Raw genomic sequence first — 144,179 nt, 5'->3', positions numbered from 1 at the left:
CATTCACACTTCTTTTCTGAAAACCCATACAAATCTTCACCTTAGCCTCCACAAGATAATGATCAGACATCCCTCCAGTTGTACCTCTCAGCACATTAACATCCAAAAGTCTCTCTTTCGCGCGCCTGCCAATTAACACGTAATCCAATAACGCTCTCTGGCCATCTCTCCTACTTACATACGTATACTTATGTATATCTCGCTTTTTAAACCAGGTATTCCCAATCACCAGTCCTTTTTCAGCACATAAATCTACAAGCTCTTCACCTTTTTTCATTTACAACACTGAACACCCCATGTATACCAATTATTCCCTCAACTGCCACATTACTCACCTTTACATTCAAATCGCCCATCACTATAACCCGGTCTCGTGCATCAAAACCACTAACACACTCATTCAGCTGCTCCCAAAACACTTGCCTCTCATGATCTTTCTTCTCATGCCCAGGTGCATATGCACCAATAATCACCCATCTCTCTCCATCAACTTTCAGTTTTACCCATATTAATCGAGAATTTACTTTCTTACACTCTATCACATACTCCCACAACTCCTGTTTCAGGAGTAGTGCTACTCCTTCCCTTGCTCTTGTCCTCTCACTAACCCCCGACTTTACTCCCAAGACATTCCCAAACCACTCTTCCCCTTTACCCTTGAGCTTCGTTTCACTCAGAGCCAAAACATCCAGGTTCCTTTCCTCAAACATACTACCTATCTCTCCTTTTTTCACCTCTTGGTTACATCCACACACATTTAGACACCCCAGTCTGAGCCTTCGAGGAGGATGAGCACTCCCCGCGTGTTCTGGGAGGAGGTAAATAAAGTGCGTAAGACAAGGTAGCAAATGGGAACTTCAGTGAAGGGCGCAAATGGGGAGGTGATAACAAGTTGTGGTGATGTGAGAAGGAGATGGAGTGAGTATTTTGAAGGTTTGTTGAATGTGTTTGATGATAGAGTGGCAGATATAGGGTGTTTTGGTCGAGGTGGTGTGCAAAGTGAGAGGGTTAGGGAAAATGATTTGGTAAACAGAGAAGAGGTAGTAAAAGCTTTGCGGAAGATGAAAGCCGGCAAGGCAGCAGGTTTGGATGGTATTGCAGTGGAATTTATTAAAAAAGGGGGTGACTGTATTATTGACTGGTTGGTAAGGTTATTTAATGTATGTATGACTTGTGGTGAGGTGCCTGAGGATTGGCGGAATGCGTGCATAGTGCCACTGTACAAAGGCAAAGGGGATAAGAGTGAGTGCTCAAATTACAGATGTATAAGTTTGTTGAGTATTCCTGGTAAATTATATGGGAGGGTATTGATTGAGAGGGTGAAGGCATGTACAGAGCATCAGATTGGGGAAGAGCAGTGTGGTTTCAGAAGTGGTAGAGGATGTGTGGATCAGGTGTTTGCTTTGAAGAATGTATGTGAGAAATACTTAGAAAAGCAAATGGATTTGTATGTAGCATTTATGGATCTGGAGAAGGCATATGATAGAGTTGATAGAGATGCTCTGTGGAAGGTATTAAGAATATATGGTGTGGGAGGCAAGTTGTTAGAAGCAGTGAAAAGTTTTTATCGAGGATGTAAGGCATGTGTACGTGTAGGAAGAGAGGAAAGTGATTGGTTCTCAGTGAATGTAGGTTTGCGGCAGGTGTCTGTGATGTCTCCATGGTTGTTTAATTTGTTTATGGATGGGGTTATTAGGGAGGTGAATGCAAGAGTTTTGGAAAGAGGGGCAAGTATGAAGTCTGTTGGGGATGAGAGAGCTTGGGAAGTGAGTCAGTTGTTGTTCGCTGATGATACAGCACTGGTGGCTGATTCATGTGAGAAACTGCAGAAGCTGGTCACTGAGTTTGGTAAAGTGTGTGAAAGAAGAAAGTTAAGAGTAAATGTGAATAAGAGCAAGGTAATTAGGTACAGTAGGGTTGAGGGTCAAGTCAATTGGGAGGTAAGTTTGAATGGAGAAAAACTGGAGGAAGTAAAGTGTTTTGGATATCTGGGAGTGGATCTGGCAGCGGATGGAACCATGGAAGCGGAAGTGGATCATAGGGTGGGGGAGGGGGCGAAAATCCTGGGAGCCTTGAAGAATGTGTGGAAGTTGAGAACATTATCTCGGAAAGCAAAAATGGGTATGTTTGAAGGAATAGTTGTTCCAACAATGTTGTATTGTTGCGAGGCGTGGGCTATGGATACAGTTGTGTGCAGGAGGATGGATGTGCTGGAAATGAGATGTTTGAGGACAATGTGTGGTGTGAGGTGGTTTGATGGAGTAAGTAACGTAAGGGTAAGAGAGATGTGTGGAAATATAAAGAGCCTGGTTGAGAGAGCAGAAGAGGGTGTTTTGAAATGGTTTGGTCACATGGAGAGAATGAGTGAGGAAAGATTGACCAAGAGGATATATGTGTCGAAGGTGGAGGGAACGAGGAGAAGTGCAAGACCAAATTGGAGGTGGAAAGATGGAGTGAAGAAGATTTTGTGTGATCGGGGCCTGAACATGCAGGAGGGTGAAAGGAGGGCAAGGAATAGAGTGAATTGGATTGATGTGGTATACCAGGGTTGACGTGCTGTCAGTGGATTGAATCAGGGCATGTGAAGCGTCTGGGATAAACCATTGAAAGCTGTGTAGGTATGTATATTTGCGTGTGTGGACGTATGTATATACATGTGTATGGGGGTGGGTTGGGCCATTTCTTTCGTCTGTTTCCTTGCGCTACCTCGCAAATGCGGGAGACAGCGACAAAGTATAATAAAAAAAAAAATATATATATATATAGTGTGTGAAAGAAGAAAGTTAAGAGTAAATGTGAATAAGAGCAAGGTTATTAGGTACAGTAGGGTTGAGGGTCAAGTCAATTGGGAGGTGAGTTTGAATGGAGAAAAACTGGAGGAAGTAAAGTGTTTTAGATATCTGGGAGTGGATCTGGCAGTGGATGGAACCATGGAAGCGGAAGTGGATCATAGGATGGGGGAGGGGGCAAAAATTCTGGGAGCCTTGAAGAATGTGTGGAAGTCGAGAACATTATCTCGGAAAGCAAAAATGGGTATGTTTCAAGGAATAGTGGTTCCAACAATGTTGTATGGTTGCGAGGCGTGGGCTATGGTTAGAGTGGTGCGCAGGAGGATGGATGTGCTGGAAATGAGATGTTTGAGGACAATGTGTGGTGTGAGGTGGTTTGATCGAGTAAGTAACGTAAGGGTAAGAGAGATGTGTGGAAATAAAAAGAGTGTGGTTGAGAGAGCAGAAGAGGGTGTTTTGAAATGGTTTGGGCACATGGAGAGAATGAGTGAGGAAAGATTGACCAAGAGGATATATGTGTCGGAGGTGGAGGGAACGAGGAGAAGAGGGAGACCAAATTGGAGGTGGAAGGATGGAGTGAAAAAGATTTTGTGTGATCGGGGCCTGAACATGCAGGAGGGTGAAAGGAGGGCAAGGAATAGAGTGAATTGGAGCGATGTGGTATACCGGGGTTGACGTGCTGTCAGTGGATTGAATCAAGGCATGTGTATGGGGGTGGGTTAGGCCATTTCTTTCGTCTGTTTCCTTGCGCTACCTCGCAAACGCGGGAGACAGCGACAAAGCAAAAAAAAAAAAAAAAAATATATATATATATATATATATATATATATATATATATATATATATATATATATATATATATATATTTTTTTTTTATGCATATTCACCATTTCCCGCATTAGAGAGGTAGCACTAAGAATAAAGGACTGAGCCTTAGAGAGAAGATCTTCTCTTGCTCCCCTTCTCTGTTCCTTCTTTTGGAAAAAGTAAGACAGAAGGGGAGGATTTTCAGGCCCCTCCTCCCTGCCCATTTAGTCACCTTCTGCAACACACAGGGAATACGTGGGAAGTATTCTTTCTCTTATATCCGCAGGGATAAAGAGGGAAATATATGAATATATGAATTCATGGGTGTGTTTAGTCATCTGCTTCTGGCAGTACTTGGAGGTGTACTTAAAGACTGGCAGTACTTTCTCCATAGCACTTTAGTCTTTTCTTACATGATTTCCCATTACCATGCACAGCACATCATGAAGGCCTTTTCACTTGTAGATGACACCACAGTTGTGACAACAAACATGCAGTACAAGATTACACAGTTAGAACAATGGCTCATCACAACAGAATGTCTGCATCTCCACAGAAGGTTTCTATCACTCTTTTTACCTCAGACAGACCCTGCGGTCACCTTGAATGGACAGTCTCTCCCACTAAACACCAACCGTTCTAGGCATTACATATGACACCTATATCGCATTAACTGCCTTGCTAACATGGGTAATGCTGATTAAGTATACAAAAAAGTGTAGGGAGATGTACAGGAAAAAGCAACAGGAGGTCAAGAGGCAGAAAAAGATGACAAATGAGAGATGGGGCAAGTAAGTATGGAACTTCAGGAAGGATAAGAAAATTTTTTGGAATAAGGTTAATAGTGTGAATAGATGAATAGCGAGAGAAGAAATGGGAGTAATGATGAGGGAAGCAGATGGGGAAATCATAAGAGGTAAAGGAGTGAAATGGAAATGGTGTGAGTATTATGGAGGGCTTTTAAATGTATGATATTCCTGGATGTTGTGTTGTGTTAGGGTAAAGGTGGTATATAAGGCAAAAGAGTCATGGCAAATGGTTTGGTGAAAAATGAGATGGTGGTGAAAGCCTTGCGTAAGATGAAGTGTGGCAAGTTAGCAGGATTGGATTGGATTGCAGATGAGTGTTTCAGTGAAGGAGGGTATTTGTTGTTGATTCATTGGTACCCTGATGTAAAGGCAAAGGGAACATTAATCATTGTCCAGATTATAAAAGTATAAGTCAGTTGAGTATGCCTGGTAGGTTGTAAGGGAGAATAGTGATTGAGAGGGTAGTGGCATGCACAAAGCATCAGACTAGGGATGTGTGGATGAGATGTTTACTTTGAGGAATATATGAATAATGCTAAGAGAAACAGTAAAATTTGTGTGTGACATGTATGGAACTGGAGAAAGCATATGATAAGGTTGATATAGATACTTTATGGAAGATGTTAGAATTATATGGTATGGGAGGAAAGCTATTAGAAGTAATGAGTTTTCATCAGTAGAGTAACCCATGGAAAGGTTTGTGGTGTCTGGTTGTGGATAGGGAGGTTTAGTTTTTGTGAATTACACATGACATCTAGAGAGTGGATGTGGGTGAATGAGGCCATTTCTTTGTCTATTCCTAGCATTATCTTTCTAGTGTGGGAAATGGTCAACAAGTCTAAATGAAGATGGTGTGTGTATTTTGCTTGTTGGAATACTTGAATAAAGTTGTCAAGGAAAGGTGGTCCTAGATGATGTGCATTTAATTATAAACTTCCAGTTTTTTGCGCTCCATAAGGGATCCACAAGGTACCCAGTATAATGCAGAAGGTACACAATCAGAGATTGATGAGGTCTTGTATAACCATTAGATAGACCTACATTTTTAGTGAAAGAAACTGGCTTACTTATGAAATGATTTCTTTGAATATACAGTTCAGTGACAATGAAATCCCTGTTGGATTTTCAGTTCAATCAGTAGGATTATGCAATGGAACAATATATTAATGGGTGTGCATACAGCCAAATCTCATGTTTATATCCAGCTTGTTTCTAAGTTATCAGGCATTTTAGCATATTACTTTCTTTACAGTTATAGATATGTTTCTGATTCAACCAAGCCTTCTCACAAATCCTTCCAATTTGATAATGGTGTGCATATAGGATTGGTGAACTTGCATTTTTATTGTGATGTTATTTAATGTTGGGTGCAATTCAGCAACATATTACTGTATGATAAAGATGAATGTCAAGTACTATGTCAGCTGGGTGAACCTTTATTGACATGACACCATAGGAGTTATATGTATCTTAAGTTTAATGATATAACACTTAATAGTTAAGCCTCATGGCATAATACTGTAGCTGATATGCAATAATATTTTTAAATGAGCTTGCTGTAAGATTTATTGAACATCTTTTAATGGATGATAGCAGTGAACCTTAGGTTGAAAGGCCATAGTAAGTTCTGTAAACATCCAGTTAAATAAACCAAAGTTAAATTGTGATATATGAGTTAAAGCCTCATTAGTAATTTATCAGAATCTGCAGCTTTTTACTTTGAGTCATGGGCGAGGTATTGATTCAGGTACGAAGTCTTTAATATCCAAGTTTTCCTTTAGGTACCCTGGAAAGATCAGTCGTGAACAGCACGTGGCACATGCCTATGTCCCTGTAGCTGTGGCTGCACTTCTTCGAGAGTATCCAACCCTTGTGTCTCCTGCCGTCCATGCCTTCTGCAGGAGAGATGTCATTGATAACAAGGTAAGTCCTGGTGTCATGAGACTGTGTGGTACTACACTGTGGCATGCTCTCTGGTGTCTTGATGTCTTACTGATGTGGCTACTGAGGATGTTAAGTGGAAAATGTCGAATTTGGATCATAAAATGACTTCTTATATATAGAGCAGTTGTAAAGACGTTCAGTTTGTAATTAGAGGCTGAAATTAGATAAGACATTGGGAAGCATAGATATGGCATATGCAGACGTTCATATGATAGTTTGGGGAAAGAATTCATAGAAATAACTAAAGGAGATTGGAGATGGGCACTTCATATTTGAATACAGAATTTCCTGATCTTTTTACCGAAAAGAGAAAATTGATTCATTTATCTTCCATATCTCGGTATAGTATTGGAAATTTATTCCTGATGTTCTTTTGCTCTCTCTAGAAAAAGGAAAGAAAAAATTATGCTAAAGCTCATGGTACTTAATTGCTTGAGAAAGCTGTTTAATTACTTATGACTTACTTTCTTGTAACTAGTATATGTAGTAGTTACAGGTAGTATTTGGTAGGCAGCCACCGAATAGGGTGGTATATTACCAGTGCTACCTGCCTGGGTATCAGGAGGGTTAGTGACAGCAAAGCATTGAGCCACCATTTCAATGGATGTCCAGTTGCACTCCTCTAACCCAGGAGTTGTCTTTCTGCTTTACTCATACGTGGACAACTGGCATTCTGTCCACAAACATACAATCTTTCCTTGTTATACATAAGACTTGACAGCACTTAACTAACACAGCTGATTCTTTATAACTAGATTTTCCTGCAGTTAGCACTATGGGCTAACTTTGATGTGTGACAAAAGGGTAGGCACAATAGATAGAAGTATTATGTCGGAACATTTAGTAAAGAGCATTAGTTAGAAACATTAAGTAGAGGTAGTTGGTAGAAATATTAGGTAGAGTTAGGTGGTAGAAACATTATGCAGGTGCTTTAGGTAGTAATAGTCAATAAGAACATTAGGTAGGAGGCTCTGCTAACGCTGCATTAGAATTGCCCTCTGCTAGTGTCCTGTGAAAGGTAAGGCACTAAAGGGTAAGAAGAGGCACTGGAGTTCTAGTTATGGAGACTATATTTCCTTGGCCATGCCCTTAAGGGAGTTCCAACTGGCTATTTTTTGGCTTTTCTTGGTACTGCCACGCTATGTGGTGATGTAGCGACAGGAATGTATGAAGGCAAGCAAGTATGAATGTGTACATGTGTGTATATGTCTGTGTATGTCTGGGCATGAGAAGAAAGATCATGAGAGGCAAGTGTTTTGGGAGCAGCTGAATGAGTGTGTTAATGGTTTTGATCCACGAGACCGGGTTATAGTGTTGGGTGATTTGAATGCGAAGGTGAGTAATGTGGCAGTTGAGGGAATAATTGGTATACATGGGGTGTTCAGTGTTGTAAATGGAAATGGTGAAGAGCTTGTAGATTTATGTGCTGAAAAAGGACTGATGATTGGGAATACCTGGTTTAAAAAGCGAGATATACATAAGTATACTTATGTAAGTAGGAGAGATGGCCAGAGAGCGTTATTGGATTACGTGTTAATTGACAGGCGCGCGAAAGAGAGACTTTTGGATGTTAATGTGCTGAGAGATGCAACTGGAGGGATGTCTGATCATTATCTTGTGGAGGCTAAGGTGAAGATTTGTATGGGTTTCCAGAAAAGAAGAGTGAATGTTGGGGTGAAGAGGGTGGTGAGAGTAAGTGAGCTTGGGAAGGAGACTTGTGTGAGGAAGTACCAGGAGAGACTGAGTACAGAATGGAAAAAGGTGAGAACAATGGAAGTAAGGGGAGTGGGGGAGGAATGGGATGTATTTAGGGAATCAGTGATGGATTGCGCAAAAGATGCTTGTGGCATGAGAAGAGTGGGAGGTGGGTTGATTAGAAAGGGTAGTGAGTGGTGGGATGAAGAAGTAAGAGTATTAGTGAAAGAGAAGAGAGAGGCATTTGGACGATTTTTGCAGGGAAAAAATGAAATCGAGTGGGAGACGTATAAAAGAAAGAGACAGGAGGTCAAGAGAAAGGTGCAAGAGGTGAAAAAAAGGGCAAATGAGAGTTGGGGTGAGAGAGTATCATTGAATTTTAGGGAGAATAAAAAGATGTTCTGGAAGGAGGTAAATAAAGTGCGTAAGACAAGGGAGCAAATGGGAACTTCAGTGAAGGGCGCAAATGGGGAAGTGATAACAAGTAGTGGTGATGTGAGAAGGAGATGGAGTGAGTATTTTGAAGGTTTGTTGAATGTGTTTGATGATAGAGTGGCAGATATAGGGTGTTTTGGTCGAGGTGGTGTGCAAAGTGCGAGGGTTAGGGAAAATGATTTGGTAAACAGAGAAGAGGTAGTAAAAGCTTTGCGGAAGATGAAAGCCGGCAAGGCAGCAGGTTTGGATGGTATTGCAGTGGAATTTATTAAAAAAGGGGGTGACTGTATTGTTGACTGGTTGGTAAGGTTATTTAATGTATGTATGACTCATGGTGAGGTGCCTGAGGATTGGCGGAATGCGTGCATAGTGCCATTGTACAAAGGCAAAGGGGATAAGAGTGAGTGCTCAAATTACAGAGGTATAAGTTTGTTGAGTATTCCTGGCAAATTATATGGGAGGGTATTGATTGAGAGGGTGAAGGCATGTACAGAGCTTCAGATTGGGGAAGAGCAGTGTGGTTTCAGAAGTGGTAGAGGATGTGTGGATCAGGTGTTTGCTTTGAAGAATGTATGTGAGAAATACTTAGAAAAGCAAATGGATTTGTATGTAGCATTTATGGATCTGGAGAAGGCATATGATAGAGTTGATAGAGATGCTCTGTGGAATGTATTAAGAATATATGGTGTGGGAGGCAAGTTGTTAGAAGCAGTGAAAAGTTTTTATCGAGGATGTAAGGCATGTGTACGTGTAGGAAGAGAGGAAAGTGATTGGTTCTCAGTGAATGTAGGTTTGCGGCAGGGGTGTGTGATGTCTCCATGGTTGTGTAATTTGTTTATGGATGGGGTTGTTAGGGAGGTGAATGCAAGAGTTTTGGAAAGAGGGGCAAGTATGAAGTCTGTTGGCGATGAGAGAGCTTGGGAAGTGAGTCAGTTGTTGTTCGCTGATGATACAGCGCTGGTGGCTGATTCATGTGAGAAACTGCAGAAACTGGTGACTGAGTTTGGTAAAGTGTGTGAAAGAAGAAAGTTAAGAGTAAATGTGAATAAGAGCAAGGTTATTAGGTACAGTAGGGTTGAGGGTCAAGTCAATTGGGAGGTGAGTTTGAATGGAGAAAAACTGGAGGAAGTGAAGTGTTTTAGATATCTGGGAGTGGATCTGGCAGCGGATGGAAACATGGAAGCGGAAGTGGATCATAGGGTGGGGGAGGGGGCGAAAATTCTGGGAGCCTTGAAGAATGTGTGGAAGTCGAGAACATTATCTCGGAAAGCAAAAATGGGTATGTTTGAAGGAATAGTTGCTCCAACAATGTTGTATGGTTGCGAGGCGTGGACTATGGATAGAGTTGTGCGCAGGAGGATGGATGTGCTGGAAATGAGATGTTTGAGGACAATGTGTGGTGTGAGGTGGTTTGATCGAGTAAGTAACGTAAGGGTAAGAGAGACGTGTGGAAATAAAAAGAGCGTGGTTGAGAGAGCAGAAGAGGGTGTTTTGTAATGGTTTGGTCACATGGAGAGAATGAGTGAGGAAAGATTGATCAAGAGGATATATGTGTCGGAGGTGGAGGGAACGAGGAGAAGAGGGAGACCAAATTGGAGGTGGAAAGATGGAGTGAAAAAGATTTTGTGTGATCGGGCCTGAACATGCAGGAGGGTGAAAGGAGGGCAAGGAATAGAGTGAATTGGAGCGATGTGGTATACCGGGGTTGACGTGCTGTCAGTGGACTGAATCAAGGCATGTGAAGCGTCTGGGGTAAACCATGGAAAGCTGTGTAGGTATGTATATTTGCGTGTGTGGACGTATGTATATACATGTGTATGGGGGTGGCTTGGGCCATTTCTTTCGTCTGTTTCCTTGCGCTACCTCGCAAACGCGGGAGACAGCGACAAAGCAAAAAAAAAAAAAAAAAAATGTATATGTTGATATTCCTATGAGTCCACGGGGAAAATGAAACACGAAAAGTTCCTAAGTGCACTTTTGTGCAATAATCACATCATCAGGGGAGACACAAGAGAGAAATATAACAGTCAGTTGATATATATCAAAGAGACGAAGCTAGGACGCCATTTGGTAAACATGTGATTGTCCAAAATATGTTTTGTTAACTTAAATCTTTTTCACTCCATCTTTCCACCTCCAATTTGGTCTCCCACTTCTCCTTGTTCCCTCCACCTCTGACACATGTATCCTCTTGGTCAATCTTTCCTCACTCATTCTCTACATGTGACCAAACCATTTCAAAACACCCTCTTCTGCTCTCTCAACCACAGTCTTTTTATTACCACGCATCTCTCTTACCCTATTATTACTTACTCGATCAAACTACCTCACACCACATATTGTCCTCAAACATCTCATTTCCAGCACATCCACCCTCATTTCCAGCACATCCACCCTCCTGTGCACAACTTTATCCATAGCCAACACCTTGCAACCATATAATATTGTTGGAATCACTATTCCTTCAAACATACCCATTTTTATTTTCCGCGATAATTTTCTCGACTTCCACACATTTTTCAATGCTCCCAGAACTTTCCCCCCCTCCCCCACCCTATGATTCACTTCTGCTTCCATGGTTCCATCCGCTGCCAAATCCACTCCCAGATATCTAAAACACTTTACTTCCTCCAGTTTTTCTCCATGCAAACTTACCTCCCAATTGACTTGTCCCTCAACCCTACTGTACCTGATAACCTTGCTGTTATTCACATTTACTTTCAGCTTTCTTCTTTCACACACTTTACCAAACTGTCACCAGCTTCTGCAGTTTCTCACACGAATCAGCCACCAGCGCTGTATCATCAGTGAATAACAACTGACTCACTTCCCAGGCTCTCATCCACAACAGACTGCATACTTGCCCCTCTTTCCAAAACTGTTGCATTCACCTCCCTAACAACCCCATCCATAAACAAATTAAACATCCATGGAGACATCACACACTCCTGCTGCAATCCTACATTCACTGAGAACCAATCACTTTCCTCTCTTCCTACACGTACACATGCCTTACATCCTTCATAAAAACTTTTCACTGCTTCTAACAACTTGCCTCCCACACCATGTATTCTTAATACCTTCCACAGAGCATCTCTATCAACTCTATGATATGCCTTCTCCAGATCCATAAATGCTACATACAAATCCATTTGCTTTTCTAAGTATTTCTCACATACATTCTTCAAAGCAAACCCCTGATCCACACATCCTCTACCACTTCTGAAACCACACTGGTCTTCCCCAATCTGATGCTCTGTACATGCCTTCACCCTCTCAATCAATACCCTCCCATATAATTTACCAGGAATACTCAACAAACTTATACCTCTGTAATTTGAGCACTCACTCTTATCCCCTTTGCCTTTGTACAGTGGCACTATGCACGCATTCCGCCAATCCTCAGGCACCTCACCATGAGTCATACATACATTAAATAACCTTACCAACCAGTCAACAATAAGGTCACCCACTTTTTTAATAAAGTCCACTGCAATACCATCCAAACCCACCGCCTTGTTGGCTTTCATATTTTTTTTTTTTTTTTTTTTTTTATACTAATTGCCATTTCCCGCATTAGCGAGGTAGCGTTAAGAACAGAGGATGAGGACTGGGCCTTTGAGGGAATATCCTCACCTGGCCCCTTTCTCTGTTTCTTCTTTTGGAAAAAAAAAAAAAAAATGAGGGGAGGATTTCCAGCCTCCCGCTCCCTTCCCTTTTAGTTGCCTTCTACGACACGCAGGGAATACATGGGAAGTATTCTTTCTCCCCTATCCCCTATCATATATATATATATATATATATATATATATATATATATATATATATGTGTGTGTGTATGGGGGGGGGTTGGGCCATTTCGTTCGTCTGTTTCCTTGCGCTACCTCGCAAACGCGGGAGACAGCGACAAAGTATAATGAAAAAATATATATATATATATATATATATATATATATATATATATATATATATATATATATATATATATATATCCCTAGGGATATGGGGAGAAAGAATACTTCCCACATATTTCCTGCGTGTAATAGAAGGCGACCAAAAGGGAAGGGAGCGGGGGGGGGCTGGAAATCCTCCCCTCTCGTTTTTAGTTTTCCTAATGAAGGAACAGAGTAGGGGACCAAGTGAGAATATTCCCCTCAAAGGAAATATCCTCTGTTCTTAACGCTACCTCGCTAACGTGGGAACTGGCGAATGCTATGAACAAAAAAATAATATATATATATATATATATATATATATTTTTTTTTTTTTTTTTTTTTTTTGCTTTGTCGCTGTCTCCCGCGTTTGCGAGGTAGCGCAAGGAAACAGACGAAAGAAATGGCCCAACCCACCCCCATACACATGTATATACATACGTCCACACACGCAAATATACATACCTACACAGCTTTCCATGGTTTACCCCAGACGCTTCACATGCCTTGATTCAATCCACTGACATATATATATATATATATATATATATATATATATATATATATATATATATATATATATATATATATATATATTATTATTATTATTTTGCTTTGTCGCTGTCTCCCGCGTTTGCGAGGTAGCGCAAGGAAACAGATGAAAGAAATGGCCCAACCCACCCCCATACACATGTATATACATACACGTCCACACACGCAAATATACATACCTATACATCTCAATGTACACATATATATACACACACAGACATATACTTATATACACATGTACATAATTCATACTGTCTGCCTTTATTTATTCCCATTGCCACCTCGCCACACATGGAATAACATCCCCCTCCCCCCTCATGTGTGCGAGGTAGCGCTAGGAAAAGACAACAAAGTCCCCATTCGTTCACACTCAGTCTCTAGCTGTCATGTAATAATGCCTGAAACCACAGCTCCCTTTCCACATCCAGGCCCCACAGAACTTTCCATGGTTTACCCCAGACGCTTCACATGCCCTGATTCAATCCATTGACAGCACGTCGACCCCGGTATACCACATCGATCCAGTGCACTCTATTCCTTGCCTGCCTTTCACCCTCCTGCATGTTCAGGCCCTGATCACTCAAAATCTTTTTCACTCCACCTTTCCACCTCTAATTTGATCTCCCACTTCTCCTCGTTCCCTCCACCTCTGACACATATATCCTCTTGGTCAATCTTTCTTTACTGATTCTCTCCATGTGCCCAAACCATTTCAAAACACCCTCTTCTGCTCTCTCAGCCACGCTCTTTTTATTTCCTCATCTCTCTTACCCTTACATTTCTTACTCGATCAAACCATCTCACACCACATATTGTCCTCAAACATCTCATTTCCAGCACATCCACCCTCCTGCGCACAACTCTATCCATAGCCCACGCCTCGCAACCATACAACATTGTTGGAACCACAGTTCCTTCAAACATACCCATTTTTGCTTTCCGAGATAATGTTCTCGGCTTCCAAACATTCTTCAAGGCTCCCAGGATTTTCGCCCCCTCCCCCACCCTACGATTCACTTCCGCTTCCATGGTTCCGTCTGCTGCCAGATCCACTCCCAGATATCTAAAACGCTTTACTTCCTCCAGTTTTTCTCCATTCAAACTTACCTCTCAATTGACTTGACCCTCAACCCTACTGTACCTAATAACCTTGTTCTTATTCACATTTCCTCTTAACTTTCTTCTTTCACACGCTTTACCAAACTCAGTCACCAGCTTCTGCAGTTTCTCACATGAATCAGCCACCAGCGCTGTATCATCAGCGAACAACAACTGACTCACTTCCCAAGCTCTCTCATCCACAACAGACTGCATACTTGCCCTTTTCCAAAACTCTTGCATTCACCTCCCTAACAACCCCATCCATAAACAAATTAAACAACCATGGAGGCATCACACACCCCTGCCGCAAACCTACATTCACTGAGAACCAATCACTTTCCTCTCTTCCTACATGTACACATGCCTTACATCTTCGATAAAAACTTTTCACTGCTTCTAACAACTTGCCTCCCACACCATATATTCTTAATACCTTCCACAGAGCATCTCTATCAACTCTATCATATGCCTTCTCCAGATCCATAAATGCTTCATACAAATCCATTTGCTTTTCTATGTATTTCTCACATGCATTCTTCAAAGCAAACACCTGATCCACACATCCTCTACCACTTCTAAAACCACACTGGTCTTCCCCAATCTGATGCTCTGTACATGCCTTCACCCTCTCGATCAATACCCTCCCATATAATTTACCAGGAATACTCAGCAAACTTGTACCTCTGTAATTTGAGCACTCACTCGTATCCCCTTTGCCTTTGTACAATGGCACTATGCAAGTATTCCGCCAATCCTCAGGCACCTCACCATGAATCATTCATACATTAAATAACCTTACCAACCATATATGAGTGGATGGACCATTCTTTGTATGCTTCCTCACACTGTCTCATTGATGCGGGTAACAGCGATTAAGTATAATGATGGGATAGGGGAGAAAGAATACTTCCCACGTATTCCCTGCACGTTGTAGAAGGCGACTAAAGGGGGCATAAGAGGGGATTGTCCCCCTCCTCTCCCTTGTATTTGAATTTCTAAAAAGGGAAACTGAAGGAGGAGCCAAGCAGGGAGGTTCAGACTGGGGTGTCTGAATGTGTGTGGTTGTAACTAAGATGAGAAAAAAGGAGATATAGGTAGTATGTTTGAGGAGAGAAACTTGGGTGTTTTGGCTCTGAGTGAAACAGAGCTCATGGGTAAAGGGGAATAGCGGTTTGGGAAAGTCGTGGGAGTAAAGCTAGGGGTTGGCGAGAGGACAAAGAGCTAAGGTAGGAGTAGCACTACTTCTGAAGCAGGAGCTGTGGGAGTATGTGATAGAGTGTAAGAAAGTAAATTCTAGGTTGATGTCGGTAAGAACTGAAAGTGGATGGAGAGAGATGGGTGATTATTGGTGCCTATGCACCTGGTCACGAGAAGAAAGATTATGAGAGGCAAGTGTTTTGGGAGCAGCTGAGTGAGTATGTTAGCAGCTTTGATGCATGAAACAGAGTTATAGTGATGGGGGATTTAACTGCAAAGGTGAGCAATGTGGCAGTTAAGCGTATAATTGGTGTACATAGGGTGTTCAGTGTTGTAAATGGAAATGGTAAAAAGCTTGTGAATTTGTGTGCTGAAAAAGGACCAGTAATTGGGAATACCTGGTTTAAAAAGAGAGAGATACATAAGTATACTTATGCGAGTAGGAGAGATGGCATGATGATTGGATTACGTGTTAATTGATAGGTGTGCAAAAGAGAGACTTTTGGATGTTAATGTACTAAGAGGGGTAGCTGGAGGGATGTCTAATCACTATCTTGTGGAGACGAAGGTGAAGATTTGTAGAGGTTTCCAGAAAAGAAGAGAGAATGTTGGGGAGGAGAGAGTGGTGAGAGTAAGTGAGCTTGGAAAGGAGACTTGTGGGAAGAAGTACTATGAGAGATTGAGTGTAGAATGGCAAAAGATGAGAGCAAATGATGTAAAGGGAGTGGGTGAGGAGTGGGATGTATTTAGGGAAGCAGTGATGGCTTGTGCAAAAGTTGCATGTGGCATGAGAAAGGTGGGAGGTGGGCAGATTAGAAAGGGTAGTGAATGGTGGAATGAAGTATCAAGGTTATTAGTGAAAGAGAGGAGAGAGGCATTTGAACGATACTTGCAGGGAAGTAGTGCAAATGACTGGGAGATGTATGAAAGAAAGCAGCAGGAAGTCAAGAGAGAGGGGCAAGAAGTGAAAAAGAGGGCTGATTTGAGTTGGGGTGAGAGAGTATCATTAAATTTCGGGAGAATAAAAAGATGTTTTGGAAGGAGGTAAATAACGTGCATAAGACAAGAGAACAAATGGGAACATCGGTGAAGGGGGCAAGTGGGGAAGTAATAAGTGATGAAGTGAGAAGGAGATGGAGTGGGTATTTTGAAGGTTTTTGAATGTGTTTGATGATAGAGTGGCAGATATAGTGTTTTGGTTGGGGTGGTGTGCAGATTGAGAAGATCAGAGAGAATGGTTTGGTAAACAGAGGTAATGAAAGCTTTTGTGTAAGATGAAAGCTGGCAATGTGTTGGGTTTGGATGGTATTGCAGTGGAATTTATTGAAAAAAGGGGTGACCTTGTTTTTGATTGGTTGGTAAGGATATACAATGTATGTATGGATCATGGTGAAGTTTCTGAGAATTGGTGGAATGCATGCATACAGAGGTAAAGGGCATAAAGGTGAGTGTTCAAACTACAGAGGCACAAGTTTGCTGAGTATTCCTGGGAAATTATATAGGAGGGTATTGATTGAGAGGGTAAATGTATGTACAGAACATCAGATTGGGGGAGAGCAGTTTGGTTTTCAGAGTGGTTGAGGATGTGTGGATCTGGTGTTTGCTTTAAAGAATGTATATGAGAAATAGAAAAACAAATGGATTTGCATGTAGCAATTATGGATCTGGAGAATGCATATGATAGGGTTGATAGAGATGCTTTTTGGAAGCTTTTAAGATTATATGGCATGGGAGGTAAGTTGCTCGAAGCGGTGAAAAGTTTTTACAAAGGATGTAAGGCATGTCAAGAGAAGGAAGAAAGGAGAGTGATTGGTTCCCAGTGATTGTCGGTTTGTGGTAGGGATGTGTGATGTCGCCATGGTTGTTTGATTTGTTAATGGATGGGTTGGGTAGGGAAGTAAATGCAAGAATTTTAGAGAGAGGGGCAAGTATGCAGTCTGTTGTGGATGAGAGAGCCTGGGAAGTGTCAGTTGCTGTTCGCTGATGATACAGCTCTAGTGGTTGATTCGGATGAGAAACTGCAGAATTTGGCTACTGAGTTTGGAAAAGTGTGTGAAAGGAGAAAGTTGTGAGTAAATGTGAATAAGAGCAAAGTTATTAGGTTCAGTTGGTTTGAGGGACAAGTTAATTGGGATGTAAGTTTGAATAGAGAAAAATTGTAGGAAGGTAAGTGTTTTAGATATCTGGAAGTGGATTTAGCAGCAGATGGAACCATGGAAGCAGAAGCGAGTCACAGGTTGGGGGAGGGGGTGAAGGTTCTGGGAGCAATGAAGAATGTATGGAAGGAGAGATCATTATCTAGGTGGGCAAAAATGGGTATACTTGAAGGAATAGTAGTTCCAGCAATGTAATATGGTTGCAAGGCATGGTCAATAGATGGGGTTGTACAGAGGAGGGTGGATGTGTTGGAAATGAAACGTCTGAGGACAATATGTGGTGTGAGGTGGTTTGATTGAGTAAGTAATTAAAGGGGTAAGAGACATGTGCGGAAATAAAAAGTGTGTGGTTGAGAGAGCAGAAGAGGGTGTGTTCAAATGGTTTGGACATAGGTAGAGAATGAGTGAGGAAAGATTGACTGGAGGTAGAAGGAGGGAGTGAAAAAGATTTTGAGCAATGGGGGCCTGAACATACAGGAGGGTGGAAGGTGTTCACGGAATAAAGTGAATTGGAACGATTTGGTATACCGAGGCCAATGTGCTGTCAGTGGACTGAACCAGGGCATGTGAAACATCTGGGGTAAACCATGGAAAGGTCTGTGGGACCCGGATGTGGATAGGGAGCTGTGATTTTGGTGCATTACACATGACAACTAGAGACAGAGTGTGAACAAATGTTGCCTTTTTGTCCGTTTTCCTGGCGCTACCTCGCTGAAGCGGGGGCTGGGAATGGATGAAGGTAAGCAAGTATGAATATGTTCTTGTGTATATATGTATATGTCTGGATATGTTCATATGTATATGGGCATTTATGTATATATGAGTGGATGGGCGATTCTTCGTCTTTCCTGTAGCTACCTCGCTGATGCAGGAAACGGCGATTAAGTATAATAATAATAATAATAATCTTTAAACATTCCTCTGTTAGGTGTAATGATAATGATGATAATACTTGTTCACTGGTTCTTGCAGTAGCAAGGTAGTGCCAGAAACAAATGAAGAAAAGGCCTCATTTGCTTACATCCATTTTCTAGCTCTCAAGTTTAATGCGCTGAAATCACAGCGCCTTACTTCCAAACAGGGCTCTTAAGACTTTGGTTTCCCCTACTACTTCCATTAATAGCTCATTCCCCTGTATACCACATTGCTCCAATTCATTCAATCCTGTAGACACCTTTCACCCTCCAGCATGTTCAGGCCTCAGCCACTCAAAATATTTTTCACTCCATCCTTCCTTCTCCAGTTTGGTCCATCTCATCTCCTTTTCCCCTAAACTTCTGACGAATATATCCTTTTTGTCAACTTCTCCCCACTCATTCTCTCCATACGTCCAAACTATTGCAGCACAACCTCTTCAGCTGCCGCAACCACACCTTTTTTGATTACCACACCTCTTCCTTACCCTTTTATTATGTACTTAATGATATGATCTCATACCACATATTGTCCATACACATTTCATTTTCAACACATCCACCCTCTCCCCACATTCTTGTCTATAACACAAACTTTATATTACACCATTTGGACTACTACCCAGTTTCACCCTCCCAGATAACCTTTCTTTCCATACTTTCCTTTGTGCTTCTAGAACCTCTACCCCATTACCTATCCAATGGCTCACATCCACCCCATGGTTCTATTAGCTGCCATGTCCATTTCCAGGTTACTAATACACTCTACATCCTACATTGTTGTTACCACTTTCCTGTTTGACTCTTGACTGATATTCCCACTTGTTCTCTTGTTTTCCATACAATATTAACCTTCCAAAATATCTTAATTCTCTCTGAAGTTTACTGATACTTGCTTACCCCAAGTCTAATTTGCCCTGTTTTTCAAGTCCTGCACCTTCCTCTTGACCTCTTCCACTTCCTCTTGTACATGTCCCCATCATTTGCACTCCTTCCCTGCAAGTACCACCCATACACTTCACTTTTCTCTTTCATTAGCAACTTTACTTCATCTTTCCACCACTCACCCTCTTTTTTCACATACCCACCTCCTGCATGCCACACAGTTCTCTTGCACATGCCAGTATATATATTTCCCATTCCTCACCCAATCCCTTTGCTGTGTTTACTATCATCTTTTGCCATTCTACATCCGGTCTCTCCTGGTGTTTCTTCAGGAAAGATTCTTTTTCCAAGCTCACTTGATACTCTCTTCTCACTCCTATCATATCGTCTTTTCAGAAAACCTCTATAAAATTTCACCCTTGCCTACATCAGGTAATGATCAGACATCTCACTAGCTGCCGTTCTCAATTCACCCAAGTGTCTTTTTTTGCACACCTATCATAATTCCCTCTTACTATCTTTCCAACCCACTGACATATGTATGCCCCTTTTTATACCAGGTATACCCAACCATCAGTCCTTTTTCAGCACACAACCCCACTGCTGTTCACTATTCCTGTTCATGTCACTGAATACTGCATGTACCCCAGTTATACCCTTAACTGGAACATCATTCACTCTTTCTTTTAAATCAACTATCCCTAATACCCATTCATATAAATCAAACTGCTTATACACTTAGTTACTCCCAGAGCACTCGCCTATCATCATATTTTTTCACATTGCCAGGTGCATAAGCACTGAAAATCAACCATCTCTTGCAGTACACTTTTATTTTTACCCACAAGTGTGGCTCACTTCCTTGTACTGTTTTACACATTCCCATAACTGGTTAGCTTTCCCTTCCTTAGCTTTTGCTCTCACACCAACCCCTAACCTTATCCCCATAAGGTATTTCCAAACCCTTCTTCCCTTTTACCCTTGAGCTTTGTTTCACTCAGAGCCAGAACAACCAGATTCCTTACTTCAGGCATACTTCCTTTCTCTCCTTTTTCCTCATCTTAGTTACATCCATACTTATTCAGACACCCAAGCTTGAGCTCTTGAAGAGGATGAGTATTCCTTGCTTGGCTCTTTCTTTTGTTCTATGTTTTAGAAATTGAAAAAACTGTAAGGGGTTTGGGGTTCCAACCTGTGCTACCTCCCCTTTGTTTCCTTTTATGACACATGGAATCCAGAAGTAGAATTTTTTTCTCCCTTACCCCAGGGATGTATAAGTACAGTATGATATATGTATAATGTATATAATTTCAGAATAATTTATATGTTAGCTAGTACTATAACATGTAAGAGACATAAGTTCCCAAATCTTGGCCTTCTCTCCTCCATATTCATTTTCATCTCTCACTTTTGACTTTCATAAGAGGCAAACTTATACACAGTGGATCGTATCAAAAAGTGATAAATGTAAATATAAAATACAAGTGCACTTTATGAAAAGTGATGAGCACTCGCCTGTAGAATGCAATGTGCAGGCACAGGTAAATATGGTGGCAAGTTGTAGCTGGAGGGTGGGTGGGGAGAATAGGTGATGTGGTCCTAGAAATTGCCTGAATTCCCTGAGCTCAGTTCATAGATTTAATTAAGTGGCCTTTAATTTCACTAGATTTGGTGAACTGCCACTAATTTGAACGAACCAAGTTGAGTGGTGTGGCCTGTCATTTAGTGAGCTCCCTCATATCTTAGTGCTATCATATCTGTGTTGAATAACATTAATAAGAAATGTATTATGCAAATACTGAACATAATATTGAAGAGGAGAAGAGATTTACATAGTAACAACCAGTCAAAGAAGTCAGCTGTGCATGCATTCATAAGATCCTTAAGCACATCACCATGATCCATTCACAAATTGGAAATCATAGCTGACCATTCAACAAAACAGGCACCTCCTTTCTTAAGAAATTCAACTTCAGTAGCACTCCAGCAGTGTTTATACCTCCCTTCCATGTCATAAGCCAACCCACATCACCTCATCTTCCAACCAAATTTGGTGAAAATATCATTTTTATAGTTAGTAAGATAAAGTGAGATATAAATCATAAGTGGTTTCAAAATGTGGGTATGATACCCCAGTTTTTGCATCTAGTGTGCAGCCTGCTTAATTGTCTTAACATTAGTAGGTAATTGAAAATAATTGGAAACGGTTTCACACATGCACTTATATAGGAAAATAAGCAAAATCTGGTTTTATTGGTTCCCCAGTTGGTAAGTTGACATGGTATGACCCCTTCAGTTGAGGGAAAGGTAGAGAGGGGAGACAGAGTTGGATTGGGGTAAGGGTAAGGGAGAATGGAAGTGGAGGGGCGAGTTGATTGAGAGGAGAGATGTTCAACTTTCTCCCAGTTACACCATCTTGTTCCCATCATCCCAGTTTCTTCTTAACCCTTACACTGTACCTTCCTTCTTCCCTCTCTTTCTTTCCATTGTCATTTTCTCTCCTTCCACTTGCTTCCCCAAACCTTTCTCTTCACCGTTATACTATGTTTACTGCTTCCTCTTCCGTTTCCTCTTGACTCCGACTCACAGGTCCCCTGTCTCCTCAGTAATGTTGTTGATTCTTACTTTGAGTGTTTTGCAGGTGTTAAGAGTGATGCGTCACTTTCCTCCTGAGACCTGTGTGATGACAGCTGTACGCTTCAGCAAGGCTTTGTATGCTCAGCTGGCTGCTCATCGCTATACTCCAGACTCCCGCACTGGCTGGAACCTTCTTCCTCCAACACACCCAGACTTCAAAACTCATGACATTGGCATGAAGCTGGTATGAACATAAGGATTTGAATTAAATTTAACTGTTGACTTTATGGCTGTCTTGTGAGAGAACATTTGTTCATTTTCACCTAATATCATGTATTTATGCTACAGCTTAAAATAGAAATAGATCAAAATATGTATTGGTATTTAAATTTTTTACCTATAGGCATGTGGATTTGAGATCTTGGTTTGTAGCGCTGGTGGGGTAACACCGGCCTCCACACCCTCGGAGACTTCACCACCAGATGCCAACTTGCAGCTTGATCTTGCTAGTAATCCACGTTGGGCCCGATACCGCCAGTCTTTGTTAGAAAAGGGATATTTTCGGGTACGAGTCTTAGGTACTTGAATTTGTGCATAATGTATCTCTAAACCATATTGATATTAATTCTCTTATGTGGTTTGTAGTCTACAGCAACATCCATAAAATTTTTGACAGGGTGAACTAGAAGGATCAAAGCTCTACAAAGATCTTGAGGAACGTGCACATCAGTTCTTTGTGACGCACATCTTATCTGGAGATAGTTCTGAAGATAATGATGTACTCTCTGCAGGAGCTATAGTTCTCAAGCTTTTAGGAAAAATCAATGTGGATTACGAGTTCTACAAAGAGAGGTCAACACGGCTTGTCCCTGCAGATGGTTAGATGCCTTTAGATGATATTTTTTGTATTAACCAATGTATACATACATTATGAGGATTATTACTTTTCTGTGCATTGAAAAACTGTTGGTGCTTGGACATTGTCTCAGCTTCATAGGATTATCTTTGTAACATATATGTTCTTGCAGATGACAGCTGGCTTCAAATTACACCTGATGCACTGGATGACTTACTGGAAGCTCATTTTGGCAATAATGAACCTCCAAAAGGTGCCAGCGATACTGAAATGATGAACTCACTCTCTGCATTTTTTGGCCACATGTCTGATCTTGAAGGTGCTGAGGTACCGCAAGACCTACAAGATCGCATTAGGAAACTTTCTACACTGTCCACGGGACGAAAGGGCAGTAAAGCCAGAAAACCCTCCAGTCTTTCAGTGCATCCCCAGCTTCGCAAGATCTCTGCACAGTCAGTAGCTTCTGATGTGTCTACCTCCTCTGAAATGTCTTCATTCTCAAATAAGATTGATTTCAGTGCAGAGTCCTTCAGTGATGCCATGGCTAATATACTGGGTAAGTTTCATATGAAGTGCAGGAGGGAATATAGTATAATACATATGTAGGGGGATGTATGTGGCTATGCATGCAGAAAAAGGACATCCACTAAATTTAAAGTTGAGAAAACCATTTAAAGTGTTTCATATTTGAAAATGCCAAAACTTTTAAACCAAACGAAGTTCTTAACTTCTTTTTTTTCAAAGATAGCAAAACAAGTGAAAATTGATGTAGAGTAAAATAGATATAAAGAAATTTACATAATGATATTATAAGATAATCAAGATTATGTGGTTTTGAAGTTTACAAGGTAAACAAACAGACTAATATCAAACTCGTAATTTTTGCTAATGATACTCAAATAATTGTGAAATATACTAAATGTCAAAAGTTATGGGCATTTCAAGGAAAAAAGACAATTACTGCAGGTTTCCCTTGTTTAATGGAATGAAAATACACACAACAGTATCCCATTATTGATAATCCTTATCACAGTCATAATAGAAACTTTAATGATAATTATATATAATAAAAATAACATGATACAAAAAAAAGAAGTTTGCACTCACCAGCTTGATGCAGTGCTAAACTCTTTCATGAAAACATTATGATAATAATGGTGGTTTACACATGGTTCATGGGAATGCTCAGCAACCATTCAGTCCAGATGGAGATTCAAGTCTTCTCATAGACAACTTTGACTCATTATAGCATCTGTAAGGTAACATGATTGTTGTGATTGATCTCAGTAAGTTTTGGAATGTGTTCACAAATATGTTCAGTCCTTGTGCCCATGAACTTGTTGGTAGGCTCTTGATCATGTTTGTCTAGCACTGAGGCACTTGCAATAGTCACTTTTTTACTGCATTATTATCATGTCCTTTCTTCAGACCAATAAGTCTTTAGGAATTAGCTTACACACATAATGGGTAATGTTATTGTACACCACAGAGTAGACAGGGTTCCATACATATGTGACCAACAACAGTTGGTTCAGCTTGCTTTCATGTTTGCCCTGTTGGGATAAACACTTAGTTTCTTTTTATAATTATTTTGTAGGTTATGGTCATCAGTGTCCCTAGATTCTTTGAATAAACATTGTCAGTCTGTTTCACATCATCAAAAGCCCTGTCACTACACAGTAGTCCTAATTCATGGGCAGGCATGACTTTGTGACTTCGAGCAATTAACATAAGCCTGACCAATGTTACACTTTTCCTTCTTGATATTCCTTTTTCCACTGTGTTTTTACAATAAGAATGGTCAGCAACACCATTTATTAGAATTATTCCTAGAACCAGGAATGAGAAAGGATTCTCACTGAGGATATATCACTCCAGAAGCATTGCTGATGATGCACCATAGGAATGCTAACTAAAAGACTGCTGAATGGATGAGTGTGGGTGATGGGACAGTCATTTCATGATTGGATAATGGTGATACATGTTTCACATTTGGGTTGGCTGAGAAACCAGCAAAGGATTTGGGGGAAGAGTAGCTCATTCAGACTTACCTCTCCTAGAGGCAAGTGGTGTCAGTATTGCTTCTATGCACACAAAGTAAGATCACTTACTGACTCAACAGGTTCTGGTGACTTGAATATTTATTTTCCCAGGGTTTTGAATATGTACCATTCAGAAAGTGGGCTTCTGCACTTCCTGCCTAACAGAGGAATGTTTAAGGAATATAATGGTATTGAAATTAGGCTCAGCAATATTGGTTGAATTGGTTTCTGCATGGAGCACCTCAGTTTTTAGTCATATACTAGGCATATACTATCCCTGGGGATAGAGGAGAAAGAATACTTTCCACATATTCCCTGCGTGTCTAGAAGGCGACTAAAAGGGCAGGGAGCATGGGGCTGGAAATCCTCCCCTCTCATTTTTTTTTAATTTTCCAAAAGAAGGAACAGAGAAGGGGGCCAAGTGAGGATGTTCCCTCAAAGGCCCTGTCCTCTGTTCTTAACGCTACCTCGCTAACGCGGGAAATGACGAATAGTTTGAAACTAGGCAGAAAAGTTTTAGATACAGTTGATAGAGGATATTAAGGCAAAATAATTATGAATAATAAAAGTAACCTGTATCAAAGATTTCTTCTATTTATTTTATTTAATATTTATTATTACCCCAGAAGCCCTATTTGAAAGGTTTTACACAGATTCCTTTTCTAATGAGGTTAGAGTGAGGGTAGGACTACTGTAGCCCAAGGTTGCATAACAGTTAGTAGCAGGATCAGAGAGTGGACTTCTTTGAAAAGAGATGTTTTTTGACAAGACTGTAATGTTTAGTCAAATGTTTCATTCATGATGTCACTTCGAGCAGGTAGAGCCCAGAAGCTCTTAGTTTCCTGTTGTGTAAGTTTGCTGTGTAGTTGTATTTAGGGAAGAAGTAACTTTACATTATATGTACTTTAATTTTCGTCATTCTGATTCCACTTAGACTGACTTTTTTTTATACTATTATATTGAAGTTTCATAATCATCATTCATCTCCAGTCATTATTCATATAGGTCCATTTTGACTGGTTGGTTTTCCTGTAATTTCTATTGCACATTCATTTATAATAAGTACCGCAGGAATAACTTCTATGAAAGAGTCCTGGTGTTACCCAAACATTTTCAAGGGCCCCTGCAGTCTATGCTACACTACTTCCAGTTGCAGGAAAATGAAGACTCCTTTGGAGTGAGAAGGTCTTTTTCGAGACTGGACTGCCAATGATACAGCCTAAGCAAGGTGGCTTTTCATCTGCATAGTAACCTTGAGCAGGCGGAGTCCAGTAACACCTTATTGCATGTTTGTACCTGTTGATATATACACACTTGTAAAAATGATGCACACAGTTCTTCGTTTATCTGTAAACATGGTCTTTATTATAACAAAAGTATTCAAGAACTCGACTGCCTTATATGTATTGTCCAGTGTATACACCCCTTGCTGCCCCATTAAGTGCATCTCTGTTGCACCTTTTCTAATTAAATGTTCCAAGTGTAACATCTATGCTGAAGTTTCATGTTTCCATAACAAAGTATGCTTGAAAAATTTAATTTTCATTTCTTAAACCATATAGGCTGGTTTATTTCAGTTAAATTTGTGATAATTCCCTTCATGATTTTTTATATTCAGGATTGTCTTTTGTGAAGGACAAAAGTTCATGCAGAACCTCTATATGCCAAGGTCAAATTTCAATTATTCTTCCTCATAACTAACAAACCTTAAATGCATTTACCAGTATGTTCACCCCTCACATTAATTCTATTTTTTAGATTAAAAATTTCCTCACCTCCCTGTAATACAGATCTTTGGTCATTATTTGTTTCCATACATTCAAAATGCTTAACAAAATTTTTCTGACACTTTCTTCATCCTCTTACCCTTCCCAGTTTCCATGTCTTACATCCACTTATGAAAAATTCACGTGCTGTTCACTTCCAAAAAGTGTTACAGACTTGCAGTTTTTTCTTTTATCTTGTCCTTCCTCCAATTAGTTTCCATTCTTGCTCCAATAGTTTGCATATGTCTTAGGTTTTATTATCCAAATTATTATACAATAAATTTTTCCCATTCAGAATCTGGTGTTCCTGAGGATGATTATTGGAATCATTCTGAAGATGAATCCTCCGGCATGAGCAGTTATGGAGAAGAGGAGGCAGCTGATGTGAATCTTAGTCGCAAGTCCTCTAACACGTCCCAGAAATCATCCGCTTCTACTGTGTCAGCATCATCTTCAGGAGTGGACACGCAAATGAAAGAGTACATGAGAGAGATGGAAAAGGAATTGGCTTCCACTAACATTGGAGACACTCTCACTACCACTCACAATGACAGTGATGGAGATGATGAATTTGATGATGTAGAAAGCTTTGCACCAGTGAAGGTGGATATGCAAGCTGTACAGGACTTGGTGAAAACCTATGCTGCACAGAATGGGATGCCAGGACCAGCTTCTTCACTTCTGGGATCAATGGGCATGAAACCCCAAAACATGTAGGAAAAACATAAAAATATTATTCAAAACTTTTAAAAGGGATTTGGTGTTTAAGGAATTTGAGGGTCAACAAGGTTATGCTTTTTGGAATAAAGTTTTGATCTATTTTGCAATAATATATAATTGAGGCTAATCAAATCTTCTGTGAAGTCTTGTTTGATCAATTAAAAGGTTCAGCTTAACTGATACATTTTAAGGATGCAAGGTTGGTGTGGCACAATTTTCATTAATCCCTATCCCCTCTTCCTAGTGTGAAATGTCTGTCCATCGATGTTCTGCTCAACTGTGATGTCTATTTTAAGATTAGGATGACAGCTTCTTTTCAGCTGTAAAGGGCAATAGTTATTTCAGTTAAAGAAAATTGTACTTTCATTATTTTTCATTTATAAGGACTGAAAAAGTTTCAAATTGTGGAAAATTTTTTACCAATTAGGTATCCATTTTTTTGTTGTAAATTGGATGAGTAAAATTGATGTGAATGTACAGTACAGTTTCAGTGCAAATGACATAAGGTCACATTGTAGCCAGTAAATAAAAAGGGTATTATTATTTCTGTGGCCATATGCTACAGAAACAAGAAACAGATTAGTCTTAATGTTGGCATTATTAATAAGTAAGGTGTATGTTTGTGCTGGACGTCGTCTGCATAAGTAATATGAATGTTTACAATTTCTTTTTTTCAAATTGCATATCTCCAGCATTCATAGGTTAGTGAATCAGAGATACTCACATCTTGTTCTGAAGTCTTGATATTATTGCTTATATTTTTTAAATATAGGAATTTCAGAACTAGTATTCATATATTATGAAATATATATATATATTTTTGACATGAGTTTTTACTAGTACATTGCATATTAGGTTATTTTGACAATATAGTAAAATAATTTATTATATTTAATTGGCATATTTATTATAAAGAAGTATTCTTCTTTGAGTATATAATTTCTCTCATTTCATTGAAATATCTATCCAGGTATCTAATATCTTCCAAAGGTTTTCCATTTTCCTCATAATGAGTACAAGGTTCCTTCAACAAGAATGTATGTTTATTTTTTTGGGAAACTTTAGTTATCAAATTTAAGAGGCTACAGTATTCCTGAATGATACATTATTTTGTTACCATACTTGTAAGATAAAGATACAATGGATATTAGTGTGTAGTCTTAAGAATACATTTTGTATATAAATTGCACAGTTGTGGAACTCACTTAGTTAACTTTTCAGTGACATTTGAATTGCTTCTGAAAATTCTAACATTGTATACAATATGTAAGCAATATTAAACAGCTAATAATTTAAGTACATTTAATGGTTTGGTGTTTAAAGACAGAAAGCTAATGATGCAAGTTGTGACTACCAAGTCTTGCAAGATGTCATTTTTCATGTTTGCCTTTTCAAATTTTGTGGACCAGGAGCTTCACTCTTGTATTTGTATGTCATTTTTTTTTTTTTGTAACAGTTTTGGCAATAAATATATCAGCATGCCACCATTCATCTTTTAAAACTTATTTTATAGTGATGTAGGCAACCTTGCCATTAACTTTAAACTGATGGTTTGATAAGAGTTTCAGCTCAAAGATGACTTGAATCAACAGAAGGTAAAGCTAAGAAGCTTAATTGCTTTTGATATTACTTTGATTTTATGAGCTGCTGTCTACAGTGCCACAGAACACACTGACCTAAGTAAAAGAAAAAATCATATAAAATGGTAAAGCATGAATAAAGTGCTTTCCTTTTTTCATGAATGTCTGTAATAATACACATCTATACTTTTCAAGCATTGCTTTGCTTCATCATGTATTTAAATTTCTAAAAGGGGAAACAGAAGAAGGAGTCATGTGGGGAGTGCTCATCTTCCTTGAAGGCTCAGATTGGGGTGTCTAAATGTGTGTGGATGTAAACAAGATGGCAAAAAAGGAGAGATAGGTAGCATGTTTGAGGAAAAGAACCTGGATGTTTTGGCTCTGAGTGAAACAAAGCACAAGGGTAAAGGGGAACAGTGGTTTGGGAATGTCCTGGGAGTAAAGTCAGGGGTAGGTGAGATGACAAGAGCAAAGGAAGGAGTAGCACTACTCTTGAAACAGGAGTTGGGGAGTATATGATAAAGTGTATGAAAGTTAACTCTAGATTGATATGGGTTAAACTGAAAGTGGATGGAGAGAGATGGGTGATTACTGGTGCATATGCACCTGGTCATGAGAAGAAAGATCATGAGAGGTAAGTGTTTTGGGAGCAGCTGAGTGTGTGTGTTAGCAGCTTTGATGCATGAGACCAGGTTATAGTTATGGACAATTTGAATGCAAAGGTGAGTAATGTGGCAGTTGAGGGAATTATTGGTGTACATGGGGTGTTCAGTGTTATAAATGGAGATCATGAAGAGCTTGTGGATTTGTGTGCTGAAAAAGGACTGGTGATTGGGAATACCTGGCTTAAAAAGAGATTCTTTTTTTTTTTTTTTTTTTTTTGCTTTGTCGCTGTCTCCCACGTTTGCGAGGTAGTGCAAGGAAACAGACGAAAGAAATGGCCCAACCCTCCCCCATACACATGTATATACATACGTCCACACACGCAAATATACATACCTACACAGCTTTCCATGGTTTACCCCAGACGCTTCACATGCCCTGATTCAATCCACTGACATCACGTCAACCCCTATACCACATCGATCCAATTCACTCTATTCCCTGCCCTCCTTTCACACTCCTGCATGTTCAGGCCCCGATCACACAAAATCTTTTTCACTCCATCTTTCCACCTTCAATTTGGTCTCCCCCTTCTCCTCGTTCCCTCCACCTCCGACACATATATCCTCTTGGTCAATCTTTCCTCACTCATTCTCTCCATGTGCCCAAACCATTTCAAAACACCCTCTTCTGCTCTCTCAACCACGCTCTTTTTATTTCCACACATCTCTCTTACCCTTACGTTACTTACTCAATCAAACCACCTCACACCACACATTGTCCTCAAACATCTCATTTCCAGCACATCCATCCTCTTGCGCACAACTCTATCCATAGCCCACGCCTCGCAACCATACAATATTGTTGGAACCACTATTCCTTCAAACATACCCATTTTTGCTTTCCTAGATAATGTTCTCGACTTCCACACATTCTTCAAGGCTCCCAGGATTTTCGACCCCTCCCCCACCCTATGATCCACTTCCGCTTCCATGGTTCCATCCGCTGCCAGATCCACTCCCAGATATCTAAAACACTTTACTTCCTCCAACTTTGCTCCATTCAAACTTACCTCCCAATTGATTTGACCCTCAACCCTACTGTACCTAATAACCTTGCTCTTATTCACATTTACTCTTAACTTTCTTCTTTCACACACTTTACCAAACTCAGTCACCAGCTTCTGCAGTTTCTCACATGAATCAGCCACCAGCGCTGTATCATCAGCGAACAACAACTGACTCACTTCCCAAGCTCTCTCATCCCCAACAGACTTCATACTTGCCCCTCTTTCCAAAACTCTTGCATTCACCTCCCTAACAACCCCATCCATAAACAAATTAAACAACCATGGAGACATCACACACCCTTGCCACAAACCTACATTCACTGAGAACCAATCACTTTCCTCTCTTCCTACACGTACACATGCCTTACATCATCAATAAAAACTTTTCACTGCTTCTAACAACTTGCCTCCCACACCATATATTCTTAATACCTTCCACAGAGCATCTCTATCAACTCTATCATATGCCTTCTCCAGATCCATAAATGATTTGGTAAACAGAGAAGAGGTTGTAAAAGCTTTGCGGAAGATGAAAGCCGGCAAGGCAGCAGGTTTGGATGGTATTGCAGTGGAATTTATTAAAAAAGGGGGTGACTGTATTATTGACTGGTTGGTAAGGTTATTTAATGTATGTATGACTCATGGTGAGGTGCCTGAGGATTGGCGGAATGTGTGCATAGTGCCATTGTACAAAGGCAAAGGGGATAAGAGTGAGTGCTCAAATTACAGAGGTATAAGTTTGTTGAGTATTCCTGGTAAATTATATGGGAGGGTATTGACTGAGAGGGTGAAAGCTTGTACAGAGCATCAGATTGGGGAAGAGCAGTGTGGTTTCAGAAGTGGTAGAGGATGTGTGGATCAGGTGTTTGCTTTGAAGAATGTATGTGAGAAATACTTAGAAAAGCAAATGGATTTGTATGTAGCATTTATGGATCTGGAGACGGCATATGATAGAGTTGATAGAGATGCTCTGTGGAAGGTATTAAAAAGAGATATACATAAGTATACTTTGTGAGTCGGAGAGATGGCCAGAGGATGTTATTGGATTACGTGTTAATTGATAGGCATGTGAAAGAGAGGCTTTTGGATGTTATGTGCTGAGAGGGGCAGCTAAAGGGATGTCTTATTACTAACTTATGGAGACGAAGGTGAAGATTTGTAGAGGCTTTCAGGAAAGAAGAAAGGTTGTTGGAGAAAAGAGAGTCGTGAGAGTGAACTTGGAAAGAAGACATGTGACGTAAGGGGAGTGGGGGAGGAATGGGATGTATTCAGTGAAGCAATGATGGCTTGTGCAAAAGATGCATGTGGCATGAGAAAGGTGGGAGTAGGGCAGATTAGAAAAGGTAGTGAGTGGTGGGATGAAGAAGTAAGATTGTTAGTGAAAGAGTAGAGATAGGCATTTGGACAATTTTTGCACGGAAGTAGTGCAAATGACTGGGAGATGTATAAAAGAAAGTGGTAGGAGGTCAAGAGAAAGGTGCAAGAGGTGAAAAAGAGGGCAAATGAGAGTTGGGGTGAGAGAGTATTATCAAACTTTAGGGAGAATAAAAAGATGTTTTGGAAGGAGGTAAATAAAGTGCATAAGACGAGAACAGTTGGGAACATTGGTGAAGGGGTAAATGGGGAGGAAATAGCAAATAGTGATGAAGTGAGGAGATGGAGTGAGTATTTTGAAGGTTTGTTGAATGTATTTGATGGTAGAGTTGCAGATATAGTGTTGTGGTCGGGATGGTGTGCAAAGTAAGAGGATCAGGGAGAATGGTTTGGTAAACAGAGAAGAGGTGGTGATTGTTTTGCAGAAGATGAAAGCTGGCAAGGCGGCGGGTTTGGATGTATTGCAGGGGAATTCATTAAAAAGGGGGTGACGTGTTGTTGATTGGTTGGTAAGGATATTCGCTGTATGCATGGATCATGGTGAAGTGCCTGAGTTTTGGCAGAATGCATGCATAGTGCCATTGTACAAAGGCTAAGAGGATAAAGGCGAGTGTTCAAATTACAGAGGCATAAGTTTGTTGAGTATTCCTGGGAAATAATATGGGAGGGTATTGATTGAGAGGGTAAAGGCATGTACAGAGCATCAGATTGGGGAAGAGCAGTGTGTTTTCAGAAGTGGTAGAGGTTGTTTGGATCAGGTGCTTGCCTTGAAGAATGTATGTGAGAAATACTTAGAAAAACGGATAGATTTGTATATAGCATTATGGATCTGGAGAAGGCATACAATAGGGTTGATAGGTTATTTGGTTCAGTAGGGTTGAGGGACAAGTTAATTGGGAGGTAAGTATGAATGGAGAAAAACTAGAGGAAGTGAAGTGTTTTAGATATCTGGGAGTGGACTTACCATTGGATGGAACCCTGGATGCAGAAGTGTCATGGGATGGGGGAGGGGGGTGATGGTTCTGGGAGCGTTGAAGAATGTGTGGAAGGCGAGAACATTATCTCAGAGAGCAAAAATGGGTACCTTTGAAGGAATAGTGGTTCCAAAAATGTTATATAGTTGTGAGGCGTGGGCTACAGATAGGGTTGTGTGGAGGAGGGTGGATGTGTTGGAAATGAAATGTTTGAGGACAGTATGTGGTGTGAGGTGGTTTGATAGAGTAAGTAATGGAAGGGTGAGAGAGATGTGTGGTAATAAAAAGAGTGTGGTTGAGAGAGCAGAAGAGGGTGTATTGAAATGCTTTGTTCACATGGAAAGAATGAGTGAGGAGAGTTTGACAAAGAGGATATGTGTCAGGTGGAGGGAACAAGGATATTTACATATTCGCCCTTTCCCCCAATAGCAAGGTAGTGTTAAGAACAGAGGACTGATCCTTAGAGGGAATATCCTCACTTGGCCCCCTTATATGTTCCTTTTTTTGGAAAAGTATAAAAAACGAGGGGAGGATTTCCAGCCCCTGCTCCCTCCCATTTTAGTCACCTTCTATGACACTCAGGGAATACATGGGAAGTATTCTCATACTTCCCATGTATTCTCTGTGTGTTGTAGAAGGCAACTGAGAGGGGATGGAGTGGGTAGGGGCTGGAAATCCTCCCATCCCATTTTTACTTTTCCTGAAAAAGGAATAGAGAATGGGCCAAGTGAGGATTCCCTCTTAGGCTCAGTTCTCTGTTCTTCACGCTACCTCACTGATGGGGGAAATGGTGAATATGTATCCACATCCAGCCCCCACAGAACTTTCCATGGTTTATCCCAGACATTTCACATTCCCTGGTTCAGTCCACTGACAGCACATCGACCCCATATACCGCATCATTCCAATTCACTATTCTTTACACTCCTCTCACCCTCCTGTGTGTTCAGGCCCTGATCGCTGAAAATCTTTTTCACTCCATCTTTCCACCTCCAATGTTGTGGCCTGCTTCTACTTGTTCCCTCCACCTCTGCCACATACATCCTTTTTGTCGATCTTTCCTCTCGTTCTCTCCATGTGTCCAAACAATTTCAACACACCCTCTCCTACACTGTCAATCATTCTCTCTTTATTACCACACATCTCTCTTACCCGTTTGTTACTTACTTGATCAAACCACCTCACACCACATGTTGTCCTCAAACATTTCTTTTCGAGCACATCCATCCTCCTCCATACAACCCTGTCTATAGCCCATGCCTTGCAACCATACGGTATTGTTGGAACTATGATACCTTCAGACATACCCATTTTTGCTCTCTGAGAACATTTTTTCCTTCCACACATTCTTTATCGCTCCCAGAACCTTAACCTCTTCCCCATTCTGTTACTTGCTTCCACTTCCATGGTTCCATTTGCTGCTAAGTCCACTCCCACTTATCTAAAACACTTCTTCCTCCAGTTTTTCTCCATTTAAACTTGCATCTCTAACTTGTTCTCAACCCTACTGAACCTAATAACCTTGCTCTTAGTTACATTTACTCTCAACTTTCTCCTTTCAAACACTTTTTCAAACTCATTCACCAACCTCTGCAGATTTTCACTCGAATCAGCCATCAGAGTTGTATCATCGGCAAACAACAACTGACTTTTCCAAGGCCCTCTCATCCCCAATAGACTGCATACTCTCCTCTATGTCCAAAACTCTAGCACTTACCTTCCTAACCATCCCATCCATAAACAAACTGAATATCCACGGGGGACATCACACATCCCTGCTGCAGACCATCCATCACTAGGAACCAATCACTCTCCTCTCTTCCTACTTGTGCATATGCCTTATATCCTTCGTAAAAACTTTTTACTGCTTCTAGCAGCATATCTCACACCATATACTCTTAAGACCTTCCACAAAGCACCTCTATCAACCCTGTCATATGCCCTCTCCAGATCCATAAATGCTACATACAATTCCCTCTGTTTTCCTAAGTATTTCTCACAATCTACAAAGCAAAACCTGATCCACACATCCTATACCACTTCTGAAACCACACTGCTCCTCCCCAATCTGATGCTCGGTGCATACCCTCACCCTCTCATTTTAATACCCTCTCATACAATTTCCCAGGAATATTCAACAAACTTATGCCTCTGTAGTTAGAACACTCACTTTTGTCCCCTTTGCTTTAGTAAAATGTTGCTAAGCATGCATTCCTCCAATCCTCAGTCACTTCACTCTGATCCATATATACATTGAATATCCTTACCAACCAAGCAACAACACAGTCAACCCCTTTCTTGATAAACTCTACTGCAATACAACCCAAACCTGGATTTCATCTTCCAATCATTTACTGTTGAAAATGAAAATAATTGTGTTACCATTTTTAGATTGCATGATTCATAGGGGTGGAAACAACTTTTAAGTTTAGCATATACACAGAACTTGCCAATGTATGCATATATATATATGCCATTGTACAAAGGCAAAGGGGATAAGAGTGAGTGCTCAAATTTCAGAGGTATAAGTTTGTCGAGTATTCCTGGTAAATTATATGTGAGGGTATTGATTGAGAGGGTGAAGGCATGTACAGAGCATCAGATTGGGGAAGAGCAGTGTGGTTTCAGAAGTGGTAGAGGATGTGTGGATCAGGTGTTTGCTTTGAAGAATGTATGTGAGAAATACTTAGAAAAGCAAATGGATTTGTATGTAGCATTTATGGATCTGGAGAAGGCATATGATAGAGTTGATAGAGATGCTCTGTGGAAGGTATTAAGAATATATGGTGTGGGAGGCAAGTTGTTAGAAGCAGTGAAAAGTTTTTATCGAGGATGTAAGGCATGTGTACGTGTAGGAAGAGAGGAAAGTGATTGGTTCTCAGTGAATGTAGGTTTGCGGCAGGTGTCTGTGATGTCTCCATGGTTGTTTAACTTGTTTATGGATGGGGTTATTAGGGAGGTGAATGCAAGAGTTTTGGAAAGAGGGGCAAGTATGAAGTCTGTTGGGGATGAGAGAGCTTGGGAAGTGAGTCAGTTGTTGTTCGCTGATGATACAGCGCTGGTGGCTGATTCATGTGAGAAACTGCAGAAGCTGGTGACTGAGTTTGGTAAAGTGTGTGAAAGAAGAAAGTTAAGAGTAAATGTGAATAAGAGCAAGGTTATTAGGTACAGTAGGGTTGAGGGTCAAGTCAATTGGGAGGTAAGTTTGAATGGAGAACAACTCGAGGAAGTAAAGTGTTTTAGATATCTGGGAGTGGGTCTGGCAGCGGATGGAACCATGGAAGCGGAAGTGGATCATAGGGTGGGGGAGGGGGCGAAAATCCTGGGAGCCTTGAAGAATGTGTGGAAGTCGAGAACATTATCTCGGAAAGCAAAAATGGGTATGTTTGAAGGAATAGTGGTTCCAACAATGTTGTATGGTTGTGAGGCGTGGGCTATGGATAGAGCTGTGCGCAGGAGGATGGAAGTGCTGGAAATGAGATGTTTGAGGACAATGTGTGGTGTGAGGTGGTTTGATCGAGTAAGTAACGTAAGGGTAAGAGAGATGTGTGGAAATAAAAAGAGCGTGGTTGAGAGAGCAGAAGAGGGTGTTTTAAAATGGTTTGGGCACATGGAGAGAATGAGTGAGGAAAGATTGACCAAGAGGATATACGTGTCGGAGGTGGAGGGAACGAGGAGAAGTGGGAGACCAAATTGGAGGTGTTAAGATGGAGTGAAAAAGATTTTGTGTGATCGGGGCCTGAACATGCAGGAGGGTGAAAGGAGGGCAAGGAATAGAGTGAATTGGATCGATGTGGTATACCGGGGTTGACGTGATGTCAGTGGATTGAATCAGGGCATGTGAAGCGTCTGGGGTAAACCATGGAAAGTTGTGTGGGGCCTGGATGTGGAAAGGGAGCTGTGGTTTCGGGCATTATTGCATGACAGCTAGTGACTGAGTGTGAAAGAATGGGGCCTTTGTTGTCTTTTCCTAGTGCTACCTTGCATACATGAGGGGGGAGGGGGATGGTATTCCATGCATGGCGAGGTGGCAATGGGAATGAATAAAGGCAGACAGTGTGAATTGTGTGCGTGGGTATATATGTATGTGTCTGTGTGTGTATATATATGTGTACATTGAGATGTATAGGTGTGTATATTTGCGTGTGTGGACATGTATGTATATACATTGTGTATGGGGGTGGGTTGGGCCATTTCTTTCGTCTTGTTTCCTTGCGCTACCTCGCAAACGCGGGAGACAGCGACAAAGCAAAATAATGAAATAATATAATATAATATAATATATATATATATATATATATATATATATATATATATTTTTTTTTTTGTCGCTGTCTCCCACGTTTGCGAGGTAGCGCAAGGAAACAGACGAAAGAAATGGCCCAACCCACCCCCATACACATGTATATACATACGTCCACACACGCAAATATACATACCTACACAGCTTTCCATGGTTTACCCCAGACGCTTCACATGCCCTGATTCAATCCACTGACAGCACGTCAACCCCGGTATACCACATCGCTCCAATTCACTCTATTCCTTGCCCTCCTTTCACCCTCCTGCATGTTCAGGCCCCGATCACACAAAATCTTTTTCACTCCATCTTTCCACCTCCAATTTGGTCTCTCTCTTCTCCTCGTTCCCTCCACCTCCGACACATATATCCTCTTGGTCAATCTTTCCTCACTCATTCTCTCCATGTGCCCAAACCATTTCAAAACACCCTCTTCTGCTCTCTCAACCACGCTCTTTTTATTTCCACACATCTCTCTTACCCTTACGTTACTTATTCGATCAAACCACCTCACACCACACATTGTCCTCAAACATCTCATTTCCAGCACATCCATCCTCCTGCACACAACTCTATCCATAGCCCACGCCTCGCAACCATACAACATTGTTGGAACCACTATTCCTTCAAACATACCCATATATACCCATATATATATATATATATATATATTTTTTTTTTTATACTTTGTCGCTGTCTCCCGCGTTTGCGAGGTAGCGCAAGGAAACAGACGAAAGAAATGGCCCAACCCCCCCCCCCATACACATGTATATACATACGTCCACACACGCAAATATACATACCTACACAGCTTTCCATGGTTTACCCCAGACGCTTCACATGCCCTGCTTCAATCCACTGACAGCACGTCAACCCCGGTATACCACATCGCTCCAATTCACTCTATTCCTTGCCCTCCTTTCACCCTCCTGCATGTTCAGGCCCCGATCACACAAAATCTTTTTCACTCCATCTTTCCACCTCCAATTTGGTCTCCCTCTTCTCCTTGTTCCCTCCACCTCCGACACATATATCCTCTTGGTCAATCTTTCCTCACTCATCCTCTCCATGTGCCCAAACCACTTCAAAACACCCTCTTCTGCTCTCTCAACCACGCTCTTTTTATTTCCACACATCTCTCTTACCCTTACGTTACTCACTCGATCAAACCACCTCACACCACACATTGTCCTCAAACATCTCATTTCCAGCACATCCATCCTCCTGCGCACAACTCTATCCATAGCCCACGCCTCGCAACCATACAACATTGTTGGAACCACTATTCCTTCAAACATACCCATTTTTGCTTTCCGAGATAATGTTCTCGACTTCCACACATTCTTCAAGGCCCCCAGGATTTTCGCCCCCTCCCCCACCCTATGATCCACTTCCGCTTCCATGGTTCCATCCGCTGCCAGATCCACTCCCAGATATCTAAAACACTTCACTTCCTCCAGTTTTTCTCCATTCAAACTCACCTCCCAATTGACTTGACCCTCAACCCTACTGTACCTAATAACCTTGCTCTTATTCACATTTACTCTTAACTTTCTTCTTCCACACACTTTTCCAAACTCAGTCACCAGCTTCTGCAGTTTCTCACATGAATCAGCCACCAGCGCTGTATCATCAGCGAACAACAACTGACTCACTTCCCAAGCTCTCTCATCCCCAACAGACTTCATACTTGCCCCTCTTTCCAAAACTCTTGCATTCACCTCCCTAACAACCCCATCCATAAACAAATTAAACAACCATGGAGACATCACACACCCCTGCCGCAAACCTACATTCACTGAGAACCAATCACTTTCCTCTCTTCCTACACGTACACATGCCTTACATCCTCGATAAAAACTTTTCACTGCTTCTAACAACTTTCCTCCCACACCATATATTCTTAATACCTTCCACAGAGCATCTCTATCAACTCTATCGTATGCCTTCTCCAGATCCATAAATGCTACATACAAATCCATTTGCTTTTCTAAGTATTTCTCACATACATTCTTCAAAGCAAACACCTGATCCACACATCCTCTACCACTTCTGAAACCACACTGCTCTTCCCCAATCTGATGCTCTGTACATGCCTTCACCCTCTCAATCAATACTCTCCCATATAATTTACAAGGAATACTCAACAAACTTATACCTCTGTAATTTGAGCACTCACTCTTATCCCCTTTGCCTTTGTACAATGGCACTATGCACGCATTCCGCCAATCCTCAGGCACCTCACCATGAGTCATACATACATTAAATAACCTTACCAACCAGTCAACAATAGTCACCCCCTTTTTTAATAAATTCCACTGCAATACCATCCAAACCTGCTGCCTTGCCGGCTTTCATCTTCCGCAAAGCTTTCACTACCTCTTCTCTGTTTACCAAATCATTTTCCCTAACCCTCTCACTTTGCACACCACCTCGACCAAAACACCCTATATCTGCCACTCTATATATATATATATATATATATATATATATATATATATATATATATATATATATATATATATTTTTTTTTTTTTCATGCTATTCGCCATTTCCCGCATTAGCGAGGTAGCGCTAAGAACAGAGGACTGGGCCTTTGAGGGAATATCCTCACCTGGCCCCCTTCTCTGTTCCTTCTTTTGGAATAAAAAAAAAAAAAAAAAAAAAAAAAAAAAAAAAAAAAAAACGAGAGGGGAGGATTTCCAGCCCCCCGCTCCCTTCCCTTTTAGTCGCCTTCTACTATTCGCCATTTCCCACATTAGCGAGGTAGCGATAAGAACAGAGGACTGGGCCTTTGAGGGAATATCCTCACCAGGCCACCTTCTCTGTTCCTTCCTTTGGAAAATTAAAAAAAAGAAAAAAAAAAAAAACGAGAGGGGAGGATTTCCAGCCACCCGCTCCCTCCTCTTTCAGTCGCCTTCTACAACATGCAGGGAACACATGGGAAGTATTCTTTCTCCCCTATCCCCAGATATATATTATTACTCATCTCAACATGACAGTTAAATTTTCATCGTTCCAGTCTATGTTCCTTAGGGCATTATGTATTTGCAGTCCAGAGTTTATTGATAGTGAGTTTGAAAATATATATTCTATTGGATCCAAGTTAAAGTATCCTGGATCTTTCTTAGATAAATCCCTTAAGTTGGCAAAGAAATAGTTTTATAGAGTTGAACCCAAACCTCCCCTTGACACCAAGGACCTTCTAGTTCTCCCTTTTAATGATCATTTTACTTCCCATGTTGCTTAAATCCTTTAATGTATATCTATAAAGTATGTCTTAATCAGGAACTCACCAGAAAGTTCTGCAGGATGCATCTATAGAGTGCACTGTAGAAATTGTGACAAGTTGTATGTTGGGCAGATTGATAAGGATCTTTCAGTTAGACTTAAGCAACATAAATATAAGAACAGGACAAGAGTCAAATGCCTTGTTTACTCACGCTAAAAATTATGATCATCGTATTGACTGGAGTAATGCCATCTCAGTTATTAACTCTAACTCTTGTAGCATGAGAAATATCTTTAAATCTTGTTATTGAATGCACAAAGAATTGTAACATTAATATTAGTAAAGGTATTTTCAAATTGGATAGCTTTATTGTTGAGAGAATTTGGAAGTGGTTCCCCTTCTTGTCCACATAAGCTTATGATAAGATTGTTGCTAGACTCGAATGCACCTGACTTACATTTGGGCAGTCATTTGTGTACCAATTGGTGTCATAGCTATGTCTCTTCATTGTATATCAATTGATTTTTATATTTCTTGTATCTCCCCTGATGATGTGATTATTACACAAAAGTGCACTTGGGAACTTGGCGTGTTTCATTTTCCTGTGGACTCAGGAATATACTTGATCATGCACTCAATTATGATCCTTTCCAATATGCGGTCTATTATGGATGAGAGGGCTTGGGAAGTGAGTTGGTTGTTGTTTGCTGATGATACAGCTCTGTTAGCTGATTTGGGTTAGAAACTGCAGAAGTTTGTGACTGAATTTGGCAAAGTGTGTGAAAGGAGAAAATTGAGAGTAATTGTGAATAAGAGCAAGGTTATTAGGTTAAGTAAGATTGAGGGACAAGTTAATTGGGATATAAGTTGAGTGGAGAAAAACTGGAGGGAGTGAAGTGTTTTAGAACTTGCTTTTTAAACCATATATATATATATATATATATATATATATATATATATATATATATATATATATATATATATGTATATATATATATATATATATATATATATATATATATATATATATATATATATATATATATATATATATATGTGAGAATGTATGTGAGAAATACTTAGAAAAGCAAATGGATTTGTACGTAGCATTTATGGATCTGGAGAAGGCATATGATAGAGTTGATAGAGATGCTCTGTGGAAGGTACTAAGAATATATGGTGTGGGAGGCAAGTTGTTACAAGCAGTGAAAAGTTTTTATTGACAATGTAAATCATGTGTACGTGTAGGAAGAGAGGAAAGTGATTGGTTCTCAGTGAATGTAGGTTTGCGGCAGGGGTGTGTGATGTCTCCATGATTGTTTAATTTGTTTATGGATGGGGTTGTTAGGGAGGTGAATGCAAGAGTTTTGGAAAGAGGGGCAAGTATGAAGTCTGTTGGGGATGATAGAGCTTGGGAAGTGAGTCAGTTGTTGTTCGCTGATGATACAGCGCTGGTGGCTGATTCATGTGAGAAACTGCAGAAGCTGGTGACTGAGTTTGGTAAAGTGTGTGAAAGAAGAAAGTTAAGAGTAAACATGAATAAGAGCAAGGTTATTAGGTACAGTAGGGTTGAGGGCCAAGTCAATTGGGAGGTAAGTTTGAATGGAGAAAAACTGGAGGAAGTAAAGTGTTTTAGATATCTGGGAGTGGATCTAGCAGCGGATGGAACCATGGAAGCGGAAGTGAATCATAGGGTGGGGGAGGGGGCGAAAATCCTAGGAGCCTTGAAGAATGTGTGGAAGTCGAGAACATTATCTTGGAAAGCAAAAATGGGTATGTTTGAAGGAATAGTGGTTCCAACAATGTTTTATGGTTGCAAGGCGTGGCCTATGGATAGAGTTGTGTGCAGGAGGGTGGATGTGCTGGAAATGAGATGTTTAAGGACAATAGGTGGTGTGAGGGGGTTTGATCGAGTAAGTAATGTAAGGGTAAGAGAGATGTGTGGAAATAAAAAGAGAGTGGTTGAGAGAACAGAAGAGGGTGTTTTGAAATGGTTTGGGCACATGGAGAGAATGAGTGAGGAAAGATTGACCAAGAGGCTATATGTGTCGGAGGTGGAGGGAACGAGGAGAAGTGGGAGACCAAATTTGAGGTGGAAAGATGGAGTGAAAAAGATTTTGAGTGATCAGGGCCTGAACATGCAGGAGGGTGAAAGGCGGGCAAGGAATAGAGTGAATTGGATCGATGTGGTATACCGGGGTCGACGTGCTGTCAATGGATTGAATCAGGGCATGTGAAGCGCCTGGGGTAAACCATGGAAAGTTCTGTGGGGCCTGGATGTGGAAAGAGAGCTGTGCTTTCGGGCATTATTGCATGACAGCCAGAGACTGAGTGTGAACGAATGGGGCCTTTGTTGTCTTTTCCTAGCGCTATCTCGCACACATGAGGGGGGAGGGGGATGTTATTCCATGTGTGGCGAGGTGGCGATGGGAATGAACAAATGCAGACAGGGTGAATTGTGTGCATGTGTATATATGTATGTGTCTGTGTGTGTATATATATGCGTACATTGAGATGTATGGGTATGTATATTTGCGTGTGTGCACGTGTATGTATATAAATATGTATGGGGGTGGGTTGGGCCATTTCTTTCGTCTGTTTCCTTGCGCTACCTCGCAAATGCGGGAGACAGCGACAAAAAAAAAAAAAAAAAAAAATATATATATATATATATATATATATATATATATATATATATATATATATATATATACACACATCCCTGGGGATAGGGGAGAAAGAATACTTCCCACGTATTCCCTGCGTGTCGTAGAAGGCGACTAAAAGGGAAGGGAGCGGGGGGCTGGAAATCCTCCCCTCTCATTTTTTTGTTTTGATTTTCCAAGGGAGGGAGCAGAGGGGGGGGCCGGGTGGGGGTGTTCCCTCGGGGGCCATGTCCTCTGTTCTTAACGCTACCTCGCTATCGCGGGAAATGGCGAATAGTATGAAAAAAAAAAAAAATATATATATATATATATATATATATATATATATATATATATATATATATATATATATATATATATATATATATATATATATATTTCCCTGGGGATAGGGGAGAAAGAATACTTCCCACATATTCCCTGCGTGTCGTAGAAGGCGACTAAAAGGGAAGGGAGCAGGGGGCTGGAAATCCTCCCCTCTCTCTTTTTTTTTTTTTCCAAAGGAAGGAACAGAGAAGGGGGCTGGATGAGGATGTTTCCCCAGAGGCCCAGTCCTCTGTTTTTAATGCTACCTCGCTGAAGTGGGAAATGGCGAATAGTATGAAAGAAAGAAATATATATATATATATATATATTTTTTTTTATTTATATTTTATTTTGCCTTGTCGCTGTCTCCCGCATTTGCGAGGTAGCGCAAGGAAACAGAAGAAAGAAATGGCCCAACCCACCCCCATACACATGTATATATACACACGTCCACACACGCAAACATACACACCCATACATCTCAATGTACACATATATATACACACACAGACACATACATATATACCCATGCACACAATTCATACTGCCTGCCTTTATTCATTCCCATCGCCACCTCGCCACACATGGAATACCATCCCCCTTCCCCCTCATGTGTGCGAGGTAGCGCTAGGAAAATATAACAAAGGCCCCATTCGTTCACACTCAGTCTCCAGCTGTCATGCAATAATGCCCAAAACCACAGCTCCCTTTCCACATCCAGGCCCCACACAACTTTCCATGGTTTACCCCAGACGCTTCACATGCCCTGATTCAATCCATTGACAGCACGTCGACCCCGGTATACCACATCGATCCAATTCACTCTATTCCTTTGCAGAAGATGAAAGCCGGCAAGGCAGCAGGTTTGGATGGTATTGCAGTGGAATTTATCAAAAAAGGGGGTGACTGTATTGATGACTGGTTGGTAAGGTTATTTAATGTATGTATGACTCATGGTGAGGTGTCTGAGGATTGGCGGAATGCATGCATTGTGCCATTGTACAGAGGCAAAGGGGATAAGAGTGAGTGCTCAAATTACAGAGGTATAAGTTTGTTGAGTATTCCTGGTAAATTATATGGGAGGGTACTGATTGAGAGGGTGAAGGCATGTACAGAGCATCAGATTGGGGAAGAGCAGTGTGGTTTCAGAAGTGGTAGAGGATGTGTGGATCAGGTGTTTGCTTTGAAGAATGTATGTGAGAAATACTTAGAAAAGCAAATGGATTTGTATGTAGCATTTATGGATCTGGAGAAGGCATATGATAGAGTTGATAGAGATGCTCTGTGGAAGGTATTAAGAATATATGGTGTGGGAGGCAAGTTGTTAGAAGCAGTGAAAAGTTTTTATCGAGGATGTAAGGCATGTGTACGTGTAGGAAGAGAGGAAAATGATTGGTTCTCAGTGAATGTAGGTTTGCGGCAGGGGTGTGTGATGTCTCCATGGTTGTTTAATTTGTTTATGGATGGGGTTGTTAGGGAGGTGAATGCAAGAGTTTTGGAAAGAAGGGCAAGTATGAAGTCTGTTGGGGATGAGAGAGCTTGGGAAGTGAGTCAGTTGTTGTTCGCTGATGATACAGCGCTGGTGGCTGATTCATGTGAGAAACTGCAGAAGCTGGTGACTGAGTTTGGTAAAGTGTGTGAAAGAAGAAAGTTAAGAGTAAATGTGAATAAGAGCAAGGTTATTAGGTACAGTAGGGTTGAGGGTCAAGTCAATTGGGAGGTGAGTTTGAATGGAGAAAAACTGGAGGAAGTGAAGTGTTTTAGATATCTGGGAGTGGATCTGGCAGCGGATGGAACCATGGAAGCGGAAGTGGATCATAGGGTGGGGGAGGGGGGCGAAAATTCTGGGAGCCTTGAAGAATGTGTGGAAGTCGAGAACATTATCTCGGAAAGCAAAAATGGGTATGTTTGAAGGAATAGTGGTTCCAACAATGTTGTATGGTTGCGAGGCGTGGGCTATGGATAGAGTTGTGCGCAGGAGGATGGATGTGCTGGAAATGAGAAGTTTGAGGACAATGTGTGGTGTGAGGTGGTTTGATCGAGTGAGTAACGTAAGGGTAAGAGAGATGTGTGGAAATAAAAAGAGCGTGGTTGAGAGAGCAGAAGAGGGTGTTTTGAAGTGGTTTGGGCACATGGAGAGGATGAGTGAGGAAAGATTGACCAAGAGGATATATGTGTCGGAGGTGGAGGGAGCAAGGAGAAGAGGGAGACCAAATTGGAGGTGGAAAGATGGAGTGAAAAAGATTTTGTGTGATCGGGGCCTGAACATGCAGGAGGGTGAAAGGAGGGCAAGAAATAGAGTGAATTGGATCGATGTGGTATACCGGGGTTGACGTGCTGTCAGTGGATTGAATCAGGGCATGTGAAGCGTCTGGGGTAAACCATGGAGGTCTGTGTAGGTATGTATATTTGCGTGTGTGGACGTATGTATATACATGTGTATGGGGGTGGGTTGGGCCATTTCTTTCGTCTCTTTCCTTGCGCTACCTCGCAAACGCGGGAGACAGCGGCAAAAAAAATATATATATATATATATATATATATATATATATATATATATATATATGTATATATATATATATATATATATATTTATTAATTTTATTTATTTTACTTTGTCGCTGTCTCCCGCGTTAGCGAGGTAGCGCAAGGAAACAGACGAAAGAATGGCCCAACCCACCCACATACACATGTATATACATACACGTCCACACACGCAAATACATATATTTATATTTATTAATTTTATTTATTTTACTTTGTCGCTGAAGTTCCCATTTGCTCCCTTGTCTTACGCACTTTATTTACCTCCTTCCAGAACATCTTTTTATTCTCCCTAAAATTTAATGATACTCTCTCACCCCAACTCTCATTTGCCCTTTTTTTCACCTCTTGCACCTTTCTCTTGACCTCCTGCCTCTTTCTTTTATACGTCTCCCACTCAACTGCATTTTTTCCCTGCAAAAATCGTCCAAATGCCTCTCTCTTCTCTTTCACTAAAAAGAAAAAAAAAAAAAAAAAAAAAAAAAAAAAAAAAAAAAAAAAAAAAACTTTGTCGCTGTCTCCCGCGTTAGCGAGGTAGCGCAAGGAAACAGATGAAAGAATGGCCCAACCCACCCACATACACATGTATATACATACACGTCCACACATGCAAATATACATACCTATACATCTCAACGTATACATATATACATACACACACAGACATATACATATATACACATGTACATAATTCATACTGTCTGCCTTTATTCATTCCCATCACCACCCCGCCACACATGAAATAACAATCCCCTCCCCCCTCATGTGTGCAAGGTAGCACTAGGAAAAGACAACAAAGGCCACGTTCGTTCACACTCAGTCTCTAGCTGTCATGTAATAATGCACCGAAACCACAGCTCCCTTTCCACATTCAGGCCCCACACAACTTTCCATGGTTTATCCCAGATGCTTCACATGCCCTGGTTCAATCCATTGACAGCACGTCGACCCCGGTATACCACATTCTTCCAATTCACTCTATTCCTTGCACGCCTTTCACCCTCCTGCATGTTCAGGCCCTGATCACTCAAAATCTTTTTTATTCCATCTTTCCACCTGCAATTAGGTCTCCCACTTCTCCTCATTCGCTCCACCTCTAACACATATATCCTCTTGGTCAATCTTTCCTCACTCATTCTCTCCATGTGACCAAACCATTTCAAAACACCCTCTTCTGCTCTCTCAACCACACTCTTTTTATTACCAAACATCTCTCTTTCCCTATTATTACTTACTCGATCAAACCACCTCACACCACATATTGTCCTCAAACATCTCATTTCCAGCACATCCACCCTCTTGCGCACAACTCTATCCATAGCCCATGCCTCGCAACCATACAACATTGTTGGAACCACTATTCCTTCAAACATACTCAGTTTTGCTTTCCGAGATAATATTCTTGACTTCCACACATTCTTCAACGCTTCCAGAATTTTCGCCCCCCTCCCCCACCCTATGATTCACTTCCGCTTCCATGGTTCCATCCACTGCCAAATCCACTCCCAGATATCTAAAACACTTCACTTTCTCCAGTTTTTCTCCATTCAAACTTACCTCCCAATTGACTTGACCCTCAACCCTACTGTACCTAATAACCTTGCTCTTATTCACATTTACTCTCAACTTTCTTCTTTCATACACTTTACCAAACTCAGTCACCAGCTTCTGCAGTTTCTCACATGAATCAGCCACCAGCGCTGTATCGTCAGCGAACAACAACTGACTCACTTCCCAAGCTCTCTCATCCACAACAGACTGCATACTTGCCCCTCTTTCCAAAACTCTTGCATTTACCTCCCTAACAATCCCATCCATAAACAAATTAAACAACCATGGAGACATCACACACCCCTGCCGCAAACCTACATTCACTGAGAACCAATCACTTTCCTCTCTTCCTACACGTACACATGCCTTACATCCTCGATAAAAACTTTTCACTGCTTCTAACAACTTGCCTCCCACACCATATATTCTTAGTACCTTCCACAGAGCATCTCTATCAACTCTATCATATTCCTTCTCCAGATCCATAAATGCTACATACAAATCCATTTGCTTTTCTAAGTATTTCTCACATACATTCTTCAAAGCAAGCACCTGATCCACACATCCTCTACCACTTCTGAAACCACACTGCTCTTCCCCAATCTGATGCTCTGTACATGCCTTCACCCTCTCAATTAAAACCCTCCCATATAATTTCCCAGGAATACTCAACAATACTTATACCTCTGTAATTTGAGCACTCACCTTTGTCCCCTTTGCCTTTGTACACTGTCATTATGCAAGCATCCCGCCAGTCCTCAGGCACCTCACCATGAATCATACATACATTAAATAACCTTACCAACCAGTCAACCACAGAGTCACCCCCTTATTGTATAAATTCCACTGCAATACCATCCAAACCCGCTGCCTTGCTGGCTTTCGTCTTCCGCAAAGCTTTTACTACCTCTTCTCTGTTTACCAAATCATTTTCCCTAACCCTCTCACTTTGCACACCACCTCGACCAAAACACCCTATATTTGCCACTCTATCATCAAACATATTCAACAAAACTTCAAAGTACTCACTCCAACTCCTTCTCACATCACCACTACTTGTTATCACCTCCCCATTAGCCCCCTTCACTGAAGTTCCCATTTGTTCCCTTGTCTTACGCACTTTATTTACCTCCTTCCAAAACATCTTTTTATTCTCCCTAAAATTTAATGATACTCTCTCACCCCAACTCTCATTTGCCCTCTTTTTCACCTCTTGCACCTTTCTCTTGACTTCGTGCCTCTTTCTTTTATACATCTCCCACTCATTAGCATTATTTCCCTGCAAAAATCGTCCAAATGCCTCTCTCTTCTCTTTCAGTAATAATCTTACTTCTTCATCCCACCACTCACTACCCTTTCTAATCTGCCCACCTCCCACGTTCTCATGCCACAAGCATCTTTTGCACAAGCCATCACTGCTTCTCTAAATGCATCCCATTCCTCCCCCACTCCCTTTACCTCCTTTGTTCTCACCTTTTTCCATTCTGTACTCAGTTTCTCCTGGTACTTCCTCACACGTCTCCTTCTGAAGCTCAATTACTCTCACCATTCTCTTCACCCCAACATTCTCTCTTCTTTTCTGAAAACCTCTACATATCTTCGCCTCCACAAGATAATGATCAGACATCCCTCCAATTGCACCTCTCAGCACATTAACATCCAAAAGCCTCTCTTTTGCGCGCCTATCAATTAACACGTAATCCAATAACGCTCTCTGGCCATCTCTCCTACCTACATACGTATACTTATGTATATCTCTCTTTTTAAACCAGGTATTCCCAATCACCAGTCCGTTTTCAGCACATAAATCTACAAGCTCTTCACCATTTCCATTTACAACACTGAACACCCCGTGTATACCAATTATTCCCTCAACTGCCACATTACTCACCTTTGCATTCAAATCACCCATCACTATAACCCGGTCTCGTGCATCAAAACCACTAACACACTCATTCAGCTGCTCCCAAAACACTTGCCTCTCATGCCCAGGTGCATATGCACCAATAATCACCCATCTCTCTCCATCAACTTTCAGTTTTACCCATATCAATCTAGAGTTTACTTTCTTACACTCTATCACATACTCTCACCACTCCTGTCTCAGGAGTAGTGCTACTCCTTCCCTTTCTCTTGTCCTCTCACTAACCCCTGACTTTACTCCCAAGACATTCCCAAACCACTCTTCCCCTTTACCCTTGAGCTTCGTTTCACTAAGAGCCAAAACATCCAGGTTTCTTTCCTCAAACATACTACCTATCTCTCCTTTTCTCTCATCTTGGTTACATCCACACACATTTAGACACCCCAATCTGAGCCTTCGAGGAGGATGAGCACTCCCCGCGTGACTCCTTCTGTTTCCCCTTTTAGAAAGTTAAAATACAAGGAGGGGAGGGTTTCTAGCCCCCCGCTCCCGTCCCCTTTAGTCGCCTTCTACGACCCGTGAGGAATGCGTGGGAAGTATTCTTTCTCCCCTATCCCTAGGGATATATATATATATATATATATATATATATATATATATATATATATATATATATATATATATATATATATAATCCCTGGGGATAGGAGAGAAAGAATGCTTCCCACGTATTCCCTGAGTGTCGTAGAAGGCGACTAAAAGGGAAGGGTGCGGGGGGGGGGGGGGGGGGGGGGGGGGGGCTGGAAATCCTCCCCTCTCGTTTTTTTTTTTAATTTTCCAAAAGAAGGAACAGAGAAGGGGGCCAGGTGAAGATATTCCCTCAAAGGCCCAGTCCTCTGTTCTTAACGCTACCTCGCTATCGCGGGAAATGGCGAATAGTATGAAAAGAAACGAATATATATATATATATATATATATATATATATATATATATATATATATATATATATATATATATATATATAATGTTTTTTCTTATACTTGTCTACCTTTTCCCGCATTAGTAATGTAGCATGAAGAAAGGTTGCATTTGCTCACATCCAGTCTCTAGCTGTCATATGCAAAGCACCAAAACCACAGCCACTTATCAATAATTAGGTCCCGCGGACTTTTCCACGGTTTCCCCTGCCGCTTCACATGCCATGACTCACTCCACTGACCATGTCAATGGACTTTCTCGCATGTCAAGCCGAGTTTTACGTATGTACAAGCAAATGGGACAAGTCTGGAAACTTGAAAAGTATCAGAAGCCAATAAAATTCTTTTACAGTATGTGACAGGAGAGATGCCTATCATATATCATCACCTTAGACTGTCTATGGTTGATAAAAAGGCATGTCAGGATTTAATACAATCGACTTCTGCATCGTACTACACATGTCAACCAAGAACAAATCCCTCATCAATGGACAACGTAAACTTTTCAAAAGGAGAAAATTGTGATAAAACGACCTCTGGATCATCTTTCCATATGCTTCTACACTCAACGGTGTGCATAGTTCATACAGGATACTGTACGAAGCTGCAATCATGGATGGTTAAAGGTCCTAGAAGGAACTACAATGGGAATCAATATTAATATTCCCTCACACTCAAGTGGTACAAGTACCCACGGCAACTGCCAGACTTTACAACGGTTACAGCAGTGGATCAGTGCATTACTTACAAGTTCTCTGTAATCTTTAGTGCCTTCAATTCAGGCCATGAAAGTGTGATAGGTACGATTATGTAAGCTACAGGAATCGCTAGACTTGATCTTATCAGTGGTGCTATACCATTTCAGTGCAAAGTTGATGCATGGAAGACGAATTACTGGTAAACCTTTTATACCAGTAAGTCAAGAATCATAGGAAGCTCTAGAGGAAAGTTACAAACCTGTGGAAAATACAAGGCAGCATCACATCGGATGTGCTGACTTAAAGCACCTGATGTATGTCCGAATCCAGAACGAGAATGAGTAATATACCGACATTTACTATAAAATAAAAAAAAGGGGAAAAGTTTTATTTTTTTGGTCATTTGGCACACGTTACATTTTCGTTCAGTTATTGAAGCTAAACTTTTTCAGTTTTTGTAACTTTAACCAACTGTACTAGATACAAGCATATTATCACTATCTAGAGTTTACAAATTAATATTAAACCTGTTTTTACGAATTTTACCACTCATTCTTTTCTTTTCGTTTTGTGACATTCAGTGTTAATAACTAGTATAACGATTACATAAGCTGATGTTCAACGGACTATATAAAATAACTGATTATGCAAACTCTAAGATTAACGAAATGTTCTATTGCGCTCTCTTAGACTTTTAGACATGAAATGACGCTTTCCGAACATTTTTTTTTAGGTGTTCAAGTATTAATCTCCATAACCTTTAGAACATGCTCTTAAAATATGGATAATCCCGTAAATTATGAGACGGGATCGATTAACAAACTAAGCTTGTGTGACCAGTCAAAACTGCCTGAATCAGGATAGTCCTACATTGATCTCAAATTGAGTAAAAATTCTTCCGGATCATCCTCGGCAAAACTAAAACAAGTGCACATGATGATACCGTTATCATTCCCTGCTGACACCGGTGCTGGCAGGAGGATTCACCAGAGTCCTTAACTACTTAATTTGTTGTACATGAGCTAATTCCAATGTCCCTTCATTCTCTCTACGTTCTGGCATATTTATTTCATGTTTTAATTCCTATTCTTTGAGCTGCCAATCTTTTCTTTCAACTCCATTACACGTATTTCGTGCTCTTCTTTGTTTCTATAGTTCCTCTACTTCAGGTTTTCTAAATCCCATTGTTGTATCAGGAGCCTGAGGGTAAATGGTTGGAGTCTCATCCACCAAAGACTTCACGTCTAAATCTACCATGTCCGACCTCTTATGATTACTGTGGGGAGGATCGTCATAGCACTAGGCTAATTGATTAAGCTAATTTAAGCCAACCAGCTTTTGTCAAATTAATGTTGCAACGTTCTAATGAAAGGTTCTCCTTAAACTTACTATCATCAAAGGAAGCCACAATTACAAATGACACGAAAATAAAATGTGGTAGGTTCATAAATTAATTCACTGCTACAGAAAGGAGAACTAGGCAGTACAGTTCGTGAACTTCTGAAGTCTCCACAACTGACAAATAATTACTCAACCTTGAGATCTAACACACGTCGGTAACTAACTTCATGGCAAACAAATTCGATTATCTCTGACACAACGGTGGTTTCTTACCTGATACACTAAAAACCCTGCTCACTTCCTGACAGAAATCAGTGGCTTCGTGATTGATACGTCGGTAGCTCACTCCTAGATACACTACACTGCCTAACTCCGTAACGATGGCTTCCTGCCTGACACACTTCAGAGACAGAAAACGGTGATTATTCCCTAAAGATAACGTCGGTGGCTAGCTAGCTGTCACCAGTGGCCACATAGCCTACCTTTTAATCTTCACTTGACATTGACCAGTATATTACCTCTAGTCCCCTGTGGCTACACCTCTACACTTGTCTCCCGGTACTGTCAGTGTCACTCGCCACTGCTTGACTAAGATTCTGCTCAGCTATGAAACAACCTGTCGAGAGGTTCGTAATTTCTATACCCGTGTTAAAGAAACTCAAGAGTCCTGCAATACGTTAGGGTAAACTAAGTCCATATGCTAGGGTAACTAAGTCCACACGTTAGGGTAAAGTGAGGAATAAATACTAAATATTTTTACTTGGTTTCCAGCTTAAGATTTAGGTCTACAGGTTATTGATAATAGTTGTGAAATCCTTGTCTAAGCCAAAATGTTTCTTTACCGAATAGAATTATTCTGCTGTCTTTGTACGAGTTCTTAGGGAATATACACTAATTATCCTAAATATTTTGCTGAGTTAATATATTTTGGAGAGAGAGAGAGAGAGAGAGAGAGAGAGAGAGAGAGAGAGAGAGAGAGAGAGAGAGAGAATGCTTATTCCCTGAAAAAAATCAGTGACAGTCTCTGATAAACATCGTTAGCTCAATCCACGACACACGTCGACTAATTCCTTTACACCGACGTCTGTTAGGGAAGGAGCAGCCTTTTTTGGCTATTAGGCATGAAGCTCCTATTATATGGCAGATAAGTGTATCGGAAAAGCTTAACATTCTGCCACATCAATTACACTGGGCATTGTAAATATCTCGTAATAACATTAAGATCAATGCAACGTTGGAGAGAACACCTCTAATGGATTTTCTTTTTGATATAAACATTTATGAAAAAGGTTTTATGTTTACAATCACAATGTAATAAATAAATAAATATATATATATATATATATATATATATATATATCTTTTAACATTCGCATATAAAGACAATGTATAGTGTCTACATAATTCAGTTAAAAGCCTAAAAGTATCATGAAAATTGAAGTATGAATAAAGATTTTTTTTTTTTATACTTTGTCGCTGTCTCCCGCGTTTGCGAGGTAGCGCAAGGAAACAGACGAAAGAAATGGCCCAACCCCCCCCCCCCCATACACATGTATATACATACGTCCACACACGCAAATATACATACCTACACAGCTTTCCATGGTTTACCCCAGACGCTTCACATGCCTTGATTCAATCCACTGACAGCACGTCAACCCCGGTATACCACATCGCTCCAATTCACTCTATTCCTTGCCCTCCTTTCACCCTCCTGCATGTTCAGGCCCCGATCACACAAAATCTTTTTCACTCCATCTTTCCACCTCCAATTTGGTCTCCCTCTTCTCCTCGTTCCCTCCACCTCCGACACATATATCCTCTTGGTCAATCTTTCCTCACTCATTCTCTGCACATGCCCAAACCACTTCAAAACACCCTCTTCTGCTCTCTCAACCACGCTCTTTTCATTTCCACACATCTCTCTTACCCTTACGTTACTCACTCGATCAAACCACCTCACACCACACATTGTCCTCAAACATCTCATTTCCAGCACATCCATCCTCCTGCGCACAAATCTATCCATAGCCCACGCCTCGCAACCATACAACATTGTTGGAACCACTATTCCTTCAAACATACCCATTTTTGCTTTCCGAGATAATGTTCTCGACTTCCACACATTCTTCAAGGCCCCCAGAATTTTCGCCCCCTCCCCCACCCTATGATCCACTTCCGCTTCCATGGTTCCATCCGCTGCCAGATCCACTCCCAGATATCTAAAACACTTCACTTCCTCCAGTTTTTCTCCATTCAAACTCACCTCCCAATTGACTTGACCCTCAACCCTACTGTACCTAATAACCTTGCTCTTATTCACATTTACTCTTAACTTTCTTCTTCCACACACTTTACCAAACTCAGTCACCAGCTTCTGCAGTTTCTCACATGAATCAGCCACCAGCGCTGTATCATCAGCGAACAACAACTGACTCACTTCCCAAGCTCTCTCATCCCCAACAGACTTCATACTTGCCCCTCTTTCCAAAACTCTTGCATTTACCTCCCTAACACCCCCATCCATAAACAAACAACCATGGAGACATCACACACCCCTGCCGCAAACCTACATTCACTGAGAACCAATCACTTTCCTCTCTTCCTACACGTACACATGCCTTACATCCTCGATAAAAACTTTTCACTGCTTCTAACAACTTTCCTCCCACACCATATATTCTTAATACCTTCCACAGAGCATCTCTATCAACTCTATCATATGCCTTCTCCAGATCCATAAATGCTACATACAAATCCATTTGCTTTTCTAAGTATTTCTCACATACATTCTTCAAAGCAAACAGTGGGATAAATAATAGTGGGATAAATAATAGGCAAACAGCTCACATGGGTCCTGGGTCACCAGGTCTCGCTCAGTGCTTCACCACGAGCGTCAAAACATGTCTATAACTTCAACGAAAAATCCGTCATGGTTCATCCGACATCCTCAGTGTGAATGGCGTCGGTGATATTTGGCTTCCACTCACTCGCTGCCTCTTGTGACAAACGACTGTTATGCCCACAAAGTTCCCCCACGGAGTCAAGAACTTGAATGTTTTCAGTTTTCGGAACCTCTGTACGCCAAAGAGAGATGATTTAAGAATGTCAGCCAATGTTCTCATACTCAAGGATATAAACAGTTTTCACAACGCTACACTCAGGCATTACTGGGTTAAAAAAAAAAAAAGTTTAAAATGATGGTATAAACACACACACACACACACACACACACACACACACACTGGCCACGTGTGAAAGGCGCCAATGCTTTGGTAAAACTAATCTTAAGTTTGAAGGGAATGTATTTAGGAAGCGTAACTAACACAGATTACCAGGGATGACGTAAAGCTGGCAAAAAGCCGCCACTGGACCTCGTTTCCGGACTCGAAGGCCGGCGAACACCGTCTACGGAAGCGGAGGTTGTCTATAGACGTGGAGGATGGTGTACTCCATCTCCAGACGTGGAGGATAGTGTACTCCATCTCCAGACGTGGAGGATAGTGTACTCCATCTCCAGACGTGGAGGATAGTGTACTCCATCTCCAGACGTGGAGGATAGTGTACTCCATCTCCAGACGTGGAGGATAGTGTACTCCATCTCCAGACGTGGAGGATAGTGTACTCCATCTCCAGACGTGGAGGATAGTGTACTCCATCTCCAGACGTGGAGGATAGTGTACTCCATCTCCAGACGTGGAGGATAGTGTACTTCATCTCCAGACGTGGAGGATAGTGTACTCCATCTCCAGACGTGGAGGATAGTGTACTCCATCTCCAGACGTGGAGGATAGTGTACTCCATCTCCAGACGTGGAGGATAGTGTACTCCATCTCTAGACGTGGAGGATAGTGTACTCCATCTCTAGACGTGGAGGATAGTGTACTCCGTCTCCAGACGTGGAGGATAGTGTACTCCATCTCCAGACGTGGAGGATAGTGTACTCCATCTCCAGACGTGGAGGATAGTGTACTCCATCTCTAGACGTGGAGGATAGTGTACTCCGTCTCTAGACGTGGAGGATAGTGTACTCCGTCTCCAGACGTGTAGGATAATGTACTCCGTCTCCAGACGTGGAGGATAGTGTACTCCATCTCCAGACGTGGAGGATAGTGTACTCCATCTCCAGACGTGGAGGATAGTGTACTCCATCTCCAGACGTGGAGGATACTGTACTCCGTCTCCAGACGTGGATAGTGTACTCCGTCTCCAGACGTGGAGGATGGTGTACTCCATCTCCAGACGTGGAGGATAGTGTACTCCGTCTCCAGACGTGGAGGATAGTGTACTCCGTCTCCAGACGTGGAGGATAGTGTACTCCGTCTCCAGACGTGGAGGATGGTGTACTCCGTCTCCAGACGTGGAGGATAGTGTACTCCGTCTCCAGACGTGGAGGATGGTGTACTCCGTCTCCAGACGTGGAGGATAGTGTACTCCGTCTCCAGACGTGGAGGATAGTGTACTCCGTCTCCAGACGTGGAGGATGGTGTACTCCGTCTCCAGACGTGGAGGATAGTTTACTCCGTCTCCAGACGTGGAGGATAGTGTACTCCGTCTCCAGACGTGGAGGATAGTGTACTCCATCTCCAGACGTGGAGGATAGTGTACTCCATCTCCAGACGTGGAGGATAGTGTACTCCGTCTCCAGACGTGGAGGATAGTGTACTCCGTCTCCAGACGTGGAGGCCAGCCAGAACAAAACTCACGTAGTAAAACTTTAAGTTTGAGAGACCTTGGGCCCCGCAAAACCCGACTGAAATGGTCTGGCGTAAGCCAAAACAAATGTCCCAGGTTAAAGGTTTAAGTTAGATGACCCTTGGGTTACGCAAAACCCAATTCAAATTGTGGCGTTGGGCAAAAGAAAAATATCCCAGAATGACGCTTTAAGTTTGATGACCTGTCGTCCCGAATCATGGGTTCCCACCAGTAGTTTATCTATACTAACTCCATCAGGGTGCTCCTACCCCGGACCCTGTATAGAAAACAAAATGGAGGTATCACTTACCTTAACGAGGTGACTATAAAGCTCCAGTGGACGTGTTGGTCAGCGATGGGCAATTTCCTATTGAAGAGCTGGAGATGACTATGGCTGCTCGATGAATCCAGTTTTGCTAATTTTGTCACTTTCTTCGGTTCAGTCTGGGAAGGAAAATAATTTTGTTTCCGTCCCTCCATCACTAGGTAATTCACTTGCTAAATTCACTTTCATTAATATCATGGTACGGAGTCTCCAACCTTTTCAGAGTTCACCTCACAATGATGTATAATTACCTCACACTAATGAGAACACAGTGGTATAATTAGTGACGTCAACCTTAAACCACTCGAACAAGAACACACACACAAAAATCGCACAATTCATCAAGCACAAGAGTGTTTGCCTCCATAGAAGTATATGTTTCTTTATAATCATAACGAATTCGATGATTTCTTCATTAACACTTCAGTAAAGTTCAGTTATTGCACTGCACCATTATCAGAAGAGATATTCCCGACACCGATCTTTAAGGATATTGACCGTTAAATTATGGACACTGAACGACCGACATCCACACTCACCGAGCTATTTCGCGCCACTAATTCTAAACAAATCAAACAACAGAAATGTGCGCATGCGCCACTTCATGCCGCGCAAGCGCAAGAGGTAAAAGTTACACTGAGCATGCGCAAGAGGTAAAAATTAACAGTGAGCATGCGCAAGAGGTAAAAGTTACATGAGCATGCGCAAGAGGTAAAAGTTAACACTGAGCATGCGCAAGAGGTAAAACTTGCACTGAGCATGCGCAAAAGGTAAAAGTTAACAGTGAGCATGCGCAAGAGGTAAAAGTTACACTGAGCATGCGCAAGTGGTAAAAGTTAACACTGAGCAAGCGCAAGAGGTAAAACTTGTACTGAGCATGCGCAAGGGGTGAATCTTAAAAAAATGTGCTAAAGAAAAATTTTCGTCAAGGTTGCACAAAAGAGGATTTCTTCCAGTACAAGTCAATGTAGAATCAGGCTTACATTTAAAATCTATTAAACAAAAAACATTAATCATAAGACTCCCCCAAAACATTACAAAAATAGTGTAAAATACAGTAACTGGTTAAGTACTACAGGAAGAAATCCTCTATTGCGCAGGCTAGGCCAAAATTTCACTTTCGCTTATGCTCAAGAGTAAGCTTCACCTCCAGCGCAAGCTCAGCCAAAATTCTCCTTTAGCGCATGCTCAGAGTGAGTTTTACCTCCTGCGCATGATCTGAGTAACTTTTACAATGAAAATTGCTTAGTTAAACTTTTTGTTTCAAATGCTCCGTAGAGCCTGATGGGAAATGACCGTTGTACCCCCTGTTGCTCACCAACGTGAGACGAAGGGTATTCGAGCACACAGTAGTGCTCCCGCCTGTTGCACAGGGGTCCCGGGTTCGATCATGGCTGTTGGAGGTATATATATATATATATATATATATATATATATATATATATATATATATATATATATATATATATATATATATATATATATTGCATATGTACGCGCACCTTCATAGCACATACAAACCTTAACAACTAGGATGGAACCCGGGACCCCTGCGTAGCAGGCGGGAGCGATACGCAGTGATCAATCACAAACTAAGAATAGCGATTCCGCATGCCACGCAAGGGTCCCAATCCTGGCTGTTGAAGGTTTGCATTACATATATATATATATATATATATATATATATATATATATATATATATATATATATATATATATATAATATATATATATATATATATATATATATATATATATATATATATATATATATATATATATATATATATATATGCACACTGTACATAATGATATGCGAATATACTGGAACAAAAGGACTACACTTATTGGGAAGGAGAGAGAGAGAGAGAGAGAGAGAGAGAGAGAGAGAGAGAGAGAGAGAGAGAGAGAGAGAGAGAGAGAGAGAGAGAGAGAGAGAGAGAGACTGGAGGGACACAAGGTGTCTGATATTATAAAAGAGAGTTGTTCCACCAGCAACTACTGTCATAGACCAGACGGAGAGGAAGCTGTGCACTGAGGAACAAAGAGAAGAAGAAATACCGAAGAAAAGAAGCTTAAGAAGCAAAAGCTTAGGCTACAGCCCGTCATGTACTTTGGACATGCTGACGGTCACAACAAGAGATCCACCATCCTGCCTGAGTTAGAAGAACCAGAGGAGAGTCAAACATGGGAGCCGCAGTGGTGATCTCAAAGAAGGGAGACGTCAAAGAAGCGAGAGTTGAGGTGACGTAAGTTCGGGAGGGTGATAAGAGGGATCAGAGCAGGTTCGTATCTTGGGGATGGGTTGCGTCATCCATGATAGGTTTGGGTAAACCTTCAGGGGTGCAGCAAGACACCAGATCTTACGAGGGTAAAGGAGCAGTGGTTACCAGACATAACGAGAGACCAAACTCGACTTCGTTTAATCCAGGTCAGCCCTTTAAGTGGAGAAGTGGGCCACAAAGGAACTGGGAGTGAGTGAGGAAAAGTTCCTGTTGGCAAGGGATAAAAAATGGACTTAATTACTAAAAAACAAACAAACCAGGTATGAGGTGTACTATATATATGAGAAAACGAATAAAGCATCCAGGCTACACCCCAAAGCAATACACGCAGAGTGCTAAGTATATGAACAAAGAATCATAGATTTTGTGGTTTCTTTTCCAAATCAAGTGTCTATGATTGTCAGTATGTGATGCACACGTAAGACGTCCTAACACATTACATCATCACGTTACTCAATCAGGACTGTGCCAAGGAAGCAACACCAAGTGTGCTGCTCAACTACTGGGTGTGCGTGTTCGGGGTATCCTGAACTCTGTTACCTGATAGAGTGTTCCATTATATTCCAGAGATATCTAAGGCTGTGTTGAGTATCAAGAATACAGCAAGGATATGGAGTCCCATATCATCCCAGGAGCCAAGCACGTGTTAAGAGACAGAATCAACTGATGGACATCAGCATAACCTTGCCATGTACTCTGCAATGGTGCCCTGGGTGCTGTTCAGCCACACCACAACTCGGCAAAAGATACTTACGGCGCAAAAGCCTGTGTCTGCTGTTCCAGTTTAGCGACTGAAACAGGTGCTGGCAAAGGAAGAGCGAAGAGACATGCGGGCAGAGACTATCAACCTCCCGGACTCAGCAATGAAGAATCAACAGAATAAGGCGTGAAAAGGTCTTTGTAGCCATTAAGGAGGTCAACATACCTGGCTCACAACAGGACTGCAAATGCACAAGGAAAAGTGAATTCGAGGTGGGTGACGTGGTTCGTCTAAAACTATCAGCGGCAGAGAGGCAAGATGGTGTCGTTCCCGTCTCCACATTCCTTGGGGAGGTTTGTGTCTCACAGTCTGACCTAAGCATGTAACCCAGCCAACCCGGTGAGGCATCCAAAGGCTCCTCATGGAACCCGCCCATGATGCAGTTGGTCAGTCAGGTACCCATGCACCCTAGGATGACCAAGGTCAACTAATTCAGCAATCAGCCCGCACCTACCGTCCTCCATGACACTGTGAACGTTGACCCTCGCCAGATTCGTTAGGAATCTAATGGAGAAGAAGACTGAGGGCAGCTTAGCGACAGTGAGTGAGTGGTGAAGGGAGTAATAAAAGGGAAGAAAGATGATCTTAAACGAGGTGGTGATGGATCAATGTTGGAATGACGTTTGAAAATACAACTATTTGTACACCGTGTGACTGGTGGACGGTGGTAAGTGAACGTTTTACCGAATCACCTGATTCGCTCCCGCCATAGATAAGGTTAGGTTAGGCTTGGTGTTAAGTTAGGCTTTGGAGTTAGGCCAGGTTAGGATGATCTCAGATGTCCAAAAATGACTTGTGTTAAACTTGACTATATCTATGTTTAATATTTGGTAAATGCCCATTGACAAAGTTAAGTACGCAAGCACTTATCATCATTCAATCATACATGATCTGATAACTCTGATCTATGTAGAGTCTGATACCTGTGTACACAAGCATTTACAAATGTACATGTTTACAGACCTTGTTTTTATTTTTACCTTTAACTGACGCAGAAGTCTTAGAAACGTCTCCTCCATCCTGCAGCACGACGGTGGGGGAGGCTCTCAGGAAGGCCCTCTCCCTCCTGCAGCAGCACCACAATGCCAGCCAGTAACTCGTCACTCTTGCACTAGCAGCGCCATGGTACAATCTCACCTCTCTTTTCCCCACTCATGTACCAGCAGCAGCAGCAGCAGCCTTCCCGACAGCTGCTCTTCCCTGTAAATACCAGTTCAACGCTTCTGTTAACCGTGTTTCTGTACCAGTTAGATCTCATATTCCATAAGTGATGTGATATTAACAAACACCTCAATACTCTATTCCTAACAACCACGATAAGGTGCACTCATACTATAGACGATGTTCATTTCGTATTTCTCATATTTCAATAATTTATCCTTACTACAGGGATAATATGTATTTGAATGGATAATCAGTCTGTACAAATAGTGTCCTAAAAAGCCAAAGCCAAAGGTTAAGAATCCTGATATATATATATATATATATATATATATATATATATATATATATATATATATATATATATATATATCCCTCCAGTTGCACCTCTCAGCACATTAACATCCAAAAGTCTCTCTTTCGCACGCCTGTCAATTAACACGTAATCCAATAACGCTCTCTGGCCATCTCTCCTACTTACATAAGTATACTTATGTATATCTCGCTTTTTAAACCAGGTATTCCCAATCATCAGTCCTTTTTCAGCACATAAATCTACAAGCTCTTCACCATTTCCATTTACAACACTGAACACCCCATGCATACCAATTATTCCCTCAACTGCCACATTACTCACCTTTGCATTCAAATCACCCATCACTATAACCCGGTCTCGTGCATCAAAACCGCTAACACACTCATTTAGCTGCTCCCAAAACACTTGCCTCTCATGATCTTTCTTCTCATGCCCAGGTGCATATGCACCAATAATCACCCACCTCTCTCCATCAACTTTCAATTTTACCCATATTAATCGAGAATTTACTTTCTTACATTCTATCACATACTCCCACAACTCCTGTTTCAGGAGTATTGCTACTCCTTCCCTTGCTCTTGTCCTCTCACTAACCCCTGACTTCACTCCCCAGACATTTCCAAACCACTCTTCCCCTTTACCCTTGAGCTTCGTTTCACTCAGAGCCAAAACATCCAGGTTCCTTTCCTCAAACATACTACCTATCTCTCCTTTTTTCACATCTTGGTTACATCCACACACATTTAGGCACCCCACTCTGAGCCTTCGAGGAGGATGATCACTCCCCGCGTGACTCCTTCTTCTGTTTCCCATTTTAGAAAGTTAATACAAGGAGGGGAGGATTTCCGGCCCCCCGCTCCCGTCCCCTCTAGTCGCTTTCTACGACACGCGAGGAATACGTGGGAAGTATTCTTTCACCCCTATCCCCAGGGATAATATACATATATATATACATACACACACACACACACACACACACATATGCACATACACACACACACACACACATACATATATATACATATGAAAAATGTAAGAACAATTTAGAAACAAACTTTTAGCTTGAAATGAATGAAAAAAAAAATGAATGTCACATAATGGTTCAACCTCTGGCTATGGAAAAGGAGATGTACAATTTATTCACACAAACTGGAGGGATGTCTGATCATTATCTTGTGGAGGCTAAGGTGAAGATTAGTATGGGTTTTCAGAAAAGAGGAGTGAATGTTGGGGTGAAGAAGGTGGTGAGAGTAAGTGAGCTTGGGAAGGAGACCTGTGTGGGGAAGTACCAGGAGAGACTGTGTACAGAATGGAAAAAGGTGAGAACAATGGAAGTAAGGGGAGTCGGGGAGGAATGGGATGTATTTAGGGAATCAGTGATGGATTGCGCAAAAGATGCTTGTGGCATGAGAAGAGTGGGAGGTGGGCTGTTTAGAAAGGGTAGTGAGTGGTGGGATGAAGAAGTAAGAGTATTAGTGAAAGAGAAGAGAGAGGCATTTGGACGATTTTTGCAGGGAAAAAATGCAATTGAGTGGGAGAAGTATAAAAGAAAGAGACAGGAGGTCAAGAGAAAGGTGCAAGAGGTGAAAAAAAGGGCAAATGAGAGTTGGGGTGAGAGACTATCAGTAAATTTTAGGGAGAATAAAAAGATGTTCTGGAAGGAGGTAAATAGGGTGCGTAAGACAAGGGAGCAAATGGGAACTTCAGTGAAGGGCGTAAATGGGGAGGTGATAACAAGTAGCGGTGATGTGAGAAGGAGATGGAATGAGTATTTTGAAGGTTTGTTGAATGTGTCTGATGACAGAGTGGCAGATATAGGGTGTTTTGGTCGAGGTGGTGTGCAAAGTGAGAGGGTTAGGGAAAATGATTTGATAAACAGAGAAGAGGTAGTAAAAGCTTTGCGGAAGATGAAAGCCGGCAAGGCAGCAGGTTTGGATGGTATTGCAGTGGAATTTATTAAGAAAGGGGGTGACTGTATTGTTGACTGGTTGGTAAGGTTATTTAATGTATGTATGACTCATGGTGAGGTGCCTGAGGATTGGCGGAATGCGTGCATAGTGCCATTGTACAAAGGCAAAGGGGATAAGAGTGAGTGCTCAAATTACAGAGGTATAAGTTTGTTGAGTATTCCTGGTAAATTATATGGGAGGGTATTGATTGAGAGGGTGAAGGCATGTACAGAGCATCAGATTGGGGAAGAGCAGTGCGGTTTCAGAAGTGGTAGAGGATGTGTGGATCAGGTGTTTGCTTTGAAGAATGTATGTGAGAAATACTTAGAAAAGCAAATGGATTTGTATGTAGCATTTATGGATCTGGAGAAGGCATATGATAGAGTTGATAGAGATGCTCTGTGGAAGGTATTAAGAATATATGGTGTGGGAGGCAAGTTGTTAGAAGCAGTGAAAAGTTTTTATCGAGGATGTAAGGCATGTGTACGTGTAGGAAGAGAGGAAAGTGATTGGTTCTCAGTGAATGTAGGTTTGCGGCAGGGGTGTGTGATGTCTCCATGGTTGTTTAATTTGTTTATGGATGGGGTTGTAAAGGAGGTAAATGCAAGAGTCCTGGAAAGAGGGGCAAGTATGAAGTCTGTTGGGGATGAGAGAGCTTGGGAAGTGAGTCAATTGTTGTTCGCTGATGATACAGCGCTGGTGGCTGATTCATGTGAGAAACTGCAGAAGCTGGTGACTGAGTTTGGTAAAGTGTGTGGAAGAAGAAAGTTGAGAGTAAATGTGAATAAGAGCAAGGTTATTAGGTACAGTAGGGGTGAGGGTCAAGTCAATTGGGAGGTGAGTTTGAATGGAGAAAAACTGGAGGAAGTGAAGTGTTTTAGATATCTGGGAGTGGATCTGTCAGCGGATGGAACCATGGAAGCGGAAGTGGATCATAGGGTGGGGGAGGGGGCGAAAATTTTGGGAGCCTTGAAAAATGTGTGGAAGTCGAGAACATTATCTCGGAAATCAAAAATGGGTATGTTTGAGGGAATAGTGGTTCCAACAATGCTGTATGGTTGCGAGGCGTGGGCTATGGATAGAGATGTGCGCAGGAGGATGGATGTGCTGGAAATGAGATGTTTGAGGACAATGTGTGGTGTGAGGTGGTTTGATCGAGTAAGTAACGTAAGGGTAAGAGAGATGTGTGGAAATAAAAAGAGCGTGGTCGAGAGAGCAGAAGAGGGTGTTTTGAAATGGTTTGGGCACATGGAGAGAATGAGTGAGGAGAGATTGACCAAGAGGATATATGTGTCGGAGGTGGAGGGAACGAGGAGAAGAGGGAGACCAAATTGGAGGTGGAAAGATGGAGTGAAAAAGATTTTGTGTGATCGGGGCCTGAACATGCAGGAGGGTGAAAGGAGGGCAAGAAATAGAGTGAATTGGAGTCATGTGGTATACAGGGGTTGACGTGCTGTCAGTGGATTGAAGCAAGGCATGTGAAGCGTCTGGGGTAAACCATGGAAAGCTGTGTAGGTATGTATATTTGCGTGTGTGGACGTGTGTATGTACATGTGTATGGGGGGGGGGGTTGGGCCATTTCTTTCGTCTGTTTCCTTGCGCTACCTCGCAAACGCGGGAGACAGCGACAAAGTATAAAAAAAAAAAAAAAAAAAAAAAAATATATATATCATCATCAAAGCTACAAATGATATACAGACAACTGACTTACGAAGAAGCAAGTCATGTTGTCCTACCAAAAGATAAAACTCAACAAAAGGTGGCTTGGGGGAACTCGGGTAAGGCCTTGCGCGAATCAGGACAAGTTTCTTATAGTCTACCATTACAGCAGCTCCAGTTTCTTTGACTAGCAACCCTCACGTATGCATTTTTGTTTTTCGCTGAAAGTCCGTGACCATATGTTCTAATAAAAGCATATGCAGGTTGCAATCATGTATTCTGGGCAAGCTGTCGTACTGTGATCGAAGAACAAGATGAACAAGTAGTAAATTCAACGAAGTAATAAATTCATCTGTGAACAATATGATGAATTATAAGAATCCAATTTATGTTTGGTAAATACTGATAATCTAGTAATTACTTTTTGTGAGTAACTGCGGATATATAGTCTCCCAATGAGGGTAATACTACTCCCTAATCTAACACATAAAACTATAACGTTAACTTCAGTAATAGGATAGTTTCCTTTAAGAAATTCAAATTCGTATTTTTCCGAGGCTACAGAAAGCGACCTCAAGAATCTACTCAACATAAGTCTTCGAAAACAATGTAAATCATCTCAGTCAAAGATTCCTGTAAAACACTTGATTTGGAGCAATAGTTACGGCGTTCACTTCTTTTAACATAGATTTAAATCACAAGAAAGTCTAAACGGTCTCTCTAAGAAAGTTTACCAAAACGCCTGATGTTATCTACGAGCTGAGGTGCGATTGAATCATGTAAAAGAATGTTCAACACAGCTTCCTATCCAATTCTATCTAAAAGAAATCCAAACATGAAGTTACCAAAATAGAACATTCATTGCTCTAACCTACCTTGATGGCGACGACTCTATGAGACAGTCCAAAGGTCCTTACGTGGGAACTGGGAAGTATATCGGCACGTAGAAGCCTCGCGCACTAGCGGCGTCTTACCCACCTTCGGGCTACCACCTTCACGTTCATCTTTCTGGAAAGAAAATGGTATTCTGAGCTATCATTTTCCAGCTTGAGCCGTCTACTGCTTCTGAACTGAAAATCTGGAGGAATGCAAGTCGGAGAGAGGGCGAGGGGTCCTTGTAGAAGAAAGATCCGTTAAGAATCATTCACAAGTATTTAGGACAGTAACGTCCTTGATCTCGATGGGACATAATCATTCACTCAGGTCAGTGTTAATAAGTCTTGAACAACTAATCTGGAGTTCCATGTTTAAGTGAGCCTAGAATGATAAATTTGGATGGTTGGACTGTGTTTTTGAACGGTCAGCAGGCATCTGACACTGCACCTCACAGCAAAGAAGAAAAAAGGTGGGAAGTATAGGGTAGTCTTCAGTGGGATGAAAATCAGTTGAGGGAAAGTGTAGTAACAAGTGGCGTTCCACAGGACTCGGTTCTGGGAACATGCTCTTCTGAACTATGCAAATTACTAATCAGAACTTAAATGATACCCGTATCTGTTCGTAAATTATCTATAACAATCATAGGACAGAAGGAGGACTTAGGACTGTGACAACTTACGACAGAGAAAAGACCAGCTCCAGCGTTGCCAGATACGTCACATGAAATTCAACCTAGCCAAACAAAAAGCGATGGAAACTGTGCACAGTGAAGCCAAAAAATTATTACAAGGTTGATAAGTATCCAGTCTGTCAAGAGAGACCAAATTAGAAAAAAAAAATCAAAGAAATAAACTGTGTATGTAAAGTATGAAAGTTCGGAAAGTACTTACAATATATATTTCCTTTGCTTTGGAGAATATTCATCACCATTTTCAGAGAGCGTACAGCCTTGACAGAGATGGTCTCGAAGAGGCCAACGAAAACCGTACCTGAAACGCAAGAGCAAAGACATAAGGAGAGATCACCAGCCACAGATGTACCTCTGCACCTGTTAGGAGGATCAGGGGAGACAGGATTACGACTTCTAAGATCCTTTATGATCCTAACAATGTACACGAGGAACGAGTCTTGGAGACGACGAGGAGCCAATCAACCAGAGGCACAAACAGGATAATAAGCAGCGAAAGATGAAATACTTGTACAGGAAACCAACTAGTGTTGGACGAATGGATTAATCAAAGTGACAAGGTAGTATATATGATAGAAAAAAAAAAAATACATGATTGACAGTTTAAGAATGGAGTGGTCCCTGAGCGTTCTGTCTCTATGTATTCATAAGATGATGCTTATGGAGCGAGGCCAGGTGGTCATGCTGTATGGAGACGTCGACAGTCAAGCTGTTGCTATGAGTGGACAGCATAAGCGTCAACAGCAAGGAATTATCATGTGGACAGTAAGGGAGTGACACTGATAGAGGCCGGGGAAGATAAGTAATGGGCATCATAAAACAGTGAGACTGAAGTTCAAGAGAAGTTAATGTGTCCCACATGAGAGGACGGAGTTAAACAGCTGACAGACGCGCTTGAGACGTCCAAGGCTCGCTACATAAATCATACAGGCATCAGTAAACCAAATAACCCAGCGAGTGTGCGAGAGATAATTCAAGTGGCGATAAATCAGAGGTTTATCTGTTGATATTATAACTTGGAACTCTGTCTGGATGTCTGGTACGTACGAAATATCATCACTGACAAACTGTTTCACGTCTCGTTCAGTTGTCAGACGAAATCTGAGGTTATATCAAACTGCTGATGTTAGCGTCGCATTTAGGCAAGGTTGTACATACATTCCTCATGGATGTTGCCGTACGACGATCATGCTCGTGACCAGAATGATCTATGCTTCTCTTCTGAATGCTTATTCTAAAATACAGATATTGCTATTCCTTTCCCGTTGACTGTAAGTAACCAGCTGTAAGTAGAATTCCAAAATACAAGGGCAGGTTCACCCGCTCTGCAAGACCTGCCTCGTACTGCGGGAATCAGTTGTAAACAAATCTCCCCACATCTATGGTACACAGTTGTCAGGAACAGGACGCGCAGAACCATTGGTCCTCCGCCTGCCAAATATTTCGCATACTTGTTCTTACTGTTTTAAAATAACATCTTAAATAAAGTTATATTACATTTTATTTTCCTGAAGGAGAATCAGAGGTTCAACATCCAGCTAAGAACGAGACGTACTCAAAAACTACTTCTATTCTCTTCCATGGTGGACAAACTTAAGGCCTCTTGGCTTTACCCAGTAAGTCAACTGTCTTAATTCTAGTACTACCATTGTCGCCCTTCTCTGGACCTTCTCTATTTGTGCTTTGTGCTTATCTAAATGCGGAGACCAATGATGAGAGGCATGTTCTGGTTTTGGTCAAATGTACGATGTGAATAGCTTTATCTATGCTACCTTATCCACATACTTGAATGCAATACTAACAGTAGCCAGCAAACAGTTTGTCTCCTCCTACTGTGGGACATGTGTGTGTGTGTGTGTGTGTGTGTGTGTGTGTGTGTGTGTGTGTGTAAACTCTCATCACTAGCAGTGCCATTTGAAAATTCCCTGGTTATCACTTACCGTCAAAGTAAATATGTAAATAGTCTGAAGATATGTTGCATTTTACAGGTCGATACTGAGGGAATCATACCTCTTAACCTGTTAACTAGAGAGTTATACTAACATATCTGTCATCTGTATACAACACTAGTATTCTATAAACTTAACTGAACAATGAGAAAAAATTCAGTATCTATCTGAAAAAAGAAAAAAATTGAAGTAAATCTTCATAATTATAGTACGTGAAGTTGTGGTGTGAGTGAGTCCAGCTACTCCCGAAATATTTTCCATGATTATTTCAAGTATAAAAGTGTTTGAATATATCATGTCTTTATGGACTTTCATTAAGCTGTGAAATGAAGTCGGTTTTAAATCGTTATCTAATAATTTTCATCGTATTTACTGGGAACCTAAAGGTAAATAAGAGCATTACGATATATTTTCCATGATTATCTAAAGTATAGAAGTGTTTTAATATATTATGTTTCAATTTTGAAACAAAAGGTTTTTGAGCAGAAAAATACCCTAAACCTGCAATTTTCGGTATTTTTCTCAGAAAAATAAATTTCTTTCAAAACCTCATTATGAGGAATATTTTTATTCAAAAAAATGGATTTTCTTGAGAATTTCAGGATAGATGCTTTTAGGTATGCTGAATATGAATCTGTGGTCAAAACCAAAAAATTCTTGTAATTAGTGGAGTAATTAGGATATCAATATTATTATAATTAATCTAAGGGGAAATTAAAGGCTTCATAATAGGAAATGCAGTCATTTGACTCGAAATACTTAACCAGCATGTAAAATAACATCTATATCCAGATTTTCATTTTGAAAGTTTGTCTCATCTCAGCTCTTCTGACATCTTCATTTACCACATGATCAAACTTGATGGTATTTCATGATCACTTTTTCTAAAAGGTGTATGAGAAATGGTATTATCAACATCCATGCAAGCATGAGTGAGATAAGATCTAGTATGATGGTGTACGAGTCTCTCTCATCCTAGTGTGTTCATTTACATGCTGGTGTGGGAAATTTTCTTACATTCTCTAAACATATACGTCTCTATGACCGTCAACACGAAAATCCAAAATCCTAAGTCCAGCTTTATATCATTGTACGACTGCGTCTGGAAGTATTTCTGTATACCTGCATACACAGTCTGTGTATGTGTCTTGAGCATATATGTGTATCGTGGAAAAAATTAAACGTCATATATTTCTTAATATCTATAAAAAATTTTTAGGCTATATACTCTCTAGAAACTAAATCCATGATAGAAACCTTAATGTATAATATAGCTTAAGCAAGACCAATTATTCAAATGACTAGAACCCTCTGACTTGTGTTCACTGAAGCGATTCTTACCTAGATACATCTGGAGCAAGAATGACCAAAGAACTATCTAACATTTCACATATATTGTTTAGACAACATAGGTGGAGGATGGAAGACATCATGACCAGCAGGTGGGGGAAGAGACACAAAAACTGATGAGCAAGATCTACTACAACTGTTCTTTATTCGCTCACTTGATGGCGTGAGCGTAGAGCACCCGGACGGCGTCCCTCGGAGACCCCCTGATCTTTCTTTGTCTGACCCCGCGCGCTCCACCGCCCGCCACACTACTATCATTATCGGAAGCCGCCAGTTATCTCAAGTTATGCGCTAATTGCTCCCGCATCCCGCCCTCTGACTTGCATCTCGCGTTTTTACCTCATTTCCCCCGCATGCTAAAACGACTCTGGTATCAATAAAATCGGATTTATCTCTACCCATTTTGGCTCTACCAGTATACAAGTTAATCTAAAATATGGAGGTCTGTTGACTCTTGACGTTATCAAACGATTAAAGTTGAGGATTTTTTTTTCTTTTTTTTCTTTTTTGGCAGCGCCAGGAAGAATTATGTCGCCACATCCTGGAACTTGTCCTGTGTGGGTAGGACGCAAGGTGGCCCGGCCGGTGCTACCACCACCTTGAAGCCTTTTGGTTTTGCCTGGATTGAGGCAGAAACCATCACTCGAATCCCCTCAAAATCATTTTTCTCTGTCCTGAATTCAGTGATGATGAAGACAACACAAACTCTAGCTATTCTTGAGAACACCTTTGATTTCCCAACACGCACAAAACAGAAAGAAAGAAAACGTTACCTAACCCAACCAGGTCATACTAGGTCAAATCTAACACTCTTTCCTGGGGTTGTAGCTCTGCTGACGTCCTCCCTTACGACTATTCAGCGAAGTCATACGGCCACAACACAGCCCCGTGGGAACGTTATGGCTGTATCGAGTGTCATGTTTGGACTATCATAAAAAAAAAAAATCAAAAGACACAGCAAGGCACACACGGTTGAGGGAAGACATTCCGGTGGCTGGCGGTGGCACGCAGACCACGGCCTGGTAGCGCACCTAACGAGAGCACTCTCATCGGCGGAGATTCCAGCCGTCTGGACCTCGGGAATGTTTACAAGGGGAATCCGACTAATGTGGTTCATAATGGACAATATTCTCTCACGGATAATGATGCACTGCCCTTTAAAGAAGGTTCCCCCTGTACACCGCCGCCAAGACCTGATCTGTACAGCTTCAGATGCCATCCAACAATGCGGGGTTTCATAAGGTACTCGTACCCTCAGCAGTCGTTCCTCAACGGGCTCCCCCACCTGGCTCTCGAGGCCAGCCGTCCAGCATCATGTGAGGTGGCTCTCGAGGCCAGCCGTCCAGTATCATGTGAGGTGGCTCTCGAGGCCAGCCGTCCAGCATCATGTGAGGTGGCTCTCGAGGCCAGCCGTCCAGCATCATGTGAGGTGGTTCTCGAGGCCAGCCGTCCAGCATCATGTGAGGTGGCTCTCGAGGCCAGCCGTCCAGCATCATGTGAGGTGGCTCTCGAGGCCAGCAGCGGAGCATCGTCTACGGTGGCTCTCCAGAGTGTAAGGTGGCATCTCCCATGCTGTTCAAGAGTTCACAACATAACGCTTGAGTCAATATCTTCACCAAGGTGTCCATTAATATACAGATGCTTCATATGTACCCAATACACCATCGTTTGAATTTCCCCTTAAAAGTAAGCCAGACAACTTGTCGCTGTACGAAATTATGTACCTGATGATTCACAAAAAGTGAACTCCCATCACTCTAACTCCTACCAAGATGTGTTGATCGCTGTGACCTTCAACCATCACTGCTGCCACGATCTACTCATCACTGTAACCTTCAACCATCACTGCTGCCACGATCTACTCATCACTGTACCTTCAACCATCACTGCTGCCACGATCTACTCATCACTGTACCTTCAACCATCACTGCTGCCACGATCTACTCATCACTGTAACCTTCAACAATCACTGCTGCCACGATCTACTCATCACTGTACCTTCAACCATCACTGCTGCCATGATGACAACAGTGCACAACATAATTTCAACATTATTTCAAAGGTTATTCACCAGTCAAGACCAACAGAAACCTTAACAAATGTTGCAAGGACTCGGCGGGATCATGTGAAAGGAAAAGGTGCGAAATTATACAGTATTACCTGTTTACCTACGCCACCCTCACCACTGGCTGTACCACCTACTAGCAACTACCACCACCAGAATGTCAAGACCTGCAAACGAAGCATTATGGTGGAATTCCAAATCTCTTTATGAAATGAATACGTACAATAACGACTCCATACTATATTGACGACACCTTACTATGTTGACACCTTACTATGTTGACGAAACCTTACTATACTGACGACTCCATACTATATTGACGACTCCTTATTATGTTGACACCTTACTATGTTGACGACACCTTACTATGTGGCTACTAAAGGTGCACCAGCACTACCGACCCTGAGCATGACCTTACGTTCGAGGGACAGTACTTGACCTGTTGTGAACCAGCTCTCCTACAACAACAAGACACGCCACAGTTTGGTAAACATCGCTGCTCTTACAGATGTTCTAATCGACCAAATTTATCAACATTTTTCCAACTCGGGTTAATATGTATCATCAAAATGTCCCACGGCTGCCGTCCATGGTGAGTGGCCACAGCATGTGAGGAACGAGGTAGCGGAAGAGGTCATGATGACCGCCCCTGGCACGCCACTCAGGCCATGACCGCTCAGGTGGCGGCGCTCCATGATGGTGGGTGGGGCCGGCCGCTGTGCCGTCTCCCCCCGCGGGCGGCAGGGGCGTCTTTGTTAAGTCGGGCGAGGAGGGCCAGAGCAGAGCACGCCTTGCGTGTGACGGACGTTCCCACGGGACCCGTCGCTCTGACCCTCCCGTAATGTGCCCGCTGGCGCTGCCTCGGTGGGAAGGTATTGGATACATGCAGGAAGCGAAGGCTGGCATCAACAAGCAATTACATAGTCTCTTCTTACGTTTGTAGCGGGATAACCAGCAGGGAGGACGAGGCCGCCTGCTTATACACACCGACTATTGTCCTTTCCGATCATTGAAGGCTTTATTTACACGATACCATGATAGATAAGAAGGTGAGGTACTGGTTAGCCTTGAAGATAACTTAGCTTTCACTAATAACTTAGACCCCATGAAGTATTTCACTAGTAACTCAGACTCCATGAAGTAACGCACTTACCCTCTGGCCGCTGGGGCTCTGTGAGGTCATGTAGCCACATACTCACGTAGTGGTCAATTATCCACCAAGGATGTCCAGCGCTCGTCCAACGTTGTGTTCAGAACTGTATAACCAACGTTGTTTCAGCGCTGGTGTACGTATATCTATGTTCACTAAGTAAGGAGGGTTATAACTGTAGGCTTCCTACCATCTTACGAAGGAAGAGGGACACACTTGAAGACTCGTCAACCAGACTGTGGTGCCTGCATATCTTGCCCGTGGATTTATCATATGAAAATGTTTTCCTTTTTCATGAATTCGCGCCTTACGGCTACGCATGACAGTAAGCTGGACAATCAGCGAACTGGGATTACGATGCATATGATTACGGAGGTTCCCAATAATCCAGGAACGTTAAATTCTCTCTCCAAGTTACTGATGCATACACATACAGCGGTCTGTGAATGTGTCCGTTCTCACAGTCATCCTGTCAATGATACACGAGAACAAACACGATTGGAAAGCAGAAGCTGACGCAACTAAAGTAATGAAGTACGTCAATATCAAACTTGAAATGTGAATTTCTCAATGAATTTCCCGATTTCTACAATGTAATCAGTAACGCAGACAGACGGACGCAGTTGTGTTTAACTAGAAAAGTCTGAGTTATGGGCCACATGAGAGTGTTGTGGCCTTGATATGATCCTGAACACTTGACGAAGGTGTTAAAACATCGTCTTCGGTTGGCGTCCGAGGGCCTTAATGACCCTGGCAGTTGACAGGGATAAAGTTCAGACACCCAACCAACCTTCCTGCACCAGGTCTTGACCAGAGGCGACCCTTACGATACCAACATCATCCCCCTAACTCCTCTGACGATGACAGGCACTATAACTCCTGCAGAGAGAGGTATTGTAACCCCTGCAGAGAGAGGTATTGTAACTCCTACAGAGAGAGGCATTGTAACTCTTACACAATAGCTTACGCACTGATGGCACGCGTCGCAACCGTCTCTCGTGTGTAGTGTGTTTCTTTAACCACAATGTCAACATCCACTCCAAGTGAACGTAACTAGTAATTTCTCGTCCGAGTCGTGAAGGTCTGACGGAGAATAATTTTTCCAGAAAAAAAAAGATTTGATTTAATACACTGAATAAAACCTTCAACAATACTGATACATCATAATCGGATAATAAAACTCCATAAAAGAATAAAGAATATCAATGACTAACGAATAATGTGTAAATAATCAACAATAAATGTTGCATTTTTTTCTGAGGCACATCACTAGTCTTATGGGATCAAAGTTTTCAGGTAAGTTATTTCAAAATTCTGGCTTCTTACCCTACCTTCTAAAGTCCCCAGTTAGCTTCTAAGTTCTGTATCCCACCTTCCAAGTTCCTGGTTCCCATTCTCGCGCCCTAGCCTCAATGCTCTACCCTCCGTCGGGCTCTCTGGTTTGAACCAATCACCTCCTGGCATCAAGCTCCAGCAACAGCGTCATTGCCACCGGCCGCCGACACCGCTGCCATTGTGGTTGATTACAAGGCAGACCTTCTGCTTATGACGAATAATTCTGCGGGGCCAGACTGACCTCACGGAACGCCCTAGCGCGACGCCGCGCGGGGACAGGCAAACAACACGCCGATCGCCTGGCTAATGCACTCCGCTACAGATTAATGGCGAGTTCGTTTGTGTAACCGAGTGAACGGTATGCTCTGGGGGAGGCACATTCAAGACGTGAGGCTCCCGGCGTAAGGCCGGCGGGAGCCACAACAACACGTACATCTTTGTGGTATAATTGCCGGTTTGACGAAGTTACATGTCTAAAGCAGAACCGATTAAGACAGCATACGTCACTTGGCGTTTTTCTTTTTTTTTTTTTCCTCCTCAACCCACCTGTGGAATCTTTATACAGCAAGGAAGCCATATTTCATCTTAATGTGAAGATCGCCTTCTGAATGCTAACCCATAAATCTACTTTTCACTAATTCTTTTAATTATGCAAAGAAGTTAGCGGGTATTGCTTTGGAGACTTGAACAACATTTCTTCTTGGGCCAGCGCTGGCTATAGTCGCCAAACAACACGTAAGGAACTCCTACAGTTAACAGGATGAAGTATACAGCAACATCTTTGCCAACATCAGAAACTCCTATTGTGCCATAGCAAGTCCTCACTGGTAGTGTGCACAACACATCCCTAGTAGTGTCCACAACACATCCCTGGTAGCGTCCACAACACATCCCTGGAAGCGTCCACAACACATCCCTGGAAGCGTCCACAACACATCCCTGGTAGCGTCCACAACACATCCCTGGTAGCGTCCACAACACATCCCTGGTAGCGTCCACAACACATCCCTGGTAGCGTCAACACATCACCAGTATTGTCAGCAAGACAATGTCTAAGACGCCTAATAACACGACACAAACATATCTCAAGACCTGCAGTGTGTAACACTGACGAGTGACTGCAACACTATTACTGATGGTCTGTAGGGTGATGGGACATAAGCCAAGGAGTGATGGGACGTGGTCTGATGAGCCATGGAGTGATGGGGGTGTGATGTGGTGTAACACTGGATGATGAGATGCGACATGAAGCAGCGTGGAGTGATATGACGTGCTGTAATGAAACTAGAGGTAACAGGAGGTGATCTGATGAAACATGAGGTGATGGGACATGGTGAATCATGGAGTGATGGGACCACGTGACGAAGCCTAAGATCATGGAACGGAATAGGATAAAACAAAGGTGGTGTGATGAAACATGGGGGGTGATGGGTCGTAATGCAATATGCAATGGGACGTGGTTTAATGAAACTCGGGGGTGATGAAACGTGGTTAATGGAAACATGAAAAGTTGGAATGACGTGATGAAGAATGAGTGGCAGGCGCGTGACTTGCTGAAACGTAGAATGATGGGTTGTGATGAAACATGGCGGTGATGCGTAGTAGTTTGATGAAGTAGAGTGTGTAAGGACGTAGTGTGATGAACCCTCCTGTGATGGGATTTGGTTTGATGAACCATATGTGATGGGGCGATGTGATGCGACATGGTCTGGTACATGGGAAAGCCAGAAAAGAGAAAACCTGATGGTCTATGACAAGGTTATCTGCTGGGGGGACAGTATTAGTATCCTAAACTGCAAAAATAATAAATAGATGGAGATAGGATAGTAAAGCAGATAGCTCGTTCCCCTTCCACCACTATGGATGAGGACTGGATAGTAAAGCAGATGGTTCCTTCCCAATCCACCACCATAGATGGAAATGTGGATGGTCAAGCAGAAGGCTCCTCCTCACTCACCGTTTCTGATGAAGACAGAAGGTTCCTCCCCACCCAACATTCCCCTCGGCAGGAGGAAGACCATACAGCATTGAGGAAATAAACGGATGCGAAAATCTTATGAGAAATGATGAAGCTACTTACAACTACTGGATATTCTTGGGATGAAGGACTTTACCCTCTGCTCTGTAAAGAAGAAAGTGTACACTATATTGTCGTTCTTCCACAGGCGTATACAGTCGTGATCAAAGTACTTATTTCTGAGCGTATCGCTTTATGGTTTAAGTTTCTACCCATGAAACGTAACACTGTCTGCCATGCTATACGTAGTTAAGCATTGCTTTGAGCCGTGTGGTGCTCCGTCATGACGTCACACCTGGATACTCCCAACCTCAAAGCCAACCGTTGTTTTCCACCTGTGAGCCAGGCAATATATCATGTGCAGAGTCAGTCTCCAATGAAGAATGATTTACGTTGCAATTCTTTACGTAGGTAGTTATCAAAAGCGTCTGGGAAGTCTTCATATAATATCGGAAAGGATTTCTAAATAATATATATATATATATATATATATATATATATATATATATATATATATATATATATATATATATATATATATATATATATTCGTTAAATATGATTTCTACTTTGCATTACAGAACCCATATCACGTTTCAGTTATCAGCTTATAATAATTAATCCCCCCTTCCCACATTATCGTATCTTGCATCTAACATCAATTTTGTTAACGTTACATTCGCCAGCAGACAGTAATTCGGCACCTTACATCTTATAAACAAACTGTTGAACACTTTAGTGATCGCGATGGTATCTATCAACTTACTTCTATCAATAATTTAAGATCTCTCTAAGAACCAGTTGAGTTATTCGGATGAAAGTTATCTAAATATCTAATCACTTTTTTTAGGTTTTGACATTCCAGTCTAACCGATCGTCATATGTCCTCAGATATATTGTGTAAAGGTGGTATTTCAGCTGACTAATGATTATCAATACTGGACACCATTTCGAAGTATTTCTTCGATACAGAAGCAATTTCTTTTCTCATTGTCTTAAAGTGTCATGATCATTAGGCACTTAACCTCAAATGTAATGTATACAAGTTTTCTTATACACCCTATGAATTTACCGTATTTCCTTCTCCAGTGATGAATTTATTCGTTCCACAATTTCTGTGTAATCTTATATGATAAAAATTTCACTACCTTGTGGGTAATCACCTACGTTAAATTTCATATATATATATATATATATATATTCCGTTTTAAATTTACTCAAAAATCTTTTCATATCTTTAGTACACCCACTTTGGTATTTCTGTCTCATTCCTTCTCTTTTCCTGGAGACAGTATCGCTCTTAAAGAAATGTATTTTACTCTTAAAGTTTCACCAAACTTTTTGAACTGTATTTACATTTAAACGCTGGATCCACTTTACTTACTGATTACCCAAAGTATTTTAACAAGTATGTTCGTGTAATATGAACTACCATCAACAAGAAAGTTTCATCTAAAATCATAAAGAAATAAATGACACCATGATCACTGTTACCTAACTCTTCACCGACCTCACAAAAAAGTAGTTAGATGGCCCATTAGGTACTTAGGTTCACCGTCATATTCACTTCATTGTTTGTTCGCTACGTTGTGTTATGAATCATTTCAATGCACATGAAGTATTCGACGTTGTGTTATGAATAATTTCAATGCACATGAAATATTCTACGTTGTGTTATGAATCATTTCAATGAACATGAAATATTCGACGTTGTGTTATGAATCATTTCAATGCACATGAAATATTCGACGTTGTGTTATGAATCATTTCAGTGCACATGAAATATTCTACGTTGTGTTATGAATCATTTCAATGAACATGAAATATTCGACGTTGTGTTATGAATCATTTCAATGAACATGAAATATTCGACGTTATGTTATGAATCATTTCAATGCACATGAAATATTCTACGTTGTGTTATGAATCATTTCAATGAACATGAAATATTCGACGTTGTGTTATGAATCATTTCAATGAACATGAAATATTCGACGTTATGTTATGAATCATTTCAATGCACATGAAATATTCTACGTTGTGTTATGAATCATTTCAATGAACATGAAATATTCGACGTTGTGTTATGAATCATTTCAATGAACATGAAATATTCGACGTTGTGTCATGGATCATTTCAATGCACATGAAATACTTTTATCACATTAATGACCGTGTGTACCCTCTGGTCATGTGACTGGATATCAGAATTATAACGGTAGGTTTTTTTCTTTTTGAAATCTCCACAAATAATATTGCTTTTTTTCGTCGTTTACACGAGACAACGTTTCCTTGTAGGCAATCAACATTATCTTCGAAGCTATTTCGCTCGTCTCTTTCATCACCTCGGCAAATACAGAGTCGTATAAGTCGAGGAGTATCTTTACCACGATTCACCAGTAGCTTTATATCCTAGCTTCACTGAGTCTCCCAACAAAGAATTATAACTGGAGAACTAGTTAAAGTTTCTTTCTTTCATTTGGTGTGATACCAAACTTTCCCCACAGTACAGAAGGTAGTAGTTCACTCTCCTTCAAAGTCTGTTGTACCTCTGGCGTTGGTGTAGAGGTGGTGATGATGCTACGCATGACAGCTACCTGGGACATAATACAATGTTCTGGATCCCAGAAATTCGTCCGAACGTACCTCTGATGATGGGGGCATGAGGCAGTTATGCTGTCTCGACTTCTACTGATAATAAGTTTGTCTGGTCCACAACCAGAAGCATCTTCGATCATTTATTCTACTCAAACTCACCCCTCTATACCGACCTGATCAATGTATAGCCACTCCCTTTGGCACTTTACCTCCCTTCAGTTCACCTCTGGATGATTCTGCATCTAATCCCCCGCCCCCATCATCTCCAAGAAACTTGGAGTGATGGGACGTGATAGAATGAAGCATGGAGTGATAGGAAGAGGAATGGTGGAACTTAGAATGTAGGAACGACACTGGGAGGAATGAGTCGTGAGTTGTAAGTGACAAGGCTGTGATGGGAGTGAAGCGCGAGGACGCTGCGGGGCGCGAGGCACGGCCATTGTGAGGAGAATGTGAGGAGTAACGGTGAGGTGTCTCCTGGTAGGGTTCGCTACATACTTACAGAGTCTACAGTACAGCTGAGATGGCTGGGGACATACCAAGGTATACAGGAGACACCACGGACGGGCAAGAGAAAGCCAGAGGCACTACCCAGCTTCTGTCGTTGCTGACGAACGAGAGAAATTTTGAAGAAGTTCTGGTACTTCCCAAGTTTGATCTTTTTGACAGCATCCTCTATCCCTTGAGCAGGAAGGTGTATAACCATTGAGTAGGACGGTGGAACCGTTGAGCACGACAGTACGACCCTTAGTTACGACGGTACGGCCCTCAAGCACGACGCATGATCCTAGGGGATGATGGCTTAACCTTCGACTTGACATCACCATACCCATGGGCCGTACCATCGTGCTCATGGTTCGCACCTTCACGCTCAAGGGTCGTGCTGTCGTGTTCAAGGGTCATAACATCCTGCTCGAGGGTCGTAAAGACGTACCCAAGGGTCGGACCGTCCGTCGTGCTTCAGATAACAATCCACTGATATTCTGGTCTCTTAATCAGCCAGTAGTAAATCTATTTTGGTGATCTGTCTTAACGCCACACATTATTCTTTTCTTCAAGAAAGTATCTCAGGTACGGTAGATCCACCACATCAGTCCTATAAATAGGAGAGGCATTACACGCGCACACAACAAGGTTGGGAAGGCGAGTTGCCGGGACTCTGCTTTTAAAGTATGTATCATAGAGGATGTCTGGACTCATTGGGGCTTATCTCTCGTCAGGATTTATACTGCTGCTGATAATGGCTTCACACAGATTGCGATGCTTATCTCAGCATCCAGGAAGAGATTGGATGTTCCGACACTATGACTTGCCGTGTGTCCACCAACCGGAGTCTGGGACCTGCCCTGTGCCTACCACCCAGGCCTGGGGTCCTACCATGTACCCCTTATCCAAGCCTGGGTCCTGCCATGTACCCGCAAGCCATGCTCGGGACCTATATGGTGGCCGTTCGCCAAGCCTGGGACCTACCTTGTGGCCACCACTTAAGCCTAGGGCCTGCCCTGTGCCCCCCACCCAGGCCTAGGGCCTGCTGTGTATCCGAAAATTGTCTAAGCAAGCCAGTGGGCTTCATCATATCTTTTGTTAAGCATACTTTCCTCTTGGTTTACACTAATCAATAACATTTCACAAAACCATGAAAGTGTCCACAGACAACGAACGTTACCAAATGATGCAAATTCTTATTTACTTACTATGAATTACTTTGACACTGTCTGGGTACGTGCAAACCTAATGGCCTCCATACAGAAATGGAATCTGAGTTCACATGTGCCTTTTCAAGATGCATCACATTAGTTTCCGCGAGAGGGTCTACTGAAGTCTCAAATACTGACACTGACATAACAACCACAGGAACCTATCAATGTCCTCAGTGCACACCCTGAGACCATAAGGTTAACACCTTCTCAGACCTGCCAGAATAATTGCTGAGATCAAACATGACACTGTACATGCAGACGAACGGGCAGGTTTAACACTGTAAATCCTCAACTGTACTGACTAGCGCATCACACTAGACTTACTCCGCTGATCGGGATTCGGTTACGTGCTGAGGTTATGGAGACTGGCGCAATACTTGTCAGGGTTAAAGCAACGCATACACACCTCAATGCATGGGCGAACACGCTAAGCAGACTCCCTAAACATGTTAAACTCTTCTTACACGCCGTCTTCAGTGAAGAGCCGCCTCCAATGGATCTAAAGTCTCTTCATGAATATCTAAACACACAATGAACTCACTAAAGACCATCTCTGATGATAGCTCAAGACACACACACACACACACACACACACACACACACACACACATACACACACACACACGCTCTATAGACGATCTCATCAGGAAAGCGGCAGCGCTGCAACAACTACACCGAGACCCACATAACCAAAATAATCTAATCCTGAGCCAGGAGAATCCCGTACGCTGTAGCGATCAAACAAACGGCTGTAAGAACCTAGTCGTATTGTCTTTATATGTGTGGACGGTGGTGTCACATGACTGGGTAACCATGACAGCGCAAGGGTCAGAGGGGCTTGCTAACGGCGGGAGGCGCCACACACCGCCTGCAGTGCCCTCCTCCTCCTCTTCCCTCCTCCTGCTGGGGAGGTGCCACGTACTGAATCCTGCTGGTCGCAGGATCACACACACACACACACACACACACACACACACACACACGAGACTGTAAAAGAAATCCAACCCCGGGGATCTTACGACGGTTAGAACCATACTGAAATAAACAAGGTTAGGTAAGTTCACAAAAGCTTCCATGGCTAATGCGTCACTCTAATAATGTAGCGAATCTCAGGTGTATTGTCTTACCACACGGTTAAGACTGAATACCACTGGAGGAGGCTCATGCCACACCCAGTAGCATCATACGACCCAGTGGCGTAATATACTCAGTGACGTCAGCAACGTAAGGCACAAATACTATTTTCGTCCATTCTCACACGATTCGACCTCTTCAACATTCCCTGGGGTCGATCATCATTCTTATGTACACCCTCTACTGACGTCTGATGTTCTTATGTACACTCTCTACACGCCTGATGTTCTTATGTACACTCTCTACACGCCTGATGTTCTTATGTACACCCTCTACTGACGCCTGATGTTCTTATGTATACCCTCTACTGACACCTGATGTTCTTATGTACACCCTCTACTGACGTCTGATGTTCTTATGTACACCCTCTACTGACGCCTGATGTTCTTATGTACACCCTCTACTGACGTCTGATGTTCTTATTTACACCCTCTACTGACGCCTGATGTTCTTATGTACACCCTCTACTGACGCCTGATGTTCTTATGTACACCCTCTACTGACGTCTGATGTTCTTATGTACACCCTCTACTGACGTCTGATGTTCTTATGTACACCCTCTACTGACGCCTGATGTTCTTATGTACACCCTCTACTGACGTCTGATGTTCTTATGTACACCCTCTACTGACGTCTGATGTTCTTATGTACACCCTCTACTGACGCCTGATGTTCTACAAATGTGCCACAACCACAAGGTTCCCGTCGTCCAGCGAATGACCCGGCTTAACATCTTTACCAACAGTGATATAATGAATATACATCTATGAGAGGCGCTACGGCTTCCACACAGCTGGTGCTGTACAATCTATGAGAGGCGCTACGGCTTCCACACAGCTGGTGCTGTACAATCTATGAGAGGCGTTACGGCTTTCTCACAGCTGGTGCTGTACAATCTATGAGAGGCGCTACGGCTTCCACACAGCTGGTGCTGTACAATCTATGAGAGGCGTTACGGCTTTCTCACAGCTGGTGCTGTACAATCTATGAGAGGCGCTACGGCTTCCTCACAGCTGCTGCTGTACAATCTATGAGAGGCGTTACGGCTTTCTCACAGCTGGTGCTGTACAATCTATGAGAGGCGTTACGGCTTCCTCACAGCTGGTGCTGTACAATCTATGAGAGGCGCTACGGCTTCCACACAGCTGGTGCTGTACAATCTATGAGAGGCGTTACGGCTTTCTCACAGCTGGTGCTGTACAATCTATGAGAGGCGCTACGGCTTCCACACAGCTGGTGCTGTACAATCTATGACAGGCGTTACGGCTTCCACACAGCTGGTGCTGTACAATCTATGAGAGGCGCTACGGCTTCCTCACAGCTGGTGCTGTACAATCTATGAGAGGCGCTACGGCTTCCTCACAGCTGGTGCTGTACAATCTATGAGAGGCGCTACGGCTTCCACACAGCTGGTGCTGTACAATCTATGACAGGCGTTACGGCTTCCACACAGCTGGTGCTGTTCAATCTATGAGAGGCGTTACGGCTTTCTCACAGCTGGTGCTGTACAATCTATGAGAGGCGCTACGGCTTCCTCACAGCTGGTGCTGTACAATCTATGAGAGGCGCTACGGCTGCCACACAGCTGGTGCTGTACAATCTATGAGAGGCGTTACGGCTTCCTCACAGCTGGTGCTGTACAATCTATGAGAGGCGTTACGACTTCCACACAGCTGGTGCTGTACAATCTATGAGAGGCGTTACGGCTTCCTCACAGCTGGTGCTGTACAATCTATGAGAGGCGCTACGGCTTCCACACAGCTGGTGCTGTACAATCTATGAGAGGCGTTACGGCTTCCACACAGCTGGTGCTGTACAATCTATGAGAGGCGTTACGGCTTCCACACAGCTGGTGCTGTACAATCTATGAGAGGCGTTACGGCTTCCTCACAGCTGGTGCTGTACAATCTATGGGAGGCGCTACGGCTTCAACACAGCTGGTGCTTTACATGCACTGAGCTCAAGACAACAGACGATGAGCTAAGATCATCTTAATTTATGATCCCAACAAGAGCACTTAATGACGTCTTTGTTTACAGTAGGGCCAGCGTACACTGGTGACGGAGGAGTCCCAGCTCCACTTGGTCTAATACCTTCATCACGAAGGTACGGATCCGTGAGCACGACGGTACGGATCCGTGAGCACGACGGTACGGATCCGTAATCACGACGGATGCTGAATACGAATCTGTGGTCAAAATTTAATAATTCGTATAATTACTCGAGTAATTAGCATTTATTTTTTATCATAATTAGTCCAGGTGGTAATCAACAGGTTGATATTATGAATTACAGTCTTTTGACTCAAAATACTTAAATCCCATATAAAATAACATCCATAAAAAGATTTTCATTAAAATCTGACGAAGTTGAAAATCTGAGCAAAAAAAATGCCAGGCTATAGCCTTGGATTTTTCTTGATTTTTTTTTGAAAAAATAGATTTTCTTGAAATTTTCAGCATAGATACTATTATGTATGCTGAATACGAATCTGTGGTCAAAATCTAAAAATTCGTATAATTAGTCGAATAATTAGCATTTAAATTTCATCATAATTAGTCCAGGTGCTAATTAAACGGTTATTATGAATTACAGTCTTTTGACACCAAATACTTAAAGACCATATAAAATAACATCTATACACAAATTTTCATGAAAATCTGAGGAATTTTTCTTGATTATTTTTGAAAAAATAGATTTTCTTCAAATTTTCAGCATAGATACCTTTATGCATGCTAAATACGAATATGTGGTCAAAATCTAAAAATTCATATAATTAGTAATTAGCATTTAAATTTCGTCATAATTAGTCCAGGTGGTAATTAACAGGTTGATATTATGAATTACAGTCTTTTGACACGAAATACTTAAATACCATATAAAATAACATCTATACACAAATTTTCATTAAAATCTGAGGAAGTTGAAAATCTGAGCATTTTTCTTGATTTTTTTGAAAACATAGATTTTCTTCAAATTTTCAGCATAGATACTTTTATGTATGCTGAATACGAATCTGTGGTCAAATTATAATAATTCGAGTAATTAGCATTTAATTTTTATCATAATTAGTCCCGGTGGTAATTAACAGGTTAATATCATGAATTACAGTCTTTTGACTCAAAATACTTAAATCCAAATATAAAATAACATCTATAAAAAGATTTTCATTAAAATCTGAGGAAGTTGAAAATCTTGATTTTTTTTTTTTTGAAAAAATAGATTTTCTTCACATTTTCAGCATAGATACTTTTATGTATGCTGAATACGAATCTGTGGTCAAAATCTAAAAATTCGTATAATTACTCGAGTAATTAGCATTTAGTCCAGGTGCTAATTAAACGGTTTAGATTATGAATTATACAGTCTTTTGACACCAAATACTTAAATACCATATAAAATAACATCTATACACAAATTTTCATTAAAATCTGAGGAAGTTGAAAATCTGAGCAAAAAAAATCCAAGGCTATATAGCCTGGGATTTTTCTTAATTTTTTTTTTTTTGAAAAAATACTTTCTTCAAATTTTCAGCATAGCTACTTTTATGTATGCTTAATACCAATCTGTAGTCAAAATCTAAAAATTCGTATAATTAGTCGAGTAAATAGCATTTAAATTTCTTCATAATTAGTCCAGGTGCTAATTAAACGGTTAATATTATCAATTACAGTCTTTTGACACGAAATACTTAAATACCATATAAAATAACATCTATACACAAATTTCCATTAAAATCTGAGGAAGTTGAAAATCTGAGCAAAAAAAATCCAAGGCTATAGCCTTGGATTTTTCTTGATTTTTTTGAAAAAATAGATTTTCTTCAAATTTTCAGCATAGATACCTTTATGTATAATGAATACGAAGATGTGGTCAAAATTTAAAAATTCGTATAATTTGTCGAGTAATTAGCATTTAAATTTCATAATTAGTCCAGGTGGTAATTAACAGGTTGATATTATGAATTACAGTCTTTTGACACGAAATACTTAAATACCATATAAAATAACATCTATACACAAATTTTCATTAAAATCTGAGGAAGTTGAAAATCTGAGCAAAAAAAATCCTAGCCTTGGATTTTTCTTGATTTTTTTGAAAAAATAGATTTTCTTCAAATTTTCAGCATAGATACCTTTATGTATGCTGAATACCAATCTGTGGTCAAAATCTAAAAATTCGTATAATTAGTCGAGTAATTAGCATTTAAATTTCATCATAAATAGTCCAGGTGCTAATTGAACGGTTATGATGAATTACAGTTTTTTGACACCAAATACTTAAAGACCATATAAAATAACATCTATACACAAATTTTCATTAAAATCTGAGGAAGTTGAAAATCTGAGCAAAAAAAATTCAAGGCTATATATAGCGTTCGATTTTTCTTGATTTTTTTTGAAAAAATAGATTTTCTTGAAATTTTCAGCATAGATACTTTTATGTATGCTGAATACGAATCTGTGGTCAAAATCTAAAAATTCGTATAATTAGTCGAGTAATTAGCATTTTAATTTCATCATTAGTCCAGGTGCTAATTAAACGGTTAATATTATCAATTACAGTCTTTTGACACGAAATACTTAAATACCATATAAAAGAACATCTATACACAAATTTTCATTAAAATCTGAGGAAGTTGAAAATCTGAGCAAATAAAATCCAAGGCTATTGTCTGGGATTTTTCTTGATTTTTTTTTTTTTTGAAAAAATACTTTCTTCAAATTTTCAGCATAGCTACTTTTATGTATGCTTAATACCTATCTGTGGTCAAAATCTAAAAACTAGTATAATTAGTCGAGTAAATAGCATTTATATTTCATCATAATTAGTCCAGGTGCTAATTAAACGCTTAATATTATCAATTACAGTCTTTTGACACGAAATACTTAAATACCATATAAAATAACATCTATACACAAATTTTCATTAAAATCTGAGGAAGTTGAAAATCTGAGCAAAAAAAATCCAAGGCTATAGCCTTAGATTTTTCTTCATTTTTCTGAAAAAAAGATTTTTTCAAATTTTCAGCATAGATACCTTTATGTATAATCAGTACGCTTGTGTGATCAAAATATAAAAATTCGTATAATTAGTCGAGTAATTAGCATTTAAATTTCATAATTATTCCAGGAGCTAATTAAACGGTTATTATGAATTACAGTCTTTTGACACCAAATACTTAAATACCATATAAAATGACATCTATACACAAATTTTCATTGAAATCTGAGGAAGTTGAAAATCTGATTTTTTTTTTTGAAAGAATAGGTTTTCTTCAAATTTTCAGCATAGATACTTTTATGTATGCTGAATTCGAATATGTGATCAAATTCTAATAATTCGTATAATTAGTCGAGTAATTAGCATTTAATTTTTATCATAATTAGTCCCGGTGGTAATTAACAGGTTAATATCATGAATTACAGTCTTTTTAATCTAAATACTTAAATCCAAATATAAAATAACATCTATAAAAAGATTTTCATTAAAATCTGAGGAAGTTGAAAATCTGAGCAAAAAAAATGAAGGCTATATATATAGCCTTGGAATTTTTTTTTTTTTTGAAAAAATAGATTTTCTTAAAATTTTCATAGATACTTTTATGCATGCTGAATACCAATCTGTGGTCGAAATCTAAAAATTAGTATAATCAGTCGAGTAATTAGCATTTAAATTTCATTATTAGTCCAGGTGCTAATTAAACGGTTAATATTATGAATTAGTCTTTTGACACCAAATACTTAAATACCATATAAAATAACATCTATACAAAAATTTTCATTAAAATCTGGGGAAGTTGAAAATCTGAGCAAAAAAAATCCAAGGCTATAGACTGGAATTTTTCTTGATTTTTTTTTTTTTGGAAATAGATTTTCTTCAAATTTTCAGCATAGATACCTTTATGTATGCTAAATACGAATATGTGGTCAAAATCTAAAAATTCGTATAATTAGTAGAGTAATTAGCATTTAAATTTCATTATAATTAGTCCAGGCGGGAATTAACAGTTTGATATTATGAATTACAGTCTTTTGACACGAAATACTTAAATACCATATACAATAACATTTATACACAAATTTTAATTAAAATCTGAGGAACTTGAAAATCTGAGCAAAAAAAATGCAAGGCCTTGGATTTTTCTTGATTTTTTTGAACAAATAGATTTTCTTCAAATTTTCAACATAGATACTTTTATGTATGCTGAATACGAATCTGTGGTCAAATTCTAATAATTCGTATAATTACTCGAGTAATTAGCATTTAATTTTTATCATAATTAGTCCGGTGGTAATTAACAGGTTAATATCATGAATTACAGTCTTATGACTCAAAATACTTAAACCCAAATATAAAATAACATCTATAAAAAGATTTTCATTAAAATCTGAGGAAGTTGAAAATCTGAGCAAAAGAAATGCCTTGGATTTTTCTTGATTTTTTTTTGAAAAAATAGATTTTCTTCAAATTTTCAGCATAGATACTTTTATATATGCTGAATACCAATCTGTGGTCAAAATCTAAAAATTCGTATAATTAGTCGAGTAATTAGCATTTAAATTTCATCATAATTAGTCCCGGTGGTAATTAACAGGTTAATATCATGAATTACAGTCTTTTGACTCAAAATATTTAAATCCAAATATAAAATAACATCTATAATCAGATTTTCATTAAATTCTGAGGAAGTTGAAAATCTGAGCAAAAAAAATGCCTTGGGTTTTTCTTGATTTTTTTTTGAAAAAATAGATTTTCTTGAAATTTTCAGAATAGATACTTTTATGTATGCTGAATACGAATCTGTTGTCAAAATCTAAAAATTCGTATAATTAGTAGAGTAATTAGCATTTAAATTTCATCATGATTAGTCCAGGTACTAATTAAACGGTTAATATTATGAATTACAGTCTTTTGACACCAAATACTTAAATACCATATAAAATAACATCTATACACAAATTTTCATTAAAATCTGAGGAAGTTGAAAATCTGAGGAAAAAAAATCCAAGGCTATATATATATAATATAGCTTTGGATTTTTCTTGATTTTTTTGAAAAAATAGTGTCTTAAAATTTTCAGCATAGATACTTTTATGTATGCTTAATACCAATCTGTGGTCAAAATCTAAAAATTCGTATAATTAGTCGAGTAATTAGCATTTAAATTTCATCATAATTAGTCCAGGTGCTAATTAAACGGTTAATATTATGAATTACAGTCTTTTGACACCAAATACTTAAATACCATATAAAAAAACATCTATACACAAATTTTCATTGAAATCTGAGGAAGTTGAAAATCTGAGCAGAATAAATGCAAGGCATTGGATTTTGCTTCATTTTTTTTTTGAAAAAATAGATTTTTTCAAATTTTCAGCATATGTATAATTTTCACCTTTATGTATAATGAGTACGCATATGTGGTCAAAATCTAAAAATTCGTATAATTAGCCGAGTAATTAGCCTTTAAATTTCATAATTAGTCCAGGTGCTAATTAACGGTTAATAATATGAATTACAGCCTTTTGACACGAAATACTTAAATACCATATAAAATAACATCTATACACAAATTTTCATTAAAATCTGAGAAAGTTGAAAACCTGAGCAAAAAAAATCCAAGCCTATATATTATATATATAGCCTGGAATTTTTCTTGATTTTTTCGAAAAAATAGATTTTATTCAAATTTTCAGCTTAGATACCTTTATGTATGTTAAATACGAATATGTGGTCAAAATCTAAACATTCGTATAATTAGTAGAGTAATTAGCATTTAAATTTCATAATTAGTCCAGGTGGTAATTAACAGGTTGATATTACGGATTACAGACTTTTGACACGAAATACTTAAATACCATGTAAAATAACATTTATACACAAATTTTCATCAAAATCTTAGGAAGTTGAAAATCTGGATTTTTCTTGATTTTTTTGAAAAAATAGATTTTCTTCAAATTTTCAGCGTAGATACTTTTATGTATGCTGAATAAGAATCTGTGGTCAAATTCTAATAATTCGTATAATTACTCGAGTAATTAGAATTTGATTTTTATCATAATTAGTCCCGGTGGTAATTAACAGGTTAATATCATGAATTACAGTCTTTTTGCACAAAATACTTAAATCCAAATATAAGATAACATCTATAAAAAGATTTTCATTAAAATCTGAGGAAGTTGAAAATCTGAGCAAAAAAAATGCTCAGATTTTGTATTTTTCTTTATTTTTTTTGAAAAAAGGATTTTTTTGAAATTTTCAGCATAGATACTTTTATGTATCCTGAATACCAATCTGTGGTCAAAATCTAACAATTCGTATAATTACTCGAGTAATTAGCATTTAAATATCATCATAATTAGTCTAGGTGCTGATGAAACGGTTAATATTATGAATTATACAGTCTTTTGACACAAAATGCTTAAATACCATATACAATAACATCTATACACAAATTTTCGTTAAAATCTGAGCAAAATAAATGCAAGGCTATAGCCTTGTATTATTCTTGATTTTTTTTTGAAAAAATAGATTTTCTTCACATTTTCAGCATAGATACTTTTATGTATGCTGAATACCAATCTGTGGTCAAAATCTAATAATTCGTATAATTACTCGAGTAATTAGCATTTAAATTTCATCATAATTAGTCCAGGTGCTAATAAAACGGTTTTTATTATGAATTACAGTGTTTTGACACCAAATACTTAAATACCATGTAAAAAAAAGTCTATACACAAATTTTCATTGAAATCTGAGGAAGTTGAAAATCTGAGCAAAAAAAATGCAAGGCTATAGCCTTGGATATTTATTGATTTTTTTGAAAAAATAGATTTTGTTCAAATTTTCAGCGTAGATTCCTTTATGTATAAGGAATACGAATATGTGGTCAAAATCTAAACATTCGTATAATTAGTCGAGTAATTAGCATTTAAATTTCATCATAATTAGTCCAGGTGGTAATTAACTGGTTGATATTATGAATTACAGTCTTTTGACACCAAATACTTAAATACCATATAGAATAACATCTATACACAAATTTTCATTAAAATCTGAGGAAGTTGAAAATCTGAGTAAAAAAAATGCAAGGCTATAGCCTTGGATTTTTGTTGATTTTTTTGAAAAATTAGATTTTCTTCAAATTTTCAGCATAGATACTTTTATGTATGCTGAATACGAATCTGTGGTCAAAATCTAATAATTCGTATAATTACTCGAGTAATTAGCATTTAATTTTTATCATAATTAGTCCCGGTGGTAATTAACAGGTTAATATCATGAATTACAGTCTTTTGACTCAAAATACTTTAATCCAAATATAAAATAACATCTATAAAAAGATTTTCATTAAAATCTGAGGAAGTTGAAAATCTGAGGAAAAAAAATGCAAGGCTATATCCAGGTGCTAATTAAACGGTTAATATTATGAATTACAGTCTTTTGACACCAAATACTTAAATACCATATAAAATAACATCTATACACAAATTTTCATTGAAATCTGAGGAAGTTGAAAATCTGAGCAAAATAAATGTATAATGAATACGAATATGTGGTCAAAATCTAAAAATTCGTAAAATTAGTCGAGTAATTAGCATTCAAATTTCATAATTTAAATCTGATTTTTTTGAAAAAATAGATTTTCTTCAAATTTTCAGCATAGATGCTTTTATGTATGCTAAATATGTATCTGTTGTCAAAATCTAAAAATTCGTATAATTAGTCGAGTAATTAGCATTTAAATTTCATAATTAGTCCAGGTGCTAATCAAACGGTTAATATTATGAATTACAGTCTTTTGACACCAAATACTTAAATACCATATAAGATAACATCTATACACAAATTTTCATGAAAATCTGAGGAAGTTGAAAATCTGAACAAATAAAATGCAAGGCTATAGCCTTGGATTTTTCTTGATTTTTTTGAAAAAATAGATTTTCTTGAAATTTTCAGCATAGATACCTTTTTGTATGGTGAATACGAATCTGTGGTCAAAATCTAAAAATTCGTATAATTAATAGAGTAATTAGCATTTACGTTTCATAATAAGTAGTCCAGGTGCTAATTAAACGGTTAATATTATGAATTACAGTCTTTTGACATGAAATACTTAAACACCATATAAAATAACATCTATACACAAATATTCATTAAAATCTGAGGAAGTTGAAAATCTGAGGAAAAAAAAAAAAAAAAAAAAAAAAAAAATTTTCTTGATTTTTTTGAATAAATAGGTTTTCTTTAAATTTTCAGCATAGATACTTTTATGTATGCTGAATACGAATCTATGGTCAAAATCTAATAATTCGTATAATTGCTCGAGTAATTAGCATTTAATTTTTATCATAATTAGTCCAGGTGGTAATTAACAGGTTAATATCATGAATTACAGTCTTTTGACTCAAAACACTTAAATCCCATATAAAATAACATCTATATAAAGATTTTCATTAAAATCTGAGGAAGTTGAAAATCTGAGCAAAAAAAAAAAGCAAGGCCTTGGATTTTTCTTGATTTTTTTGAATAAATAGATTTTTTTCAAATTTTCAGCATAGATACTGTTATGTATGCTGAATACCAACCTGTGGTCAAAATCTAATAATTCGTATAATTACTCGAGTAATTAGCATTTAAATTTCATCATAATTAGTCCAGGTGCTGATTAAACGGTTAATATTATGAATTAGAGTCTTTTGACACGAAATACTTAAATACCATATAAAATAACATCTATACACAAATTTTCATTAAAATCTGAGGAAGTTGAAAATCTGAGTAAAAAAAATGAAAGGCTATAGCCTATAAAAAGATTTTCATTTACGGATCCGTAATCACGACGGTACGGATCCTGAGCACGACGGTACGGACCCGTAATCACGACGGTACGGATCCTGAGCACGACGGTACGGATCCTGAGCACGACGGTACGGATCCGTAATCACGATGGTACGGATCCTGAGCACGACGGTACGGATCCTGAGCACGACGGTACGGATCCTGAGCACGACGGTACGGATCCTGAGCACGATGGTACGGATCCTGAGCACGACGGTACGGATCCTGAGCACGACGGTACGGATCCTGAGCACGACGGTACGGATCCTGAGCACGACGGTACGGATCCGTAATCACGACGGTACGGATCCTGAGCACGACGGTACGGATCCGTAATCACGATGGTACGGATCCTGAGCACGACGGTACGGATCCTGAGCACGACGGTACGGATCCGTAATCACGATGGTACGGATCCTGAGCACGATGGTACGGATCCTGAGCACGACGGTACGGATCCTGAGCACGACGGTACGGATCCGTAATCACGACGGTACGGATCCTGAGCACGACGGTACGGATCCTGAGCACGACGGTACGGATCCTGAGCACGACGGTACGGATCCTGAGCACGACGGTACGGATCCTGAGCACGACGGTACGGATCCTGAGCACGACGGTACGGATCCTGAGCACGACGGTACGGATCCTGAGCACGACGGTACGGATCCGTAATCACGATGGTACGGATCCTGAGCACGACGGTACGGATCCTGAGCACGACGGTACGGATCCTGAGCACGACGGTACGGATCCGTAATCACGATGGTACGGATCCTGAGCACGACGGTACGACCCTTGGGCACAACGCAGTGCTCCCAAGGATCAATAATCGATCGGAAACCTTATTTCCAATACCCACTGGTCATTATCTCTTGGAAACCTACTGCAGCGTTTCTGACTTTTGTGACGGCAATTAGGAGGGAGATGCCAACCAGACAATGTCAACAGACAGACAGACGGACAGCTAGACAGACAGGCAGCAAGACATACAGACATACAAAAGTCTGCAAACATACAGAGGAATACACTAAGATATTCAATATGATAACACTCTGGTACTGGTAAAAACACCCTGGTCCTTGTGGATAACACCATGGTGCTTGTAATAACCTTCTCTTCCTTGTGATAACACCTGGTGCTTGTAATAACCTTCTCTTCCTTGTGATAACACCTGGTGCTTGTTATAACCTCCTCTTCCTTGTGATAACACCTGGTGCTTGTTATAACCTCCTCTTCCTTGTGATAACACCATGGTGCTTGTAATAACCTCCTCTTCCCTGTGATAACACCTGGTGCTTGTGATAATACCCTTCTGCTTGTGACAGCACTGCCTGATATAACATGCTGGTGCTTGTGATAAAGCCATGATGCTTCTCATAAGATCCTTGTGCTTGTGGCGAGAGCTTGGTGCTTGTGACAACATCTAGTTGCTGGAGTTAATATTCCTGTGTTTGTGATAACTACTCGTGTATTACGGGGAGGTTTTTTGACACTCGTGTTTCCTCGTCCTTTATCCTTGTATATATGTACCATGTCTTTACTCCTCTTTATGTATACACACACACACACACACACACACACACATACACACAACACACACACATACACACACACATACACACACAACCTGCCTACGCCAGGTACCCATTCGTTGACCAGCCCCGAGGGGAGGATGAACACCTGCGTTGGGTGTGGATCGACTGCCTCGCCCAGGACTCGAATCCATGTGGGTTCGACCATGGACTGGCCCGTGCTAACACATGGTCATTAACGCTAACCTCTACACCACAAAGACTTGTGACACCAACCTTGTGCTTATGCTAAAACTCTGTTGCTTGTGATAGTGCTTTCGTGGGTCTTGTTGACGACAGTCTGGAGCTTTTCATAACACTATGGTGCTTGTGACAACATCCTTGTGCTTGTAGTAGCACTCTGGTGTTTGTGATAACATCTTGGTGCTTTTCAGAACATCCTGGTGCTTGTAATAACAGCCTGGTGCTTGTAATAACAGCCTGGTGCTTGTAATAACAGCCTGATGCTTGTAATTACAGCCTGATGCTTATGAAACCATCACAATGACTGTGACTGCACTCTCTTGCTACTGACAACACCCTGGTACTTGTAGAAGCACCAAGGTGCTTGTAATACGACTCCGGTGCTTGTAATGATATTCTGCCGTTTGTGGTAACATCCTGGTGCTTGATGTAACATCCTGGAGCTTGTGATAACACCCACCCTAGTAGTTGTAATAACATCCTGGTGCTTGTGATAACTGTAATAACATCCTGGTGCTTGTGATAACTGTAATAACATCCTGGTGCTTGTGATAACTGTAATAACATTCTGGTGCTTGTGATAACTGTAATAACATCCTGGTGCTTGTGATAACTGTAATAACATTCTGGTGCTTGTGATAACTGTAATAACATCCTGGTGCTTGTGATAACTGTAATAACATTCTGGTGCTTGTGATAACTGTAATAACATCCTGGTGCTTGTGATAACTGTAATAACATTCTGGTGCTTGTGATAACTGTAATAACATCCTGGTGCTTGTGATAACTGTAATAACATCCTGGTGCTTGTGATAACTGTAATAACATCCTGGTGCTTGTGATAACTGTAATTACATTCTGGTGCTTGTGATAACTGTAATAACATCCTGGTGCTTGTGATAACTGTAATAACATCCTGGTGCTTGTGATAACTGTAATAACATTCTGGTGCTTGTGATAACTGTAATAACATCCTGGTGCTTGTGATAACTGTAATAACATTCTGGTGCTTGTGATAACTGTAATAACATCCTGGTGCTTGTGATAACACTCGCGCTTGCAATAGTATCCACTTGCTTGTCATAACACACTGTGCTTATGATTACATCTTGGTGCTTGTAATAACACGCTAGTGCTTGTGATAACACTCTAGTTCTTGAGAAAACAGCTTAGAAGACATGATAACACCCTGGTGCTTGTGATAACACCCTGGTGCTTGTGATGAAATTCTGATACTTGTAAGACCATCGTGGTGGCTGCAATACTATTCTGGTGAGTGTAATAACATGCTTGTGCTTGTGATACCAGATATCTGCCATGGAACGAAGGTGGTTTTCATTCTTTCTCTTTCTACTGAGCGTAAAATCTGGCAGAATAAGGCGATCCAGAGGAGATCTCTGCCACAGCGTCGGGCAAGATTAACTGCTGCGTTTAACTCACCGGTGACGAGTGATCCATCGATCTTCAAAGCACGAAGGTGAAACTGATGCTGATTTACCTGCGATCATGCGAAAATCTTCTCCCATACCAGTGATACGGGGGCTCCGGATATCTATGGAGGACACGTCCTTGAGCACCTTCCTTACCTTGTCACGGGTCCCTTTTTGTGATTAATCAAGGTTGCATCCACTGATTTAATGTCAGCTCTTCTTGCTCTACGAGCTTGATGACATTCACTTGATCAAAAGATGCAGGTGGTCAACATTACCTTCCTAAGACTCTTTAGGATTAATGATTCTGCCGCAAGGGGAATTCTGGCTGTTATGTGGTCGATGACGTCTTGGACAAATAGAAAATACTTGGTAGAGTCTTGCATTAACTGCAGGACGCGAGAAGCAAATGCAGTCGGAAAGGTCCAGTGGCCATTGTTTTATCCCATTTGTGGAATTCCAGCTACTTAGGTCAGAAGAATCAGGAAGTGGTCGCTTCTATGTAGATCTCTCGTGACTTCCTAAGTAAAGTCCAGGACAGTCTACTGAACATATGAACATATGATGGTGTCAGCACCAGTTTGAAAGTGAACATTGGTAGGAGAATCTACATTTGAGTACAGTTATTGTTCGCAAGAATTATGATATTAAGGTTTCCTCTAACGTTGGACGTTGTGTACCAACAAAGGAGGTGGCGGCCGTTGAAATCTCCAGGGAGGAACAAATGACGCGATAGCTTCTCAGTCACATTCTGCAGACTCGCAATATCTAGGTCCTTTGAAGGAAGGTATATGGATGCAACGGTGTGTGCCCTGGTCGGGTCAATCCTCACTGCCTTAACCTTCAGAGTCGACTGCAGGGGAACATGTCAGTGGGGAATGTCCTGGCGTACCGTCACTGTAACTCCTCCGTACGCTTCTTCTCACAGGTACCGCAATGGGCATGAACGTGATACCCTCTCTGGGAGAGGCCATCGCTTTCCCAAGGCTTACCAACCGCAGGTTGCAGCTCTTCCCGTGCAGCGTATATTCCTCGGCAGTTCCACAGCATCAGGGAAGCCTTTCCTTTTAGTTGGTGTGATTGTAGTTGGTACTTTCCCCCCCTTCTTGATTTCTACCTACTTTCCTGGGCGGTTGGTACATGTAAGGGGCATTTTTTTCTTCTTTTCTCGTCTGGTAGAATCCACCAGACGCCACCCCCAGCACCAGGGGGAAGATGGTGGTGGTGGTGTCCCTCTCCAACTGAGACGCGTGCAGTGGGCTGGAAGCTCCAACTAGAGAGACAACCTTTTTCTCTGCCTTCTTTCGGGAGGGCGGAGAGTGAGGAGTCTCTTTTCCCTGGAGCGATTCGGTTGGTGATGATCCGCATCGACCATTCTGTTGCATTTGCTGTGTCTGTTGGACTCGTCTCTAATGTAGCTTCAGAGGGTCTCGACAAGTGTGACTGGCCATTCGTCGTGGGCTCCCGAGTTCTCTAAGGCTGTGGTGGGGGATTTCGGTGTTTGCTCCCACAGAGACGGTGACATCGGCTGATGTTTTGGTGGTTGCCATGATCGCAATGGCTGTTGCTGCTTAGTCTTACCCTGGTCTTCTGGAGTAGTTTGAGGAGAAGCTGCGGCTTCTGGACGTTATTTGGTAAGCTGTCGCGGGGTATACTTTAACAACTTTAGCGAGGCTTAGTCCAGATTTTTCACGGTATCTTGAGAATACAGATTTCTTTGCCTGGCTAAAAGAAAACTCTCCCTTGCTTTTAATTATTAACTTCTCTCATTCCATTCCAAAATACTTCCATGTCATGGCAGAGGCTACATTCTCATCTTCACAGTTAGCACACTGGACTTTGGAACACATCTCAGATTCGTTCTATATTTTTGCACAAGTGATGCACATTTCTTCCTCCGAGCGACAGAGTTTTCCAAATAGGATCATATTTTTGGCAGTTGGAGGAGCGTCTTGGAGGTGGTATGTACCAGCGGACATCCATCACATACCATACTGCTGCCATGATCTTATCAGGCGACTCCTCTCTCTCTCTCTCTCTCTCTCTCTCTCTCTCTCTCTCTCTCTCTCTCTCTCTCTCTCTCTCTCTCTCTCTCATGTGAGGATGAGCATTGGTGATGGCACGTAGCCTCCTGACGTTTCGCTGCGCCTCTTTCACTCCTCCGCTGGCAGGTATTTTTCCTTGGGTCTCTTCTGAGTAATCAAAGAATCTTATCCTCAGTTTAACTCCTTTTTGCATGATTCAGAAAGCGGTTGGCAAATACTTCCATATCTGTCCCAGCAAGCATCTTCAGGTGTAATATATTCTGGCCCGATACTGAGTCCTTGTCTGAATAAACCAACACGTTATCTACTGCCTGTCTTATCGTCACCAGCCTTCCATAACCCGTAGTAACGCCCTTGTATACAACAAACACTGACAGCCACTGAATCATTTTCGTGAAATTCTGTTAACAAAATTCCGGAATTCTGCGAGAGGAGGAAACGTCGATAGAATTCTCAACGACTTCACTGCCATTATCTCGAGTGTTCGAACACCCCTTCCACAGAGGGAAGATTAGGCTCAAGGATCAAGATCGTCAATATCCAGGAGAGAGTGTGTGGTTGGACTGACTCCAGGGCTTGGCAGTATTATGAAAAATCCTTTGAAGAAAAAAAAAATATATCACAAGTCCTTCATACCATCCCATGTCCACTACTGTCACCAACAGGATGGTACTCTCGAGAGAACAAACCCATGTACTACCCTGTGCTGACACACTGGAATGGATCCACCATAACCATTTGAGTAAGGCTTAGCAGACCCGAATGTTTAGACCAACAGTATTAAAAGAAATTCTATAGTCTTTCAGCTAATTATGGTGGAGGGCGGACCGGAGAGAGCGACAGGGGCTGAATGCCTGTGGCTGCCAATGCTGGTTAGGTTAGGTCATCTCCAGATATTCTTCTGTTGTTTAAAAAATGGGTAAATCTATGGTTCGGTAGATAAAACGTTTAGAAAAGTGGTAAGCATAATGGATTAATGCTTGTTAGCAGAGAGATAGATTATCGAGAGAGACAGAGACAGAAAGAATTACGAATGAACACAAAATGACAGAAGCGAAGTGGCTTGCACCAAAATTATAAGGAATAGTAAACAAGAAGGTTGATGTATGCAAACCACTCCTAATCTTTGGACTGGAATCATACACCAGATAAGAAAGCAAGAGGAAAGAACGAAGAGATGTTCATCTAAAGATCAACGGAAGCTACAGAACTGCCAGACACATCTACTGTTATCAAAGAAAGCATAGAAAAATTGTTGTTTACAATCTAGACATAAGAGGACCTGTTACAATTACATTTACTTTGAAGTCATCTACCTGAGAGGTGCTTAGGCAGGATAAGAAGCTTAGAAACAAGGTGGAATTCAGTAGAGTATTCTTCAAACGTGACAGACGAAGGGAAGACAGGGGGAAAAAATGCAATGAATATATTCTTGAGATATCATGAGACAAACGAAGGGATGACGACATGACGTACAGCATCGAAGAGGCGTCGTGGCAGAAAGTAACAGAAAGCAAATCGTGCTTACATGCCTGTCACAACACCGTGGTTAACATGCTTTGAAAAGGTTTGTGTGTGTGTGTATGTGGACACACTCCAACGATACGTACATACAAAAAGTGCACACCTCCTTCGAACAAGGTGTGGACAGTAGAGAGATTCTTTAGGAACTATCAAGAACTCCATCACAGTGTGAGGACCATCAGGTGGAGGAGGAAGGTGCCTCCGACTTGCCGAGGACAACGACGGTAATCAAGAAATTCAGTGAGACCATCTCAAGTGGAAGCCACACACTCGGCGGCGATATGCGAGGCAAGATAACATCTCCTCCTCCCGGCCGGCTACCAGCTAGATACTATCTCTCTCTCTCTCTCTCCCTCCGTCTCTATCTCTCTCGTGGCTGGGAAGCCAGATACCATCTCTTCCGTCTTTTATCTCTTCGAAGGCATCTGCAGACGGGATGTGTCAGGTCTGATGATCATCTGCCGACGCGATGCCACAGATGATGCCTCCATCATCACCGGGAGATATCATCATCGACCCATCTGGCTATCATCACATCCATCAACACACAAGGGTCAATGACTGTCTTCCAGGGAACAGCCTGACCCCCGCCACCAACCCTCAGCGCTGGTAATGACCTAGGGTGCTGGGTCAATGACCATTGCAATATCGACGAAAACTGTTGTTATTGACTTTCAAGACGATGTTCATTAAGGCGGTTTTATAAAGGTATATACGTAGATGGACCAACCGTAGATGTATTACAGGTACGGGAAGGGTTAGTGATGATTGAGGAGTGGGTCAGGATTGCACTGGCTGCTAAGTGGTACTCCTTTGGCCTAGGTTGCCGTCTTTTGTTTCCGCCTTACCTACACGTGGACTTTCAGTCCATAATTGTACAACTTTCCCATCTCGCACGTACCAGCTGACAACCGGTAATTCATACGACTCACAAAGTTGTGTATGTCAGTGAAGTTGTTCGTATGTCTCGCTTCACACCCCTTGAACCCGATGTCACGACCCTTGTGCCTAACTGGTGGCCTGACGTTTAGCCTGACCCTTGAGGCATGAGAGGAAGAGCGAGGTCGTCCTACTAGCCCAAGGGTCGTGCCGTCGTCGTACTCGTAGAGGCTACGATGGAATATCTTTCTGTGAGCTCCTCCCTACTGATCCAGTGCAGCGGAGCCTCCAAGACCTCGCATCGTGGTGTTCCCCAACCAGGGACCTCAATGCACCAGTAAGAGATGATCTTTAAGCCACTCTTCATCAGGAGGAATCCCTCGGGAACTCACCACTAACGTCTCTGAGAGAAAGACGGGACACTGATATACAAATTGCCACCTATGTACATTGAGTCTTGCCCACATCTGCCTTGGAATACACTGGGACGCATTAGGACATAAGACGTGTGGATGTAGAAATACTGTTCCACTCATAATGAAGTTGCTACGGTACCAGAATAATAAATTTCACGACAATGTTCACACATGACCTGCGATCGTTCACACCCTGTCCATACCAAAACCTGTGACTCTCTCTGTGCGGAAACCTGTGAGCGTCTATACCAAAACCTATGAATGACTATACCAAACCCCGTGAGCGTCTGTACCAAGCCCTGTGAGTGTCTATACCAGAATACCTGGACTGGGTATACCTAACCATACCGAAGCACACACACACACACACACACACACACACACACACACACACACACACACATATCCTTATGTTCTACGTCTCTCTGAAATCTGCTACGCTGACCACATCCTCTCCTATCAGTTGCACGTGTGGTGGTGGGCAGTTTCTTACGAGAGACAAGCTGCTGGCCATTACCAGACCATTTTACTTAAGTCTGTCGATCCACAACAGACAACATGTGTGTGCCAGATCAATAAATCATAAATATGGGTTTTCAGAAGATGAGAATGACTTTGATCTGATAAAGCAGCGTCACCAGGATTAGATCTTAAGTATCTAATGAGAATCTTCTGAGATTTTCAAAATCTTGCGCAGATTAAATTGTACCCTGACTGTATTTCTCTTGTGGACGTAAGGCAATGTCGCCCATGATGAATTCTGAGGTCAAGAATCTGCCTCTTATCTGTACGTGTGTTTACCACAAGATTATTTTCCTATCTGTGCGCTGAATCAAGATCATGTAAGCCTCTGAACCATTCGTATGCATTCCATGTTTAGCAAGTGACATATTTCCACACTAACCAGAATGCTTCAGGTATTCTAAATATCTAATAAAATGGTTACAAATCAGGTTCTCTGAGCTGGTCCAACCCCGCTACTACTTCTTTCGAAGGCTGGGCACAACCCGCTGCCAGGGACACCTTTGTACCTCGAAGTTTCGGTCAAGAGAGTCGTGCCTGACGGGGGCAGCAGTAGGGGATCACCGCAAGGCACCAGTGGTGTGTTGTCATACTTCAAACCCTCAGCTTTACTGGGGCGTGTCCCTATACCCCACACGGCTCAGGGTAAACCTAAGGTCCGGCTACCTACTCACCAGCTGTGGGACACGGTCAAGCCTCTTCCCTCCCTCCCTCCCGGCAGCGGCAAACAGATGCGGGTGTTCGGTGAAGAATGTCTCCTCTTGCTCCTCCCGGCCACAAAACCTTCAACCAAAAGCATCCAGAGAAATCAGATGGAGATCAATCTATCATCTCGGGGAGGGACCGATCCACAGGCAGATAACTGCAATTACACGCATCCATCACAACAATGGCCCTGGTAGGAGCCATTGTTTTGTTTAATAAGAGTGATTTATGTGTGGGTGTGTAGGAGCGTGGGACGGTAGCGTCCACAATGGTCAGGTGTCGTCCGCCTCGCCCAATAAGGTGGGCCTCGTTCATGCATTAATCATCGTGGCCTAACTAGAAGATCGTCAAGGGGGGGGGGGGGGGGGTCACCGTCTTTGGTGGTGGTGGTGATGTGTCGGTGCCTTCAGATGCTGCTACTCTTCTCTCTCTCTCTCTCTCTCTCTCTCTCTCTCTCTCTCTAGTGGTGAGGGAAGATCCTGAGGTCCTGTGCCGGGTTCTTACTGGTACAAGTGGCGTGACTTGACGCCTGGTTCACTGGACGACGAAGCAGAGACGACATGTTGCTCAGCCTTGCCCTACTATTGATCCCACCTGATAGTGGAAATGTGACAACCAGTCTTGTGCTAGCGCCAAGCACGACCCCCAGGCTGACTGACTGTGTGCGTCACCCGGACCTTCTAAACCACAACACCAGCACCAACATCACACGGGGTTAGGAAGACAACATAGTCGCTCATTTTACTCTCATACGTCAAAGCTTTCTTACTGCGTGTATCCCATGTAGTCTCAAGGCTGGACATTTTACGTTCTAATACCACGTGAAAATACACAAAGTTTTCTGCCTAATTTATACGTGCAGATACAATAAGACTGAAGTTACCACCAACTTCGCATGCAAATATCAAAAGAAAAAACATACGTCCATTACTCACGTGAAGGCCATACTATTTAAAAGTAACATACAGCAGATCTCCAGTACAGTGCTAGGTTTGTGGTCATAAATAATATAGATAGTAACGTGGAAGACTTCAGAGGCCACTCGTGTGTTGTGCCTCCTTGCTGAAACGGAATGATCAGTGCTGAAGACAAATGACAAGTCCTGACCAACTTGTTGTTACAATTTTCATAACATTACTCACACGACCACTGAGAGAGAAATGTTAAGTGTACATTGATAGAACCGAACAGGATACTTTTCAACAGTACTTGAACAAAATAATCTTCCTTCCCTTAATGAATAATCATCTAATGCCAGGATTCTCATTAATACCAGAAGGCAAGAATTTCTTCCTCCACCAAAATACCTGAGATGAGTTTGGGTTTAATTCCTGCGATATCCCCAGCAGAGCAGACTGACATATGAGCATCCATCGGGTCCTGATCTAACCGCGCAGTATCGCAGATACAGACACAAGGGAGTACAACACGAACAAAGGAAGCTCACAAATACTCAACATACTTTGGGGTAAAAGCACCAGGCATCTAGTACCTCACCGTCTCCATGCTTCTCATACCTCCTAATTACCTGAAGTTGGCCACCACAGATAACCATCATTCCCACCCATATTAGCATGACCACTCATAACCAGGGGATGTAATTACCTGGCCCCGTGATTAACCAGGAGACGGGCCACAACCCCACTCTCCAGAAATACAGAAAAATTAAATGTTTGAAAACATGGCCTGAGCACGACGGTACGGCCTGAGCACGACGGTACGGCCTGGGCACGACGGTATGGCCTGAGCACGACGGTATGGCCTGAGCACGATGGTACGGCCTGAGCACGACGGTATGGCCTGGGCACGACGGTATGGCCTGAGCACGACGGTATGGCCTGGGCACGACGGTATGGCCTGAGCACGATGGTATGGCCTGAGCACGACGGTACGGCCTGAGCACGACGGTATGGCCTGGGCACGACGGTATGGCCTGAGCACGACGGTATGGCCTGAGCACGATGGTATGGCCTGAGCACGACGTTACGTCACATGAACAGAAGATACGAGTCTTAGGAATTATGGCCTGACCTCTGACCTGACCCACAGGGTCACCATACCAAAGGCCATCCAGCTGTCCTCCAGTGGACAAGCTTGACGGATCATAATTTGTCACTGACCACATTGGCGGGGCAGTACCCACTAGCCTGGTGAGGTAGTACCCACCACCTGGGTGGGGCTGCATCCACCAACCTGGTGAGGCAGTACTCACCATCCTGGTTGGGAAGTACCCACTACCCTGGTGGGGCAGACGGTCGGTCACTTGGATTTAAGCAGTCATTCGGCTGAACATGTACACAGTTGAGGTATTACAGGTATTACAGGACTGGGAAGTCATGACTGTTACTAGTTAACTAATCATTACAGGATTTTAGGATTAAGGTGGGTGAGGTGCATCTCTGACAGCCAAGGTGGCAGATATACAGGGATGTTTACACAGTAAATTGTATGGTTTATACATCATGCACTTGGTTGAAATTAAGAGAGGAACAGTAATAGTAATACAGTAGTTGCCATACCACATAGCCTAACAGAAAACTGAACTGTTCACTTGAACAAGTATGTACTTGTTCATGGACTGTTTACGATGTTCACAATGGGAGGTACAGGACTGTTTTTATGTCTATCTGTACGACAGTTAATTGGAACAAGTCGATTGTGGTGACGAAAAGCGGTACGTGGTGAGGGGGTGTAGGAGTGAGGGGTAGTGACTGTGACAGGGTTGTGTCAGCAGTTTATCGTCAAACTGCCGTGTGAGCCGCTGGTGTTGGTCGGTGAGGGTGGACAGGTTCAGCAAGATGAAGGCCTCTTGGTAACTGGTGTAGGATGGACCCAGGATGATCATATTCATGTCCAGTCGCCCCTCTGTGTAGCTGGTCCCTCTGTGTCGCTGTAAGTGAGGAGGACTATCCTGGGGAGGCGTCCGTGAGCTTAGGTGGAATGAAGATGGTATAGATATTACTGATCTCAGCTGGTGGGACGCCTAGTGATTTCAGTCGGCGGAGAAGGTACAGACGGTTCGAGGAAGACCTGATGATAGTGCTGACATGACACTATAGACCGTCGTTTAGACTGACACCAAGAAGTTTGAAGTCTCTTGACTACCTGGAGGACGTCAGGACCTAATGTGATGTCAGGGGGCTGGATGTTGTTTGCATCCAGGTTGATGTGAATGTGTAATGAGAACTTCGAATTTTCCTTAACACCTGAAGAATGTGTTGAAGATTTCTTTGGTTGGTGGCTCTAGCCTGACGATGATGGCACTAAAGTGCCTGGAATAATGAAAGACCTATAGGCCAAACAACCAACCACCATCTGCGGAGAGAGAGAGAGAGAGAGAGAGAGAGAGAGAGAGAGAGAGGGGGGGGGGGGGGGGGCCTTGAATTCTGCGGTGGCTACACGCTACTCATCCCCACCAGCCGCGCGGCCGATGGAGTCCCTCCCTGCCGTAGACTACGGCTATCCTCACCGCATTCCTCCCTCATCCAGCGAACGTCTGGCGAGGCGTCGTACAGTGTAGCCAGAACGCTAAACATATCTTGCTAGGCAAACTGACACAAAAATGTTACCAATATCTAACCTAGATAACAATATATTCATTTCCATGAAATGACGTCTTGTTGAGGAACGTCAACATATTCAGTTTCATCATAGCCGAAGTCAATATATTTCTTAAAATACATAAATTCGATACAAATCAAATTTTCGACCAATGTTTGTCATACACGAACGTCGAGACAATGATCATCCACATAATATGTCTTGCGTGTGGGAGTCACACAAGAAGAGTAAGTCACTTCGGCTGCTGCTGCAGTTACATTGGAAAAAAAAAATAGGAATGACATATCTAAACACAGGTCATATCTAACTGCCCCTTATGAAATGAGACCAACATTCCCTCAAACTGTCCTTGAAACGGCAGCTGCTACAGTTTAAATTGCTCGTACTTTACCGTTTTCTACTTCGTTTTTTATGACTGCCAACGCACTCTGTCGACACGAAGATTACTTAGCACGAGGAAAGGTGCAAGATATTTATGAATGTAATGAGAATAAAGTCTTGAATTACCGAGGATATATGTATACTATGATTTGCTATATGAATAAATGAGAAAGTAATAAACTATTATAGGACTCACGTCGAAGGAAAATACAATAATTACCTCAGAGAAAATAGAAAAAAAAAGATGTATTTAACCTAAGACTTGTGTAAATTGGCAAAGAACATTAGTAGAGACACTTTTTTCTTTCTGAAATGAAGTTGTTTGTTCTCAGATGGAGATTTTGATTAGAAAAGATATTGTTCAAAAATATGTCTTCGTTAACAGGACCACAGCTCCGAAAGAGCTATGTCAGTCATTTTGGAAAAAGCAAACGTACATCATACAAAACCTAGCTACAACTGTAGCAACAATCAAAAACATTAAACCGCTGGTGAATATCGCATAAAAATGACAGCTATATTTTCGCAGGGAAATGATATGTTGTTAGAAAAGGAAGTAAGATTAGAACATGACCATAACGTTCACCAATACAGCCACCACATCGAAGCCAGGGAGAACACCAGCGCCACACTTCACATGGGCCAATGGATTGGACTGGATTATAGACTCTAGTCTTTTTAAGCCAAGCAACATGGGCCAGAGACTAAATGAAATGGAGAAAAACACAGTGATTGGGAAAAGAGGCATCGACACAGTGGCTTGTTTATGTAGCTCAAATGAAACGGTGAGTCGGGCAGACCCGATGCTGCGAAGACTAGTACGGAAGCTGTCATGCTCACACCACAACACAGACGACCATCAATAAGGCAAATCTGGACACCGCATGAAGCTCTAGCAACACTGCTCAATACACACATGGACAACAAACAGTACGTCCCATTACCTCCTACGGTACAGAGACTTTGCGCTCCACCAGATATCACTTGATTCTAAAGCGGATCTTATACTCCAAAGCCTGCTAGACCACACAGCAGGATGGCTACTAGCATGTCAGAATAATACACTGGATTTCATGAAGTCATGACCACCACCTTTCACCAGGATTTAACGACATTATATGGTTCTGACGGCAGCAGCAACCCAAGCATTGCATTCCACTACGATTCGACGACAATGCAAAGATATGCGAAAGGTGATCTGTCAACGACGTCTATGCGCACTGCTAAAAGTTACCGGAGAAAGAAAACAGTGATGTGGTAGAAGCCAGGTGTATCGTCACCTGCTCAGCGTCGTACCTTCTCTTCGACTGCAGTTAATGAAGGAGACCTCAACCGACCTTATCAGATGTGGGGCAGATCTTAGTTAAGAATGAGCAACAACAGCCCAGCGTCGAAGGCAACATAAAAGTGTCCCATAAAATGATCTTGAGAGACAGACAGACTTTCACGAAGACGTCATCGTCTTCCACCTGCTACCGACGCCATCCAGGAACAAAGCCATCATTAATGAACAATCTACAGGAAGTAAAGAACAAAGGAATAGTATGAGAAAATCTAAATTTCATTCATCAATAAACATCATGCATGCACATTTTGGAACGAAAAACTTGGGCTGTAAAAGAGAAGGATAAGTCGGTAGTGATGATGGAAAAGAAGACAATTCAAACACTCAAAAAAAAAAGAAATAATGTCGCGAATGTGGAGTTCTCTTCACAAGGGCAATGACACCAAGAATAACGGGAACATAACAAGATTTCTCAGTGACCTCGAGCAAGTCTTCAGAGATTACAGTACTTGAGGAGTTGATCAGAATCAGACGTGGAAGCCGAAGTATTTTAAGACGCTCGCCCAAGACCCTGCACAACCATATGGCAACCTAGACGGCTGGTACTGTATGCCTGTGTCTGTACACGAGATATTGACGCCCACCTCCCAGGGTCTTGACAGTATATGGTTACCAATGGGCCGCGTAAGCGTCAGAAGCAACTATTGCAGCCAGACACATGGATGCATCCGAGGAGCATCAGACTAAGCCAATATGTACAGTGAAGCCATCGAGAGTAAGAATCATCACATTTGATTCACTGGCGTCGTGCATCATCTGATCCTCTGGTTGCAGGACATAGGAAGGTCAATATACATATATCTCAAGAAAGAAACATCCTTCCTCCATGATGTAATAACACTCTCAAAAGAACGGCATGTTCCTGACGACGACAACGATGATGATGACGATGATGATGACGAGTAATGAGAAGGACAGTTTTACAGACATTTCTCTTAACGTTTCTTCTCCTGTGTAAATAACAGGTTGGTACGCCAATATCCACTTCTATCATCAAGAGTTACATAACAGTAAGTTATCATCAAAATATCTCATTCATTGGCAAAACCAAAAAGGTACTTGAAATGCGTTTGTAAATAACACAAACCTTAGATAAACACATACATCTCAGGGCAGGGCAGCCAAGCACGGGTCAGAGGTTCCCCCTCAGCTTCTGACCACGAGATCGCGGCTTCGGCCAAAAACCCAGGGTGCGTCGCCTGCATACAATGAGAGTAGTTTCTCAGTTTTCTCTATTCATTTTCTGAACCATGTGTATATCGTAAACATCCTTTTTGTACTAGGAATAAACCAACGCATACATGCATTTGTTTACGTCTGTGTTTTAACCTTGTACTCTGCCCACATCCTGTTTCCATATCTTGATGATTGTTGATCACCGTCACCTGGGCTGCTGCTGGCCGGGATTCACGAACCCTGTGGTTGTGGCCCGACCCCTCTGACGCGGTAGCTTTCTTCCTTTATCTAGAGGGAGATTTATTGACCTGATAGTCTGATCCACTTGGGAACCGGATAATGTATTGTAGTCGATACAACATCACAGGCAGGGCCCACAACTGGAGTGGGGTACTGCCCCACTACCCTGGTGTGTGGTAGTACTCTCTAAGCCTTAGTGGGACAGTACCCAGGGGCAGTACCCAGCTCCGATGCGAGGCAGTACCCAACACCATGTTGGGGGATTACCCAGCGCCCCCCTGGTGGGGCAGTACCTAAGGCCCCCTTGGTGGGGCAGTACCCAGCGCCCCCCCTCATGGGGCAGTACCCAGCACCATGTGGGGCAGTACCCAGCGCCCCCCTGGTGGGGCAGTACCTAAGGCCCCCTTGGTGGGGCAGTACCCAGCGCCCCCCCCCTCGTGGGGCAGTACCCAGCACCATGTGGGGCAGTACCCAGCGCCCTCCTGGTGGGGGCAGTATGTAAGCCAACAAGCCGGTTATCAACAAGAGAGCAGAGCTTCTGGCTGGTCCAACCAGTTCAGCATTGCCTCAGTATCGAGACCAATCTGTTTACATCTTCAATTACCATCTATTATACCCAACTGTTGCTCCTGGGTTTTTATTTTTTCTGTTCCACGCACTACCGTTGTGCTGTTCTTCCTGCAACTGACATTCTTTTTTTAATGTCATTACTGGCGAGTAACGTTCTTCTGTTGTGTTTGTAGATGTTAATGATAATTTTCTTTGGGTCACTTCTCTTTTTTTTTTTTTTTTTTACCGTAGACTATGTTGGTGTGTCTCATTCTCCTGTTGTTCACGATGCGAGCACTGCTGGGGTGGCTTATGTATGGCACTCCTGTTAATGCTGTTTGCCGCTACGGCTCTGTTCGTCTGTTCTCTGCGACTGCAGAGTCCCGTTGTCAGTACGACTGTTGTGTCTACTGTTGTTGCTGTATCTGTTTCTCTCATTTTTTACTGCCTCTCTTGTCTCTTGGTTCCCTCTAAATATTGATATAGTTGGACTTCGTGTTGTTGCTGCTGTTTCTCCTGTTGCTGCCTCTGCTAGTGTTGCAAGCTGTCTGTCCCTGTTTTTGGCGTAGCTGTGTCTCGTACTGTGTCCACTGTTGCGGCTGCATCTACAAAACTGCTTTTGGTATGACCACAAACAGCTGCTCCTGTTGCTTCTACAACAAGTTTCTGTTGCTACTACCGTTTCTGCTATCTCTCTGTTGTTGTCACTGTTGCTGCTGCGTCTCCTCGAATCATTATCATCATTTCTAACCATTCTTCTCTTCCTGGTGTTGTATCTCCTGTTTCCTTTGTTCCTGTTAGTGCAAAACACCTTCGTCCTACTGTTACTGTCTGTCTACCCTGTCGTTAGTGACTCTACTACTTGCGTTACTGTCGCTTCTGCTGTGAAACGTCTGCTGGAATCTCTGGTTAAGTTTCTGTTCCTCATTATGCTAATAACACATGTACATATCTCTTTAGTGCTTCTTAATACCCTCTGTTGCTGCAGTGAGCAATTTCATTAGTAATGTTACAATTGCAGCTGTTGATGCATATACCTGTTTCGACTGCTGATGATGTCATAACTTGCTATTGATGAAGGTGTAACGTCTGTTGATGTAGCTACTGTTGCTTCTGGCAGTGCCAATAATGTTTAACTGTTGCAGCTGCTGCCGTTGAGGCAAATGTTCCTACTGTTGATGCTATCAATACAACCGCTACTTTTTTTTAACGTAACTTCCTTTTGCTGAAGTTGTTCATGTAGCCGCTGCTTCTGTTGCTGCTGTAGGTGCATAACCGTTTCTACTGTTGTTATAACGGCCTCTAGTGCTTCCACTGCTGCTGTCTTTGTTAGACTGGTGTAGCTGCATCTACTGTTGGTGAAGCTGCCACTACTGATGGTGGCGAGGGTTGTACAGCGAGTGTTTTAAGAGCCTAACATCTCTTTTGTTGTTGTGGTGGTGATGATGGACTGAGGGAGGGGTCAGGAAACACAGATGACACTATAACTGCTTGACTGGATAAGTGGGTAGTTCAGGGCGAGCTGGTTTGCTGAGACGGAGAATTAAGTGCGTAAATGTGAGATAATGTGAGCAGGGTTCCCGTGGTGCTGGGGCAGATGTGGTGAGAATAGTGTTCCGTGCCGGTGATGCTGGAACAGGAGGTAAGGCAGGTGTCCTGTGGGATAAATACATCGTTGCCTAGACCTCGTAGTGCAGCTGTGAATGAAGTGGCGTGCCCAAGAACCCGCAGGTGTGCAGCAGAAGCCTGGAGGAGCAGCCGAACTTCTGTGAATTCGTTGCCGGAGCGGTAAGAGGAGGAGGAGGAGGAGGAGGAGGAGGAGGAGGTGGAGAAGAAAGGAGTGAGTGGCTTGCTGAGGGTCTGTAGTTTGGACGGAGGAGCACCACAGCAGCTGCCAGTTGCGTTTTGGCACTACAAGGTAAGAAGGGTAGCTGTGGGCTCTTAGGAATCGCTGAAGACGGTCGTTGGCGGTGTATCGCTGAGCTTTTATCAGTGGGAGGGATCAAGAGTTACCAAGAGGCAACTGCTGGAGAGAGGGAGCCGATGGTGAGGCCTCACGGGTCTCCTGATGGAGGGAGAGAGTGATGAGCCAGGAGTCATAGGGCAAAGACGTGTTCAGGCGACAGGCGCGGCGCTCATACGTAGCGGTCAGTGTTGCTGACCATGACGCATGAAGTCGAGCACATAGGTTCGAATTCTGGTTTGTGGCAGCTGGTACACAGTCAACCCAGCTGTTCATTCTCCCCTAGGTGTTAGTCGATAATTTGGGTACCTGGCTTAGACTAATATATATATATATATATATATATATATATATATATATATATATATATATATATATATATATATATATATAATAGCGTTAATGGGATGGCCATGACAGAGGCATTCCGGTAGCCCTGCCGTCTAAGCTGACATAAACACGAGGATTGCTTGACTGATGAAGATGGTAAGAATCTGATTATGTATGGAGGACTGAGCCACGTCAGGTCGGGGTATTATCAGTGTCGGTGTGGCGGCCATGCTCGCTGTCGTTGGTCCCCATGAGGGTTAAGGCGACGTCAGGATATGGTCACATGCTGTTCACGTCAGGGTAACTTGGACTACGACAGCAGTAGGTCAGGTCTGGATTAAGCTGTGGCAGTACGGTTTCACCACAAGTGTGTGGGCTCTGCGAATTAAGACTAGGCTTCCGCTATAGCTGCTGCTGCTGCTGGCGTTACTTGATATGGCTACTACTACTACTGTTGTGACGTTACAACGGCTTCTACTGTTGATGTTAAGTGCTTCTACCTGCTGCTGTTACTGTTGATGATGATGATGATGTAACTGTTGTTGTTGTTGATGATGTTGATGCAGGTGTCGCTGATGCCTTTGACGATGATGGCAGCTGGTGTCGCTGATGCCGTTGACGATGATGGCAGCTGGTGTGGCTGATGCCGTTGACGATGATGGCAGCTGGTGTGGCTGATGCCGTTGACGATGATGGCAGCTGGTGTGGCTGATGCCGTTGACGATGATGGCAGCTGGTGTGGCTGATGCCGTTGACGATGATGGCAGCTGGTGTGGCTGATGCCTTTGACGATGATGGCAGCTGGTGTGGCTGATGCCGTTGACGATGATGGCAGCTGGTGTGGCTGATGCCGTTGATGTTGGTGATGATGCAGGTGTTGTAGATGATGGCGTGTCCTGTTGGTGAAGCGGTTGTTTTTGGTTCTGATGCGACGGATGGTGTAGCTTCTGCTGCTGATGGCTTCCCCTGGTGCTTCTGTGAGGTGTAAGTTCTACTACTAGTGCTGCTGGGGTTTCTGTTGTTGCTATATTCAAAAGGTGCTGCAAGATGGACAGGGATGATGACATCAACAATATGATGTCCATCTTCGCATTCCTCCCCGGGTAATCCTACAACCAAGCACGAAAGTCTTCAGGTCACAGTAGCGCAGTGAGGACAACACCTGGACTTCATTCTCATTGCTTAACAACACCGAACTCACTGGACGCCCACGAACTAGAACACTTTCCCTCACTCGTCTCTAGTGGAGGAGATATTAGGTGAAGAATCTACCCAACATCCTTGAACTATTAGAAGCAGAAATGGTTGGCGGGTAGACAGGGATGGAGAAGAATACCAGTCCCACTGACAGCTCAACCCTACCCATAACGACAGGCAAACAACCTATTACGGAGTTCTGTGTCCTGCTAGACTTTCTTTACCGATTACAAAGGCATGAATTGATCGGAAATTATAAAATAACTCCTTTCCGATACCCTGCACCCGGAAGCAAAAGCTTCAGGATTTCCATTTCATTGTCTAAAGTGCCTCCGAATAACGTTCTCATTGGGAGAAAAAATAATGGCTCTCTTTGGAGTCATGTTCGCCAGTAATTTCCGTCGCGAGCTTAACCAGACAAGACGCTGCAGAGAACAGGTGCTGTCGGGAATCTGCTGACCAGCGGCAACATTTCACATGATCTTCAGAACTCGAGGAAAGAAAGTAAACACACAGAGAGAACATTAGACAGTATTGCCCATCATCTTCTCAGCTCAAACGTGGACGATACCTGAAGGAGAAGCCAGCTTCTCGTTTCCCACCTGGGTATAGGGGGAGCCAGTGAGCAAGCAACAAAAACCTTTCCAACAGCAGTTTGTACTCGAAGGGCCGTGTACCCAAGCCCTCTCCCTCCTGCCGGACACGCTCGCTGAAATAATGACTCTAATTATGAGCGCCACACACCCCGGCACGTCAGCTGCCGCTGACAATAACACAAATCTAATTAAGTGGTTTTCTCTGTATTCATTATTAAATCAGACTGGAAATGGCCGGCGCGAAGCCGGTATGAAAAGACGCGCCGCCATGGTAAAAAGCTTCCTACAGGAATTCGCTATAAATTATGCTAAGGACGGCGGGGTTAACGAAGCCAGCAGGTGCGACTGGTGGGTCCTCCACACACACGCACCCACACAAATAACACACACACACACAAGTAAATACGATCACCCATTTTCATCCACTTTTAAACTGACTCGAAATCTCTTTGAGTCAGTCAGTCTCATTCTATAGTTCACCATCAGTTTTTCTCAGTGTCTTGCAGTGGGTCACTCACTGCCTTACCCATGTCCTCTCGGCTCACTGTCCCGCCGCGCCCCTGGAAGGCGTGGCTCCGGGACGCCCTCAAGTCTAAGCCCCCCCTGCCTATTATGCCCCGTCTCCACGGGTCATCCCCGATCACCTACCCTGAACACGCAGTGACTTCCTCAGCACCGGGCCGAGAGGTCATCCCTGGCCAACTGTAGATGCGTAGTGATTGTCTCAGCGACGGGCCAAGAGGTCGTCCTTGGCCATCCGTAAGACACGCAGGGATCGCCTCAGCGACGGGCCAAGAGGTCGTCCTTGGCCACCCGTAAGACACGCAGGGATCGCCTCAGCGACGGGCCAAGAGGTCGTCCTTGGCCACCCGTAAGACACGCAGGGATCGCCTCAGCGACGGGCTAAGAGGTCGTCCTTGGCCACCCGTAAGACACGCAGGGATCGACTCAGCGTCGGGCCAAGAGGTCGTCAACGTGCTGGAGATGTCTCTCCAATCAGGTAATGACCCGTGAGGATCGAGATCCCACACACAAAAAAGGCGTCTTGGAGCCAGTCTGTCACACAAAGGATCTGGTGTGTGTGTATGTGTGTGGAGTGTCCTGGCCACGGGCTGGGGGTCCTGACCACGGGCATAATAACTGTTATATTGATCTTATATTTCCATGTAAATAACTATGAATTGGGGCGAACATAATCACGTAGAAAACTTGTTTTACAGTGGTTCTTACCAACTCTAACGAGACAACAAGACTCGTATGGATCACTTCGAAATTCATGGGACACATCCGGGAAATTCTTTTTTTTTCTACCGTGTACGCCACAGTCTTCAGCACCCACACCAGCAGTGGAAACTAAGATAACACTGACCTGTGGTGTCATGGCACGTAGCTTGTCATCACTGCACACAGGAACGCTGCGCCGGATGGGAATCCTAGACAAGTGGAATGTGTCGGTACTCAAATGGATCCAAACCTTAACCTAGACTCAGCGGCTTATCTTACCTATGTTCTGACTTACCAGAGAAGGAAGCAAAGTTCTCACTCTCACCTAATGTGTTCACTTCCTCTCCTCTGCAACGTTCTGAGGCTGAATCACACTGACTTTTGGCAAACTCAGACCACATTATAGTCCTATATCTTAACGACGACGTATCGACACACCACACTACCTCACCGCTGGCTGCCTGGGGTATAACACGAAGCAGAGATGAATACAAGACCCATAATTCCAGAGAACGATCTATGGTAAGGCAGGGGACCCATGCCAAGCTTGGACCGGGCGAATCCTTCCCATCTCCCATCAGTGATACATTCAGCGTCGCCCATCGCCACACCCAGCCCCTCCATCCCACGCTGTTAACAGTTAATCACATGCAAGACGCGGCTGCATCAGATACGGACTCGAGGATCAATTTCAGCTTTTTGCCACCGTGAAGACAAAAGTCAGGTCCATATAAGGTTAACTAGGACCACAAGGGTCGAGGCTGGCTGGCACAAAGGGATGATGATGATGATGATGATGATGATACCCCTGGCTGAAGATTAATTAATGACCTCACTCCAGCTCGACCCATATCTTGGCCACCATCCCAGAACCATTTACCTTCCTGCATCTTCCAGGAGTCGTCGGTGGGAGCGAGGGAGACGCAAACATCACCTAACTCAGTGCCAGACGACATTCTGGCAAAAGGTACTGCCCGCGCGTAGCAATCACCGCAGGGAAATTTTGCAGTTCGAGAGAGAAAGAGAAAAAAGAATCGTGCGAGTCACCTGCTGGAGAGAGAGAGAGAGAGAGAGAGAGAGAGAGAGAGAGAGAGAGAGAGAGAGAGAGAGAGAGTCAGAGGGTGTCAGCAGTGTGACACTGTGTCAGTGTTAACACCCAGGTGCCTCTTGACGTCCGAGGTTGAGGGGGCCTCCAGAAGCCCCCCCATTAGGGAGGCTGGTGCTGGACACCTCGCCAGGTATTCCTTAATGAAGCGCCACGCCCTCCTCACCCCACACCCACATAACTCCCATTTTCTAATGTATTCAACGCCAGTTCAGTCAACAACCCGAAGCGAACCTTTGATTCGCCTAATCGACTGGGATTCATAAAGACGAATCTGGGTTTACGATATTACTGATAGAAACGTCAAAAAATCGCTCGAGATCAGATGAGTTAATGGTATTCTTAACTCTCATTCCCTGCTTTACATACGTGTGACTTAACCCCTTAACATGAACTTAAGACCCTTGAGCACGACGGAACGACCCCTGAGCACGAAGGAACGACCTCTGAGCACGACGGAACGACCTTTGAGCACGACGGAACGACCTCTGAGCACGACGGAACTACCCTTGAGCACGACGGGACGACCCCTGAGCACGACGGGACGACCCCTGAGCACGACGGAACGACCCCTGAGCACGACGGAACGACCTTTAAGCACGACGGAACGACCTTTAAGCACGACGGAACGACCCCTGAGCACGACGGAACAACCTCTGAGCACGACGGAACGACCCCTGAGCACGACGGAACGACCTCTGAGCACGACGGAACGACCCCTGAGCACGACGGAACGACCCCTGAGCACGACGAAACGACCTCTGAGCACGACGGAACGACCCTTGAGCACGACAGAACGACCCTTGAGCACGACGGAACGACCTCTGAGCACGACGGAACGACCTTTGAGCACGACGGAACGACCCCTGAGCATGACGGAACGACCTCTGAGCACGACGGAACGACCTTTGAGCACGGTGGCACGGACCATAAGCCCGATGCTACGATCCTTGAAGACGACGGTACGACGCCTGAGTGCGATTATAATCTGGTCTTAGACAAGACGCTTATGAGGTCAGGTCAAAGGTCGTACAGTGCTCCAGGGTCGTTATCATGCAGCAGGGATTAATGACTGGTCTCCAGTCATGCATCTGAGCATGATGAAAAATGTCACATGAGAATGTCCTTACACACACACACACACACACACACATGACCTCTCCTTCATCAGTTTGACCTTCAGATGTCCAGGAGAATAAGGAGAAAACTTACCTGTGATGAAGAGGAGACAAAGCTTCATGAAAAAAAATGTACCAAAAGAAGTCATGATTTTTTCCTTTATGATTCTCTTTTTCTTTCCCCATGAGGGGAGACTAATTCAATTTACTATCTTGCCTTTTAGAGCTCTCTGATAGGAAGTCAACAATCCTCTTGAGACCAGGCTCACAGGAGTGACAACTGGGTGACGCTACACATGGTTACAGTGTTCAGTCTCACACTCTATAAAGTGTAGTGACAACACTTAACTTATAGGTCCACAGGTCACATGGGCCACATGTATAGTGAGTGTGTATGTAGTCTTAAAGTTATATTTAACACCTGAAGAAGGTGTTCAAGATTTTTCGGTTGGTGGATGTTGTAAATTACGTTGACGGCCTTAATGACCCTGGCAGTTGATAGGCTTAAAGCCCACACAACCAAACAACCAACCGAGCCTTTGGGTCGATATGATGAACTACATAGCCAAAACGATATTGTTTCTCATTTCCTAGACATCATAAAAACTGAACAGTAATGTCAGAGGTATACAAGTTCTTCTTCCAGCTTCACAGGAAGATAACATCTACACCAAGATAACATCACCACCAAGATAACATCACCACCAAGATAACTTCTACACCAAGATAACTTCTACACCAAGATAACTTCTATAACGAACATCAAAGACAAATACCCAGCACTTAGATAATTCTGTCTGCTTACTCGAGATGAGTCAAATTTCCCACAGTCTTCATCCCTGTAATAATGAACAAGTAAGAGTTCTCTACTATCTCTCGTAGGTGTTCAGTGTTCTCGTCCTGTATGAGGTTACTGGATTCAGACAATGATCGTTGTCGATCAAGGTATCTCCGAGTGCTGAAGGTGTCGACCGAGGCTCATCCACCCCACAATGGTCGTCGACTAAGGCTCTCCCACACTGTACCAGCTGTCGAGTAACGTACACTTCATATCGTAAGGTTGCTCAATAATGTTCTCCCTATGGTGGATGAAGTGGTTCCTTCAACATTCAAGGCTGAGTGAACGGCCCATCATCATCTACCAAGACTAACCCATTCAATTTTCCAAGATGCAAGAAGGTAAATGGTTCTGGGATGGTGGCCAAGATATGGGCCGAGCTGGAGTGAGGTCATTAATTAATCTTCAGCCAGGGGTATCATCATCATCATCATCATCATCATCCCTTTGTGCCAGCCAGCCTCGACCCTTGTGGTCCTAGTTAACCTTATATGGACCTGACTTTTGTCTTCACGGTGGCAAAAAGCTGAAATTGATCCTCGGGTCCGTATCTGATGCAGCCGCGTCTTGCATGTGATTAACTGTTAACAGCGTGGGATGGAGGGGCTGGGTGTGGCGATGGGCGACGCTGAATGTATCACTGATGGGGCATGATGGGTAGGCTGGTGTTGTGGTTTGTTATGAAGGATTCGTCACGTCCCTGACTTATGAGAGGCCGTTCTGTGGGTGAAGGGGGTCATATATCGTCTTGTAACAGACCATTCTCTGGGTTTAGATGTCTTACAATGTCTTATGATAGACGGTTCTCTGGGAGTAAGGGTCTTTTACTGTCTTATGACAGACCATTCTCAGGGTCTTGAGCTCTTATACTGTCTCATGCTGGACGGGTCTCTTGGCACAAGCGTCTTGTACTTTCTCATGACTGACAGTTCTCTGGGTATAAGGGTACTATATTAACTCTGCCTCTCACTATACTCCATGGAAGCAGCGGTGAGTGAGTGTGGAAGGCTATGGGTTCTACAGACTAATGAATCAGCTTTGTGCCACAAGACACAAGATTACCTGCTGCGGTCTGAGCTTTCCTCCGGGAAAATCTGAACGTCCTCGAGGTTTGTGAAATTCAATGCTACACAGACAAAGATCGAGTCTATATTGCAGCAGGATTCATCTGGGGAAGGGCTGGTCACTGCTTATCTTGGATTCCTATTCCTAGATCTACCGGCGGGGGCGCCTCCCAAGTGACGGCCGTAACCCGTCAGGCCAGTGTTATCAGAGCGCTTCCACTGACGGTGCTGGTGGTGGTGAGGGTCGGGGTGTGTAACACGTCGGTTCCCGCCAGATGGTAGCACTCCCAGCACCTCAAGTGACGTGCTGCTTCCTCATGACGCCTCAGGTCAGGTTGAGCCTCAAGATCTTACCATAGTCTGCCAAGGTCGCATATACACATATGACAGTCACCTACGACTTCTTCTAGGGGTCCAGATCTTGTAAACTATGCTTGACACTCACTCTAACGTACCAGATAACCAGACTGATCATGCCAGACTTGAACCAATGGCTTTCCCTAAAACAACCTTTCCCTCGCTACTGTGTTGGAATAATAGTGTCAATGACACCACCCAAGACTTAATCAAGTCTTAGTAGTACCTGTCGCTAGAAATTTCTGAACGTCCTCCTGGTTTCTTACTTAACCATGAGGCGTAAGTTTTTAATAGCATGGGGACTTCTAATATTAGATAAAGAGATGATAAAGAAAGAGGGAGGAGTGGTTTAATAACAGATGTCAAAATGATAAGAAGCATTGAGATGTGCTGTGGCGAAGATAGAGACGACACTCAAGCCAGCCAGCATCTATTAAGGCATAAGAGAACCAGGAACGAGTGTAGCAGGATAAGAGAAGAGAGACACACGAACTATGAAAGGAACGTTGAGGACAAGACAAGACAAAATCGTCAGTTACAGACCTGCTTGTTGGCTTAGGAATTCAGAGAGGGGGTTGTAGAGCACGATGTAGGAAGACGTGAGGAACTGAAGGACAAGTTCAAAAGTGCTTTCACAGCGGAAGACACTGTAGCCTCAACACCAGTGAGTCGTAATGGGAAGGTGGTCTCAGAACGCATCAAGATTCATAGAAAAGACACTTGACAGATTATTAAAGGGTCGTGACCCATACAAGGCTCATGGCCCTGGTGAAGTTTCACCATACGTGCTGAGGATGTGTACAGATACGCTTGATAAACCACTTGAAACACCGTTCAAGACGTCGCTTAGGGGAGGTAAAGTTCCAAGGCAGTGGAAAAGGGCAAACGTCACGCTTGTCTATAAGAAGTAAGACCAGGAAGAGGGGCTGAGCGACACACTCGTCTCCCGGACGAGTGTGGTCTGTAAGGTACTAGAAAAGTTAATCACAAAGCAAATGGATGACGTCCTGCAGAGGAGATGATACCTAAATGAAGGATAACATGATTTCAGAGAATGGAGTTCACGTGTAACGAACCTCTTATACTACGAGGAAGTGAGCTCTGATTTTGGGTCGAATGCTCTTATCTGGACATTCTGAGAGCATTTGACACTCTACCACATGGGAGCCAGTCAGTGCCCAAAATCAACACCACTCATGAGGGAAGCCAGTAATCATCACACAGTAACCAGTATAAAACCAGAACTTAAAATACGACAATAAATCATTATGAAACACGGAGCTAAGATGTGCCAAGCTGCAGCTAATGAGGAGGCAATAATCAACATGAGGCCAGGACCCATTAGAGCACCAGTACCCAACATGAAGCCATCAACATGTCCCTCCCAGTATCAGCGTCTCACCTTACACTCTGGCAAATTAAGAGAAGAAATTTTCTATAAGTCTAATGGGATGCATCTGCTCCAGCTGATACTGTGTGTCCGGAGATGTTATCAAGGGCTCGGCCCTGCCACCCGCGGCTCCTCCTGCTTTTTGCCCACCGAGACAGGTTCCCGGCGGCACCAGCATCCTGGGGTTTTAAAACCACGGGTTAATTTGGCTGGACGTCTGTGCCCGTGGGTCCGTCCATGATGGCCCCCAGCGGGCCAGAGGGTGACAGTGGCTCCGACTGCGTTCAGGTGCCAGGGAAGGGAGGGTCGGCTACGCGGCGTTCGTACGCAGTATGGCAGATGGGACTGAAGTGCGAGAAAGGGAAGATGAGAGAAATTAACGCATTTACCTAATTTAGAAAATGGAGGAGATCAGACAAGATAAAGGTATAATAAACGAGACAAGAGAGATAACAGGACACAAGATAACTGATACACAGTGAAAACCTCGAATTTTGAGAGACCATGAAACCGAGATCAGATCATGTGAGACAACGAGAATGAAAAACCTCTGGAGGTAAAGCGGGAACAATGTGATGAAGTCAGAGAAGACAGGAAAATGAGTCCACTTGAGGGGCTATCATGGAATTAATCAGACAGGTCTCGAGGGGCGGCACCATCATGCTACACAGGTTAATTAATGCTCCACCAAACTCTACGCCGACGACCCATAATGTCTGCTGGTTTTTGTACACACCCTCCACCGTCTCCTGTACACACCCTCCACCGTCCCCTGTACACACCCTCCACCGTCCCCTGTACACATCCTCCACCGTCCCCTGTACACACCCTCCACCGTCCCCTGTACACACCCTCCACCGTCCCCTGTACGCATCCTCCACCCTCCCCTGTACACACCCTCCACCGTCCCCTGTACACACCCTCCACCGTCCCCTGTACACATCCTCCACCGTCCCCTGTACACATCCTCCACCGTCCCCTGTACACATCCTCCATCGTCCCCTGTACACACCCTTCACCGTCCCCTGTACACCCCCTCAAATCGTCCCCTTTGCTAACACGTACATTGCACGTTACGCAAGACTACTTTAGTACACAGGCTTATGTGGTGGAGTGGTCAGCACTGAGGCCCGTGAACCCTACGGGCTCGTGGGGGAGTCCCCACTAAGACACTCATATAAAGTCCACGCCAACACACGTCATCTACCAATCACTCCGCCAGTTCCAATTAGACTCCCACATCCACCATATAACATCATCAGGACACTGGTCAATATCATCATCAAAACACCCGACGAAACACCACAAAAACAAAAGCCAGATACACCACAAAGAATCTTATCCACTTATACAATAGTCTGCAACAATATCTTATACACTTATACAATAGTCTGCTACAATATCTTATACACTTATACAATAGTCTGCAACAATATCTTATACACTTATACAATAGTCTGCAACAATATCTTATACATTTATACAGTAGTCTGCAACAATATCTTATACATTTATACAGTAGTCTGCAACGGTGCTGCAATAAACAAAGAGAACAGCATGCAACAGGAGGAGCATAGTAGCCTCCAACACTAGGGAGACAGTGGCTTTAAGCAGCAATGACATGAGCCTGCAACAGCTTGAGGAAACTAAGCCTTGAACATCAAGAAGTTATCAGCCTCCAACAGTTTGAAGCCAGTAGCCTCCAAGAATCCAGTAGCCTCTAAGAATCCAGTAGCCTCCAAGAATCCAGTAGCCTCCAACATCACATACACAAGACCCTGCAGTATCAAAAACAACAGACGGTAACACAACGAACACAATGGCTCATAACACAAAATAATAACCAAGGAAAAACATATCTTTCTTTTTGACAAAATTTGAAAGCTTTATGTACTTCTGGTCTGGTGTGAAAGCCTGAGGTACCGCGTTATCCACGAACGCAAGCTTGAGCTACGTTTCAGGGTTAAGTGACTTCAGGAACCTTCACACGAGAGTGAAAGCCTACGTATCGTACGTGGTTATATAATCAGGACTTCAGCCCGCGTGCTTCATCTGAAGTGGAAGCTTTACCTGATACCTCTTCGACTGAAAGGTCCATAATTCACACCTCTCTCTTCCAATAACATCCACGAAATTCAATGACGATTTCAGGGAGTCTTAACACCGTCTATAAAGTACAAGGTTCATACTAGTTCCTGTACTGATGCGTTTGCAACATCGCCAGACCCCGACCACTCTTAATGTGGGAGCAAATAGGACGACATCTAGCAAATTCATTCGCTAATGTAAATCTGTAAAAGAATCCTGAGGAGTTGATTTTCATTGTTTCTACCGCCTGGGTTATCCAATCAGTTCGCCCTCACGAGAACACACGGGTCCTTAGCGTCCTCGAGAGGTGGGATCAAGATCGTTAAACACGACACAACACTTCGGTCCAGACCTGTGGCGCGGGTCTGACCATGAGCCACCTCCCGTTGGCCTCGACCTTCCTCAGTTAGTCAGCCGGGGGCTCCGTGACCATCTAAATCATCTGGTCAGGCCCGCTGGCCGTGCCTCCAGCCACTGTCAAGGTATCATGTACATTACAGACAAGAGAAAACACCGCACCAATAATATGATTACACTGAGCAAGGCACAAAGTGCCGACTGACGATCATGAAATGACCTCATATCTATGTTCGACGTAGACATTACAAGACACATTGCGAAGCGCAGTTCCTGGCCAACCTTGTGGCCACATCAGGGACATCGGTCAAAGCCGTTTGCTGGCCATCCATATATGTAGATAGGTATCTTGAACTGTGATCACAATCCCATTCCTTGAAGAATGGGGCCAATAATTTTTTTTCTTCACAGGCAAACTGCAGTCCCTTTACTACAATCACGACTCCTGCTATCCTGGTACTTGTCACAGTGAAAAGAAAACGAGGATCCTTCATCACCAGGGACTACAGATTCGGTTCAATAGATGGTCGCAATGCCACTGTGTTCATCTTAGTCTTGACTGCCACATGACCTTTACAGGAAAGGAAATTTTCCAGATAGCAGACTCCCCAGACAGCACCCTCCCTAGACAGCAGCCTCCCAGACAGCAAGGTCTCCAGACAGCAGGCTCTCCAGACATTAAGAACTCTAGACAGCAAGATCCCGACAGCAGGCTCTCCAGATAGCAGTCTCCATAGCCAGTGGGCTCTCCAGTCAGCAGGCTCTTCAGACAGCAGGCTCCCTACCAAGGAGACTCCTCAGACAGCAAGGTCCTCTGACAGCAGGCTCCCTAATCTACTCTTGTTTCCTCGATGCAAAGACAATCTTTGATGGTGCAAGTTACTGGAGGCTTTATCTAGCAGTCAACAAGAGTCAACAAACTGTTATAAACATCCTAATTTTATTTTATAATGGAATTTACGACAGAATTAGATCCTCCCTACAACAACTTTAGATCCTTCCTAAAACAGAGCTAGATTCTCCCTACAATAGAGTTAGATCCTCCCTGAACAGAGTTAAACCCTCGCTAAATAGAGTTAGATCCTCCCTACATATACAATGTTTATACTGACGAAATAAATATTACTCTTGGTGGAATAAAGCTTCGTAAACAATCACTTGAACAAGCTAAGCAAAGACGAGGCCACGTTGCTGTGAAACCCAGTTTGTTGATACTCCCCCAGCAACAGGTCAACAGGTGTCACACCTTTGTAGCTGATCATATCAACTATAGTAAGTCAACAATGTGGATAGCCAATTCTTCTACGAAATCTGCACTTGCGATGCGGTGAGCATGACGGGCGTTCCATCAGTTCTGTGAACTTAAACCACCTGGGCTATGCATATACAGAAGGAAGAAAAAAATTCTTTTACAAATAGCCAATTAAGGTTGAAAGTTATACGGAAAGACAGATCATAAAATCCTCTCTCTCTGAAAGAGCGATATTCAGCTGGAAATGTGTGGAAGATCCACTCAATCTCTATACTGTAATACTCTTTAGGCAGAGGGCCAGCTTGAGCCTAATACCCACCTCCCTCACTGTGACGTATCCTAGCACATCGCTAACTCAGCTACTATTATCAGCCTGACATGCTACATGCCTAGCAATCCTAGGGGCAAGCAACGTGGGACTGATACAGAGAATCACAGATCAGCACAGTGCTAGGACTGTAACGCTGTAATAAAGCGAAGCTCTACCAACGTTTCCAAAATTACAGGAAAACCTACAAGAACCGTCTTGACGCGCCTTTGGCGAGTGACTGGTAACGGCTGGTAACGAGACAGGCGAGGGAGTCCTCACCAGATCCACTCACCCAGAAGGAATTATAATTCCATTCTTTACTGCTCATGTATTGTTGCTCAAATATGCAATTAGAAGAATCGTTACCGCTATTATCATTCTGTCAATTAATACAACAACAATTCACACAGTTTTCTTTGGTTGTCTGAATACTTTGTTTTCTTTTACAATGCTCCAATTCATGGGGTGACTAATGCTTGCGAGACGCTGGCTCTATGGAAGCGCCTCCATGAAGACAAAAAACTTTTAGTTCTCGTCTATAATCCGTGACGTAAGTTAAATGCGACTTTTCACTTACTGTGATATTATTACGCTCGACTATTTGTGCGCATGATCTTTAACAAATCTGGTAATAGAGGCCAAGAACTAAATGAATTCTACCTGCGTGTCTGGATCAAGGATATGTGTCTCTGTCTTAATATTCGTATTCCATGTCTCTGCACGTACAAGTTTAAGCGTCCTGTAAAGCTACCACCAGCATATATTGCCCTTGTAAGTCTGTGTGAAGGTATTATCAAGGCAAATGACTGCCTCTTGTGTCTGTACGCACGTTCCCTTTGTGTTTAACAACTCCCATTCGTATATATGTGTGCCCTCATAAATGTTCACATCAATGATCGGTGTGCATTTTAACTCACCGCAATACGACTGCTTTTAACCGAGCAATTTGTGACATACGTTCAGCCATGAAGCCTTAATTATTAAACCTTGCAACACCGGGTAGGGAGACTTGAGGGAGGGAGGGAGTCGAGCCGTTCGAACAACGAGACCTCCTCTGCTCGCAGCGTCGATCACCACCTCTTTCCGAGACTGAGGTGATCCTAGGGATCACTTCACCATCCTGTGCCTGAGACAGCCAGACCCACACACACACACACACACACACCGCCCGCCTCCTAGTCTACCTACCTTCCAGCCGCATCGCCCCAAGCCGTGTCGGTGTGGAGGATTACGAAGTCTCACGGTACACACCGCACTCCACCACATCCCTTACCAAACATAGTACTATACAAGGCCTTCTCCCCTGAGCTAGCTGGACCTATCGCCTCCATCATCAATGCTTCTCTCCATTACTCAGAATACCCACGATGATTTGGAGATGTGGATGACTTCCCTAATACTAAAGACATCACTGCCAGATATAAGGTATCAGTAGGAAGAATAACAGAACGGTACAATGAACAACCAAACAGATACAGTCTAGGAAGGCACTTGGGGCCAGTGGTTCTCGACCGTTCTGAGGCCTAAGATAACTAACCCACAGAACGCGTAGCTATGTTACATCTTACTCTGTCAACCAGATAAATGCTTGAGGTTTGAATGAAGTTTAAATAAACAATGTATCTTAAGCAAAATTCATACGAATACTGTTAACGGAGAAGCAACGAACATGTTTACCAAACAAATTGCAATATAATGAACAGAATCAACAAACATCGTTACAAAATAAAGACACGCTAATCATGATGGTCGGACGTGAGCATATACTGAACCTGCGACAACCCCTATGGTCTACCCAGGAACCCCCATGGTCTACCCAGGAACCCCAATGGTCTACCCAGGAACCCCCATGGTCTACCCAGGAACCCTTATGGTCTACCCAGGAACCCCCATGGTCATGACCCACTGCTGGGCACTACTGCTGTAGGCGAAGATAAGTGATACATATGAATCAGGCCGATACCAATATTTTATTGTTACTAATCACCAGTGCATAATCGTGTTCAGTAATTATATTATTATCATATACACATATTTCTAACTGTTCTTTTGCTTTACAGACTGTCGGCTGAATGACTACCTCGCAAGACTATCCCGGTGGACAAATTAGGTCAGTGTGTGTTTTCTATACAATTCTCTCCGATGACAATGTCATGCCAGTATACTGTAAGCTACGGGGACACAGTGCTCCATCATGCCTGCCAATCCTGCTGGCTAATAGGCCAGAGGGATTGTAGGGTAGGGGAGCAGCCTTCTACTTTACCATTCTAGCGTCTCCATCTATATGGATCACAGTTACTGTTCTCCATCACACAACCCTCCTTCTGTCATTTGGTCTTCCCATGTTCCACTACTGCTCACTGTTACAATGAGATTCAAGTGTTCCCCTAACAGTAACAGACAGCAGAGGAACATCACTTTCAGCGTGGCGGGTAAATATAGTACAAAGGATGGTGACTCGTTCATCAGAGAACGAAAAGCATACAATACTATTACTTCAGCTGGGAATATCAGAGATCACAGGAAGACTACTGTGTAACATTCTAAACCAACACATCACAGAAATCATCATCAACTCTGCCACGTCACCCAAATTGCCTCTACTCAGCCAGCCCCAGGGCAGCGTCCTGTCACCACCACTATTCATGTCTCACAACACAGCTGATATTATCCCACCACTTGGTGCCGTGAACATGGACATCTCTGCCGATGACGCCACTCAAATAATAGTCTCGAGCAACTCATTCCCAATACACACCCCGTTTAGTAGTCAAAGGCAACCAGACTAACCACATGTAAACAAACTCATCGCACTGGCTCTAGGTAGAATAAAACAACAAGAGAAACGCACAAGTAAGAAGAGGCACTGACCAGTCTGTACAGATTCTGGTACCGAACCAAACATTACACCTGGTCAGAGCCATGACTATATCTATCCTAACTTACTCTCCTACTTAACTATTCCTCGCCTTCAAACTGCTTACACTGAAGTTATAGATGATTTGAAATAGTGCTGTATGATTCGTGACAATTTGAGAGATGCCCCTACCCCAACTCTATGGTTCTCTTCAGATCCCTTGGTTCCATTCGTTGCCATCGTCACGTATCTAAAACACTTCACTTCCTCCAAATTCCTTCCATTCAAATTCACTCCCTAACTAACCTGTCTCCCTCCACTGCTAAACCTAATAATCTTGTTTTTTCTCACATTTACTCTCAGTTCTCCTTTCACATATTCTCCGAACCTCAGACACCAGCTTCGGCAGTTTCTCTCTACGATCTGCCATCAGTGACATGTTATCAGCAAATAATAAGTGACTCACCTCCATGTCTCCCCACCCTCAACATACTAACTACCTTCTCATCTCTCCGAGACTCTTGCATTCACCTCCCTCGTCACCCCACCAATAAACGGATAAAGAGCCACAGAGATATCAAACACCCCTGCCGCAGACCCATCTTCACCTGCAACCACTCACCCTCCTCTCTACCTACTCGCACACATGCCTTACTCTCTTGTAATAACTTCTCACTGGTTCTAATAGCTCTTACCCCACACCATACATTTGTAAGGTCTTCCACTAGGCATCTTATCAACACATCAACCATACCATACACTTTCTCCAGAGTAATAAGTATTTCTTACACACATTCTTCAAAGCATACGCCTGATCCACACCTCCTCTAACACTCTTGAAACCTCATTGTTCCTCCCCAGTCTGATGCTCAGTGCATCCCTACATCCTCTAAATCACCATTCTCCCGTACAACTTAGCAGATACTCTCAACAAACTTCTCTCTCTGTAACTCGAACAGTCATCCTTGTCCCCCTTGCCTTTATACAATGGTATGATATAGGCATTCAACCAATCCTCTGGCACCTCATCACAGTCACTGCATATACAAATCAACAACAGAAACTGACCTGTAGCATTATCCACTCCAGCCGCCTTCCCACATTTCATCTTATGCGAGGCTTCACCACCTCCTCTCTTTTCACCAAACCACTCGCCATGACTCTCTCGTTTCGCATACCAACCCGACGCAAACATTATACATCTGCCTCTCTATCATCAAACACATTCAATAATCCTCCAAAATACTCACTATCTCCTCTTCTCTTCATCACTGCCTGCTACCACTTCTCCAACAATGTTCCAATTTGTTCTATTGTTTTTGTCGCAAAATTAACCTCCTTCCAAAACACATTCTTATTCTCTGTGAAGTGTGCTGACACTCGCTCACCCTAACTCGTATCTACCTTCTTGTTCAGCATCTTGCACCATGACCTCCTGCCGCTTTCTCTTTTACATTCCCCAATCACACGCGCTCCTTCCCTGTACAAATACAGCCTATCCATCTATCTTTTCTCTGTAACTAATAACCAACTTCGTCATCCTACCACTCACTACGCTTTCAACACATGCCCATCTCCAGTGTTCCTCATGCTACACACTTCTCTAGCAGCATCTGGTGTGTGAATCACTTACTTGTGAACGAGGAGAGGGTGTGGGCAGCAGCTGGGAAGACGTAATCCAACACCACCAACCACCACGAACAATACACCAGACCTGAAAAATAAATCACAGTAAATCAAATGCCTAAGACCAGTGGTCTGAAATATCTACACCCTAGCCACATCACAACTGGAACCACAGGTCACTAGTGCTGTCAGTGGCAGGGTAGCGAAGCAGTTACGTCTCCCACACGGCCGTGGTGAAGGGTCTGGCTGACTGACGTTACGGGCAAAAGTAATCAAAATACCTCAGCTTTTTTTTTTTTTTTTGACCGTGTTTTAACCCGGTCAGAACCTAGCATTTCACACCGTGGTCACCAGGTGCGAACACCCCTTCCTCACACCTCTCACACCTGGGTAGACTAAAGGTCTAATGCATAAGATGTAGGCAATCCTGACGTACGCATTGCTACGGCTGGAGAACGAGTTGGTTTTATCACCTCATCTTTGAAGTACGAGAGTACGACCCTTGAGCACGACGGAGCGACCCTTTGATAAGGTGGCGTGACTTTTGGATTGACCCTAAAAAGTGTAAGTCCCGAAGGTCGTGCTCAAGGGTCGTACAAGTCACGAGCTAGACCCACCCAGCGAATGCCGAACATCGTAACCGGAAGGGGGAGAGGATGGAGGTAGCGCCAGCCAATTTCTGCGGCCATCCATCAGCACGCCATTTAAGACCCTCTAAATACCTGGTGAGCAGCGTTAAGATCCGTGGTTCATTACAAGCTGCTCCAGGATGCGATTAACAAATCCCGGACATATCTGGCATACAGAGGGACCCCGCTAACCCACACCCCTCAACGCCCTAGCCCTAAGTTTAATGGTACCCACGAATTATTAACTACAGGACTCCATTACATGTATCTCTGCCAATGGGCGCGACCGCCCAATGCCCCGCCACTCAGGGTAACTTGCCCATAACAGAGGCAGTGTTTCTTGGGACAATATATTCATGAGTGTGATCGTAAGGAGGCCAGTGCTTCTACCGGCCCGATGACTGCCAGGCTATGCGGGAGTGTACCATGGGTCTCTCAAGAGCACGTCTGGCTTCCAAGCAGCAACCCGGCCGTTAAGACAACAGCTCCTGGAGACGCCTCTCATCCCCCCGGCCTTGTGAGGACTGTGGCTGGGACGATGGGTGATGATCGGGCAGTGAGAGGTGAACAGGTGGATGGTGCATGGGAGACTACACTGGTTAATGGGGCAGTGGGACGTGGACGAGGTGGATGGTGCATGGGAGATTATACGGGATGATGGGGCAGAGATGTGGATCGGTAGATGGTGCATAGGGAGGTGGAGTCACACTGGATGATGGGGTAGTGGAAGGTGACCAGGTAGATGGTAGACGTCGGGAGGTCACACTGGATGATGGGGCAGTGGGAGATGGCCTGATGGATGGGAGGTCATACTGGATGATGAGGCACTGTGAGGTGACCAAGGTGAATGAGAAGTCACAGTGGATGATGAGGGTAGTGGGAGGCGGCCGGCCAGGTGGATGGTGCATGGTGGGTGAGAGGTTCACTGTCCCTGGTCACGTACGCTGATGACGTGGCGTGACGAAGGAAGGGAGGAGGCAATGACCCCCTCTTTCGAGCTGGTTCAGACTCAGCGTTGCCATCTGAGGAGTCTCGTCCTCCCTCTATCATCCAGTGTTGAGGGGAATGGCCGCCTGAGGACATCCCTCACATCTGGAGGGCGGGGGAAGGAAGGGATCGGTACGACGACCTCTGTGTTGACACCAGATGAGGACCAGCGAGAGGTCTCGATGGCATCACGTTAAGCGATAAAATCCCCTCACTTGCCGCCATAATCATCATGTAATCTGAAGAGATAAACCTCTACCAGAATGATAAAGAAAACGGTTCAAAATCAACCAAATGGTTCCTCCAATACCCTATCGTCTAGAAGGATACCAGAGCATTGAAGGAAATCATATATAACATAACGTCTTTTACACGACTCCATGGAAAAAAACGGGAAATAGAAATCATAAACACGTAATCTTTTTAGGGAAACAAAAATAATGAACACGTTATCTTTTTTAGGGAAACAGAAATGATAAACACGTAATCTTATAAATGACAAATACGAGACATGAGAGAGATTTGATCGACTCGAGTTGTAATAAGGATAATATGAAATGTTTATGACCAAGAAAAGATAATAAAGAAAATGGCAGAATCATACCATATGGTAAGCAAGGTGACAGCTTACCAGAATACTATCTTCTATTGCACAACTATGGTAAAAAAAAAAAACACAAACACACCCGTCAGCACTTAATCTTTTCTTCCAGCGTATCCGATACGTTTCTAAGACCAGGTCATCCCTGAATATGCAAAGGTCAATCCAAGATCATGTTCCTGAACACCTCGCCACTCTCTACCACCTCTACAGAAGACCTATACCACACGTGCCGACAACAACCAGTACATATTGTGGTACTGTGTAGCCTCCCTCACACCTAACACTAGGCTCGCCCTTGGTCTTGTGGTACTGTGGCCTCCTTCATACACTTACACACGTCTATCAAATCATTTGAAACTTTAAGTAAAGTAAAGGAGAGACGTCTCATAAATTCTCATTAATGGTAACTAAACATCACATCACATAATCTTCTATTTCAACCTATTACACATGTGTTAATTAACAAGCTACACGAAAGGGAACTCCTAACTTCTTTTCTTTTTTCAACACAATGTTCATTTGCGAAGGTACACAGGAGTTAGCACGGTGTTTTATGGAGGGCTCCATGTGGTCATTAAAAGGTCTAATTATTCTACTAAAGTCTTGTTTCCTCCCAAATTACATTATCAGCAGAAGCCTCGCCCGACCGTAAATACGTCGGCAAAACTGTAATATTCTGGCCAAGAGTTACAAGCTCTGGGGCCGACACCTGACCAACGGTACACACCACACCTGACCAACGGTACACACCATCCTCACCTGACCAACGGTACACACCACACCTGACCAACGGTACACACCATCCTCACCTGACCAACGGTACACACCATCCTCACCTGACCAACGGTACACACCATCCTCACCTGACCAACGGTACACACTATCCTCACCTGACCAACGGTACACACTATCCTCACCTGACCAACGGTACACACCATCCTCACCTGACCAACGGTACACACCACACCTGACCAACGGTACACACTATCCTCACCTGACCAACGGTACACACCATCCTCACCTGACCAACGGTACACACCATCCTCACCCCTCACCATCGCTAACTGCATCATCATCTATGATTCACGATCAACCGTCACTTTCCTCATCACTGTCACCCTCACAATGCGCTCAAGAACTCATGTCTCTATGATCACTTAATAACATGCAGTAATGGATCTTGCTATTGTTCTGATGATGATGATGATGATGATGATGATGATGATAATGATGATGATGATGATAATGATGACACATCTATCTTACTACCCTGCCTATCTCCCTACCTGCTTACTTTACGACTTTACTGCCAGCCTACCTTACTGCCTCCCCGCCTGCTTACTTTACAGCCTCCCCTGCCTGCTTACTTGACTGCCTCCCCGCCTGCTTACTTTACAGCCTCCCCTGCCTGCTTACTTTACTGTCTCCCCGCCTGCTTACTTTACAGCCTCCCCTGCCTGCTTACTTTACTGTCTCCCCGCCTGCTTACCTTACTATCTCCCCGACTGCATACTCTACTCTCCCCAACTGCATACTTTACTCCCCCCACCACTCCTCCCCTGCCTGCCTACTTTACCACCTCCCCACCTGCTTACCTCCGTAACCCCCGCTCGCTTACTTTCCCACGTCCTGCGGTGACCTGACATCATGTTCTCCATGGGAGACGCCTGATATCACAGCATGATCAGAAACTTGGGTAAACTGCGATAAAAAATATGATGCTAACAGAGCCAGCGACCCTTGTGTATATAATATTCTCATTGTACACTCAAACGCAGTTAGAGAGAATTAGTTGTTCATGCGTACGTTTCCACTGTATACTGAAGTGACGAATAAAACGTCCATGATAATTGGTTTCCCCTGCTACTGGAAGTAGCGCCATCATCAGCTGCAGGAGAGTGATGCAAGCGGTCCTGGGTAACGTCGAGTCTCATCTTTAGAAAGATGTCAAGGTGTAATTATATATATATATATATATATATATATATATATATATATATATATATATATATATATATATATATATATATATATATATACTAACCGTGGAGAGAAAGAAAACAGTTGGCTAGAGAAACAGATGCGGACCCCAGAAGACGATCACCAGGTAACGCGCTGATCTGACCATACTGACCTGGTCAGTCATGACTGGACGATCACCAACACACTCAAGTGTTGGATCTTCAAAGTGACTCCGTCTCCACCACCAACCCTCCAATGACTCACTCCACCACTATCCACAGAGCGATCCTCTCCACCACATGGGCCTGAGTGACCCTCTCCACCACTACCTCCTTCAAAGTGATCCCTCATCCTCTCGAGTGACACTTTCCTCCACCACCAACACTCCCAGAATCACTCTCTCAAACTCCACCAACATAGCGATCCTCTCCACCACCATCTCTAGAGAGACCCTCCCCACCACCACTTCCAGAATGTTAACTCCACCAGCAGCACCACACCCCAAGAAACCATCTCCATCACAAACACTCTCCACCACCACTACCATGGTGACCCTCTCCACCACCACCACCACGAGGTGACCACCACCACCATCACCAACAAACACCGGTGTCCTGACCACTAGTGGCCGCTCCACTAGTAAATTAGCCACACTGCACGTCCTGGGTTAGCCACTGCGCCATCTCCACCCAAGTTTCCAAGCCACAGCCACAACATCTCCTCACCCTCACCAAACATCCTGTAGCGGGACCTAAAAATAAATAAACTTCAACAGAAATGCCACCATTTTCTTTACGAACTTTCTTACATAGTGAGTAGCATAGAACGTTATACGAACACCTTGATCTACACAGCACCAGTCACCACGGACCAGCCACGCCACACACACGAAGGAAGACGTCAGGCCAGCCAGTACGCAAGACGGTCCGCCAAACAGCAGGAGCTGAGCATGTGACGTGTGTGTGTGTGTGTGTGTGTGTGTGTGCTCCTCACAGTGAGGCGTATGTATATCATCCGTTGTGTTGATAGTGATCAGCGCGCGGCTGTCACATGTCTCACACCAATACACAGTCGCTTATTAACCTCTCACACAGCGACTGTGCTACCTGCCTCGGCTTCACCACGTCCCGATGCTTCACACAGAACGATCACGAGGCTCGAATAAACAAAACATGTTCCGATGTTTCATACCGAACGACGAGATGAGATACGAAACACACGTTCTGAACCCAGAGGCGAGATACGAAACACACGTTCTGAACCCAGAGGCGAGATACGAAACACACGTTCTGAACCAAGAGGCGAGATACGAAACACACGTTCTGAACCAAGAGGCGAGATACGAAACACACGTTCTGAAGCATTACTACACTCGCAGAACGACGAGGCGACTCGAAGCTGTGGCGCAGTTTCTTCATATTTCACTTCGAACTGATAACACTGAAGGTGTGGGACTGCGCCCTCAGTTCCTCTTAATGTATTCCCGGGGTAATATATCCCAAGATCTATTAAGACTGGTCGATAAGCGTTTTCTTCTGGGCTGTCCAGCATTTATCAATATTAATATTCCCCCAAGCGTGTGGTGACAACATCGAGATATCTGATAAACAGGGATTCAACTAGTTTTTGTCTCTCCACAATGGAGGGAAAAACCGCGACACTTATGACTAATGAATGTCTAAATTTCGAACGTGTCCTTTGGGGTGGTAACTCCTCTCCACCAATTAAAAGACAAGAAAGAACTTCAAGATAACCAGCAGAAGAAGAGGGATCGTTTTCTGTGAAAAATAATGCTCCTCATTCCCGTTTTCCTAAAATAAGCCAACGGTAAAAAAAATTTCCACTTGGACTCTTGGTTACGAATTTCCCGGATATGTATCATGAAGGTGTATCATTTACACACACACACACACACACACACACACACACACACACACTGCTATCGCCCTCTGCTGACCGGGTGGGTGACACGGAGAGAGCTCGCTCTTCATCCGGCCCGTCAAATAAAACAGCCATTTTAATCCGACGGTGGTAAAAGATGGACAGACTACAAGATATACCAATTCTATCGCTGAAAACTTTACGGCCGTGTTCTCCCATGTTGCCATTTAATCGAAGGACAGTAAACTAACGTCACAAACGTAATATATGGCATCTCAAACGTAATATATGGCATCTCCAGAAAGATTGTGGCATTCTCTAGAGTCTGAGCGTCTTCAACGATGAACATCTAGAATGAAATAAGACGTTCATATCTGGTACTGACTTTGTAGGGAGCACTGTAGTCGTTCCTTATGAAACTTTGTGTTTTCTACCCCCCTCCCCACAAAGTCAGTTTCTCCTGTCATAGCGAGACCCTGGCCTCTCCTGACGGGGCGTCTGGTACCACTAACACTCACGTTACTCCTCACATCCCTAATGGGAGGGAGCAAATGGCAGTCCAAGTAACCCGAGGACAACCAGAAGCAACGGAGGTTAAATCGGTCATAATCCAGACCGGACTGCAGTAACCATACACACGTACGTATACATATACGTCACATGAAGGATACCAGGACCCGTGGCCGGGAACCTGGACACAGTGGATCACACGCGGTATGACAAGAGTCCTTCAAGGAGGATATGTCCTCGCTAGGAATGAAGATCTTGTTTGGACGCTTTAATCTTCGTCGTCCCTTCTCCTCTCCCTCCTCCATAACCTCTCCTCTCCCTTCTCCCTCCCTCTGTTGCCTCCGCCACGTACTGGACAGAGCCACAAGTAGGTCCAAAGTAAGATCAAGATAAGCAAGGTCAGTGCGAGTCAGGGTGGGAAGTGGACGGGCAAGTGGACGGGTTCTGGTGGGATGAGGTGAAGGTGACAGTGGGTGGTGGGCGGGAGGCGGTCAAGGTGATGAGGATACGACGCGACGGTGAGGTGAGGGAGGACCATAGTGAGTGGTAAGATGAGGAGGAAGCACCGAAGGGGAGAGTGTGGTCTACCTTTTCACAGCTTGAGCCTCACCAGACTTGCATTTCTAACTACAACTACGCGGATTCCAATCTCTCTCTCTCTCTCTCTCTCTCTCTCTCTCTCTCTCTCTCTCTCTCTCTCTCTCTCTCTCTCCTTACATAAAGAAACAGGGATGCTACAACGAAAAAACTTGTGCATGACTTCAACGTAGACATTAAATACTCATTTCACTAAACTTAAATGCATTAAGTGTCCACCGTCTCTGCATCGTCTATGACCGAATTCTTATGCATCCCCTCGTTGCCCAATCTGTGTGTGTGTGTGTGTGTGTGTGTGTGTGTAGGGGGGTGGGGGGAATGAGGATAGTGAGCTAATACAGGCAGAAGCCTACTTGAGAGAAGCTGAGGAAGACACAAAGACGCAATGGTACCTGTCGGCAGGGGCCAGTCCTCACCTCGCTGGACGCCGCACAGTTTTACATGACGGCCGGGAAGGCTTCTTCGGTCTCTGTTCCCATCCCGCTATTTCCGCCACTTCTGCCATGCATATGTAGGCCTCTTCCAAGGCTTTTCTAACTCATTTATACGTTACTTCATCCATGGAAGCGGGGGGCCCAAGAAGCGGCCGAAGCGACGTCTCGCCGGGTGAGGAGTGGCCTTGTGGATGTGTGTCTGCGTCTTAGCCTCCCAAGCTGATATGTTCCAAAGCTCTCACCCGTGATGGACGTCCGCGGTGTAGCAGTTAGCGATGCTGACCGTAATGCAAGCACGAGACGTCAAAGGTCGAGCCAGTATAGGTTCGAATCCTGGTCATGGCAGTCAGTCCGCAATCAACCCAGGTGTTCATCCCCTCCTACGGGCTGGTCAATAAAGTGGGTATCTGGCTTAGGTAAGGTGAATGCAGGACAATTCAAGAATAAGTAATTGGTGTCTTCAGCATGGATATTACATCTTGGGCAGGAAGTGTCATGTGATATGTTGAATCTGTGGTTGTGATGAAATAACGGGTGGTGGTCCAGAAAGGAGGCAAGAGAATGTCTTTCATGTGGGGACGCTGGTGTTTGTGACTGAGTTAGGAGGGCGGTTGCTTAGTGTTTGTCGGATCATTTCAGTGCGTATGTGCTCTAGCAGTGCATTGTTTGTTGGGGGTGAGGAGATCTGCAAAGGAGAGTTTGCCGAAGATTAAGACAGGAGCGAGTCCAAGCATGAAATCACAGTCAGCAACGCAAACGACTTCGCTACGGGAGACAAGTACACTGAGGTGCAACTGTGTGGGGAGGACTCTTGTTTCGTGGTGTGGGTATCGGGTGTTTGTTGTTGCTAGGCAAAGAGTAACTGTCCGAAGCGCTGTTATATTTGCTTCTGACAGCAGGGTGGACGACCACACTAGTGAAGCGTAGTTTAGGGTAAAGCGGAAGAATTGTTTGTAGAGGATACTTGGGGATTCATTTTCTTGCCCAGATCTGGTACCAGTGAGTGTTGATGTTTGTGAGGTGGGGAGTAAATGTCATGCGCGTGTCGAATGTGGTGCCCAGAACATAGTGGAGTTTTGCTGAGTGGGAGCGAGTGGCCGTTCAAGACGACGGATTCGTGTCTGTTTGGAATTAAAAGGTTGACTGAAGACTTAAGTGGAAATGTGGGTACTCTTTTCTGCGGGAGCCATTATTCCAGTTGTGTGATGTTAGCTTAAGGTGTTGTGGTGTCACTATAAAGTCATCTGCATATGAGAAGACCACACTGTGGTCTGGAGGAGGTGATGGGAGGTCACGTAGGAAGAAAATGAAAAGGACTGGAGAAAGAACTGCTCCTTGGGGAACTCAACGGTAGAGTTTGAGGATTTTGGTGATGAAGCCACTGTGGGTGATTCTGGCATGGAGGCCAAGTTATGAAGCCGACCAACCGGTTTTTGTCATTGTTGTGGAGCGTGGTGGTGTCGGTAACCATCTGTGGTGGGATACGTCGGGGAACGCTGTCAAGTGCTTTGTTGATGTCTACTGATGCCAATACTGGGCGAGACTAGGGTCGTGGCTGGCTGAAGCCATCTGGGATATGTTGCGCGAGATCTGTGAGTAATGTGGTGATGGAATGTCTAGGTCTAAGGCCATGTTGTATCGGCGAGAATGGGGTACTGTGCTAGATTCTACTGTGGCTCAGTTTTTCATAATTTGGATACTGAAGACAGAAGTGATACAGGGCATGTAAGAGTACGGGGAGTCGGGTGGTCTGGAGGATTATGGAACTGGTACTCTTCTGGCAAGTCTTCAGATGTTAGCATCTTGTTGTACCGTCAGGAGTGGTTGAAGATTTGCGAGTGCCTGAACTGCAAATGTGCCAATGTGTTTCATGTGAACGTTGGATATTAAGAGAATTCTTTGCAGTTTGCCTTTCATTCTATACGTCATTGGGAGTTAAGGGCAAGGGATTAATTGTTTTAGGATGGACTCTGTATAGTCTGTCATGGCTTTCATCTTCAGGGATGTGGTTGGATTGTGGCTGTTCTATAGGTAAATTTCCTTAAGAATGTTTGTGTGTTCACTGGGAGGACGAATGTCATCGGCGTGGGTCAGAAGTGCATCATGTGTGGGATATATATACATGGGGATGAAGGAGAAAGAATGCTTCCCGCGTATTCTCTGCCTGTCGTAAAAGGCGACTTAAACGGGAGGGAGTTGGAGCTAGAAATCCTCCCCTCCAGTTTTTACTTTTCCAAAAGAGGTAACGGAGAAGGGGGGCCAAGTGAGGATTTTTCCCTCTTAGGCTCGGTCCTCTGTTTTAAACGCTACCTCGCTAACGAGGGAAATGGCGAATAAGCATAATATATATTATATATATATATATATATATATATATATATATATATATATATATATATATATATATATTCTTTTAAACTATTCGCCATTTCCCGCATTAGCAAGGAACAGAGGACTGGGCCTCTGAGGGAATATCCTCACCTGGCCCCGTTCTCTGTTCCTTCTTTTGGAAAATCAAAAAGAAAGAAAAAAAAACAAGAGGGGAGGATTTCCAGCCCCCCGCTCCCTCCCCTTTTAGTCGCCTTCTACGACACGCAGGGAATACGTGGGAAGTATTCTTTCTCCCCTATCCCCAGGGATAATATATATATATATATTTATATATATATATATATATATATATATATATATATATATATATATATATATATATATAAATATATATATATATTTTTTTTTTTTTTTTTTTTTTTTTATACTTTGTCGCTGTCTCCCGCGTTTGCGAGGTAGCGCAAGGAAACAGACGAAAGAAATGGCCCAACCCCCCCCATACACATGCACATACACACGTCCACACACGCAAATATACATACCTACACAGCTTTCCATGGTTTACCCCGGACGCTTCACATGCCTTGATTCAATCCACTGACAGCACGTCAACCCCTGTATACCACATCGCTCCACTTCACTCTATTCCTTGCCCTCCTTTCACCCTCCTGCATGTTCAGGCCCCGATCACACAAAATCCTTTTCACTCCATCTTTCCACCTCCAATTTGGTCTCCCTCTTCTCCTCGTTCCCTCCACCTCCGACACATATATCCTCTTGGTCAATCTTTCCTCACTCATTCTCTCCATGTGCCCAAACCATTTCAAAACACCCTCTTCTGCTCTCTCAACCACGCTCTTTTTATTTCCACACATCTCTCTTACCCTTACGTTACTTACTCGATCAAACCACCTCACACCACACATTGTCCTCAAACATCTCATTTCCAGCACATCCATCCTCCTGCGCACAACTCTATCCATAGCCCACGCCTCGCAACCATACAACATTGTTGGAACTACTATTCCTTCAAACATACCCAATACAAAACATACCCAAAAAAAAAAAATATATATATATATATATATATATATATATATATATATGTAGCATTTATGGATCTGGAGAAGGCATATGACAGAGTTGATAGAGATGCTCTGTGGAAGGTATTAAGAATATATGGTGTGGGAGGCAAGTTGTTAGAAGCAGTGAAAAGTTTTTATCGAGGATGTAAGGCATGTGTACGTGTAGGAAGAGAGGAAAGTGATTGGTTCTCAGTGAATGTAGGTTTGCGGCAGGGGTGTGTGATGTCTCCATGGTTGTTTAATTTGTTTATGGATGGGGTTGTTAGGGAGGTGAATGCAAGAGTTTTGGAAAGAGGGGCAAGTATGAAGTCTGTTGGGGATGAGAGACCTTGGGAAGTGAGTCAGTTGTTGTTCGCTGATGATACAGCGCTGGTGGCTGATTCATGTGAGAAACTGCAGAAGCTGGTGACTGAGTTTGGTAAAGTGTGTGAAAGAAGAAAGTTAAGAGTAAATGTGAATAAGAGCAAGGTTATTAGGTACAGTAGGGTTGAGGGTCAAGTCAATTGGGAGGTGAGTTTGAATGGAGAAAAACTGGAGGAAGTGAAGTGTTTTAGATATCTGGGAGTGGATCTGGCAGCGGATGGAACCATGGAAGCGGAAGTGGATCATAGGGTGGGGGAGGGGGCGAAAATTCTGGGAGCCTTGAAGAATGTGTGGAAGTCGAGAACATTATCTCGGAAAGCAAAAATGGGTATGTTTGAAGGAATAGTGGTTCCAACAATGTTGTATGGTTGCGAGGCGTGGGCTATGGATAGAGTTGTGCGCAGGAGGATGGATGTGCTGGAAATGAGATGTTTGAGGACAATATGTGGTGTGAGGTGGTTTGATCGAGTAAGTAACGTAAGGGTAAGAGAGATGTGTGGAAATAAAAAGAGCGTGGTTGAGAGAGCAGAAGAGGGTGTTTTGAAATGGTTCGGGCACATGGAGAGAATGAGTGAGGAAAGATTGACCAAGAGAATATATGTGTCGGAGGTGGAGGGAACGAGGAGAAGAGGGAGACCAAATTGGAGGTAGAAAGATGGAGTGAAAAAGATTTTGTGTGATCAGGGCCTGAACATGCAGGAGGGTGAAAGGAGGGCAAGGAATAGAGTGAATTGGAGCGATGTGGTATACCGGGGTTGACGTGCTGTCAGTGGATTGAATCAAGGCATGTGAAGCGTCTGGGGTAAACCATGGAAAGCTGTGTAGGTATGTATATTTGCGTGTATGGACGTATGTATATACATGTGTATGGGGATGGGTTGGGCCATTTCTTTCGTCTGTTTCCTTGCGCTACCTCGCAAACGCGGGAGACAGCGACAAAGCAAAAAAAAAAAAAAAAAAAAATATATATATATATATATCATTATACTTTTTTTATTATACTTTGTCGCTGTCTCCCGCGTTTGCGAGGTAGCGCAAGGAAACAGACGAAAGAAATGGCCCAAACACCCCCCCCCCATACACATGTATATACATACGTCCACACACGCAAATATACATACCTACACAGCTTTCCATGGTTTACCCCAGACGCTTCACATGCCTTGCTTCAATCCACTGACAGCACGTCAACCCCGGTATACCACATCGCTCCAATTCACTCTATTCCTTGCCTTCCTTTCACCCTCCTGCATGTTCTGGCCCCGATCACACAAAATCTTTTTCACTCCATCTTTCCACCTCCAATTTGGTCTCCCTCTTCTCCTTGTTCCCTCCACCTCCGACACATATATCCTCTTGGTCAATCTTTCCTCACTCATCCTCTCCATGTGCCCAAACCACTTCAAAACACCCTCTTCTGCTCTCTCAACCACGCTCTTTTTATTTCCACACATCTCTCTTACCCTTACGTTACTCACTCGATCAAACCACCTCACACCACACATTGTCCTCAAACATCTCATTTCCAGCACATCCATCCTCCTGCGCACTACTCTATCCATAGCCCACGCCTCGCAACCATACAACATTGTTGGAACCACTATTCCTTCAAACATACCCATTTTTGCTTTCCGAGATAATGTTCTCGACTTCCACACATTCTTCAAGGCCCCCAGGATTTTCGCCCCCTCCCCCACCCTATGATCCACTTCCGCTTCCATGGTTCCATCCGCTGCCAGATCCACTCCCAGATATCTAAAACACTTCACTTCCTCCAGTTTTTCTCCATTCAAACTCACCTCCCAATTGACTTGACCCTCAACCCTACTGTACCTAATAACATTTACTCTTAACTTTCTTCTTCCACACACTTTTCCAAACTCAGTCACCAGCTTCTGCAGTTTTTCACATGAATCAGCCACCAGCGCTGTATCATCAGCGAACAACAACTGACTCACTTCCCAAGCTCTCTCATCCCCAACAGACTTCATACTTGCCCCTCTTTCCAAAACTCTTGCATTTACCTCCCTAACAACCCCATCCATAAACAAATTAAACAACCATGGAGACATCACACACCCCTGCCGCAAACCTACATTCACTGAGAACCAATCACTTTCCTCTCTTCCTACACGTACACATGCCTTACATCCTCGATAAAAACTTTTCACTGCTTCTAACAACTTTCCTCCCACACCATATATTCTTAATACCTTCCACAGAGCATCTCTATCAACTCTATCATATGCCTTCTCCAGATCCATAAATGCTACATACAAATCCATTTGCTTTTCTAAGTATTTCTCACATACATTCTTCAAAGCAAACACCTGATCCACACATCCTCTACCACTTCTGAAACCACACTGCTCTTCCCCAATCTGATGCTCTGTGCATGCCTTTACCCTCTCAATCAATATCCTCCCATATAATTTACCAGGAATACTCAACTTATACCTCTGTAATTTGAGCACTCACTCTTATCCCCTTTGCCTTTGTACAATGGCACTATGCACGCATTCCGCCAATCCTCAGGCACCTCACCATGAGTCATACATACATTAAATAACCTTACCAACCAGTCAACAATACAGTCACCCCCTTTTTTAATAAATTCCACTGCAATACCATCCAAACCTGCTGCCTTGCCGGCTTTCATCTTCCGCAAAGCTTTCACTACCTCTTCTCTGTTTACCAAATCATTTTCCCTAACCCTCTCACTTTGCACACCACCTCGACCAAAACACCCTATATCTGCCACTCTATCATCAAACACATTCAACAAACCTTCAAAATACTCACTCCATCTCCTTCTCACATCACCACATGACAGGCGTGCGAAAGAGAGACTTTTGGATGTTAATGTGCTGAGAGGTGCAACTGGAGGGATGTCTGATCATTATCTTGTGGAGGCTAAGGTGAAGATTTGTATGGGTTTTCAGAAAAGAAGAGTGAATGTTGGGGTGAAGAGGGTGGTGAGAGTAAGTGAGCTTGAGAAGGAGACCTGTGTGAGGAAGTACCAGGAGAGACTGAGTACAGAATGGAAAAAGGTGAGAACAATGGAAGTAAGGGGAGTGGGGGAGGAATGGGATGTATTTAGGGAATCAGTGATGGATTGCGCAAAAGATGCTTGTGGCATGAGAAGAGTGGGAGGTGGGTTGATTAGAAAGGGTAGTGAGTGGTGGGATGAAGAAGTAAGAGTATTAGTGAAAGAGAAGAGAGAGGCATTTGGACGATTTTTGCAGGGAAAAAATGCAATTGAGTGGGAGATGTATAAAAGAAAGAGACAGGAGGTCAAGAGAAAGGTGCAAGAGGTGAAAAAAAGGGCAAATGAGAGTTGGGGTGAGAGAGTATCATTAAATTTTAGGGAGAATAAAAAGATGTTCTGGAAGGAGGTAAATAAAGAGCGTAAGACAAGGGAGCAAATGGGAACTTCAGTGAAGGGCGCAAATGGGGAGG

General features: G+C 42.6%; 1 protein-coding gene and 2 long non-coding RNA genes across 8 annotated transcripts in view; 1 reads left to right on the top strand and 2 right to left on the bottom strand.

Annotated features, from left to right (window-relative positions):
• The window catches only part of ecd (ecdysoneless cell cycle regulator), a 708,809-nt gene extending 680,148 nt beyond the window's left edge, over positions 1 to 28,661 (top strand). For all 6 annotated transcript variants that reach the window (XM_071678023.1, XM_071678004.1, XM_071678011.1 and 3 more), the window contains 6 exons: positions 6,187 to 6,328; positions 21,858 to 22,037; positions 22,197 to 22,358; positions 22,470 to 22,671; positions 22,822 to 23,205; positions 26,753 to 28,661. In XM_071678023.1, the coding sequence (XP_071534124.1) occupies positions 6,187 to 6,328; positions 21,858 to 22,037; positions 22,197 to 22,358; positions 22,470 to 22,671; positions 22,822 to 23,205; positions 26,753 to 27,174 (1,492 nt within the window). In that variant the 3' untranslated portion in view covers positions 27,175 to 28,661. The remainder of the gene's footprint in view (positions 1 to 6,186; positions 6,329 to 21,857; positions 22,038 to 22,196; positions 22,359 to 22,469; positions 22,672 to 22,821; positions 23,206 to 26,752) is intronic.
• Positions 28,662 to 28,727: 66 nt separating this feature from the next.
• On the bottom strand, positions 28,728 to 57,815 carry LOC139757565 (uncharacterized). Its single transcript, XR_011714669.1, has 3 exons — positions 57,263 to 57,815; positions 55,108 to 55,334; positions 28,728 to 28,853 (listed from the first exon to the last, which is right to left on the bottom strand). It is a non-coding gene; the product is annotated as an uncharacterized lncRNA (long non-coding RNA).
• Positions 57,816 to 66,289: 8,474 nt separating this feature from the next.
• LOC139752958 (uncharacterized) lies at positions 66,290 to 129,418 on the bottom strand. Its single transcript, XR_011713623.1, has 3 exons — positions 129,345 to 129,418; positions 67,174 to 67,272; positions 66,290 to 66,415 (listed from the first exon to the last, which is right to left on the bottom strand). It is a non-coding gene; the product is annotated as an uncharacterized lncRNA (long non-coding RNA).
• Positions 129,419 to 144,179: the final 14,761 nt, after the last annotated feature.

This window comes from Panulirus ornatus, chromosome 2 (genome assembly GCF_036320965.1).
Source record: "Panulirus ornatus isolate Po-2019 chromosome 2, ASM3632096v1, whole genome shotgun sequence".
Taxonomy (NCBI): Eukaryota; Metazoa; Arthropoda; class Malacostraca; order Decapoda; family Palinuridae; genus Panulirus; species Panulirus ornatus.
The sequence above is the reverse complement of the archived record's forward strand: the minus strand, read 5'-3'. Positions and strand labels throughout refer to the sequence as shown.